At 37.4% G+C, this 144,179-nt stretch overlaps 2 protein-coding genes across 4 annotated transcripts; both read right to left on the reverse strand.

Moving 5' to 3' along the window:
* Nucleotides 1-11,290: 11,290 nt before the first annotated feature.
* On the reverse strand, nucleotides 11,291-98,967 carry A1CF (APOBEC1 complementation factor). Of its 3 annotated transcripts, none has more exons than XM_037804814.1 (12): nucleotides 98,880-98,967; nucleotides 74,474-74,617; nucleotides 58,414-58,548; nucleotides 56,408-56,538; nucleotides 51,009-51,247; nucleotides 36,268-36,432; nucleotides 30,497-30,594; nucleotides 27,187-27,460; nucleotides 25,025-25,206; nucleotides 22,273-22,409; nucleotides 21,355-21,521; nucleotides 11,291-17,796 (listed from the first exon to the last, which is right to left on the reverse strand). In XM_037804814.1, the coding sequence occupies exons 2-12, from the start codon at nucleotides 74,570-74,572 to the stop codon at nucleotides 17,645-17,647; spliced, it is 1,779 nt and encodes a 592-aa protein (XP_037660742.1). In that variant the 5' UTR covers nucleotides 74,573-74,617; nucleotides 98,880-98,967; the 3' UTR covers nucleotides 11,291-17,644. The 3 variants fall into 3 exon arrangements, with proteins under 3 accessions (XP_037660742.1, XP_037660741.1, XP_037660743.1); XM_037804813.1 differs by having other exon boundaries at nucleotides 25,025-25,230; XM_037804815.1 differs by lacking the exon at nucleotides 98,880-98,967 and adding an exon at nucleotides 71,482-71,705 and having other exon boundaries at nucleotides 25,025-25,230; nucleotides 74,474-74,611.
* Nucleotides 98,968-132,083: 33,116 nt separating this feature from the next.
* On the reverse strand, nucleotides 132,084-132,341 carry LOC119510943 (COMM domain-containing protein 6-like). Its single transcript, XM_037805365.1, has one exon. The coding sequence runs from the start codon at nucleotides 132,339-132,341 to the stop codon at nucleotides 132,084-132,086; it is 258 nt and encodes an 85-aa protein (XP_037661293.1).
* Nucleotides 132,342-144,179: the final 11,838 nt, after the last annotated feature.

Raw genomic sequence — 144,179 nt, forward strand, 5'->3', positions numbered from 1 at the left:
TTTGACATATTCATATACTCGCAAAACAATGATCATAATCAAGGTAATGAACATTAATGATCACCTCCAAAAGTTTCCTCGCACCCTTTTGTAATCCTTACCTCCTGCCTTTTTACCCTGGCAACTACTGATCTACTTTCTCCCTCCAGACAATCACTGATCTGATTTCTCTCATTGTAGAGGAGTTTTCATATTCTAGAATTTTATTTAAATGGAATTATGTCTGGTCTCTTTGACTCAGCCTAATTATTTTGATATTCATCCTTGTTGTAGCATGTATTAACAGATCACTCTTTGTATTGCTGAGTAGTATTCCATTGCATAGTATCATAATTTGCTTATTAATACTTTCATGTGTTAATGTACTTTTTTTTTCCTGGTTATTAGATGTTACAAATAAGACTGCTCTGAACATTAGTGTTCAGGTCTTTGTATGGAAATATGTTTTCATTTATCTTGGGTCAATACCTAGGAATGGAATGGCCGGATCATATGATAACTATATGTTTAACATTTTATTAAAAAATAGCTTTTATTTTATGTTATTTTTTATTAAAAATATTTTATTAAAAATAGCTTTATTGAGGTACAATTGATACACAATAAACTGTACATTTAAAAGTTACACAGTTTGATAGGTTTGACATATTTATACATCTGTGAAAACACCATCATATTCAAGACAGTAAACGTATCTATTATCCAAAAATGTTTCTCTGTGGTCCTTTATAATTCCCTTGCGCTTCCCCACCCCAACCCTTCTCCACCTGCAAGCACTGATCTGCTTTCTATCATTGCATTTTCTGGAATTTTATAAAATGGAATCATACAGCATACACTTTTTTTTTTTTTTTAACCTGGTTTCTTTTACTTAGCACAATCATTTTGAAATTCACCCATGTTGTAGTGAATCAATTGTTCATTCCTTTTTCTTGTTTACTAGTATTCTTTGGTTTGGATAGGTCTTTAATGATTACAGATAAAACTGATAGGAGTAGTCCTTTACAAGTTTTTGCATGGAAATATGCTTTCATTTCTCTTGGATAAATATATAGGAGTGGAATGGCTTATCATATGGTGAGTGTATGTTTAAGACACTGCCAAACTCTTTCTCAAAGTGCTTGTATCATTTTTTTTTTGCTTTTTTAAAATTTTATTTTGAAATAAATTCAAAGTTATAGGAACAGCTGCAAAAACAATACTAACCCCATACAAAGAATTCCATCATACCCTGATTCCCCTCCCCTGATAGCTCAATCCACCAACCTTAACATGTTGTCACATCACTATTTCTTTCCCTCCCTCCCTCCCTCCCTATCTATCATCCATCATCTATTGGTCTGTCTTCTGAACATATGAGAGCTAGCTGCACACATCCTTGAACATACACTATAATTCACGTATACACTTCCCATAAACAAGAACATTCTTTTATGCAATCCCATTAAGCACAGCTAAGAAGTACAAGAGGTTCAACAATGATACAAAGCTTACATTCTATATTTCCTTTACCTTATGTCTCAACTGTGTCCCTTTGAGCCACCTGTCCTCCATCCTCCAATCCCATCCAGGTTCTTCCTTGGCATTCAATCATCTATTTAGACTGTCTGTTTTTTTTTTTTTTTAGTTGTGGGAACATATATACAGCCTAAATCTTCCCATTCCACCCCCTCCCTAGCCTTCCATTAGTGGGATTAATCACCTTTAGAATGTTGTAATGCTCTTTCCCACCATCCATTACTAGAAATTTCCCTTCGCCTCAAACAGCAACTCCACCCTCATTTCTTAACTCCCCATTGCCCCTTCCCCCATTTCTCTTAACCCAAATTCTACATTTCATCTCTATGGTTACATTCTCTGATAGTTTCTTTGTGTTTGCTGTGAGGGTTAAAATTAACCTCTTAAATCCATATCAATCTTGTTTTTCTTTGATACCACCTCCACTTCAATAGGATACATAAACTATGTTCCTATACTCCTCCATTCCCCTACCTTTATGTAGTTGTCTAAAATTACATATTTTACATTGAGTTCAAAACCACTGATATGTCATTAGGGTTTGTGTAATTTATATCATGTAGGAAGTAAATAGTGGAGTTACAGTTCAAAAATTATTGACTTCTATTTGCATTCCATTGTGGTTGGAGAATGTGCTTTGAGTATATTCAAATTTTTTTTTTTTTTTAATTTCTTCAGGCTTGTTTTATGTCCCAGCTTATGGTCCCTTCTGGAGAAAGATCTGTGATCACTAGAGAAAAATGAGTGTCCTGGTACTTTGCGATGTAAGGTACTATGTATTTCTGTTAAAATTCTCTATATATCTTTCTTCTTTCTATTGTTTCTCTGTTGGTAGGGTTCTCCTTAGAATCTGAAGTAGGGCAGGTCTTTTATTGGCAAAGTCTCTCAGCATTTGTTTGTCTGTGAAAAATTTAAGGTCTCCCTCGAATTTGAAGTAGAGTTTTGCTGGATAAAGTATTCTTGCTTGGAAATTTTTCTCTCTCAGAATTTTAAATATGTCATGCCACTGCCTTCTTGCCTCCATGGTGGCCGCTGAGTAGTCACAACTTAGTCTTATGTTGTTTCCTTTGTATGTGGTGAATTGCTTTTCTCTTGCTGCTTTCAGAACTTGCTCCTTCTCTTCAGTATTTGAGAGTCTGATCAGAATATGTCTCGGAGTGGGTTTATTTGGATTTATTCTATTTGGAGTTCGCTGGGCATTTATGCTTTGTGTATTTATATTGTGTAGAAGGTTGGGGAAGTTTTCCCCAACAATTTCTTTGAATACTCTTTCTAGACCTTTACCCTCCTCTTCCCCTTCTGGGACACCAATGAGTCTTAAGTTTGGATGTTTTATTTTATCTATTGTTTCCCTGAGATCTGTTTCGATTTTTTTGTTTTTTTCTCCATTCTTCCTTTTGTTCTTTCATTTTCTGTTCTGTGGGCTTCTATGACACTGAGATGTTGTTCAGCTTCCTCTAGTCTTGTATTGTGAATATCCAGAGTCTTTTTAATTTGGCCAACAGTTTCTTTTATTTCCATAAGGTCTTCTATTTTTTTATTTACTCTTGCAATGTCTTCTTTATGCTCTTCTAGGGTCTTCTTTATGTAGCTTATATCCTGTGTCATGGTCTTCTTGATGTCCTTGAAATCCTTTGCCATGTTTTCGTTCCTCGATTGTATTTCTTTGATTAATTCTGCGGGGAACTTTGTTTCTTCTGATAACTTGATTTGTGTGTTTGGAGTTGGATTCTACATATTGTCTGGTTTTATCATATGCACTGAGATTTTCTGTTGTTTTTGGCCTCTTGGCATTTGCTCTGCTTGACAAGGTTCTTTTAATTTGTAAAAAAAAACCCTATCTAATTTTTCAGAAACACTGTTTGGTGACATACACTTTCTCTAACTAACCAGCAGATGGCATCTGTGAGTCACGTATACCTCTCAAGTCAGTTCTCTACCTTGTCCCTGCAGTGAGTGGGGAAATGATTCTTGTGGGGTCCAGCCAGAGAACTCAGCCTGGGTGTGTTGCTGGAGCTGTCCGCCCTGAATGCAGGGCGCTTGTACGGGTGGTCAGGGAGAAAGGACAGCCTCAATATTCAAATCCCCCTGGTTCCCGGAGATTCAAGGCCACCACAAGAGTCCAAGCCTTCATTTCATTTCAGCCCCAGCCCCTCTCTCTCGCTGTCCCGCAAACCACCGGACTTGGTGTAGTGTCCCTGGGATCTCTGAGTGAGTCTCCCCTCCTAGCTGCGATCCTCCAGGAGCTCTGCCAAGGGAATGCTGTGCTACATCATCAGCGCGCGCCGTCCCTCAAGGGAAGCCCCGGGCCGCCGAGCCAAGCCGGCTTGCTTTCGGCCTTATGCAAAAATGGCTGAACGGGGCATCTCCACACCCCCCTCCTCGCACAGTTCCTCCTTCCCAGCTCCGGGACAACTGGTGGGGCTCTGGGCTGTGGGCATGGCCCCAGGCAGGAGTTTATCCAGCCCTCCCGGGATCGAGCTGCTAGCCGCGGGGATTCTTTCGGCTTCTGGCTCTCCGCTCCATTCCCCTGGCCCCAGGGATATCTGCAGCGGGCTGTCTTCCAGGCCAGACACCGAGAGGCCAGCCCAGCCCCCTCTTGCTGTGTTTTACTGCGTGGTTCCCATGATTGCACCTGCAGCCGCTCCTGGGTTTCCCCCTTTCTTTTTTTTTTTATTAAAAGAGCCCATTGATCTCCAGACGCCAAACCCTGGCTTCCCCAGATCGCCGTGCGGCTGTGGGACTTCCAGCCAGCTTACTCATTCATTTCAGAATGCAGACTCCCAGTTTCACCAAGTATACAGCCCCTGGGAACTAGCAGATCTCGTCCAGCTGGCACATCGCTGTAACCGGTATTCTGGGTCACTCTCTGGTCCATGTCTAGTATTTTCCATGGAGGTGTTCCTTAGCCTTGTCTCACCTAGCCGCCATCTTGGTTTCTCCCCTTGTATCATTTTATATTCTCAACAGCAGTGTTTAAGAGTTCCACTTCTTCTGCATCCTTGCCAACACTTGTTACGGTCAGTCTTTTAAAATTTAGCTATTCTACTACATATATAGTGGTATATTGTTGTGGTTTTAACTTGTATTTCTCTAATAACTAAGGGGACTGAGCATCTTTTAATGTGCTTATTGCCATCTGTGTATCTTCTTTGGTGAAGTGTCCATTCAAATCTTTTTGCCCATATTTAATTGGGCTGTGTGTTTTCTTGGTGTTGAAATTTAAACTATTTATATATTCTGGATACTCATCCTTTATAAGATATTTGCTTTGAAATTATTTTCTTTCAGTTTGTGGCTTGTTGTTTCCCTTTTGAATTTCAGAAGTTTGAAATTTTGATTAAGTACAATTTATCATCTTGTTCTTTTATAGATTATGCTATGGCGTCACATTTAAGAAATCTTTGCCTATCCCAAGGTCACAAAGATTTTCTCCTATTTTTTTTCTAGATGTTTTCTTGTTTTAGGTTTTACTTTTGGGTCTATGATCCATTTTGAGTTGATTTTTGTAAGGTATGCATCAGAATTTATTGTTTTGCCTGTTAAAATCCAATCCCATTGAGCATGATTTTTTTGAAAATATTATCCTTTCTCCACCAAATGACTTTGGACTGTTGTAAAAAATCAGTTGTCTATATATATGTAGGTATATTACTGGGCTCTATTCTGTTCCAACGATCTATTTATCTGTCTTCACAACAATACCATACTGTTTTCGTTACTTTAGCTTTATAATAAGTCAAGAAGTCAAATAGTATAAGACTCCCAACTTTGTTCTTTTTCAAAGTTGCATTAGCATATTCTATATGTACTTCCCCATATAAATTTTAGAATTGTCTTTTGATCTCTACAAAAAAGCCTGCTGAGATTTCAGTTGGGGTTGCATTAAATGTATAGATCAATTTAGGGAGAATTGACATTTTAAAAACATCAAGTATTCTGACCCATGAGCATGGTATAGCTCTCCATTTATTTCGATTTTCTTTAATTTCTCTCAGCAGTGGTTTATGGTTTTCAATGTATAAGTCTTTTACATCTTTTGTCAGCTTTTCCCTAAGTATTTCATATTTTGATGGTATTTTAAATTTCTTTGCTTTTTAAATTTCAATTTTGGATTGTTCATTGCTTGCATAGAAAAATACAGTTGACTTTTGTATATTGATCTTGTATTCTGCAATCACACTAAACTCACTTATTAGTACAAATAGTTTTCTTTTTTTTGTAGAGTCCATCAGATTTTCTAAATAAAATCATGTCGTCTGTGAATAAATACAGTGTTACTTTTTCCTTTCTAACCTAGGTTCTTTTTATTTTCTTTTCTTGTCTTATTCTACTAACTAGAACCCCCAGCACAATCCTGAATAGAAGTGGTGAAATAGGACAGCCTTGTCTTGCTCCTTGGAGAAAAGTCTTTCCTTATTTTTTTCCTTTTTTATTTTATTTGATTTGATTTGATAATTTTTCAAGTATGATTCAACAAGTAGCCAGAGAGCAAATTTCAAAGAATGTCATGGGTCACACTTCTACAACTTCAGTGCAACTGTAACCCATAAAAGTTTTTGAAATTACCTATATAACTGTTTGTCGAGCTGTACATTGAAAGTTAATACTTTTTTGTATGTATGATATATTTTTCAATAATGGAAATAGCTGAAGTCTTTCATTATTAGTATATTGGTTGTAGGCTTTTCGTAGATACCCATAATCATTTTTTTGAAGGAAGTTCTTTTTTATTCCTAGGTGTTGAGATTTGTTATTTGGGAATGAATGTCAGATTTTATCAAATGCTTTTCCTGCATTTATTGAGATGCTCATATGTTTTTTTCTTTTGAAGTTTGTTAATAAATTGATTTATTTTCTAATGTTAAATTGCATTTCTGGGATTATCCCCACTTATTCATAATGTATTATTTTTTTAATATATTTTTGGATTTGATTTGCTAAAATTTTGCTGAGGATTTTTGCAGCTACATTAATGAGGGATATTGGTCTATTGTTTTCCTTATAATATCTTTGTCTGTTTTTGCTATCAGGGCAAAGCTGGTCTCTTAGAATAAGTAGGGAAATATTCCCTCCTTTTCAGTTTTCTGGAGGAATTTATATAGAAGTGGTATTATTTCTTCCTTAAATGTTTGTTAGAATTCGTAAGTGAAGCCATCTAACTTGGAGTTTTCTTTGTAGGGATATCTTAAGTTACGAGTTTAATTTCTTTAATAGCTATTGAGCTATTAAGGTTATCTATTTCTTCTTGATTAAGCTTTGGTATTTTTAAGGAATTTTTCCATTTCTTCTAAGTAGTTCAATTTATTTGCATGAATTTGTACATAATACTTCCTTATTATCATTTTAATATATGTAAAATCTGTAGTGCTATCTCTTTCATTACTGGTATTGATAATTTTGTCTCCTCTCCTTTTTCCTCACCAGTTTGGCTAGAGGATTATCAGTGTTACTGAACTTATCAAAGAAACAGCTTTTGCTTTCATTGTTTTTAATCAATTGTTTTCCGGTTTATTTCATTGTTTTTTGCTATCATCTTTAGCATTTTCTTCCTTCTTCATGCTTTGGGTTTAATTTGCCACTCTTGATTTAGTTTTATTTTAATGGTGATGGGGAGGTCATTGGATTGAGTCATTTTTTCTTTTCTAACCTAGGCATTTAGTTCTATAAATTTCTCTACAAATGCTTCTATTGCTGTATCCCAGATATTTTGATATGTTGAGTTTTCATTTTTCATTTAGTTCAAAATATGTTCAATTTTGTGTGTGTGTGTTTTTCTTTTCTTTGACTCATGGGCTAGATGTGTGTTATTTAGTATCAAAATATTTGGGGATTTTCTAAATACAGCTCTTTTTTGATTTCCATTTTAATCCCATTGTGGTCAGAGAACATACTCTATATACTTGAATTCTTTTAAAATTTTTGAGGCTTGTTTTATGGCCCAAAATATGATTTAGCTTGTAAATGTTTTGTGTGTACTTGAAAAGAATATATATTCTGCTGTTGCTGGGTAGACTATTTTACAAATGTCGATTGTCAAGTTGGTGGACAGTGCTTTTTAAATCTTCCATATTTTTACTGATTTTTCTCTCTACTTCTGCTGTCAGTTGTGAGAGGTATAGCAATCTCCAACTATAATCATAGATTCATTTATTTCTCCTTGCAATTATATCAGTTTGTGTCATATGTTTTGAAGTTCTGTTATTAGAACCATAAATATTTAGGACTTTTATGTCCTCTTGATTAGTTGACCCCTTTATCAATGTGAAATGAATTTCTTTATCCCTTGTAATAATCTTTGGTCTGAAATCTACTTTGATATTAATATAGTCACTCCAGCTTTCTTCTGATGAGTCTTCTATGGTATGTGTTTTTCCATCTTTTAAATTTTAACCTATTTATTTAAAAAGTGCATTTCTTATAGGCAGCATATAGTTGGGTCTAGCTTTTTAATTTTTACCTGAACATCGAGTTATTTTTTGCACATTACATTGTATTTTTTAAATGGCCAATTATCTTTAAAGGCATTTAAATAGTCAGTAAAAAATCCTATATGTATTGACCCATGTAGTTGCCATTTCTTGTTCTCTTTATTCCTTTATGTTGCCTCATATTATCAGTGCTTCATGTCTTTTTATGGCTGAAAAATATTCCATTTATGTATATGCTGCATTTTGTTTATTCATATATCAGTTGATTGACATATGGGTTGTTTCCACTTTTTGGCTAATGTGAATTGCACTTCTATGAACATTAGTGTGCAAATTTTTGTTTGAACACCTATTTTCAATTATTTTGGCTGTATACCTAGGAGTGAAATTTCTGGGTCATGTGTTAACTCTGTGTTTCATTTTTTGAGGAACTGCCAAGCTGTTTTCTGCATTAGCTGTGCTCTCTTACAGTTCCACCAGCAATGCACGAGGGTCCCAATTTCTCCACATTCTCATGCATACTTGTTTTCCATTTTTTCAAATGAAATGTCTATAAATGGTTTTGTTAATGATAATGTCAATTCTCCAGATATGTAGTAATGAGGAAAGGGGAAATTTATAATGGTGTCATTAATTGCTATGCTGATCAACTAGTAGTGAATATCTGAAGCCCTGTGTTGAAGGATTCTGAGGCCATTATTTAGACCAGTAGGATACCAATGAGTCACTTAGTAATGTCTGCCAAGCGTGTGGGAGGGGAGAAAGGCTACCTCTACATCAGGTGTTTTCTTTCCCTCAGGTGTAGGTTTTGTCAAACGGATTCTTGTTAGGAGCAAAGAAAGTTGACAGAAAATTTGACAAGTGAAAATGAGGCAGGCATTGTGGTAGTGGTATGTGGACCTTATGCTAGGGAAGCAATATTGGCTTGCCAACCATTTTTAGCGTGTGTATTGTTGTTCCCTGTTATACAGTTTGAGTTGGGTTTGAGCACTGCTAACAAGTGGCAGAACTGAGGCCAGAATTCAGGACTACTGACCTTTGGCTCAGAGTCCCTTCTTTTTATCGAGACTGTCATGTGTCCTTGTACATTTTCAAACTTAGAGGAATTTTTCTTTTCTCAATGAAAATTTTTGGATTTGGAGTGGTTCATATCATGATGTTGCTCACCAAAAGGAAATTTTATCCAGGATCATTTGAAATATGGAAGCAAAAGACATCACCCACTTGCCGTTTCTTAGTTCTGGTTCTCAGAACTCTAAATTCATTGTAGTAAACTCACCAACCTTTCATTTCCTTTCTTTGCTTTCCTTTCCTTTTCTTTCTCCTTCCTTCTCCTCTCTCTCCTTCCTTCCTTTCCTCCCTTCATTTCTTCTTTCCACTCAACCAGCAATTTTGAGCACCCACACTCTACCAAGTATATATGATTTCCTTAGGTTTTATCTTTCCTAGCATTGGACATACTGACAACAGCAATTTTCATTCATAAACCCAAGAAAGGAGCTGGTTTCTCTGATTTTGCATAGCAGTTTCAGTGACTCTTGGATGATAAAAACATGTGTGTCCACTGCAACTTTATAACTTTTTACTGTTGTATCAGCCGTCTATTGCTATATAAAATAACACAGCTTAGTGGCTTAAAATAGCATTTATTATCTCATAGTTTCTGTGGGGCAGGGATCCAGACATAGCTTAACTAGATTTTCTGCTTCAGGGTCTCTCATAGGTTGGAACAAGGTGTCAGTAGGGGCTGTGGTCACCTCAAGGCTCAAATGGAAGGGGATCCACTTCCAAGTTCAATCATGGCTGTTGGCAGAACTCAGCTCCTTATGAGCTGTTGGCGGGAGGCTGCCCTTTGTTCCTTGCCACATGGCCTTTTGCAGAGCACAACTTGCAACATGGCAACTTGCTTTGTCAGAGTGAGCAAGTGAGAAGATTCGTCAGCAAGATGCCAGCGAGATAGAAGTCAAAGTCTTCTATAACATAATCTTGGAAGTGACATCCCATCACTTCTGCCACTTCTTTATGTTAGGATTGAGTGACCAGGTCCAGCCTACACTCAAAGGGAGGTGAGAATCATTGGGCACCCACCTTACTGCGCCACCCTTTCATTGGGTACCGATACTTCAAGATACTCTGAGGTATGCTGGCAGTTTCCTTTTAGTTGGTGAGGGCATGAGAAGGGGAGCCAGGATTCATAGGCATCTACCACATGCCAAGACCAGTACCAAAAGATCTCATGTGCCTTGCTTTATTTAATTCTCACATTCTTCCTGTGATTCAGGTATTTGTGGCAGGCTGTGCTTGAGTTCCTCAGTATCCATTCTTCCATTCTTTCACAGTAAAATAATTTTTTATGGTTGCCTAGATTAAGACTGCATTTCCCATCCTTCCTTGCAACTATGTGTGGCTACCTGTCTAAATTCTTTGCAATGGGATATAAACCATACTACTCAGTTGCAGCTTCAATGAACTCTCCTTAAGGGAAAGCCACCGTTTCCTCTTTTTTTGTCCTTCCTCCATCCTTCTGCTTGGAATGTAAATATCATCATCCTAGAACATGAGGTTGAGATCATGCAAGTAAAGCAACAAAAAGAAGCAGTCTATGTTCATGACACTATAAAGCACAATACCAGCATTGTACCACTTTTGGGGGCTTTTGAGTGAGAGACAAGAAATTGCTATCATCTTTAAACCATTGTTATATTAGGTGCTGTCACTGTAGTCCAACCTATTCCTGGCTAATTGAGAATTTGGACAACCTAGAAATGGGGTGCTACATGTAATAACAGAAGCCAAAATATCTGCTGCTGGCTTAGTGCAGAGGTTGGCAAACATTTTCTATAAAGGGCCAAATAGTAAATATTTTGGGTTTGTGTGCTGTTTACGGTCTTGGTCACACATTCTTCCTGTTTCCTTTTTCTTTTTAAACCTTTTAAAATGTAAAAGCCATATTTAACTCAACCATTTAAAAACATAACAACCATGCTTTGCTCAAAGGCCAACAACAAACCAAAATGTTGGCTTTGGCCCTCAGAGGGTACTTTGCAGAATCCTGCTCAAGGCCATCGGGGATAAAGAGAGGCCTCCAGGACAAATGTTGACTTTTTGGTTTCTCAGTATTTCTTTTGCTTTCCTGACTGATTGGAAAATAAAGCTTCTAATTATTGAAAGTTAACATTTTCTCTCAGAAGAAGCACCAGAGGGATCTTTTCTATAATGTAAAGAAGTTACCAAAAGCACATTGCCATTATGGGTCATTAATATTCAGTTATTTACTCAAAAAGGATAAAACTTCTTTAGTTTTCAGGAAAGAAAAAGTAAATCAGAGACTCATGTTGATATTTTTAAAACTTTATAACGGTACTTGAGAATTCAATTAAAACCATTTCATCATTTCAATTACACCAGTTATTACAACATTGCATTGTTTCTCATTTCATATGATTTATGATTCTAAGGTGCCCATTATGTTTATTTCTTCCAAACCAATGATTATTTTCACAATAGATGAATGATGTAATTTTATTTAACATCTGTTGATAGATCACAGAGTTCTATAACATGTTGTACTCAATGTACAAAAATAAGTGCCTTATGCACACTCTTTAATACTGTTTTTATCTCCTTATTTTGGTACCTTAGCTAACTAACTTTGCATAAATAAAACCAATAATAATAAAAAGGAAAAGAAGTGAGACATTAATATCTGGAAACTAGAAATGCATTTTGCTGACAGCTTGCTTTTCATTAAGAGAGAGGGGTTACAATATCTCGTTATATTGTAGGCAGAAAAGTAAAAAAAGTACTATGAAGGAATAGGAATAAAAACACCAATAATTACATAAAATGTGTTTAAACCAGTGATAATGATGGATTGATATAAATAGACATCTGCAATATGTGACCCCTAAAAGCCTTGGAATTATAGTAGAAAATGCTAACTTCAAAATAAAATTTATATTTGTAAAACAGTATGTGTACTTCATTGCTGATGCACTTAAACAAGTGCAGTTATGTTCAGTTTTAAAAATGCAGACTGGACCACTAGACTGTGTGGCCCAGTGAAGACAGAAACTTTTAAAAATATAGATGTATTTGTATTCACAGTTTCGGGCATAAGAGTAGGTGCACACAGGATATTTAACAAACACAGACTAAACCTACTCACTAAAATAATGTTCTATGAAAGACAGGTTTGTAGGTTAATGGCAATATATACTGTGTAAGTACTGTATAATTTGTTTAATTCTCAATATTAGCAAAGAGAATAGAGGAAGAATAAAAAGGAAGTTCTGTAACAAAGGAAAATACCTGTCGATATTAGTTTGCATTTAAAAGTAAAACCTTAGTATAACATTATGAGAGGACTTTTGCTGAAGAATATTTCATGAGTAACTGCAATGGTGAGACCATATGCAAGGGAATTTGTGTTTAAGCAAATTTGTGAGACACAGAAAAGAAAGGAAAAATGCAACATGATTTTTCAGGTGAAAGCTTACACAGGAAATCCTATATGGTTTAGGGTGAATGTAGATTGGCTCAAGGAGGAAAGAAACAGTAAATGCTCTAAGATGCAACTAATGCCAAGCAAGGGTCCTCAAGAACTTTCATCCATCCTGTTCTCTACTCAGTCTGGCCTGTGGCTCTTAGCTCTGCCAACTGAAGGCGGAACTCAGGACCCACTGCCTGGGGAAGTGGGAGGAGCACTAGGGCCAGAAAGGGATGGGGTAGAGGGACCGCTGAGTGGGGAGTGGATTGGAGTAAGAATGGCGGGGCAGCTGGAACTCCCTCTCCCTTTACCATGCTCTGCCCTCGTCAGAATAAAGTAGGTAGCCCTTTAGTTTTAGCTGTATCTTCCCTGGAAAGGAGAAATCCAATTCTACAATGTTAAAAGCAAACAAACAAACAAAACAGCCATGAAGAGTAGGTCACCATATAACTTGTTGTCTACACTGGAACACATTGAGAGTAAGAGGGGCCATTGGTAATATTTATAGTAGGCCAGTAGATGTAAGCCAAGCCTGTCCTGACAAACCAGGATGTATCGTCACCCCAGAGAGACATCCATGAACCCTGAGTGGAGTTGGTATTCTCAACTCTCCAAGGAGTTCTTGCTAGCGGCTTACTTACTTCAAAGTGCTGTTTCTTGGTATCTCCCCTTCCATTAGTCAAAATAACATCCATAAATGAGTCTTGGTGTTCAGGATATACACTGCTATCCATATTAACCTTGCATATTCTACTTTCTGTACAAACATCCTAAGAAAAAGCTGGCTTTTAAAACGTTGGCCATTTGGGGAGGCAATGGCCCATTTGCCATTTAATCCAAATTTTTTTTCTTTTGGCTATTTTACTCCAGAATTAAAAGAAGCAGGGACTAGGAGTCAGAGAGATCTCATTTTCCCAATAGTTTCATTCATTATAGTAGGACTTTGCTTTCTTCTAACGTTGGCAAGGCAAAAACAAGCATGCAGTCTGGAAGGCACATTACACTTCCTGTGACTGTGTTCTAGTAAAATTCAAAGTATTCTCAAGATGTTACTTGAATGAGGTAAAATTTTAACATCAGATCTGACAATCAGTTTGACAGGGCCATGGAATCCAGCTCTAAACTGCCTTCTCTGTTGACAACAGTTGCAAGCCAGGTAGGAATGTTCACTGCCTCATTGCACTCTGTCTTCCAATAAGCATATTAAACTTTCTGACTTGTGCTATTAACATTTTCTTTTATAAGTATTTATAACAAAGTTCACTTATGGTGTCATATTAGAAACTGAGTTTTGTCTTTAACACATGTATTTACAATATGTAAAAGTGTATTTACAAAATATAAAAAGTGCCAAGTCTCTACCTAACTAGTTTAAATTTTAGGTATGTTTTCACCTCCCTGGGAATTTCTATATGAATCCAAGAAGAGGATAAATGATCATGGACTTATGCATATCTGTGTACATTTTAATTGCAAATTAGTTCTAAGAAATCTTGAACAGGACTGGAGTTGCTGAATAATAATAAACTTTGAAGCTCTGAATGCAAGAAAATTTACTCAAAATGTGGACTTTCTTTATTGGCCCTAAGCTACAAATGGAACCCTGGAAAATCTCCATGTCCCTATGGATTTCTAATCATTGTTCATTTGTCCAAGTTAGAAATATAAAATATAGTCATTTAAAATATAGTGAAAAATAATGTAAATTGGAATTTATATTGCTGCATTATTTATGAAAAACTAATCTATATGACTAGAAGAATTTTTTTAAACCTTTAAGTAAAGCTAAAAATAATGTTCCGTATAGCTTTATCAGTACAGAAGCTATAATTTAATTATTTAATTTCCATCCCACCCTTACTGTAGTTTGGAAATAGGTCCTCTTTTGTTAGATATTTTTTGAAGTCAATATCTTCTTAACACAAGGTAGCTTTCTAGCAGCATTTTGGGTGCTGTTACCTAAACACAATGTGGTTTAGCATGATATGGGGTGGTGGTAAATAATTATCCGGGAGAATTACATTTGGTTGTAATTGGAAGTGACCTACTAATGATACTAATGGAGTGGGGATACAGCAATTCTGGAAGAGCCAGCATTTTTACAGATTATAGATATCTAATCTCAGTGCTGTTCCATTTCCTCCTGCCTAAGTAATGTTGTGCTGATTTTAATTCTCAATAAGCTATTCATTACCAAAATTTAGAAATGCAATTCTAGTTTTCTAGAAGTTTCTAAATTATTGCTTTGGGCATTTGGTTATTATTTGATTGGTTGACTAAACTGAACTTTTTTATGAGAATTAGGAAGCAGTAAAGTAAGAAGTAACAGCAAAATGGTTAGTGATGTACAAGGTATGATAGATGTTAAATAGGAGCTAATTTATTAAATCCAAATATATAATCCTTAAGCAAAGTAAACCATAGTTTCTGCCCTAGATTTAAAAAATAATCCCATTTTGCTGATAGCTTCAAACTCATCATCGCAGGATTTGCGCTATGTTACTCAATGTGAGAAAAGTAAATATAAACATCTCATGGTATACATATTGATGCTTTTTATGAACATATTCTAATGTATTTCAAAGTATTCTCTAGATATTACTAAATGAAGTAAGATTTCAGAAAAAAACAATAAAATCAGTTTTAAGGAGGTAAAAGTCATGAATGCATGCATTTTTCCATGACTATGACCTAATGAAGAATTATGATTTTTCTCATAAGGCCATTCCTCGATTAACTAATTGCCTTTTCATTTTGATTAAATTTAAAACTCTTCTGTATTAAGCCTTTTATTTTGCATTGATTGGTTATGCAGATTGCTGCTTTACTATTTATTTTCAAATATTTAAGGAACATTAGAACTTTTGCTCATTAAAACTTTGCTCATGCTCTTTTTGGACTGAGTAGGAATTTGCCTGTCCCAATGGACATTTGCTATGTTGATGTAATTACTCTCTTTAAGTATAAAAGCAGGTCTGTGGATGAATGTAAATTTAGACCTCCGAATTGCTCAATTTTTTTCACTTTCTCATTTTTTGGGTTGTTTGGCCCAAGAATCAGTTTGAAGCCATTATGAATTATATTCAAATTCATACATTGAATGAGATGAATTTACGTAAAAAGGCAATTCAACTGTTTTAGCTTAGACATTTTTTCTTGCATTTTTCCTATTTAACAAAAGTGAAATAAAAAAGAAACAAAATTAAGGGATATAGTGGAAATACAGAGAAAAGAACACCTCCGAAACTTAATTGCATATTGGAATCATCTAGGGATCTTAAAAAACACTGATGCCAGGTTCCTACCTGAAGACATTATGGTGTAATTAGCATGAAATGTAATCTTGGCACTGGCATTTTTTAAAGCTCCCCAGTTGTTTCTAATGTGCCCCCAAGTTCAGGAAACACTGTCCTGGGGAATATGAGAAGCAAAATGTAAAGCAGAGGGCACTGCGCCTTTCAGTTTCAGCTGTAGCTTGGCAGGCCTTTGACACCTGATTGGTGTTAACAGAAATGAACGGCTACAGGGACCTTTAATTGTGCTTGGAATTTACCTGATTTGATGGAATCTGGCCTGATTTAGAATCGCAGAATTCCATTCAGCAGTTAACACCATTTTCTGTGCCTTTTGTATTTTGTTTTTCCTTCATTCTTGTAGAATTTTACAAGGGCAAGGGAATTTTTTTTTTTTTTTTAATGGAAAGTCTAGTACTATATGTTTTAAACCACTAATGAGACTGGAGTGGTAATAATAGGTATTTGGTGTTTGGATTTAGATTATTTCTTTTTTCAACCCAAAGCAATCCTTCAAAAGTGTGGCAAGACAGTAGAGCCTTCTACTCACCTCCAGCACAGGTTTGCCCTCCCTTCCCCACCGGATGTTCCTGGAGAAGAGGCCCAGAATTCTAGGGTATTTTGATAAATAAAACCCTTCCTGAGTGTCTGAAGATATAGCTTTTAATCAGCAGTGATGAGTATAAGGTTTTCCTGGGACAGCTTCAAGACAAAAAAGACTTAGATAAGGTAAAGCTGTCTGATGCTTACTGAAAGTAAAAGGAAGGGGATGTGGAGAATATTCTGGCTGAAAGTGAGTTAGATAGTCCAAGGCTAAACCCAAGTTAATATAACTGTCTCTCAGTGCTGGATGGTAGCCTGGGTCCTGCAAAAAGATCAAAGAAATAAAAGTAAACCTTCACTTCTCTATTTGTTTGAAATGACTTTTCAGCCAGGTTGCTGAATAAGAAAAAGTATTATATGTGATATTCTCTAGATTTGCTTTTACTTTATTGCTATTTTATGATAATGGAGCTGAGTAAAAAGACACTGGGATGAAAGAAAATCAATGTGGACCAGTCAAAATTTTAAAAGTGAGCGAGAGTCATTTCAAGTTGGAATGATTATTGTATTGTGTGGATCTGTGGGAAGGGTAGGACTTCTAGAGAAAAATATGTGGGGGCTAATGAGTTTCATCAACAGTGGGCCTGGATTTGTTTTAACCGTATCTGCCACACATCACATCAATTTCTAGGGAAGGGGCTGTAGGGAACAGAGAGCTCCTGACCTATGACAAATTGCCTGGATGGAATGTTCAGACTGAAGTGACGCTGAATCCACAAAATCTTTGACAGTCTTTCATGAGCTCAGGTCAGCAGCCATGCCTCACACAGTGGGCAGTTGGTGAATGGTTTTGAAAAGCATCCAGACCCTCTTCCCTTTGTTTCTGGGACTTTGTGTATTGCCAAAACAGCTGTGAGCCAGAGGCTAAGACACTGGAGTTGACTTGGCTACTTTTTGTTGAGACTTGACTTCCTGAGGCTGCTCAGCCCCTGAACCCTCGCTGGCTAAAAGATCTCTTTCCACTCTGTCAAGTTTGGTCAATATACTCCTAGGATACCCAAGAACCTTGAAGGAACAACTTTGGGGGCAATGGCTCTTTTTCTGCGTTAGACAAAAGGCTCCTTAACTGTTTGATTTGTTTTATGGGTTGGCAAGGTATAGCGGAAGGGACTATGGGTCTGGTTCCCCCCGCTGCCTAAGGGAATAAGGTTCTCATGTCACAATTCTCAACTAATATAAGCAATACAGTCTCGGGAAATGTATTACTTTGGGAAAGACATTACTTATGATCATATGAGACCAAGCTAGAGGTATATTTCTTCTATATAGGATTTTGTGTGTCTTATTCTTAATTTAAAAGAAAGGTATCTTCAGAAGGCTCCATATCCATCTCCTCGGGCAGTCACTGCAAAAGTAGGGTAGACCTCATAGGTTGTATATGCTGCCAAGTCGTGTCCAAGAGTCATCGCTTGCTTGAGCTGGGCCGCAGGCATGGGTGTAGTAGCGCTAGGGACAGCATATCCTGGAGGTGGAGGCAGAAAAAAACTTTAGGAAAGGGACTCAGCTCTCTTTGGACTTATTTTCCTCTTTTAGAAATAAGAAAATTTAACATTGCTTAAAGCAAAAAGTTCATATATACATTTCAAAAGATGCTCTCAAGAGACATAATATCTGGCACAAGCATTCTTTATCTGGCACAAGCATTTTTAAAATGGCCTTTAAAAATCCTAGGACCATGTTCCTCAAAGTGGGGTCATGTCACTTGTATCAGAATCATCTCATACTTGGAGAATATTTCAAATTCTAATTAGACTTAGAGAATTTTTAAAAATTCAAATTAGAATTAGTTTAGAATTTTCTTACTCCCTCATTGGGGATGAGGTCTAAGAAACAGAAATAGATCCTTGGTTGATTAATATTTGAGGTTTAGTACTTTTTCAGAGGGTTTCAGAATTTATAAATGAGAGGAGAAAATTGCAGGGTTGGCAAGATACAGTGGAAGGAAATATGGGTTTGGTTCCCCATCCCTGCCTAAGGGAAACTTTAAAGACCATTGCCTTAATTCAAGAAGGGACAGAAGAGACTGGATAGACCAGAAGGAAAAATGTACAGTTTTTGATATGTTTCTATATAACACCATAAAAATGAAGGGCTATCCTGTCTACTTATAGACCTAGCAGTGAGTGGCAAGTGCATCTTCTTCTTGCTCCAACAAGACTATCTTTGGTGTGTTGAGAGACTTTGGTACTGGTCCTCATTCTCAGAGACCCAAAGAGCTTGAATGGCAAAGAAATCATTTGTGAGCTTTGACTTTATGTCTGGTTGATTAACATTCACTTTTGAAGAAGAGAGGAAAATAGCTATTATCTCAAGGCAAAGTTTTTCTGTTAAGGTCTTATACCAAAAACCAGAGTATTTCCAAGACTGTCCAAAAATCATGAAAGATAACAAGAAAAAAATACTTAAACAATGAATGGGGACCTGTTTTTGTTTTGTTGTTTTCTGTTTGTTTGTTTTGTTTTTTAAGTTCCTTTGGTTTATGTGCTGTGGTAGTCTCCCCACCCCAGACACATTGATTTTTTTTCTTGTGGCTTCTCAGGAAGTGGTGGCAGGAAGCTGGCTGGACTATTTCTTAAAAAATTGAATCCTTTCCTTGGCTCCTTCAGTTTGCTGACTAATGTGCTACTGAAGTTTAGTTCATTTTCCAAGGATATGAGAAATGTGTTAACAATTACTTTCATATTTTTGGAAATGGTATTTCTAAAATAAATAAGAAATTTACACATAGGTATAAGTGTGTGCGTGTATATGCATAATACACATTTTATCTTTGGGGGTTTTGAATATTCTTTATTCAATTTAGCTGATTTCTTAAATGCAAGGGTATTTGTGTTTCAAAGATTCCTGTCTTGGAGCCTGATACACTCTGTCTGACTCCACAGGAAAATTGTGACAGAGGTTCTCAACTTGTTAGTCATTCCCAAGACAACTCTCATGCCCTAAATATTTTTAGCTTCTTGTAGGAGCAAATAGAAGTGAGGATAAGACAAAACATTCTTGGGTAAAAGCAAATCCTTTCCAATATGAAGGCAGACTTTAAAAGCCTCCCAACAGGGGCTCATTTATTTTTAGTTAGGTGTCTTTGGGATGCAGCTTTGTGCAAAACAGGAACTCAACTTGCTCTGAGAACTGAGAAGCCCTGTCCTCAGGGACAGACAGGTAAGCACACTGCCCTGTGGGAGGCAAGCCCAGGGACTGGTGGTCCAGTTCTGCAGGGAGGGACCTGGCCCCCTGCATGTCAGCCACTGCCTGGACCCCGTGCAGGGAGTCACTGCATCTTCAGCACATTCTTACAGAGAAACAAAGCTAGACTTGAGGTCACATTCTCATGTGATGCATGAGTCACTTCAGCCTCACTTGTCAGAATGGAAGATATTTTTGCAATTTTTGAGACATGAAAGAAAAATGAGAGTGAGCCCCAGGTGTTATGGACCAGAGGAATAAAGTTCTCACCCCATACACAGGGCCAATTATGAATTAATCAATCAAGAGGAATGTCGTATTTCTAGGTCTAGTCAGACCTCACTAATTTGGGCTGGGAATGTTGGTATGCTGACACAATGACAGGTTAGAACGATAAATTATTCAAAAGGAATAAAAATAGAATTCAGTTACCCAAGCTAACTGTTGAGGAAAACCTTCCAAGACAAGTTTCTTGCCCGGTTCCCTTTAATTTCTAGGAGTTTGATTTTTGATTATTAGCATTTGTTATGGGCACATAAAAATAGTGAAAAGTCATTTCAGTGTGACCCCTGAAGGATGTTTATCTATTGCTAAGGTTTTCCTTTAAGCAATCAGCACATGACCCAGACCAAAATTGTAGAGCAGATAAATTGGGGCCTGATTATTTACATATTGAAAAGGTCTCTCTCTCGCTCCCTCTCTGCCTCCCTCCTTCCCCAACCCCCCCTTCACACACACACACACACACACACACACACAGACAGTTGCTAACTTAAAATAGTTTAAGAAAACTGTGGTTATGGTGATTTGGAACTGCATGCACTGTAGAAAAACACGTTCTTAAACTTAATCCATTCCTGTGGACCTTTTGATGAGGTTACTTAGGTTAGGATGTGGCCCAACCAAATCAGGATGGGTCTTAATCCTATTACTGGAGTCCTTTATCAGCGGAATGAAATTCAGACAGAAAGAGAGAAAGCCATAGGGAGCAGGAAGCTGAAGGTCAACAGAACTTGGAAGAGAAGGGAGAGGCCAGGAGAGGTCGCTACGTAAGCATTGCCATGTGACAGAGGAGCTCAGGACCAAGGATCACCGGTAGCCAGCTCCAGAATCCCAGACTTCAGGAAGAAAGCATCGCCTTGATGATGCCTTGATTTGGACTTTTTCCCAACTACAAAACTGTGAGCAAATAAATTCCTATTGTTTAAGTCAACCCATTGCATGGTATTTGCTTGAGCAGCCAAGGAAACTAAAACAGTGGTCTACATATTTCTTTCAGAAAGCAAAGTAGCAAAACTAGAATAGGTGATTAGAACTGGGGAGTAAGCTAAAGGATTACTAAAAAGCTGATTGACTTTGGCCAAGTTACTTAATCTTTCTAATACTCAGTTTCTTCATCTGTACAATGGGCGTTATGATAGAATCTAACTCTTAGTCATGTCATAGCATTACTGAGATAATCTAAAGCATGTTAAGCATTTACCTGGGTGCCTGGCACACAGTAAGAGCCCAAATAAACATCAGTTATTAATAAGTAGTCTACAACTTTTATTAAAAGTGAAAAATAAAACAAAACAAACTGGACTCAAAAAGATTGACTTATTCAAGGTCATGCAGCTCCTTAAAGCTTAGCTGAGTCTAGAACCTACTTCTACTGCCCAGCCCAATTCTCCTGCCCTATGCTTTAATGGTTCACTCATCTGGCAAACTTTCTGGACACAGACGGTGCAAGTCAGAATTATCACAGGTGGAGTTCAACAATTCTCTGAGTCCATGGTACTAAGGAGGGGTTTCCCAAATGCTGTGCAAGGGCCATTTCTGGTTCAGGTTCCCATACCTGGAAAAGCAGCGGTGGAAGCAGCCGCAGCAGTGGAAGCAGCTGCAGCTGCAGCCGGCGTTTCTGCTCCATCAATGGGGATGCCCAGGGTCTGCAGGGTGTACTCAGCTGCGTATGTCTTTGCTTCATCCATATAGGCACTTAGCTTTGGAGGTGTGAAAGCATGGCTGGAAAGCATAGTCAGTCAGGGAGGCATTTTAAACTTGTGCTACTGAGTCAGGTGAAAACCTAAAGCCCTGCTAGCTTTTAAAGGTGATTGGATGGTGAATTTTTATTTATTTATTTATTCATTCATTCATTCATTTGATAATTTTCATTCTCTTTGCTATTAAAGCTTCTAAATATATATGCACCTAGGTATACTTGTCAGTTGATCTAGAGTACCCACAATGGATGACATTCCTGGTATACACGTACTCATTTCATGGCTTTCAAAGGTATATGGGAAACACAGTAGTTCCTGAAATATGTAGCAATGCAGCCTCAAGGTAAAATTCAGAAGGTAATATCCAGGAACAGAGATGTCATACCTTTGGTCCAAAATTTTACATGATGGGACATAGTTTTATAATCTATAAAAAGTGATTTCATGAGATTCAAACCACATACTGCACAGATAAAAGAATGGGCTATAATCTTCACTTATTTTACATTTTACTTTGCCTGCAGTTTTCCATTGAATGGTTATAACTTCTACACAGTCTTCATTGACTATATGGAATTTTGGGGGTTTTAGAGAGCAGCTTCATAGAGGGCATACACATCCCAACCACACGTCTCAACATTTATGTTTAAATAAAAAATGTCTAGGTAGTAGATGAGTATTTATCTTGTTTAGATAAGTGACCATAATAAACTTAATTTACAAACAACTTGCTCTAAAATCTAAATGACTGAGAATTTGGAGATGTTACTCACATTGCAGGGTTCTGGCTAGCCAGAGCAGGAATGGTTATTTTGTATAAGAATAATTGTCTTTGGTCTTGTCCAATGGCAGAGTGCAGTTGGTACACTGGCTGTCCCCAGTTATTTTTCTGACAAATTTCTTCTAATATCTACAAGAGGGGGGAAAAAAAGTGATTTTCCTTTCAAATGTCACATTTGCACTATTTTTCCAGTTTTCAGTTTTTTCAACTCTAGTCTTCAGAGTTTAAGCTCATATAAAAAGATATAAAATGCCACATAATTTAATGACTCATACAATTTAAGGTGAACTCAATTCGAACTCCATTTAAAGTGTTGTATCTCTTAATTCATAAAAATCATTTTCACACCATTTATTCTAATATGTTTTTAGTTCAGCCCATTAACTAACTTTTTATCGAGAGCTTAATTTTATGATTTCTGTTTGATATATTTTTTTCCATTTTTAAATAAATTTATTTTAAATAAATAAATTGATGCTTCGGTATTGTGTTGTTGGGTTTTCTCATTATTACCCTCGTTTCCTTCTGTTTATAATTGCTCAGAGAAGATAACCTAAGGATATATTCTTATTTTGTATTATTTGGTCATAGAGTTTTAACCTTGCATTTTTAAAAAAATAGAGTTAAAAATTTTAATGGGTTAATATTAATTGATGAGCATTAATAGATGGGTTGACAGTTGCAGTGTCATTGATTGGCAAGATACCAGTATCTTTATTTCATTGGCTATTTTTACAATTATCAGGATTTTAGTATCTTCCTGCATGTCCTCCTTCTTCTGTCTTTACTCAAATGAAATGTTTCCTACAGGCTCATATCTTCTTCATCCTGAAACAATTTTTGGTGATTCACAAAATCACCCTGATTTTCCCATCTGTCAGCACATTCAGTAAGCTGTGCAAAAATAACCCTGTAGGCCAGAAAAATGCCCCAGGATGTGTCTCTGGAGCTTCTTATCTCATTTGTTCTAACACAAATTCAGGTGCAATAGCATGGCATTTTCTAGTTTATTAAATTTGTGACTTGCTCCTGTCTTCCCTATTAACTTTTCTCTTTAATATTCTTAGTTTTGTAGAATCTTTTGCCATCTTCAAAGCATCCTCTAAGGCTCCTGGGCAATAGTAAATTAGCTTTAGCTAGCAGATAGTCTGCCTGCCTGTTGATGCCCACTGTGCAAACATGTGCTAAAGGAGCGTCAACTCCAGCTACTGACTTTGCAGGGTGATTTTCATCCCTCTGAACTTCCAGTTGGAAGTTATAATTCTACTGTGGAATGATTAAGGCCCCATCTATTGGTTGGAGGTGGCATGGTCATCAATTTTTAAGCCAGAGTTGTAGAAATTCAGAGACAAATTTATTAAAAGACTCCCACGGGTGATAGAGATGGTTACTCACATATTAATATGTGGCCAATTTCTAACCTAGGTTTGATCTTGACTTATGCTACAGTAGCTCTCAGAACTAGAACACAGTGTTTGTGATTATTTTTTAAAATTTTCTTAAAAGATTTCCAGGTATCCTGTACTTTAATTAGGTTCTTTATTTTGGGTTCTAAATGCCCCAAATATTGGATAACTAGCTTTTGTGTTCCCTGAGCAAAACTCCATCCTTGTACTTAATAGATTTCATTATAATTATCTGTTTATGAGTCAGTATTCCCCACTGGATTGCCATATGCTTTTTTTTTCTTTTTTTTTTTTTTTCCAATGGCAGGTATTCTTTCTGGTTTTGTTTTTACTTTTTAATTACCTGGATGGAGTTAGCAGAAACCTTAGTAGACAGATGAACTAATTTGTGGGTATAAAAAAGCCAATAATTCTATTAAAAAAAAATCCAAGATCAGCTTTTAGAAAAAAAATGATTTTACAATTTTATGATTGCACTCATAAGTACCACTTCCATAAATATGAGGCTCATACCTTTGGGGTGAGGGTAGGGAAGTTTTCTTCAGGATACACAAACTGTAACTCTGAACAACTGGATATTGGTCATTCAGCCCAAGTGTATTTCAGAGAGATCAGCCTATACTGCATAACCACAGGGAACAGTCTCAGGGTTAACATAGATCCTGTTTTGTTTTATTTTTAACCTTCTCATTCAGTTTCCATACTGGACTAACTTTTACAATTTTTAATTTTCCAATAATTAAATGTAGAAACATGGAAACAAATGAAAACAATAAAAATTCACCATTATGCCAATGCTCAAATATAACCATTGTAGAAGACGAAAACTGGTATGACTGATGGTATCTCGTAGTTAAAGATTCACCTAGACACCATGGAAGGGTTTTCTCTTAAAATAAAGTACAGTGTTTCTCGAAAAAGAGGTCCTAAATGGTCTATTTAGGTTCTCTGTCATGAATACCCCTCAACTGCCAACCAATCCACCAGTCTTGCTCACACACAATAGGCATTTCTTCTGAGCTGGGGTCTCTGTCTCATTTTATTTTCATTTCAATATTGGTTGCCAATTCTCAATAACCCCCAGGTTCTTTGCATTTCAGTGGAAGACTATTTAAGTTTTCAAATTTTATAATTAAAGAAAAGAAAAAAATCTATAATGGAACAGTAGCACACAAAGCCCAGAATTCCCTTAAAGTACTTTATGTTGATTAGCTACTTTACCTATTTGAAGAAAAAAACAATAGTCCAAGTAGGGATCAAGTCAACTCATTTGATGGCAAGTGAATGATAGCCACTGACCCACCTTAAATAAGTTATTTCTGGAGTGACATTACCCACCTGGGGAGCAAGTTTAATTCCTTGGGGTTTTAAAGTGACAGGATTCATTGGGGTGAGCTCCATCCCAGGCAAAAGGTCATAGAGTTTGTCTTCCCGCTTGTCTCCTTTGACCTGGTATCCACGACCCAGGCCTGTGTATGCCAAATAGCCACGGCCGCCCAGTCCTCTTACTCCCGCAGCCCCTACAGGTACATTCATGTAAATTTCTAGGAATGTAAGAATGATTAAACTGAATCAAACCACCAGCAAATCACCCTGAATCTTACTGTAATGGAAAAGTTAGCCCCAGTCACATTGATTATTGCCCTGAAGATGGGTAGAAAATTCTAGGATTCTAGCATAATGGCATTCAACATAATGTAGGGTTTGCCATAGGTGTCTTTCTTTTATAACTACCTGTGTAAGAAAACAATAGCAACAAAACTATTGATAAATACACGAGCAACTTTAACATTTTGACACAGAGAAAAAATTTTATAATTTTGGTCTTTGGTTAGCTTTTTGTTGATATTTTGCTATAGAGTAAGTCAATATTGGGAAAGCATTTATTAAAACATCCCAATGTGATATGACCAAGTGTACTGAAATCAGTCTTAAGTAGACTGTCACTGGTCAGCAAATCAGAAATGAATTCCTGCTTCCCCAATAATCCCACCTCCAGTGATCTATTAGAAAACCAACATTTAGAAAACATATTTTTAAGTTCACCACCCTCTTTCCTATGTTCTGTCAATGTGAGGCTTAAATTTCCATTGGGTTTCATGCATAGATTGCTTTTGATTTTTGTTTTGCCACATTGCTACTTTGATTTCTTATTGTTGTCATAAAGAAATAAGACAAATTAAATTGATTACTGTCATACATAAATATCATTCATTGATTCCTTCCTTGTTATAAGATGGATATATTTTTTTCCCTTGAAGTGAAGTTTTTCTTTTTCCTACATTGCAACTGGTTGACAACTTATATTTAATGTGTAGATTCTTAATGACGTGATTTTAGATTATCATGCATAATGTTTTAATTATCTGATTTGTCATCATACAGACATGTATCCTAGAAGGAAATTCCAGTGATTTCTTTTGCATTACAATTTTGTTGGAGTGATTGTATTATGGATATGGAATTTTTAAGGCAGTTGAAGACTAAAGCTCCTAGGTTGGTCAATTCAGTTCTCCTGAAAAATAGCAAAACACAGAAAGACAAGTATTTCCTTGGAAATTTGAGGTGCTTCCTCTCTTCTAAGTCAAATTGATGGATAGACTTACATATGCACTTTCTATGTTGAATTTCCCAGATTGGTGTCACATTTGGAAGACAGGACTGGGATACTATTGATATTAGCCACACTCCCAATTCAACCATTGAGAAGGAGCCCATAAAGCAGAGACAAACTAGTTTCTTAGAAATTAAAAAAGCCTTCATTATCTTCTATATTGCTTGAACTAACTGAGCTCTGAAAACTGCTTAAACATTTAGAATTCTTACAGGATCCAAATAGAAAATACTTATTGTCTGGCAGTCAGACTGACTTCTCCTCCCTTCTTTGGAATTTACTTTTTAGTTCCGCATACCCTGGAGAAATACATTTATTTCCTTAATAGTGTTGCTTCTTAAGGCATAATTACATATTTCTTGAGGGAGAACAGATGAAAGCATCTCATATATATGTTAGAATATATTTATGATAATTTATGGTTTTTACATGAAGATGATGCCTCCAAGTCATCATCTAGTACACACATGCCTAGAAATGTTTTTGCTATTTGAGGTAAATGGGTTCCATTGGACCATACTGCGCTCACTTGGAAGTTTTGTAACAAGTCACATATGACTGCAAGATGACTGTCTTGTGATAGGGGAGAAGCTAATGATTGTGGAACTGAGCATTAGTTTGTGCAAGTTTTATGGCCCCATGTAAAGATCATATATGTACTTTAGGCTCATTTGAACTACAGTCTGACCAGGGTTTTTCAATAACCAGTTGTAATGTGAAAAACAATTCTTTATGGGAGGAAATTATTGGTATAATATTTGATTTTTAATAAACAATTTTCCAGTCCTTTTTCCCCAGTGGACCCATCCAATTTGTCTAAGACTATTGCAATTCAAGTCATTTGATATCTTGAGGTTAGTTTAAGGCAAGAGCTGACTGGCATTACCTCTAACAGAAGGTGCTCGGATAATGGCCCTGCTCCCAAGGTGTCCTTTGGTGGCTGGGAAATGAAGGCTGGGAATTGCTGCATAGGCCTGGGGGGCATAGAAGACGGGAGCTCCAAGGTAGGTTGAAGTGGGATCATAAACATGACCCAAGGAGTAGGTATACTCTCCCTGTAGCATGGAGCCCCTTCCACCTGTGCCTCGGGTATACCTAACATAACTGTCCTTGTCCACTGGCTTGGCTAGGGTCACTTCGATGGGGGAACCATCCAGCACCTGTTATAAAGAGCAAGGAAAAAAACGTTAGGAGACATGAAGACAACCAAGTATGGCTAAGCTCTAGTAACATGTGTCCTAAGTGTTAGCCCATTTGTTGCCATGTTTAATGCCATGTTTAATTCATATGTAGCTTGTCTTTTTATAGGTTTGTGTTTGTGTATTGATTTTCCCTGATTTTTTTTTGCTGGTAAATTGCCTAAGCTGTCAACAGGTTTGACAGTGACGTATTGGCCACTGTCCATTGACATATTAGTTATAAATTATTGTCTGGATACAGTCACTGAGGTAGAGAATTGTGTAACATTTTTATTATGTTGTATATATGTTTTAAAAAATTATATTTATATATCTATATCATCTTAAGAAATTTTAGGTTCATTATGGGTGGAATGTGATCACCACTACCTAGCACAGAACAAAGAAGGTGAAAGGAAATCAATAAAGAGAACTTATCAATTATTAACACCTTGGCATGGGCAGCACAGCCAGGCCTTTCCAGGTGACAGCCAGCAAAAATCTTGCTCCTCAGAGTAGCTTTTCAACTACTTATATAATACAACTACTTATAACTACAGTAGCAAGTTTTCACTGGGAAGAAGCCTGAAGTGGGGCCCTACTCAAGGGAGGTGAATCCAGGAAGCTATATCATGATCCCCCACGGGTACTTCCTTATGGAACAAACTTGTGATTTGAAGGATTCTCTGCTGAACTATTGGGAATTAATAAATGGGGATGGCAGGAGCTGCATTGAGCTTTCTCAAGTCATGTACTGCTTAAAAGCATTCCTCAAGAATTATTGAAATGGTTCTTTCCCACAGAAGCTTTTGATATTGCAAACAGCTCCAGATGTAGAAGATAATGTTCATGGATCTATATATACGCCTCATTTCCATGCATTGTTTGCATGCAAAAAAGACAAAGAAGGGTCTCAACAAATACTTTGATAGATGTATTTCTTATGGAAGGGACTAGGTGTTAAAAACTTTGAGAAGGCATTTGTATCTTCTTTCAAATGAGAATGAGAAGGGCATCTATTTTATATAAAGAAAAACATGATATATAATGTTTGTGCAAAAATTCCCTTTTATAGAAGCTGAATGGGAACCCTTATTCTCTGATTTCATGAGCAGCATAATGGTTCCTGATCATTGAAATTTGTCAGACAAAATTCATACTGCATGTCATTCCTTACCACTTTGGTCAGCCTCTGAGGCAGGTTGTCCCCAGTTTCACATATCCACTCTATTTTTTAGTAGCAGGATACAGTGCCACATACATTAGATGGAGCACATGGAGAAATAGCTGGAAGGCAGGAGATATTCAACTACCTTGTATTCGTATTGTAATTAGAAGAAATAGACTTGGAGTATTGAAGGAAGGGGGTGCCCTTGAATGTAAGAATTTTTATATCTCCACTCCTGTCTTGAGTTAGATGAGAGAGCCAAATAGGTTCTGCTTATAGGCACATCCATAGCAAGAGACATTTTGAATAGAATAGTTCGTTACTGAAAAGTCAGATTTCTTATTGTAATAGATTTTGTTATGCATTCCTCTGTCCTCTCCAACAATGTTTTAAACCCAGTAGTTAGTTATTTGGTTTAGACTTTCTAGGAGTTAGGACTATATTTTATTAATCTTCCAACCCAGAAAACTGTCTTGCACATTATAGGCATAAACAAATATTTATAGAATAAATAAACAGTCACATCTAAAGCTCAATTCATCAAATTTCTCTCCAAATAGGCTTCCTTTCCTGACTTCCCTAATAGCATTATCCTAGTCTCCCAAATTGAAAATTTATAATGGCCTTGACTCATCCTTCTCCCTTACCCCTATATTGAATCAGTTCCTGGGTCCTTTAGGTTCATCTGCCATAGTCCAGTGTGAAGTTGTTTCCAACATTCCATTCCCACCTTAGTTCAAGTTCTTATTTCTTCCCATTTGGGAGTCATAATCCAGAAGGCCCAGGAGCCCTGAAAAGGGTTCCATGTAGTGCAGCCTCCCAGAACCTTCCAGAGAGGGAGTCGGCTAGACAGCAGTGAAAAGTGGGTTTATAGGGGAAATAGAGGATCTCCCAGTGCAGGCTCTGGAGTAGGGTTAGATTTGGCCAATGGGGATCCCCCAGCAGGAGGTTGGAGAGAAGGAGAACAGTGAGTTCAGGGCTTTTACTCTCTAGGCTTCCTCTCTGAGGAGTCCCTTGGGCTAGCAGTGTCTGTTGGCCAAAGGTCACTACTTCTCTCAAAATGACCTGCTCTACACAATTCTCTCCTCTTCCAGGATTCCCTTACTTCTCCAGCCTCATGTCCTTTGACTCCAGGAGTGGTGTTAACAACTCCACTGCTGAAAGCCTCAGGTTCCTGCACTATCTCTTGTGATCCTCCTACCCCACACCCACGCCTTTACAGTGAATCCCTTTGCCATCAGTTTCCTGTTGGGAACCTGACCTATGGAAGGCCCAATGGGTAAAACAGCCCTGTGCACATTATGTTCTAACCAAATTGATCTACTTTTTGCTGTTTCCAATCATGTCTCTTTCCAAATTCTGTGCCGCTGTGTAAAACTGTCTCTCCTTTTCCATATTTTGTCTTTTGGGTTACTAGCTTGTTTTCATGACTTCTTATATCTGTAAGGATTTTCTGATTCTTAAGACCCACTTCGCTTTCCTTTGAACCTTAGCACCACTTTTTATGGCACTTACCTGACTACACTACAAAGGTGATATTCTCTCTGTAGTAATGACAGAAAATTGGAAATGGGAGAAACACCTTGGAAATCATACACTCAAATCCTCTGTTTCAAAGGAAATTAGAGGTATTGTTGGCCATATAAGACACTTCATTGTATTTTCATCACTTCTCTTTTGTGCATCTTAAATGGACTAAGGCAGCCATGTTAGAGATGGAGAAAGGCCTAGTGAGCTAGACGTGCAAGATTGTTCCTTTGAATAAAATTTCCACAACAAACATTGATGGAATCTCTGTGTAATTTTTCTTTGGCTTTAGTAACTACTTATCAAAAGATGTACATTATTACCTTTCCATTTAAAGCTTTCATAGCCTCCACTGCATCTTCTCGGTTACTAAAGTGCACAAAGGCATAGTCTCGGATTTTCTTCACTCTCTCCACAGCACCTGTAAATATTGTGAAAGTAGCCCCATTGACAAACTTGAGATAGCACTGAAATTGATATATTTAGCATTTAGAGTCCAAGCATATTTGATTGGCTTTTTTTGGGAGACCCAATATTTATGTAAGGATCTCATCAAGAATGCTCCATGTGTCCAGGTTTTAAAATTCTACACATTCAACAGATTTTGTCTGTATGCTTTAATGACACCTATAGTCTTCCTTATTATAATTAGATATGGATTTGTGTTTTCCACTTCTTAGATTATAAAATCTTGAAGGGCAGAGATGACATCTTACTTTGCATCTTATGTAATGTAAAAGAGCATCATACACCTGGTAAAATATTTGTTGAATAGAATTGAGTTCAATTATTGGTCATCTTATAAACATATAGTTGGGGAATTATCTTCTGAAAATTTATATTTTTTTCCCTCCACAATTACCTTATCTATTTTTTCTTAGAAAACAGCATTTTAGAATTAGGAGGAATTTTAGCAATGATTTACTTTTTTTTCTCTTTAATTAAATTTACCTTAATTTACTTATTTTTTAAATTAAAGATTAGGAAATGAAGGTTCTGACAAAGTAAGTGAGATTTATGCAGATCTTCTTTTTCTAATACTCTTTGGATTAAAAAAAAGTTTTGTAAAAGAACATCTGAAAACCAAGATGGTTCCCTATCATGCCATTCATAATATCTAAAGGTTGGAAACAATGTAGTTATCCACTAATTCTAATTTGACGAATGTCTTCTGCAGAAACACTCACATATGTGCACAAGGATCATGTGTGAGGACAGCGATAACATTGCTTTTGTAACAGCAAAAATGAAACATCCTAAAGTCCATTTTCAGGGGAATGATTAACTATGTCACATTCATACCAAGTAACACCAAGGAATTCTTAAAGAGGATAAAATAGATCTATATCTAAGACCTGTTGTTAAATTTAAAAGTTACAAAACAATACGTATTATTGCATTTATGTTTTACAAATCTCAAATCCATACATATGTGCATATAAATATATTTTTATATATTTATACACACTACAAGGAAAGAAAACTGGAAATATAGTATCCAAAATGTTAATAGGGGTTATTTCAGGAGTGGGGAGAAAGAGTTGGGCAGAATGAAGAGGACTTTCATGTTTAACTTACAGACTTCAGAATTCCATAAATATTTTGCGATGATTAATATTTATGTAACAATAACAATAACAATATTTCCCATTTTAACCATTTTTAAGTGTTCAATTAAGTGGTATTAATTACATTCACAATGCTGTGCTATCATCACCAACATCTATTACCAAAACTGTTTCATCACCCCAAACAGAAACCTACCCATTAAGCAACAACTCCCAATCCCCTTCCCCCAGCCCCTGGTAACCTCTAATCTACTTTCTGTCTCTATTAATTTGCTTATTTTAGGCATTTCCTATAAGTGGGATTATACAAATCTGTCCTTTTATGTCTTGCTTATTTCACTCAAGTTTTCAAGTATCATCCATTTTGTACCATGAATCAAATCTAACTTATTTTTATGTAGAGAAACTGCGTCACATGTTGATGGTAACAAGTAAAAATAAAAAAAAATTTGCACCAGATGGTTGAATTTTATATTTTACATTTTATTATTTAAAAGTTTTAAAAAACATTCTTTCTTATTCAGTTTTAAAAATATCATCTATAGTGAAGATAAGATGGAAAGCACGTTTAACCACTACGGGTTTAGCATGCCAACTATCTTTTAGCTTATTAAGGCCTCAGGTGGGTGTATCTTGAGATGCCAGATTTTCTTCTGTCATTATTTCCCAGAGATAACAGGATGAGATTCTATTCCAGAGAGGATCAGAAGAGGAGCAAAGTTCTCTCCTTTCTTCTTCTTCCCTCTCAAGGTTCAGTCATCCTCTAGATACAAGATCACAAAGGCAACTAGAATTTCTACTCTACCATATGGTTCACTGGCTATGAATCATCTTCCTTTGGAATAATGGAAGGACTGTAATGTAAGGATAATTTTAAAAACATTCTGGAACTTCTCTTCCCTTTACTTAGCATTCAACCTTTGACCATTGGTTGGTCAGGTTGAGAAAATAAATGAAGGTATCTGAGACAGCAAAGCATGGAACATATAAGTAACTGAACTTCCAACATGGTTCTTTTTTTCCTTCAGTGTCAAGAGGGAATGTCATGTGATTGTCACGACTCTCTCACAGCTAGTCTAGGTAATTGAGAAGTAGGAGGTCTGCCAATGAGGATCTTAACCTTTCCAGTCTTCACTCCTTTCCTTTTTTAGTTCCATCTTCCATCTAGAATCTACTAGACTGTTAGATCCTTGAGAACAGGATCTGCTTCAGAGGCTTCTTGGCATTTTATGTAGTTCCAGCCCAGCACCTTGTACAGAAGGGCCATGCAATAAATACACATGGAACAAGGAAGTATTATCAGTCAATTCATATTTCAACTTCTCATCTACATTGGTTAGGTGGCATTCCACATGATAATGGGTTTAAATGTTGTTTTTGAGTGATAACATCCAGTTGCTTTCAGAAAACTTGATATGGAAAAGTTAGTTTCATAAAACAATCAAATTAGAAAGGGAGAGTTTGTAGCCTAGAAGCTGGCTTTCTTTACAATAGTATTCACAAAGGCTTATTTTAATGTATTCCTTCTTTAATACATGGTAGTTCATTTAAAAATGATCATCATTTGGCAGAAGATAAAGCCATAGAAACAGAAAGTTAAAATATCAGTGGTCATTATCAGTGGTTGATCCATCACTAGTGATAATAAAGATTCTCTGAAATCATAATATAGGGCTGTTATTAGAAAAATATTGGAAAAGAATATTCTTTTCTTTGTCACCTTGTCAGCAGCACATCCATTACTTGAAGAGAAACACATCTGCCTGTCAAAGGCCATTGGTTCTGTGTGAGCCCTGACCAGCTGTTTCAGCTTCACCTGGGAACTTAGTGGACAGGGAAATGCTTATGTCTCCCCCAGACCTACTGAATCAGAGAGTTTGGGGGCAGGACAAGCAATCTGTGTCTTAACAAACCCTCCAGGTGATTCTGATGCTGCTAAAGTGTTGTAGAAAAATCAGATTTTGTAGAATGCCTATAATTGGAACTTTAACAGATACCCTTAGGCTACACTGGGGAAAGGACATACATTTTTAGGTCCTAGTTTCTATTCTGATTGTCATTTGTTTCTGAGTGGTACTATAATATTTTTAGGTTAATTGGGGTTAAAATTCTGTATGTGCCAATATTTGCAGAGAGTATTCAGGTTCCTCACAGGGACCTAAACTTTAAATATAATTTTTAAATATTTATTTCCCTGTTTCTCTCCACAAGTATTTCTAGATAAGTAGAGCCTTGATACCATTGGAAAAGAAAACAGTTTGGTTTGACTTTTCCCTCCTAATACAGCAGACTCTGCTAGATGGGCTCCCTCTACAATTCACATTCTTTTGCAAAGTGCAAAAAACAACAAAGCACACATCAGTATGAGCCCTGAGGGTGTGCCACCAGCCCCAGTTGTGCCACCAGCCCCATATGTGCCCTGAAACAGTTGGACACACTTTAGGCCCAAGGGGAAAACGTTGAGAGAGAGAGACAGAAAGAGAGAGAAGGAGAAGCTAGAGAAAACACAGGTATGGCATTTGTTATGTAAATTTCATTATAATTGACAGGCCCAGGAACATGTCTCTCTCCAATAAGTAGACTGGGAAAGCTGATAGCCTTTCAGTAGTTTCTCACTACTGTTTTAATTAATCCTGTTTTAATTAGATAAAAATAAGAAGTATTATTCACTCTGGGAAGGTAGAAAGTCAAAGCAGCATAGTAGGCGGTGGTAGAACATTATTTCAACACACACATACCAGATTCCTATGTCTATAACTGCATCAACTGTAGGATCTCAGCTTAAAATTCACTTCAAAAGAAGTCTTCTCTAGACCCCCTGGGCAGGTTGCCTTTGCTGTTATTCTTCTGGGGCATCTTAAACTCCTTGTACACACAAATCATGCTTGTTATTCCTACCACCGTACCTGGCATAGAGAAGGTTCTGCAGAAATGACAGCTGAATGAATAAATGAATGAAGGGAATAAGGATGGGGCATGGGATCAAAGAGCTGGTTAAGTAGAAGTTCTTAACCAGTCATGGATTATAAGCCAGATCTGCTACTTGCTAGTTGTTCAAACCTAGGCAAGCAACAACACCTGGTCTGGGTCCTAGTTTTCTTATTTAGAAAATAATGGAAGTAACAAAGTAACCTATATCATAGGGTTGTTGTGAGGAATAAATGACAGATGCTGTGAAAGTACCGACCCCAAGGCCTGGCACTTAGTGAAACATCAATCATTTGTGATTTCTATGTTAGTCATGGATTCCCAGCTATTGATGTGGTGCCACACCATTATATTAAAATGCAGGGGAAGGCTGGAAAAACAAATCCTTGGTGACTCTTCAAAAAGGGAGAAATGACCATCTTCCTAATTGCCTTCAGAGCCAACCACCAGTTTATCATTTGATTACCTGAAGTAGCACCAAGAGTGGAAACAGGAAACATGAGTATGTGATGAGCATTCTCAGGCAGTTTTAATATACTTATTGTGGTTGTTATCTTACATTCGCTGAGCAATTTATCGTTTACAATTTATAAAATTACTGTAACCATTACTGTTACAGACCATTTCTTTAGCTTATTCCTTTGATTTGCAACATTGCTGTAACCAAATGCTTACCTTTCTTTACAGCTTACAGCCCATTTGTTCTTACCCCAGCTAGCTTTTATCAGTTTTCAAGGGCTTCTTAGGCCGTGCTTGCATACTCCCTATTAACTGTATCCAAAACATTAAATAACTTCACTATCTTCACCTCCCTAAGGTCTTCAGACTCAGGGAGATAGATCTGAGTTTGTCTTTTCTCCTGTCTTCTTACCTGGCTGCCATATAACAAAACTCTTTAATTTCTCAAAATCCTGGTGTCACAGCCTTGATTTTTGTGTGCATAGTGCAGTGAGCACTTTCTCCTTAACATTGTTACCTCCTTACTTATGTACCTAAAGTTACAACTATATTCCACTGGGCCAATGGTTCTCATTTGGTGACAGTTCATCCCCCAGGGTACATTTGGTAATGCCTGGGAACAGTTTTGGTGGTTATAACTTGGTAGGTGTTGCTGGCATCTAGTGGGTGGAGTCCAGGGATGCTGCAAGACACAGAACAGTCCCCCACAACCAAGAATTATCTGGGCCCTAATATCAATAGTGCTGAGTTGAGAAACCCAGGACTAGACCTAAATATATGGGCATGCATTCATTAATTCAATAACTATTTATTGAGCATCAGATATGCCTCAGGCACAGAGACAGGAACTGAAGAGACATTGGAAGCAAAAAAGACCTCAAAGAACTTATAATTTAGAGGAGATATGTATTTTATTAACTAATCACACAGAAAAATGCAAAATTATAATAATGATAAATGCTGTAGGACTATATGTCCCAATTTTCTAACAAAAAACAGGGTTATAATTTAAGTGTTCTGCATGCAATTATGAGGATGATATATATAAAAGCTATCATATAATGTTATGGGAACTCATTTCAAATATAAGAGCTTTTAAAGTATGTTTTGAAAGAGTAACCTTATATGATATGTCCTACCTGGTTTAATATTGTTGAATTCCTTCTCAATCATCTCCTCAGAGGTAGACAGCATAAGATTTCTTACATATAGGATTTTCACGGAAGACATTGTATCTTCATCAACTTCTACTTCTGGCTCTGCCCAGTCCACTGCAATAGGATGTCCCCACAGCTGAATTCTTCCTGTTGAAAATGATCACAAGTATGATTAAAGAAACCAAGACAACACTATCTTAGTTCATACTGATGACCTTTTCATTTGAACCGATCTCTGAGGTCCTGACTGAGAAAGAAGACCAATATTAAAGGAGGTAATTATTGATCTTAAGAGACATTCTGAATAAATATAAGAGTAAATTAGAAGGGAGTTCTGTGTGGCTAGTGGCTTTGTAACTGTTAAGTGTAAAGAGAACCAGGATATGGTTTGTAATGGACAGAAATGAAGCAGCAGTAGGCATGTGTGGGTCTTCGGACAGCTCTCATATGGTAATGACAATGGTGTAAGGTGAGATGGCAGAAGAGGGAAAAGGAAAGTAATGGATTTAGGGCTCAGACATAGAGTCTGACTTTATGTAACATTAAAAGATCATGAGGGAGGCGGGGCAAGATGGAAGACTGGTGAGCTGTATGTTTTAGTTACTCCTCCAGGAAAGTAGGTAGAAAGCCAGGAACTGTGTGGACTGGACACCACAGAGCAATCTGTCTTTGGGCATACTTCATACAACACTCATGAAAATGTCGAACTGCTGAGATCAGCGAAATCTGTAAGTTTTTGCGGCCAGGGGACCCGCGCCCCTCCCTGCCAGGCTCAGTCCCGTGGGAGGAGGGGCTGTCAGCTCCGGGAAGGAGAAGGGAGAACTGCAGTGGCTGCTCTTATCGGAAATTCATTCTACTGATCCAGACTCCAACCATAGATAGACAGAGACGAGACACCAGAGAATCTGTGAGCAGCCAGCCCAGCAGAGAGGAGACAGGCATAGAAAAAAAAAAACAACACGAAAAACTCCAAAATAAAAGCGGAGGATTTTTAGAGTTCTGGTGAACACAGAAAGGGGAAGGGCGGAGCTCAGGCCCTCAGGCTCATATGCAAATCCCGAAGAAAAGCCGATCTCTCTGCCCTGTGGACCTTTCCTTAATGGCCCTGGTTGCTTTGTCTCTTAGCATTTCAATAACCCATTAGATCTCTGAGGAGGACCCTTTTTTTTTTTTTTTTTTTTTTTTTTTTTAATCCTTTTTTCTTTTTCTAAAACAATTACTCTAAGAAGCCCAATACAGAAAGCTTCAAAGAATTGCAATTTGGGCACGTCAAGTCAAGAGCAGAACTAAGAGAGCTCTGAGACAAAAGGCAATAATCCAGTGGCTGAGAAAATTCACTAAACACCACAACTTCCCAAGAAAACGGGGGTGTCCGCTCACAGCCACCATCCTGGTGGACAGGAAACACTCCTGCCCATCGCCAGCCCCATAGCCCAGAGCTGCCCCAGACAACCCAGTGTGACGGAAGGGCTTCAAATAACAGGCACACACCACAAAACTGGGTGTGGACATTAGCCTTCCCTGCAACCTCAGCTGATTGTCCCAGAGTTGGGAAGGTGGAGCAGTGTGAATTAACAAAGCCCCATTCAGCCATCATTTCAGCAGACTGGGAGCCTCCCTACACAGCCCAGCAGCCCAGAACTGCCCTGGGGGGACGGCACTCACCTGTGACATAGCACAGTCATCCCTCAACAGAGGACCCGGGGTGCACAGCCTGGAAGAGGGGCCCACTTGCAAGTCTTAGGAGCCATACGCCAATACCAAGGACTTGTGGGTCAGTGGCAGAGACAAACTGTGGCAGGACTGAACTGAAGGATTAGACTATTGCACCAGCTTTAAAACTCTAGGATCACCAGGGAGATTTGATTGTTAGGGCCACCCCCCCTCCCCGACTGCCCAGAAACATGCCCCACATACAGGGCAGGCAACACCAACTACACACGCAAGCTTGGTACACCAATTGGGCCCCACAAGACTCACTCCCCCACTCACCAAAAAAGGCTAAGCAGGGGACAACTGGCTTGTGGAGAACAGGTGGCTCGTGGACGCCACCTGCTGGTTAGTTAGAGAAAGTGTACTCCACGAAGCTGTAGATCTGATAAATTAGAGATAAGGACTTCAATAGGTCTACAAACCCTAAAAGAACCCTATCAAGTTCAGCAAATGCCACGAGGCCAAAAACAACAGAAAATTATAAAGCATATGAAAAAACCAGACGATATGGATAACCCAAGCCCAAGCACCCAAATCAAAAGACCAGAAGAGACACAGCACCTAGAGCAGCTACTCAAAGAACTAAAGATGAACAATGAGACCATAGTACGGGATATGAAGGAAATCAAGAAGACTCTAGAAGAGCATAAAGAAGACATTGCAAGACTAAATAAAAAAATGGATGATCTTATGGAAATTAAAGAAACTGTTGACCAAATTAAAAAGATTCTGGACACTCATAGTACAAGACTAGAGGAAGTTGAACAACGAATCAGTGACCTGGAAGATGACAGAATGGAAAATGAAAGCATAAAAGAAAGAATGGGGAAAAAAATTGAAGAAATCGAAATGGACCTCAGGGATATGATAGATAATATGAAACGTCCAAATATAAGACTCATTGGTGTCCCAGAAGGGGAAGAAAAGGGTAAAGGTCTAGGAAGAGTATTCAAAGAAATTGTTGGGGAAAACTTCCCAAATCTTCTAAACAACATAAATACACAAATCATAAATGCTCAGCGAACTCCAAATAGAATAAATCCAAATAAACCCACTCCAAGACATATACTGATCACACTGTCAAACACAGAAGAGAAGGAGCAAGTTCTGAAAGCAGCAAGAGAAAAGCAATTCACCACATACAAAGGAAACAGCATAAGACTAAGTAGTGACTACTCAGCGGCCACCATGGAGGCGAGAAGGCAGTGGCACGATATATTTAAAATTCTGAGTGAGAAAAATTTCCAGCCAAGAATACTTTATCCAGCAAAGCTCTCCTTCACATTTGAGGGAGAGCTTAAATTTTTCACAGACAAAGAAATGCTGAGAGAATTTGCTAACAAGAGACCTGCCCTACTGGAGATACTAAAGGGAGCCCTACAGACAGAGAAACAAAGACAGGACAGAGAGACTTGGAGAAAGGTTCAGTACTAAAGAGATTCGGTATGGGTACAATAAAGGATATTAATAGAGAGAGGGGAAAAATATGGCAAACATAAACCAAAGGATAAGATGGCTGATTCAAGAAATGCCTTCACGGTTATAACATTGAATGTAAATGGATTAAACTCCCCAATTAAAAGATATAGATTCACTGAATGGATCAAAAAAAATGAACAATCAATATGTTGCATACAAGAGTCTCATCTTAGACATAGGGACACAAAGAAACTGAAAGTGAAAGGATGGAAAAAAATATTTCATGCAAGCTACAGCCAAAAGAAAGCAGGTGTAGCAATATTAATCTCAGATAAAATAGACTTCAAATGCAGGGATGTTTTGAGAGACAAAGAAGGCCACTACATACTAATAAAAGGGGCAATTCAGCAGGAAGAAATAACAATCGTAAATGTCTATGCACCCAACAAAGGTGCCACAAAATACATGAGAGAAACACTGGCAAAACTAAAGGAAGCAATTGCTGTTTCCACAATAATTGTGGGAGACTTCAACACATCACTCTCTCCTATAGATAGATCAACCAGACAGAAGACCAATAAGGAAATTGAAAACCTAAACAATCTGATAAATGAATTAGATTTAACAGACATCTACAGGACATTACATCCCAAATCACCAGGATACACATACTTTTCTAGTGCTCACGGAACTTTCTCCAGAATAGATCATATGCTGGGACATAAAACAAGCCTCAATAAATTTAAAAAGATTGAAATTATTCAAAGCACATTCTCTGACCACAATGGAATACAATTAGAAGTCAATAACCATCAGAGACTTAGAAAATTCACAAATACCTGGAGGTTAAACAACACACTCCTAAACAATCAGTGGGTTAAAGAAGAAATAGCAAGAGAAATTGCTAAATATATAGAGACGAACGAAAATGAGAACACAACATACCAAAACCTATGGGATGCAGCAAAAGCAGTGCTAAGGGGGAAATTTATAGCACTAAACGCATATATTAAAAAGGAAGAAAGAGCCAAAATCAAAGAACTAATGGATCAACTGAAGAAGCTAGAAAATGAACAGCAAACCAATCCTAAACCAAGTACAAGAAAAGAAATAACAAGGATTAAAGCAGAAATAAATGACATAGAGAACAAAAAAACAATAGAGAGGATAAATATCACCAAAAGTTGGTTCTTTGAGAAGATCAACAAGATTGACAAGCCCCTAGCTAGACTGACAAAATCAAAAAGAGAGAAGACCCATATAAACAAAATAATGAATGAAAAAGGTGACATAACTGCAGATCCTGAAGAAATTAAAAAAATTATAAGAGGATATTATGAACAACTGTATGGCAATAAACTGGACAATGTAGAAGAAATGGACAATTTCCTGGAAACATATGAACAACCTAGACTGACCAGAGAAGAAATAGAAGAACTCAACCAACCCATCACAAGCAAAGAGATCCAATCAGTCAGCAAAAATCTTCCCACAAATAAATGCCCAGGGCCAGATGGCTTCACAGGGGAATTCTACCAAACTTTCCAGAAAGAACTGACACCAATCTTACTCAAACTCTTTCAAAACATTGAAGAAAATGGAACACTACCTAACTCATTTTATGAAGCTAACATCAATCTAATACCAAAACCAGGCAAAGATGCTACAAAAAAGGAAAACGACCGGCCAATCTCCCTAATGAATATAGATGCAAAAATCCTCAACAAAATACTTGCAATTCGAATCCAAAGACACATTAAAAAAATCATACACCATGACCAAGTGGGGTTCATTCCAGGCATGCAAGGATGGTTCAACATAAGAAAAACAATCAATGTATTACAACACATTAAAAACTCGAAAGGGAAAAATCAATTGATCATCTCAATAGATGCTGAAAAAGCATTTGACAAAATCCAACATCCCTTTTTGATAAAAACACTTCAAAAGGTAGGAATTGAAGGAAACTTCCTCAACATGATAAAGAGCATATATGAAAAACCCACAGCCAGCATAGTACTCAATGGTGAGAGACTGAAAGCCTTCCCTCTAAGATCAGGAACAAGACAAGGATGCCCGCTGTCACCACTGTTCTTCAACATTGTGCTGGAAGTGCTAGCCAGGGCAATCCGGCAAGACAAAGAAATAAAAGGCATCCAAATTGGAAAAGAAGAAGTAAAACTGTCATTGTTTGCAGACGATATGATCTTATATCTAGAAAACCCTGAGAAATCGACGATACAGCTACTAGAGCTAATAAACAAATTTAGCAAAGTAGCGGGATACAAGATTAATGCACATAAGTCAGTAATGTTTCTATATGCTAGAAATGAACAAACTGAAGAGACACTCAAGAAAAAGATACCATTTTCAATAGCAACTAAAAAAATCAAGTACCTAGGAATAAACTTAACCAAAGATGTAAAAGACCTATACAAAGAAAACTACATAACTCTACTAAAAGAAATAGAAGGGGACCTTAAAAGATGGAAAAATATTCCATGTTCATGGATAGGAAGACTAAATGTCATTAAGATGTCAATTCTACGCAAACTCATCTACAGATTCAATGCAATCCCAATCAAAATTCCAACAACCTACTTTGCAGACTTGGAAAAGCTAGTTATCAAATTTATTTGGAAAGGGAAGATGCCTCGAATTGCTAAAGACACTCTAAAAAAGAAAAACGAAGTGGGAGGACTTTCACTCCCTGACTTTGAAGCTTATTATAAAGCCACAGTTGCCAAAACAGCATGGTACTGGCACAAAGATAGACATATAGATCAATGGAATCGAATTGAGAATTCCGAGATAGACCCTCAGATCTATGGCCGACTGATCTTTGATAAGGCCCCCAAAGTCACTGAACTGAGCCATAATGGTCTTTTCAACAAATGGGGCTGGGAGAGTTGGATATCCATATCCAAAAGAATGAAAGAGGACCCCTACCTCACCCCCTACACAAAAATTAACTCAAAATGGGCCAAAGATCTCAATATAAAAGAAAGTACCATAAAACTCCTAGAAGATAATGTAGGAAAACATCTTCAAGACCTTGTATTAGGCGGCTACTTCCTAGACTTTACACCAAAAGCACAAGCAACAAAAGAGAAAATAGATAAATGGGAACTCCTCAAGCTTAGAAGTTTCTGCACCTCAAAGGAATTTCTCAAAAAGGTAAAGAGGCAGCCCACTGAATGGGAAAAAATTTTTGGAAACCATGTATCTGACAAAAGACTGATATCTTGCATATACAAAGAAATCCTACAACTCGATGACAATAGTACAGACAGCCCAATTATAAAATGGGCAAAAGATATGAAAAGACAGTTCTCTGAAGAGGAAATACAAATGGCCAAGAAACACACGAAAAAATGTTCAGCTTCACTAGCTATTAGAGAGATGCAAATTAAAACCACAATGAGATACCATCTAACACCGGTTAGAATGGCTGCCATTAAACAAACAGGAAACTACAAATGCTGGAGGGGATGTGGAGAAATTGGAACTCTTATTCACTGTTGGTGGGACTGTATAATGGTTCAGCCACTCTGGAAGTCAGTCTGGCAGTTCCTTAGAAAACTAGATATAGAGCTACCATTCGATCCGGCGATTGCACTTCTCGGTATATACCCGGAAGATCGGAAAGCAGTGACACGAACAGATATCTGCACGCCAATGTTCATAGCAGCATTAATCACAATTGCCAAGAGATGGAAACAACCCAAATGTCCTTCAACAGATGAGTGGATAAATAAAATGTGGTATATACACACGATGGAATACTACGCGTCAGTAAGAAGGAACGATCTCGTGAAACATATGACAACATGGATGAACCTTGAAGACATAATGCTGAGTGAAATAAGCCAGGCACAAAAAGAGAAATATTATATGCTACCACTAATGTGAACTTTCAAAAATGTAAAACAAATGGTTTATAATGTAGAATGTAGGGGAACTAGCAGTAGAGAGTAATTAAGGAAGGGGGAACAATAATCCAAGAAGAACAGATAAGCTTTTTAACGTTCTGGGGATGCCCAGAAATGACTATGGTCTGTTAATTTCTGATGGATATAGTAGGAACAAGTTCACAGAAAGGTTGCTATATTATGTAACTTTCTTGGGGGAAAGTAGGAACATGTTGGAAGTTAAGTAGTTATCTTAGGTTAGTTGTCTTTTTCTTACTCCCTTGTTATGGTCTCTTTGAAATGTTCTTTTATTGTATGTTTGTTTTCTTTTTAACTTTTTTTTCATACAGTTGATTTAAAAAAGAAGGGAAAGTAAAAAAAAAAAAGAAAGAAAGAAAGAAAAACAAGGAAAAAAAAAATGATGTAGTGCCCCCTTGAGGAGCCTGTGGAGAATGCAGGGGTATTCGCCTACCCCACCTCCATGGTTGCTAACATGACCACAGACATAGGGGACTGGTGGTTTGATGGGTTGAGCCCTCTACCATAAGTTTTACCCTTGGGAAGACGGTTGCTGCAAAGGAGAGGCTAGGCCTCCCTATATTTGTGCCTAAGAGTCTCCTCCTGAATGCCTCTTTGTTGCTCAGATGTGGACCTCTCTCTCTGGCTAAGCCAACTTGAAAGGTGAAATCACTGCCCTCCCCCCTACGTGGGATCAGACACCCAGGGGAGTGAATCTCCCTGGCAACGTGGAATATGACTCCCGGGGAGGAATGTAGACCCGGCATCGTGGGACGGAGAACATCTTCTTGACCAAAAGGGGGATGTGAAAGGAAATGAAATAAGCTTCAGTGGCAGAGAGATTCCAAAACGAGCCGAGAGGTCACTCTGGTGGGCACTCTTACGCACACTTTAGACAACCCTTTTTAGGTTCTAAAGAATTGGGGTAGCTGGTGGTGGATACCTGAAACTATCAAACTACAACCCAGAACCCATGAATCTCGAAGACAGATGTATAAAAATGTAGCTTATGAGGGGTGACAATGGGATTGGGAAAGCCATAAGGACCACACTCCACTTTGTCTAGTTTATGGATGGATTAGTAGAAAAATAGGGGAAGGAAACAAACAGACAAAGGTACCCAGTGTTCTTTTTTACTTCAATTGCTCTTTTTCACTCTAATTATTAATCTTGTTATTTTTGTGTGTGTGCTAATGAAGGTGTCAGGGATTGATTTAGGTGATGAATGTACAACTATGTAATGGTACTGTAAACAATCGAAAGTACGATTTGTTTTGTATGACTGCGTGGTATGTGAATATATCTCAATAAAATGATTAAAAAAAAAAAAAAAAAGATCATGAGAAGTATGACTGCTGCGGTTGGAATCTATGTTGTTACGTTAGTCAGGCACCATCACTGAGATGTCCAAAAAATGGGGCATGGGGAAGGGTGAGCAGGTGTCCCTCACACCTGGTGAGGGCTCAACCAACTGCCCTCCCTCCTCACTCTCTATCTGTCAGAAAATGGGAAATTTTGGGATCTGGAAAAAAAACTATCCAAATTAAGAAGACAGATGAAGAGCAATGGAAAAGTCTATGATGAGAATTTTAACTCTTCTTAAAAGGGTAGTTGTCATCTATAACAAAATGTAGTTTTGACTTCTTGTAACTACAATATATTGAGTGCCTTGCACTATACTAAGTACTTCTTATTTTACAGAATTACACATTTTCTCAATTTTACAGAAGAGGAAATGAGCATTAGAGAGGATAATTTGCCCAGACCTGTTTCACTGCACAATCTCTCTCCTTTGCTGTCTGTGACTCAGCTCCTATACTCTTACACAGTGCATATTCATAATGAGATGATAAGAGGGGGGTGACGGTCAATTCAAGTTCTCAGTTTGATTGGAAATCTGGTTGGTTTTTTATTAGTCATATGGGAATAAGCTATATCCTGGAAGCAATAAAGAGCTCGAGTGAACAAAATCAGCAGTTCTCAATATTGGTATGGGTTTAGTTGCGTAATTATTATATAAGGAAGACAATTATTTTAAATCAAAACAAATCTTTTGGTTCCTAGAAAAGCAGCCAATAAAAGCATCGGTGGCACTGGTGTTCTGAAACCCAAATGATGAATAAACAGATCCTAATGAGTTATCAGCTGATGCTAGAGAGGCTAGATCCTGCTACCCCAGCCAGTGGTTAACTGGTTCTTCACTGATTTCCCAGGAGCTAGTTTTCTCCATTACTCTTTTTTCTCCCATTATTTTTCCCTTCCCTTTTCTTCCTTTCCCTTCTTGTTCTTTACATTGATGTAGTGGTTTGGAGCTGTATGTACCCCAGAAAAACATGTTCTTAAACTTAATCCATTCCTGCAAATAGGACTTTTTGATGAGGTTACTTCAGTTAAGGTGTGGCCAACCGAACCAGGATGGGTCTTAATCCTATTACTGGAGTCCTCTATAAGCAGAATGAAACTCAGACAGAGAGAGAAAGCCAGAGGGAGCAGCCAGAAGAGAAGGGGGAGGTCGAGAGAGGCCACCATGTGCATTGCCATGTGACAGAGGAGCCCAGGACCAAGGATCACTGGCAGCCAGCCCTGGAACACCAGTCTTCAGGAAGAAAACATCTCCTTGGTGATCCCTTGATTTGGACTTTCTCTTAGCCTCAAAACCATGAGCGAATAAATTTCCATTGTTTAAGTTGACCCATTGCATGGCATTTGCTTGAGCAGCCAAGCAAACGAAAACAATTGACTCTGCTGTTTGCCTTTTATCCCAAGATATCTAAGGTTCCCAGTTACCTCTGGTTTCCTATAGTCCAGTGGTTCTCAGTCTTGGCTTCACACTCTAATCACCTGATAGAGCTTTGAAAAAGCCTGAAATCTGGGTTCCACCCAGTGGTCTCCTGGAATGAGCGCCTATTGGCTTGCATCTATTCAGATGGGTAAATTTTCAGAATTTTGTCAACCAGTCAACATCATGTTGGTGGCTTACAATAAGCCACAGTGTGAATATTTATACATGGAAACCAGCAAATGAAACAAATCAGGGCTTTTGATGTTCCCAGAGAGCCAGTTGTTTTTACCAGCTCACCACTGTCCCCATTCCCTGACCCCTCTTACCTCCATTCTGAGATATGCGGTCTGGACTTCAGGATTTTAAAAAGTTCCTTAGTTAATTCTAACATACAGTCAAGGTTGAGAACCACTGCTCTAGCCCACTGACTTTTGACTTCCCAGTCTGGGTCTGTGGTAAGCCATCCACGGGCCTGAAGGGCTGCAGAAGGCTAGGGTGGAAATAAAAAGTGAAAGGAAGTATTTGAAGCAGTGATTTCCACAAACATCCCTATGAAGGCCTCTGGTGGAAATCAGTGTTGCAGAGTGATTTTGAGAACATGGGCTTTGAAGTCAAACATGTTCAAATATTGTATCAATGATCCTGGTTAAAACATAGCCTTTCTAAACATCAGTTTCCTCATCTTTAAAATTGAGATAATATCAACAGCACTGAAATATATATCCAAATATGATTAAAGGGGGAAATTTTAGGTTGTATATGTGGTAACAGAATAAAAATTTTAAAACAATCCATGGAACTACAATACACAAACTTAGGGTTCCTGAGTTAAACCATGGGGTTTAATTAATAGTACAATTATAAAAATGCGCTATCATTGGTTGTAACAAATGTTCCATACCAATGCAAGGTGTTGGTGGTAGGATGAAAACTGCATTCTATGTGTGACTTATCTAAAAAAAAAAAGTGTATATATATATATATATTTGGGACAATAATACCTACTTAATAGGGTTGTTATAAAGATAATAGGAGATGATATATTTTAAAGGACTTAGTTTGTTACTGTTAAATGGTTGATTTAATAATTCACTCTGTTTTTGATATTTTTGCCTACTTTCCTATATATCTAGTTTCTTTTAGAATATGTGCTCTTTGAGCACAGTGGTTATTTTGCTGTTTTAGATTCCCCCATGTCCAGGTGTTCACCTTCCATGCAGGTGAGTGTCCATTTTCGTGAGTTGATAGATTTAGCCTCACAAAATTGTATTACAAAAATCAGCTGCTCAGTAGAATTGTCTGGAGAATCCAAAGCACCAGTGCCCCAACTCTCCACCCCAGAGAAGCAGATTCAATGGGTCAGAGGTTGGGCCCTGTTAATGTTTGAAAACCTCCACAGATGACTCTAATATGTAGCTCAGCATGGACAACATTGATTTAGACCACTGTTTCTTAAACGTGTATCCAGAGCAGCAGCAGCATTCCCTGAGAACTTTAGTTAGAGAGGCAGATTCTCCAGGCTTCATCCCAAACCTACGGAATCAGGAACTTGGTGTTGGGGGTCCAACAGTCTGTATTTTAACTAGCCTTCCTGCTGATTCTGATGCAAGCTAAATTGAAAACCACTGTTACAGAGTATGTAAAAATAAGTGTCAAATAATTGCCAAGTCCTGTTGCAATGTGTTTCTTTTTTCAGTGTATCTTTAGAATGCTTTGCTAGCCTCTGAGTCTGATGCAGCACTTTGTTCCACACACAGATCAGCAAAGATGTCAACAGAGAGCGTCTACTATTAATAGTAGATGTCAATGGCTGGAGAGCAACTATAGCACTCTAGACAACAGTTTTCTGTCTGTCTCCAAGTCTGGATCAATTAAGAAGGAAAATCTTGTGTCCTTGCCTGTCATGGTTCTTAAAGGTCCCTTCCTTCTTTAAAAGTAGGCTCTCCCGTGGGTTGACAATGACCCAAACACTTTGCTGTTGATTCTATAGTGAAGTAATAGGTAGAGTGGTCCAAATGGGTAATTGAGTGTATGTTTTGTTCTCATTAGAAATGAAGCTGTTTTTTCTGACTGACTCATTCACCATGTGCCTCAGATGGCTAGTTTGCTGATGAGGGTGTCTGAAACCCACCTGAGTGAAACACAACTGAGGCCAACTTAAATAGGTAAGGGGAGCATGTGCCAGTTTGGATGCATTATGTCCCCCGAAACGCCATGTTCTCTGATGCAGTCTTGTGGGGGCAGATGTATTAGTGTTGATTATGTTGGAATCTTTAGGTTAGGTTGTTTCCATGGAGATGTGACCCACCCAACTGTGGGAAATACCTTTGATTAGATTATTTCCATGGAGGTGTGGCTCTGCCCATTCAGTGTGGGTCTTGATTTGTTTGCCAGAGTCCTATAAAAGCTCAGACAGGAGCTCAGTGCTGCTGGAGCTTAGACAGACATTTTGAAGATGGCTGTTGAAAGCTCATGCTGACATTTTGGAAAATGCCATTTTGAAACACAACCTGGGAGCAAGCAGACGCCAGCCACGTGCCTTCCCAGCTAACAGAGGTTTTCTGGATGCAAATGGCCTTTTCCAGTGAAGATACTCATGTTTATGCCTTGGTTGTTTGGACACTTTTATGGCTGTAGAGCTGTAAATTTGTGAACTCCCTTTATAAAAGCTAATTCATTTCGGGTAGTTTGCGTAATGGCAGCATTAGCAAACTGGAACAGGGAGTTTCCTTATTCCATGATGAAGATGAGGAGAGTGAGGTGGCCTCTGTATTGCTAATCCTGGACAGGAAACCCATAGAGAAAAGTCAGGGCCTTATGTGGAAGCATAACAAATGCTTGAAAATTTCTGTTGCTCAAATACTCAGCCCTCCTGACCTCATCAGTGTCAGCTTGACTGAGGTAAAGACAGAAGTTCTCTGTGTGGGCCAGTATTACAGAAAGTTTCGACTCTCCAAAAAATCTGGTTGTCTGGACTCTGAAAACTGTCTTTCTCCCATTCTGGATTCTCTTTTGTTGTCATCCTCCCCACTCCCAAAATGATCATAGGTATCTGTTTATATAGATATTGAATGGTACCTAATTTGAGGGAGGAAAATGATCAGTGTGGATGGCAATAGTGGCTGCAGGTTTCTCAAGAAGGGGCGGCTGGGCTGGGGCTCTGAAGGCCAAGAGTGAACAGCAAGGAGGGGCAGGTTTTTGTAGTGGGGATGCAGTATTAGAAATAAAGGAGACGGATAAGAGCATGGTGGTGACTAGCACATTGGGGAGTCTGTCCCAATAGAAATGAAGGGTGTTTATCAGGGAATAGAAAGTAACACTTAAGGTTGCAGAGGATTGGGACCAAGAATGAAAGGCCTTGAAGAGCAAACTCAGAGATTTAGCCTTTATCTCAGATGTAATAAGGAGTCAGTGAATATTTCTGAACATGTTTTTGAATTCTCAAGGCTAGCGAGTGACATCATTCAGCCTATCGACAGATAGATATAGAATTCCCACAATTTGCAAGAACTTTTTGAAAGACGACATAATATTCTGGAAACATTATGTCCAGGGTGGATCGGGAAGAGTGGGGCTGCATCAAAGATAGAGAAGAACTGGAAGAAGCATCAGGAGATTGAAAACAATAAACTAAGGCTGAGAATATGTGTTTATACTACAGTCACGGCCCAAGAGCAGAATGGACCCAGGAACTTTTCAGTGGCTGAATTGTTGGCATTGAAGGAGGAGCTGCAGAGAATAACAAAATGTTAAGTCTGGGTGGCCAGGAAACTAGGCATCTCCATGAGGAGTTTTGGTAATTCTATGGACCTGTGAGTCACAACTTAATCAGTGGGCAGTGAAGAATCAAGAAGCAGTGAATGAAAGCTTCAAAATAAAAAACATTCAACTTTTTGATAGAGTCAGCATTTTTTTGAGTTATCTTATATTTTCCCCTTTAAGCTGAAATTATTATTTAAAAATTTCCCCAAGCCCAGAGGCCATTTTCCAGTTTTGAAAATTTCTAGAGTTAGAGCTAAGCCTGCTTCTGTCAGTTTGCATAAACATGTACAGGGCAACAAAACATGTACAGTGCAACAAAGATCTTGGTGTTTTGTGTTGCATTGTGTTTAGTTCTGGTGGCACTCTCATAATGTTCATGAGAAGAGTTGATTCCAATGTGCCCAGACTATCATTTTTTAAATCCTCTTATCATTCTAATATTAACTCATTTTAATACCTTACTTGGTGTAAGTTTTAGCGAACATTTTAGAATGATAATTTTTCCTGAGTTGATAAGACTGAACAATCTGACACCGGCCAAGGCTTTCAAAGGAAACATTCAAATTCAGGAACTGATAGGTTATTGCCCAAATGGAGTCTTCTCTGTGGATGTGGCACCTAACACAGGAGCCTTTCTAAGAACAGCTATTACTTCTATGCCCCAGATTAGACAGAAACTATTAAACACTAGGGAGTCATAAGAAAAGTACATCATTTAATTGTCATTGGGATAATGTGTCACTTGCAGATTTATAATTTCTATACTGTAATAGATAATGTGCCCTTTATCTAACAAGCCTGATAACAAAATCTATATACAAAATAACTGTGACTGATATATTTAATTCTGAGGATTCTTAAATCCTCTTAAATTGATATATTTAAGTTGATATAGTTAAATTGATATATTTAATTTTAGGAGGATCTATTGTGAAATGGATAAAAAAAAAAGGAAGGGTTTAAAATACAACATAATCAAAGATGTAGAGGGAAAAAAGAAAGAGAACAATAAGCACTTGTTTTCATTGCTAATGAGCACACCTGCCTGAAGGTGGCAGGATGGAGTTGAGAGGACAAGGTAGAGAGGCATGATGGATAAAGCAGAGGGGTTTGCAAACCTGGTAGCAGCTTCCTGCGGGCCATGGCGGCTGCTCTGTGACTCTCATACTCCACAAAGGCAAAGCCCCGGTTTTTGGTTTTATCTGCGGCACTTGGGTAGACAATGACATCAACGACTCCTTCGGTGACCTTTTTCATCTCCAATAAGATTTCTTCTCTCTTTTTGGTTTTTGGGATTCCCCCAACAAACAATCTGCAGTTGTCCACACTGGCACAAACCCCTAAGAGACGCCCATTTCTGCAAAAAGAGCAGGCATTTCGATTGGTGAGATACTTGGGTGATGAAAATGTATGGCTCTGGGCCAGGTATGGCCTGCAGATGTGGGATATTTGGAGTGTTATGGCTTCTTTTGAGAAATCAGAGAATCTGTCAACATTGGCTCTACATTTTCACGGGAAAAAAGTTGTCTGAAGCAGAGTAGTATCTGCTTTCTTTAGATGTGGATTCACGGGTTATCTTCAATTCCCCACCATGCCCTAATGTATCCCCAATAGTGAGGACAAGCATCACTGCCTTTATACATGGTCCACTTTGCTCACATAATTTGCCTGGCCCCTGGAGGCATCTGAGTTTGCAACTCCCAGTCCACCCTTTCTTTTCCAGCCATATAGAGAATCTGTTCTGATGTGAAAAATACTCCCTTACACTTAAACAGATTTTTACATATTATCTTTTTTGACTCACACAGGGAGCCAGTGAAATGGGAAGAGTAGGTGTTATTTCCATGTAACAGATGAAGAACTTGAAATGCCAAGAAATTGCTTAAGATTATATAGATTGTAAGGGACAAAACTGGCATCTGGGCTCTCAGTCTCTGTTTCTTCCACAGTACAGTGTTACTTATTAACAAAATGAGGTATAGTTTCATCAGCAGGAGTGTATATTGATTAAACTTTTTTGGAGGATATTTGGCCAAATGTATCAGAAACTCTTAAGTGTATATAACCTTTGCCCAAATAATGCCCCTTCTAGGAATGCATCTTAAGGAACAAGAGATGAGCACCAAGATTTATAGAGAAGATTGTTCATTGCTGTGTTATTTATAATATCCTTCAGATTGGAAGTGTGCAAAATATCTCACAGGAAAGAACTGATTTAATGTCTCTCAACTGAGGAGCTATTGGCGTTGGAGTTGGGTATTTCCTCACTGCCTATGGTGGTGTGTTTATCAGCCCTGGTCCTTACCCACTAAATGCCAATAGCCACACCCCCAACCCCCAACGTCATCCAAAAAATGTCTCCTCATCTTTCTAAATGTTCCTTAGGGTGGACAGTACTGCCCTTGGTTGAAAAATCACTGGGAAACAAAGGATGGGCATTTATATCATAGACTTCTCTGCAGTCGTTAAAAATGGTGATGTGGAAGAATACTGGCTGAAAAAATAATTCACAATATGCTGCTGGGTTAAAAATAAAAGTTGTAAAATAAGTATGTGAGAAGGCCATTATGATTTAAAACGTATAGAAAAGTCTGGAGAGACCAACACTAAAATGTCAACATAATGGTTATCATTGGGCAATGGATTATGGAGGAACGGTTTTAACTTTTATTCCTTGTGCTTTTTGAGGCTTTCCACATTTTGTGTATTAGGCTGGAATAACTTTCGTAATAACACAAAGGTATTAAAAATGGGCAGAGTACCCTCATCAGAAACTACTTACTCATTCATCATGAATAAAAACCTCTCAGCCAGGTGAATGACAGATGGAATGGGAGATTGCTCTGATTTCCTTGGAACTATAGATCATTGGTTGTGTGGCAGTGAGCAGGATTGGGCCACTCTCCTAGGTATCTTCTATGCTTTGCTGAAGAACTAAGGAGTATGTATCAGACCCGCAGCAGATGGAGTCTGGTGAACATTGACAAAGGCATGTGATTTTCTGGGGGGCAAAAGTTGATGAAGTGACCTTTTGGTTTTGTTTTTAACTTCACTTAAAAAAAAACAGAAACTTTTTTCCAAGCTGATATTTATTTAGAAATTATATTAGTTTTGATAACAAGGGGCCAGCCAGTAATCAGTTAACAGTAGGGGGATCCTAGAGTTTCCATATTCCATTTTTAATTGTGTGGTTTGTCAGGTACCTATCTCAAAATTCCTTGGAGAGGAAGAATCTTCTCTCAAAAGCTGAGGGCACAGCTTTACTGCCTCAAAAGCCAGGCATTTAGGTAATGCTCAGTGAACATTTGATAGGGAGTAGAATGATATGTGGGTCTTTTCTGGATAAAGCCCATATATTGAGTCTGAATTCCCTGAGAAGCTGTGGCTAAAAGGAAATTGAAGGTTTTTCCCTTTCTACAAGGAAGGTTGTCTCTCCAGCAGGACTGGCCCAAAGAGGAATGGAAGCAGGTGGGGTTGGCTCTGGGGCCTCTATGTCAGGTTCCATTTATCCCACCCCCTAACTTTTAAAATCACGCTGTGCCTTCATTTTTTTTCCTGGCATCCAACCTGAACTTTAGGACCTTGGACAACAAATTTCTCTTTCCAAATTTTTCATCATATTCTTCCTCCTCACACTACCATCTCTATCAGCAAACTTTTATAGGGCACCTGATATGTTTCAGGCACTGAGCTTTGTTTGCATTATCTCATTTATTTTCCATAACACCCCTAGAGGTAGGTATATTTTTATCTCTAGTTTATAGACAAAGAAACTGAGATTCACAGAGGATACTGCGGTTTATCAGGGACCATGAGGGATTAATTGTATTCATTAGTCATATTCTATCTATTTTCAAAAAATATTGATAGACTCCAATGGGTAACAATGTGTTAGGTACACACAACAAACCCTGTTGATTCCCTACACAGCCAATTCAATATCTATCTCAACTCAAGAGCCATTTGGGGAATAATCCTTACTGTTGGGAGGTCCAGGTTCTATGAAAGAACAAGGATCAGAGGAACTTCCCATTTCTGAAATCATGTAGCTGTAGTATTTAAAAGCTATATTAAAATATAGCTTTTTTCAGCCCTTTTCAAAGCACTTTAATATGTATTATTTCATATGAAGGATGCTCAAAACAGCTCTTTGGGTTCAAGTGCTAATGATAAATCAGAGGTTTAAAGAGGTTAAAGGATTTGTCCAAAGGCACCAGGGCCAGACCCCAGGTCTTCTGACTCCCACCCCCTGTTCTTCTGGGCCCACGGAGCCATATGTGGGCCAGGAGCCTCCTTTAAATTCCCTCGAAGGCTCTGCTCCGCTCCAGAATCCAATCTTAGGACTGAACACCTAGTAGTTGCCAAATCCAATTGATCTTCCTGTGGCTAAGGGTTTTTTAAAAAATGACCTGGTAGTTGATTGAGTAACAGAATTATAAGATTAATGTGTGGCTTATTTTTGGCCTATAGGAAGTGGAAAAAAATAATGTTGAGGAAACCTGTTCCATGTGCATTCATCAAATTTAAGACACCATCAATTTTAAGATGCATCTCTATTTCAGAAAGGAAATAGATGTGAAAAACTGCATCTTAGAATTGATGAAATATGCTAATATACAATAGCCCAACTATTTGTTGACCTTTTAATGTGTTCCAAACACTGGGTTAAGCATTTAGAAATCTTTATAGTATTCCCACAATAACACTTATAAAATGAGCATTATTATCCACATTTTATAGATGAGGAAATTGAGGCTCAGAGAGGTAAAGGTATTTGTTTGCACTCAGATGAAACCTGCCTAACTCCAAAGCTATTGCTTTTAAACTGCTGTACTCCTCTTCCAAGGGCTTCCTTCAAGAAAGGATTTAAGACATTTCTTTCTTCTGGAGAAGGTTATATAACTCAAGCAGTTTCATGAAGCTATCTCTATTTCCACTTTATAAAAATTAGTTATTGATTGCACAGAATCACCTATACCTTGGCACCTTCCTCCAGTCCCATGGCTTTGAATACTATCTGACTCCCAAATTTATATACCCAACTGTGACCTCTCTCCTGACTACAGAATCATACAACCAATCACTTTCTCAATATCTGCCCTGGGATGTCTAAGGTACATCTCAAATGTGAATGCCCAAACAGAGCTCTTCATGTGTTTCCTGCTATTCTCTGTCTTTCCCGTCTCTTAATGACACTACCACCTCCACAGGTACTTGGGCGAAAGTTCTAGGTGTCCTCTCTGAATCTTCTCTTTCCCTTGATTTGTTTCAAATCCAAAATTCAGCAAGTCTTGACAAATCAATCTCTAAATTATACCCCAAATCTGACCCCTTTCCACTCCTCTATTACTAACTTCCTAGTCCAACCACCGCTTTGTCTAGGTCGAGAGCACTGCAAGAGGCTTCCTTCTTTGTCTTTGTCCTGTAGTCCATTCTCCACCCAACAGCTAGAGTGATCTTCTTAAACATTTTTTTTTTTTTGTAAATTAGAGAAATTTTAGGTCCAAAGAAAGATCATGAAGAAAATATGGAGGTCCCATATATCTGCTCCCATTTTTAACATTTTGCATTCGTGTGATACCCTTGTTACAGTCGATGTGAGAATATTATTATAACAGAGTGATCCTTTAAAAAATGTAAATCTAATTAAAACCCTTCTTCCTATGATTTCCCTCTTTTTATTTGAATAAAATATAAATTCTTTATCATAGCCTAGAAGGCTCTCCAATCGCATGGCCTTCAACCATCCTCTCTTTACTCTGTTCCAGCCGTGGTGGTATTCTTTCTGTCCCCAAACACACCAAGCTTGTTGTCATTTTAGGGCCTTTGCACTTGCTGTTCTCTCTTTCTCTGGAATGATCTTCCCCCAGCTCAGACAGTCATTGCTGACTCTCTTTTCACTCAAGTCTCACATCAAATTTCACCTTCTCAGAAGAATGTTTTCTTCATTCCACCAAGTTAGAATAGCCACAACCACATATCACTGTATCCCATCTCCTAGTTCTATTTTTGTATTTTTAATTTGTATATTCATATTTTTTTTAGTGGCTTAAACGAACACAAATATATCATCTTCCAGTTTTGTATGCTAGAAGTCTGACACAGGTATCCCTGGTCTAAAAATCAAAGTGTTGGCAGGGCTACATTCCTTTCTCGCAGTTTTATTTTTTCATACTCTTTTAAATAATCTTTTATATGCATTTCCTTACTATGAGGATAGGGAGTTGTACCTTGATATTTTCCAGTATTTTGAACAGTGCCCAGCACATATTTATGAAATGGATAAATGATGAATTTTGTTTCTTTGAGCATTTCACAGGACTTAGTCTGGCACCTCCTATAGTGTTGATAGTAAATAAATATTTAGTGAAATTGATTTTTTACCAAGGAAAAGAACTAACCTATTTTCTTTTTGGCTTGGCTATCTTTTGCATATATTATATTAGATAAAATTGATAGAGAAATAGATACAAGTATATTATCTATTCCCTTTTAATCTAGAAGAGATGGATCTTACCTAATTTCATAATTATTAAGTTGCTTGATTGCATTCTTGGCTTCTTGTTTATTTGAGAATGTTACAAAAGCATATCCTCTATTGTTGCCATTAAAATCCATCATCATTCTCATTTCATAAATTTTACCAATCTATAAATAACAGAAAAAGAAAAAATTCATATTTATACATTTGTACTTCCAAACATACAGACACACTATGTCTTCTAAAATCTGCTTCCTGCCATTTGCATTCCATGTAGAATGGTTTGCATCTTTTCTTGCTGGATTCAGATCAGTTATCTGACTCATGCACAAAATCAAGCTTAATAAAGAAAATGTGTACAAGTGGCATTTCAGCCTGAGTTAACAGTATATGTTTTTGACAGAGCTAATGACCTTTCATCACAGAATTATCATGCAATGACTTAGTGACCTAAAAACACATTTGCCATCAGAAGTATAATTTCTTGATAGATTCTCTTTGCCCACTAGATTCTAACCTCTGAAGTGTCTGAAGTTTTATCTTTACTTGGTCATATTCTATCCACTGATGTTTAGAACAAAAACAAGGAATGGTCACTCGGAACCTTGCTAAGCTAACTTTTTAATCTTTTTTTCCCTCCACCATGATATCAAAATGAGCACAGAAGATGCATTGCAGAAGATGATCTGTAGAGCCTTGTTATTTTCTTGGTCTGGAGGCTTAAAAGTAAATACTGGCCTTCTTAGAAGTGACACAGGCTCGGCCCTCCATTGTAAGAGGGCATACGCTCTATCACCCTGGCTATAGCTCCTCTGCTTGCTCCTAATCCACTTCCTCCCCTCCCCTCAACTCTTCTTTTAGTAATTCAGGCCCAGGAATTTATTATTGTTGGCTGCTGTAAGAAAGGATGGTCCAAACGTGAGGGGTGTATGCAGGCAGAGGAGGTCATTAAGCACATGCCATCATCACCTCACTGGGCAGTTACTTCTCAGCTCTGTCCCACCCAATACTGAGGTATTTGGTGATGGGTGCTTATTTTTTCTGGGCTCTTTAGGAAAGTGTTTGAGCATGTTCTATCTCCATGTTTGAGGTGTTTCTTGATGCTCATTTTCAGGTTCAGTATGTAAGATTCTTTCAGGATTATGTTCTCATAATTTATCCACGTGTCAAGTAAGATTGTATATATAAAATTGGGAGTGGTTCTTAATTTGAGACTGAGTTATTTGTGTATATATGTGTATATATACATACCCATATATTTGTGTATGCATATCTACATATATGAATTTATGCATATATATATGTATGTATATACACAATTTGGCTTTTAGGGAAAGAAACAGCTAAACTCCCATTTTAATTAAATTTTCTAGGAATGCAATTATTGCTCAAAGCTACTTGATAAATGATTGAAAATGAATTCCAAAATGTATTCTCCCTTTAATTTTGGAGTTATAACAAGATATCATCTGGAATTAAAACTGAGGAAAAAATTTATTCCTTAATAAGAATATAATGACTTGGATAAATCACGTTCTTAATTTTGTCGTTTCATTATGGCAGAAGATTAATTCGGGCTTGTAGAAGAAAATTTCATTCTGGGTCAATATGTGTCAACATATCTTTGAGCCATAACAAACATACATATTGTTTTTATGTGAAAGTGTCACATTTTATAAAACCATACTAAAATGTCAAGTTTGAGTAAAACCTTATTTTAGCTAGGTTGTATGTTATTCTAGATTGCTAGATACAGTGAGTTTGCACTGTGGCCATGCCACTGGAGAGACTGAGGAACTAGATATAGATGTGAAAGTCATTAACAATGGCAGTTTAAGCTGTCAGCAACAGAACAGAGAGACCACTCAAGGCAGTGCTAAGGGGACAATCACTAACAGCTAAGAAGGTTTTGACTTTGTCCATGATTGAGAAACGGCAATTGGGAGCCTTTGACCAAGAAGAATGCAAGTAAAGGCAAAGTGAAGAGAGAGCAGTATTTTCCTTTGAAAGACAAGGAAAAATTATATTAACTTTGAACTCACTTTTTCACATAATGGTATCAGTTCATCCTCAAAAAGGTCTCGGGGAAGTTTTCCAATAAAAATTTCACATCCCCTTTCTGGGGGTGCAGCATCCCAACCAGGTGGAGGGCCACCATATTTTCTTTGTCCATTTTCCTGCAAATCCAGGGTGGGGTGTGGGTGCAAGAGGAAGAGAAAAAAACAACAGATTTTTTAGTTTGATTTCCTTGATTAATTTTCAGAATCATTTTATGATCATTTATCATTGACAGGTAGTAGTAGTTGATGGATCAGAGGATAAAAATTAAGTCTCTTTTATTTAGATTTTAATACTGTGCTCTATGCTTCAGAGATTCACTTGAGATAAGCATTGTGAAAACATGTAAAGTGCTAAAACAAATATAAATGGTTATTATTTTTTTCTGCTGTCATCCAAAGTCACCGAACTCTGATCATCAAATGATCTGACTATAATTTGAATCTGGGGCTCTGATTTCATGATGAGGGCTGCATGGCGGAAGGGGTTCTGAAGCTGGACTTCTTGGCTCCAGCACTCATGAGCTGTGGGGACTTGGGCAAATGACTTAACCTCTCTGAACCTCAGTTTTCTCATGTAAAATGTCAACTTTTGATTAAAGGAGATAATGCATAAAATATGCATGGCACAGCTCTTGGCATGTGGTATGTATTTAATGGTTATTAATTCCCTCCTTCGGTCCTTAGATTTAGGTTGTTTCATATGCCAAGCAAGGCAGTGTGGGCCCCTAAATAGAAACATTATGGGAATTGACACTTGAAGGAGTAGGCTGGCTAATTGGGAGTAACTAGTGAGGGATTTAAATCTATTTCCAAAACTGACAACATGGTGAGTGATATTTGCTTATGTTGAATCTCTGTATGGGAACAATGCTGTTGTGAGCCCAAATGGAATAAAATTTTTTTTTCTTTTATCCTAACAACACCTGGGTAAATTCAATGTCCTTTTGGGGACAGAGAAAGCATTGGTGCATCTCTGCAGGGCTATCTTTATTTTTCTAGAGATTAAAGACCAAAAAGTCTTCAGGGGCCCCTAAATTAGGTCTAGGCCTAATCTATGGCTACGGATCTGAAATCTATTGATTTGCTGGGTAAAGGTAAACAAATTCCACTCCACTTAAGCACAGCCAGAGTTCACTGTTGCTGTATTTTGTTGTATTTTTGAAGAAAGGAAAATATGAGGGAACCACACATCAGTATTCATTACTAACTTCTATACTTAATATTTTAAAAAGTTTCATACTATAAAATGATACACAGTGCCAGAAAAAAACATAGTATTAGTAATAGATTAGGTAAAAAGAAAAATTCCCCAATGCCTCACCCCTCTCATTCTTAAAAGTAGTTATTAAGAAGTTTCTGTCTGCCTTTCCAAATGGTTTTTCATGTATATTTTTATAAGACATGTGTTAATTGTTTAAAGACACTGCTTTGTAAGGCAACTGTTATTTAAAAGCAAGGTAGAACAGGATATAATATCACCATTATATCTTTATATAGAGAATATCAACTTCAGTCTTCCTCAGTCATTTTATTTATAATGTTAGCAAAAAGGCCCTCTGGATTGCAGTATTTAAATGATGCCTGTGGTCACAACTCACTTCTTGTACTTCTAACGATTTATATCAGGTTGCTTCAAAAATAATAATAATAAGGTATCAGATGAAAGTGAAGATAAATGTGAGACACTGAAAAAAAAAGATATCAGATGAGTGTTCTACCTTGCCTTGATAACTTTTTGCTTCAAGAAAACTGGGTATTTTAATCTTATGAAATATTTAAATACTTGCTTTAAGAGTTCTCCTCATATTTTTTCTTTCCTGCAGGATTCTTGCAAGGATATTCTTGTAGAATTACTGAGTAGCAAAAATTTTGTATCACTGAGCAATCAGAGAAATCATATTTTATGTTTATTTATAGGAAAAAAAACCTTTAGAATTCAGTGGTCTATAGTTCAACTAAGAATTTCCTAATAATATAAATTTGACATTTTCAGGGACATTACAGGTATTTAATCTTTATTTAACAAACACTATCTAGCACTTACTACATGCCTGATACTGTTCTAATCCTCGTAACAATTCCATGGTGAAGGATTATTATCCCATTTTACAGAAGAAGAAACTGGGAGTCAGAGAAGTTAATTAATTTTCCCAGATTACATAGTTGGGAAGTAAAGGAGTGAGGATTTGAACCTAGGCAAACTGACTTCAGAGTCTTGGCATCAGCTTAATCCCTATACTTTGGTGCCTTGTCACTTGGAGCAGATACATACATTAAAATACTCCTTTGTGAAAAAAATTGATCCTGCTATTAAATAGCAAATTCCCTGTTGCATTTAAAATCCATTCCAACTTCCAATCATTTTATTACACAAAAATTTGAGGAGGATATATCCTACATCTACTGCTTACAGAGAAGAATACTTCTATGGCCAAACCACCATCCACCTCCCTGGGCCAATTCTCTCCATTTAGGTGATGATGTTCCCTCTGAGCCCATTTTTATCTATCTTAAATGTTAGGGGACATGGTATGCAATATATTGTTGGAATAAATTTTGTATAAAGTTGAAAGTATTTTTGCCCTTCCAACTTGAGGCACCGAACTTTCATCCCAAATAAAGTAGCCCTTCTGGAAATTCTGATTTGACAAGCCTTGTCTGATTGTTTGAAAATACACAAGAAACCAGCAGATCAACATTTTGTATCTTCCCTTAAATGTTCTTTCTTCCTGTAATTGCTAAAAAATGTCACTAACCAAACTATTTTGTGCATATCAAGTGCATATCATATGCTCTTGAACCAAAACAAACGAGCAGGAAAACGTCAGAATTGGCTTTCTGCAGTTTCTATGGACGCTTGAAAAAACTTTCTCAAGAAATATTTGGGGATTGCAAAGAGCCTGACTGGTTCAGAGATGCTACCAAGTGCATACACTGGAGGTGTTTTGCTCTGTGAACCACCCACCGGCTTGGAATGCGCCAGTGCTAGAGGCCCAGGCCAACCTAAGACAGGCCCTGGGCATTGGCCATGGGGTTAGAATAGTGTCCATTATTTGGAAAGCACAGTCAAGTGCTGGATTGCTGGTATTTTTTCAGGCACTATTTTTATAGTTGAAGACTTTAAAATAGATAAAGTCCAGTTATATCTGCTCTTTTCCCTCCTGGCTAATGTTCTCCTGGGATGCATTCCCCCCAGCCACACAAATGTTATTAATAGTGCAGAAAGAAGGAATATAGATTTTCATGTTCCATGAGGAAATGTTCATTAAACTCTGGGGACTTTTTTTCTTTCAATTGAAGAATGGAAACTATTTTCTCTCTCTAAGGCATACATAAGTAAGTGAAAACCTGCTTTGTAATTTAAAAACTGAGGACCCAATATTAACTATAAATCCAGTGGCTTTAATTTAAATATTGACTCTTGAGCCTACCCAGTAACTCAGTTCGTATGTCTAGAGTATTTAGAAATTCCTTCTCTTACAGACATTTCAAGCCCTTTATAAAGGAGCTGTAGATCTTCAAGAGATTATGTATACCATCTTCTTGACCTTGGATAAAACCACACAACCTTCTTCAATAAATCATTCCAAGGAAAAAGTCTTAGCACGAAGGTTGGAGGGACCAAGTGTGCACATTTTAGTGTTGGGCACTCCATGGTTGTGGATACACTTTTTTATCAGGCCAGATCTGCAATAGTTTTGGGTTTCTTTCCTAAAAGCTTGGCCTTGAATCTGTATCTCCAAACACAAAGTTTCTGTGAACCAATACACTGTTAATAAACTCTCTTTCTGCTCTATCTTCCAGAGTAAGCTTCTGTTACTTGCACATAATAGTAACAGCAGTGATAAAAACAGCTGATGCTAGCTGAGTGAGGCACTGTGCTAAATGCTTTACCTGTATTAATTAGTGAATTCTCTCAGCAAACCTAGGAGGATGCTGTTACTCTCATTTTACAGATGAGGAAAGCAAGGCACAGAATGTGTTCAAAGCTACCCAGAGACAAATTTTAAATCCTGAATCCATAGTTGTAATCATTACACAAATTTTCTTTGGCTCTTTCATTAGCCCGATATGCCCATTTTATAGATGAGAAAACTGAGTCCAGAGAACTTATGTGACTTTCTGAAGTCATAAAGATTTAATTTATTGCAGGAAACACTAGAATAAGTTCCCAGACTCCTGACCTTGTGGACTTCATGGCATATATACTGTTCAAAAGTTGTGATGACTTTTCTTGTCAGGCTTACCATCTTCATAATTCCTCTTGATGTGTGTTATATCTACTTCCTTGTTCAACTTCACCAAATATGGAGACCACATGGTTGTCTACCCCCATAAATAAGCCCATTCATAAACTAGAAGGGCTTTAATTAACGAACCATTCTTCAGTCTGCTTTTTCTTGAGTGGTAATTTCAGTTCCTTTAATGGTTCTTTGGAAATCTGATATTCCAAATCTGTCATCATCTTTGTGGTTCTATTTGTTATTCTCTCTCCAAGAGGGAGAGAGATTTGTACTTTTCCTTACTAAACTGTTCAGATTAATAATTGACTGCATTTGTATTTGTTTCTGTTCCTGTTCTCTCTGGTGACAGCTGATCTACTGTGCTTGGTGGCATTTCTAGACTTCATAAGTTTGTCCATCACCAGGGCCAGGCTAAGACAGTTCTGACTGAGCTCCTGCCGACTATTCTCAGAGGTGATGCCACTGTGTGGGGGACATCTTTCTGAACTGTGTCTACTGCAGTTCATGAGTTTAAACCATATTTCCCCAGTTACTGATTTGTGAGACCAAATAAAAGTCTTTATTAAATTTGACATTATTTCTATTATTTTTTACCCGTATACCAAATCCCTCATTAAATGATAGGGTTTAAGACAAAGCTAAGGGGCTTTGAAAAAGATGTACCAAAAGGATCATCTTAGTTGTGATCTGGTCTGCTTATGAAGTTTTTGTTGTCCGAGGACAACAGACAGTGATGTAGGGAACATTCATTTTATTAATTCTATATATAAGGCAATTATCCATTTTGTGCATTTAGTTGTTCACCTTCACCTCTTGTTAAGATCAATGTCTTCACGTTTGTAAAAATTTATTTTACATTTGGAAATTTTAGAAAGCAGAATCTAACATATACTCTGGAGATTGGCATTATTCTTATTAAGCATTTTCCATAATCTTTGTAAAGTATGTGCACTGTGAATATCAGATAGTATTCTTCTAAAAGTAGAAAGGATAATAATTGTGATATAAAAATTAAATACATGGGATATTAAAATTTGTGAAAATCTGAAATTATAGTTAGAAACAAAGCGAGAAAGAGCTAGGACATGAAGAAAATACTCAAATGTTAATTTAGCTTTATCATCACACGGCCTAATGTTTCTCAAGTTGTGTTAAGTGAGATGATATTAAGTAGTTTATAGACCGATGTTTTTTATTTTAATAACTATGCATTTAATGTGCATTAGAAAAGATATAATTATTTTAATGTGCATTAGAAAAGATATAATTGTCACAAGAAATCTGTGGTTTTCCATTTACATAAGTGAGGAAAAGGTTACTTTAAAAACAAATGAGTTGAAATAGTTGATGTAATGAATTCTAAATAAATAATATTATAGATGGCATGTGTCTATAGCAAAAATCATGAAGAAAGATAAAAATGGCTTTTGGCTCTTGAAAATTTATCCATTTGTTTTACTCTCCACAAGGCCTCACATTTGATCTAAAAAAAATCATAGGTAATTAACAACACTGAAATATATATCTGAATGTGGTTAGATGGGGGCAATGTTAGGTTGTATATATGTTAACAGAATAAAAATTTAAAAAAAAAACAAGGGAACTGCTCTACACAAACAGTGAAACTTAATTTAAACCATGGACCATAGTTAATAGCACAACTATAAAAATGTGCTTTCATCAATTATAACAAATGTACCACACCAATGCAAGATATTAATAATAGGGTGATATATGGAAATCCTGTATTTTATGCATGATTGTTCTGTAAACCCTCAACTTCTCTAATAAAGAAAATGTATGATATAGTTCTTCTATGGAAACAACTACTAGCAAATTATGAATCATGTTCCTGTTTTACTTTGGATAGCTGACTATTGAAGGTCTATTGCCTAGGAAAATAATCTTGAATTTCATTTTAAGTTTTTAGTTGTCTTGTGGAGGGAGAAACCAATTTATATTATGAAATTGGTTTATTTAATAATATCATCTTTTAATATTTTCCCTTTCCCTTTGAGGATTATGTGTTACAAACTACCCTTAGGAATTCACTACCTCTAGTTTTGAAGGTATTTGAAATGAAACAGGCTTTGAAAAATAACCTGCATTTTGTAAAGCTTTTTATAATTTATGTTTTGGTCAATTCACAGGACTGCAAGAATATCCTTAGACAAAAGTAGAAATCAGAAAACATTTTCTGTATGTGTCCATTTTTCTACATAAAACGATAAGTCAAATGCCTACTCACTTGTAAGTCTCTCTGTTTACATTTTTCAGCAAAGTTCACATAATTATGGATACAAAGCACATATTTACTTTTTGGAGTCAGAGGTTGTGCTCAGGCTCACTTCTGGCTCTGGAGGTGTGTCTTGACACACTACTAAAACCTACAGGAACCTCCAAATTCCATCAAAAAATGAGGTGAAAGGTTTTGTGATTCTTTCATCCACTTTGAGTTTTTATCCTTTTGGAATGTGTAATTTATTCAATAGAGCTATCCAACTTTTTATTTACTTACAGATGAAATTTGCCTTTTTGAATTGAATCTATAATATTCTCTATAATATTATAGTAGCTGGAGACCTGGTTAAATTATGTAAAACAATCCACGTGCAGATAAAGACATGAGGAAGAATATTTAATGTGGGTAATTGCTCTCTTATTCTTTACCAGTTCAACAAATGTCAGGGATAATCCCATCTAATGCACCTGCTTTGTACATGTGGACTTTAATTTCTGACAAGCCAAGTGACTTGGCAAGGCACTAAATCCTTTCGGACTTTAATTTCTTCATTTGTAAAGGAATGGGGTGACTAAGCAATTGCCAACGTACTGTGAGGGTGTTAGGATACTTGTGAAAGGGAGGCTGACCTTAACAGCACGTCTAAATGTGGGAAAATGTTCATAGGCTGTTTTATGAGTTAGCCAATAGGAACGGATTTTAAAAATCAGGGTATCTTCAATTTCATATCCACATGACATCTATTTTATTAATTACTTGATTTTTCATTGCATTGATTCACTTTTTTTTACTTAAAGAAACGTACATAAAAAAGAAAATATATTGCTCCTGTAACTGGAATATCAGTATTATTTCCCACAAGTGGAAGGTAATCATAGAAACAATTACAAAAGAAGGAAAGCATTATCACATTCTAGGTAGACATTGTTGTCTTCTGAGAGCTCTGAGCCTCAACCACACTCTGTTAAAAAAGATTAGGTGGGACTGGAGAGGTGTTTAAGACAAATCTGCAACAATGAACTTTCCTTATCAGAAAGCTTGAAAGAGAATTGAAAGTAGAATAATTCTCTCATTATGTGATCCGGTGGTATTTAACACCATGCCAATATGCCATTTAATATCATCTCAGCTCCCTGCCCTGAACCTTGGATACAAATTAAAGATCACACTGCCAGGTCTTATATAAATGCTTTATTGCATGACTGTGATCTCACTTTTTTCTTCTTTGCCTTGCTTTGTTTGAAAGTTATCTTTGAGCCTGATAAGATAAGCTTTTGGGTTCTAAAGATGGCGAGTCACTTATTTTTGTTTGCTGATCTGTATTAAAAAAAAAAAAATGGTAGTGTTTAAAAAAAAAAAAATCTGAAGTTGTCTGCAAGTGGTCGACTCTGAGATCCAAAACACCTGTCCATGCTTCCACATATTTGGGCCAGTATTGAAGCCAATAAAATAGAAAACATCTTGTGCTTCTGTTTGAGGGAAAGTACCATAATGCAGAGTTTGCATAGATTTCATATACAACCAATTCTCTCTCAGACTATTTGAGGAAAAATTTGTTGCTGTTTGAAAACAGCTTCTGGAACTCATTTCTGTGTCTTGCAGAAGTGCCCATCACATATTGGGCACATATTCTCTCCACCAAAGGAGGAACAGAACTGCTTCTTCATTTGGAGTTTCCCACACCATGCTGTGGCATGTCTGACTGGTAGAAGTAAGACTTCTGAGCTTTAGAATAAAATTGGCCTGTGGGTAGGCAGGGTGTAAAGCTCAAAGAAACACATGATGATCTATTGGTCCCATCTTGTTCTCATGCTTATTTCTACCTATTTAAAGAACCGTATTGGTGTACTTTGTGTATGACCCACGCCTTTGGACAGCAGGGATGTGAGCAGGTGGTGAGAATAGGCAATAAAAGAAAGGGCTGGACTCAGGAGCTATATTTGACCATGAAGTCAAATTCCTATTTCTGTCCCCAGGATTTTTGTGTAGTGGTTGGAAAAGAATGTCAGGACTCCAGTGTTCTTCCATCTGCTTCTCTCTGACTCTGTCTAGATGAAGCCAATTAATAAACTCCGGGGTCTTAAAGTTACTTATTTTTATTATGTTGTTTGTAGACAAAATACAATTTAAGAAATACCCAATTAAAATTTCCAAAGAGCATTACACCAAACCAGAGAGAGGGGGGAGTTAACTTAATCTGGGGCACTTTTAGAAAAGGAGAATTTTTCTAATCAGATTTATGTTGGTCTACCACCATACCTTGTACCGTATGGCCTGTATTATTTGTTGATGAATTGAATAAATTAGCATTAAAATTTGTGGTTACATTGAAACTCCATATAACAGAACATGCATGGAAAGCAAAGTTAAAAGTGCTACAATTATGGAGCCAGGATTTGAGGGGTGGAAATGAAACACTCTTTCATTCCTGGTTTGAGGGCATTGTTTTCAGGAAACCAGGTTCTTGACTGATCAAGAGAGGCAGGGAAGGACAAAGTCCGCTTATATCTCTTATTTGCCCTCTGTGATCTTACTGGATCTTTGGAATGAAAATATACTAACGTCTTCACTGCTCAAAAGTGTTGTGCTTTTAAAAATATTTTGATTTTGGTTGAGAGATACTGCACAAGTGATCTCCCTGCCAGGGGTGCTGTTTTCTCCTTGGCTTGTGCAAGTTTGGTCTCAGCCTCATTGTCACCTTTTTATAAGTCTCAGCCTCAATGTCACCTTGTCTGAAGGAGGCCTCCTGCCATTCTCTGTCACACAACCTGTTTATGACCTCCATGGCGCTTATCATCATCTGTAATTATGTTGTTTATTTCTTTACTTGTTTATTTTCTGACTTCCTCATGAGAATAATCTTCATGAAGGCAGGAACCCTGTCTTTCTTTGTTGAATCAATAAGCAAATTTACAAATGAATGAATGAGCGTTCACTGCTTGAGTTAGCATGAGTGGGCAGGACAAGGAGGATGCACCCACTTCCTTTAAGGACTCTTAAATGCTCCTTATGTTATAGGGAATTTTCTTAGAAAATTGTGGATTAGTTTCTAACCTAGAGCCCTAGATTAAGGAATTGAGTAGGTGTTGGCATACCTTTTCTGTAAAGGGTCAGATAGTAAATATTTTAGGCTTTTTTTAAAAAAACAATATTTTAAAAATGTAAAAATCATTCATCACTTGCAGTCACTGCAAAAACAGACAAGAGCCACATTTGCCCTGGGGTCGTAGTTTGCCAGCTCCTGATTTATGTCTCTACTGAATTGTCTAATTCTGGGGCTTGTTTCCAATTGCAAAATAAAAGGACTGGACTACATCAAAATTAACAAATTTCAAAAATATTCAAACTTAGAAAGACTAGTCTAATGAACCCAGGTACCTATCACCCAGCTTTAATAATGAAGTTTTCTCCATAAAATTTTCCCAATTTTTGTGCTCTTAGTTCAATGATTCTTAGGAAATTTTTCTACTTTATGAGAGTTTTTCCTTATAATAAAAATAATCTATATTCATTGTAGAAAGTTTGGAAAATAGAGAAGAGCATCAAGCAAGAACAATTTACCCATCATCCCACAACTCAGAGATTTCATTTTGATATGTTTTTCCAATATAATTTTTTGTTGGGTGTGAATAAGATTTTAAAATATTATTTGGAAATTTAAATATACAGTTTTGAATTCTTATTTTTAGCTAAACATTACAACATGGACACTTCGTGTTTTTAAAAATTCTTTGAAATCATAGTTTTACATGACTATATAATTTGGAAATATGAGTGTTATGTTTTGTAATTATTGTTGTTTTGTTGTCTTTAATTTTTAAACATTATATTCCACTATGATGAATATCATGTCTAAATATTTGTCTTCATTTATTGGGGCAAAGAGTATGATTATGTTTAAGGTTCTTTACATAAAGGTATCCTCATATTTTGTGGCACCTATAGGTTTATTGCTCATTCGATGCTGTCTTTTGTTGTCATTTTTAATTTTGGATTAAATTCTTTTTCATCCAAACTATAAGCACTTTACGGCAAGCACTACATCTCATACTTCTATAGTCCCATGGCTTAGCGCTAGCACAGTATCTACAATAATAGGGACTAAGGAAATAAAACAGAAAAACAAAAGAAAACAAAAAGCTTGATTTTGACCAAGGATAACCATTGGTTTAAGAAAGCAATGGGACAATCATACCTCATAAAAATGTATTGTGTTATAATGATTTTTAGAAAATATATTATCAATAGGGTAATTGGGCAAACAATGCTAATATATACTTTATTTTGAATCATTTAAAAACAATATAAGATTAAGTATCCTGAGAATACTTTAAAAAAATTCAGTTTTAGTATTACTAAAATTGATGTAAAATGACTCTACATTGGGTGGAAAGTTTTCTGAATATATGCATCTATGAAAATGTCTTTTCCTGGTTTTAAGGAGAAATTTCAGGTAGAAGGAGCGTCACATGTCACAGAGCTTATGACATCATTAATGCTTTTTTTGAGGAAAAGACCATTATAATGTGATTCTTTTTCCTTTGATTATCAAATAAATATATGCTAGTTTTAGAAAATTTTGGAAGTACATTAAAGAGTGAAACAAATAAGGAAAAAACCCCACACAATTTCATTACCCAAAGAAATACAATTCACGTGTTAATAATACAGCAAACTTCCTTCCAAAAAATTTTATATGGAATAATGCAATTATGAAGTTTAAAGTTAAACTTGTCAATTTTTATCAATATTATTTATTGAATGCCTACTGTATGCAGGATACTCCATTAGGTCTCTTTTATTCTCTGAAGTGCTTTGATAAATTTATACAGCCATTGATATTCAAAAGATATCCAGTGATAGAAAATTATATCACAAAGTCTATTTTTAAGCCCTCATTACCCATGTCATTGCATCAGTTGCTATATAAAAGACTGGCTCATGTTATTAAGTAACCCTCAAATTCTATTTTTAAAAACTGTATTTACCCTGCTAGTGATAAGAGAGCATAAATTAGTTACCCTTTGTGTATTGAATTCTTGTTTTCCAAGTATTCAATACTCAATATCACAGAGAGCAAGGATACAGCAAAATTAGATCCTTCAAACCCTAACTGGTAAATACCATAAAACTTTACATTATCATTAAATTACTATTTTATAGATATGCTCCTGAATTGTATTAAGCCTTTTCTTTATCTTCATGTTTGTACATGGATTTTTTAAAAAGTAAACTGAAATTGCCTTCTTTTTGATTAATAATCATACTAATCTTTCCTATAGTCAAGCATAGGAAGACTGAAGTATAAAGAGGGCTAAAGGATTTTTCCCTAAGTTATAGAGTTTGAGGCTGTGTCTAGCCACATGCCTGGTTCTCCTCTTGCAGCCACATAGTCCAGCTCACTAATCAGTGACCAGACCCATATTCAGCAGTTACTGGAATCACGAAATCAAGACTGTTAGAGTGGGGTGGGACCAGTTGGATCTTCTGGGCAATTAAGGACCAGACAGTGAAGGGACTTGTCCAATGTCATACAACTTGTGTGTGGCAGAGACCAGGTCAGCTTACAGATCTTCTGACTTGAGGTCTTGAATGATTTTCCACACTTTGTGCCAAAGGTGGGAGGGATTTTTCAATTCATTTAAAATGATTGAACTGAGTCATGTATGTATTTACACCTTGATTAGAGATTTAGGTCTAGATAACTAGTTTTTGGAATTTTAAGTTTCTATATTACTGGAGAATTTCTGATCCAATAATCATTCTGATAACGAACATTACTGAAAGTGAATCATGTAACAACGTTTAGTCTCCAACAAAATATTTTTTGACTGTTTTGGCAAGTTCTTCTCTGAAATTGCTTCCATAGAGATCACATTATAACAATTAGTTCTACAAATCTTGCTAGACTTTTTGTTGTTTTACTCTTCAAAAAGTTCCTCTAAATTGCATAAATAGAATTCAACTTATAAGAAGACAATTAATTTTCACTTATATAAATCCAAAATGGTAAAATATGTTATTTGGGAGGGATAAAAGCTTTCACTAAATACAAACATAATGGACTAAATAAACCAGATCTAATATAAAGTAGTTTCTTTGAAAATGTCCACACACAAAAAAGTTCTATAAATTTTGCCAGAAATTTTGGCACTGAAATTCTGTCCTATAAATCTCAGACAAGTTGCCTAATCTCTTTGTGCTTTGTTTTCCTCATCTGAGAATTGAGGACAATCATCGTAGTTACCTCACAGTGTTGTTGTAAGGATTAAATGAATTAATATACACAAAGCAGTTAGCATGTAAGTGCCTGATAGATGTTTACTATTATTTTGTTGTTGTGTTTATTGTTATTATTAAGTTGCAATGTAAATACTCATTATTAACATTTCTGAATGTAACTGAATCCATAAGTTGGAAGTAATATGCAGATTGGCCGTACATATTTAGAGGTATTTTATTTGAAAATATTTTTAATTTCAAAAGCAAAACAGTCATATTGCTTTTTCTCTCTACAGTTTAAATGTTCTTGAATCATAGCATCACATTTGTAAAATTACCTACCTGGTTATTTGAGTCTAGTTTTAAAAGAATAGCTTTATTTGCACACTTTTTACATAGCTGTAGTAATGTTACAATTTTTTGTCCTGTGGAATTTTCAAATGATCACTTTTAATGACTAAATGCTTCATTGGTAACACTATTTTAAGGTGGAATGGGACTCTTTTGGTCTCCATTTGAGATATGGCTCACTCGGCAAACCAAGTCACTGGACCATCAAGTAGGACCTGTAAAAAGAGGGGGCAGGAAACTGTTCATGCCTTCTTAACTGAACATCACGCAGATTAGACAAGAGGTTGGAGACTTGGGGAAAAAAGGTTTTGGAGTTTGTGCAAGGACTTTTAGATAACACTGCTGGTTTATTATGAATTCTATTTCCCCATTAGTGGGAGGAATTGGACGGCACTTCTCATTTTACCTAAAGCAGGACAGCAGACTGGTAAGGAGACCACTCAGAAAGCTGGGTACATATTCTCTGTGTTTTGGGAATACACCTCAGGCTGGTGGAGCTAAACTTGCTACTGAAATACCTAAAGGTGACTGATGGCTTGGCCTACTGCTTTGATGATGAAGAGGAGAGGTGGTTGATTTAGGTCACATGTACTTCCAGATTTTACTGGCTTAGAGAATATGTCAGTGTTTTTTAAGGATACGTGAAGTTTAGCCACATGGAGGAGTCGAGGGTTATCTTAAATTCTGTCCAAAAGGGCTGCCTGGAGTGTCAAAAAGCTCAGCAGAAGGCTGAGGCTGAGGAACTCACCAGTCAGAGGAGAGTGCAGCCAGGAGAGAGATCCCCTGAACTGTGTTTAGGGATGTCTCTGACAATCCTAAAGAATACCCCACAAGCTTTAAATACTTGCCAGACTCATAGAGCCTAATGCCAGTGTCAGTCAAGTAAGAGCTTTCCTGTCCCCTCTCCTTTGCTTTTATCCCTCCCTACTGCTTCAACCCAGAGTTAGACATTGTAGTTAGGAACATGGTATGGGAAGAGTAAAAGCATAAATCAGTGGAATAGGAAAGAAATCACCCTCCACCGCCACATATTGGGAAAAGGAAATAGCTGTAACTTTGAACTAAAGTTTTTATTATAATACTGGACTAGACACATTAATTACTCACTGGAGCATCTTTTATTATCTGAAAGTTACCAGAAAAGTTGTGACTTGCCCTTAATTTCATCTGGGGGAAAAGAAAGAAACAGTGTCCAGAATAAAATGAAATGGACAATTTAAATTGTTTGAGGATTATTTCCCATAAGTTTTGCTTGCTCAATGTAATGATTATACAGCCATAATTTACTTCATAGGTTCCTTATTTTAATACATTTAAGTTTGGGATATTGAGATATTATAAGTAATGTCACATTGATAGGTTTGTACATATTTGTGTTATGATAATCTGGACTACCAGAGATATTTTCAGAAGGGGAACACTCTTATATATAAATATTGACAAAATGCTTTTCAAAAGAGTTGAAATGCTTTCTATTATCACTGTCTTTGCATGAATGTTTCTGGACACCGAGAAGTTAAAAAAGAAAAAAAAAAGCCTGATTGAAAATTTTTTTCATTTCATAACATTTATGGAAATACGGATTACAAAGGAAAGAAAAACCTGTTTTCAGCTAATTGTACCTGAGCAGACATTAAAAATTATTATTCTGAATGTATTTGTTTCATAGACTGTACATTGTATAGAATTTTTCTGTGAATTATAAAATACCCCTTTTATATTCTGAAAAACCATGTAAAACTATATGGAATCAGTAATTCATTTTGAAGAACATTAATTTTGAAGAGAAAAACATTTAAAAATTTACTATCTTAAAATAATTTGACCTTTATTAAGTACTAAATAAAACTTGTAATACAACAGTATCTCCCTTGGCTTAAATGAAACTTTAAAAATTCAACCATGAAATAGCAGGTATTTTCTGAAATTGTAAAAGTCTAAATAAACACACTTTATTAGGATGAAGAATAATACATAACTTTGAGCATCCTATTATCTCTAACAATGCATGCCGTCACTTATAAGATTAGTTGAAAACCAGAAGTAATATATTTTGCAGCAATCTGACCAAGGGAACATCTACTATTAAGATGCTGTCTTATATTCTATTGTTAATACCTACATTTGACGACTGTATTTATAATTGTACCTAGATTGGTACAGTTAGAAAAGTTATGTGTGTGAAATACAATAGCTGAGGAATTAAAATATTTTGTCTCATGTAACAAGAGCAGCATTATTTCCTTAAATAAGATAATTAATTTATATGCCTAATACAAGTTTGCTTTTTAATGCATTATAAGTTCTGTAAAGGAGGTTAACATTAAATCAATAATAATAACAAATAATTTTTAACAACCAACATGTATGAATAGGCAGTTTTAGGTTTGTGACCTTCTGTTTCTTCCTTTTCAAAAATGCTGAACGTGGACAGGTGTTTATCTTATTTATCCTTGGCTGTATGGATTGTTGTTCTGAGAAAACGAACTGTAATAGCTAGTTTGACTAAATGGTCATTCCTTGGATCCCATACCTTGCGGTTTTCAGCATCTACAATAATCACTCTGGAAATTAAGGCTAGTTCCTGGGTAGTTAATTCTTTGTTGATTCCCACAAATACTAAGTTTTTCCATCCTCAGCTATTCTACTTCACAAATATCTTTTCACAAATTCAGGCCAACTTTCCTGTATCAAAATGTCCTTTAAAATTATGATAGTCCAGTAAGTGTGGATACTCATTTTGTTTCAAATGATGAGTTAAGACTGAGTTGCCAACCCAGAGTAGAAAGAACATCACTTGCAAGGTCACCTGCAAAACTGAAATGATGCAATTCCCTTCTCCTTTGGAAATTTTCACCTCAAACAGGGCATCCACCTAAAGAGGTACACAAATGACTGTCATGTTTTGCTTCTTAGGGCCACTAATATTCCCACCACTCTGCAAGTTCAGTGGTTCTCAGCAGATGTCACAAGAAGTTCCTACCTGGACCAAGCTATATCCTGTGCGCTGGACGAGTGTACGGAGGGCTGCTTCCTTCTGGGTGCCGCTCAATCCATCCCCGGATTTTTTATTTGATTCCATTGAGAGTGATTATCAGCAAAAAATCAGGTTAATTAGGGTTGCTCACTGAAACCAAATTTAAGATAAATTAAGTAAATTACTGTTGCCAAGTCCAAATTGTCCTTTTCATAAAGGACATCTTTAGGAAACATTCTCTACAAATGAGTCACAATGAGAGCAACTAACAACCACATGCACACAATGGCAGGTTAAATGTCAGATTCTGCCCCCTCATTAAAAATGGGTTTTTAAAATATGTTTAATTTTAGTTGAGATTTGGAAGTCAAAAGCAAATAATACCCATTCTCCAATTAGAATGCAGATCAGTAATTCTCAAGCCAGTTTCCTTGGGATGTCACCAAATGGTCAAAAACAAATTAGCTCACTGCAATTAAAAATATACTGAATGGTCATTGTAGATGTGGGACAAGGGCACTGTCATCAGATCAGACCAAACTAGGGTAGGGTGTCAAAGTCTCAGAAAACTGAACTTCATGTATCTGTTCTATGTGTTACCTAACACATTTATCCACTTATCATCTCCAAAGATAATTCCTACAGCAGGGCATGCTGCTGTCAGATACACAGAAGTCAATATGCAAACTACTCTATATCATAAAAATGTGACATCAATTCTAGCAAAGCAAGACAATGGATCCTCTTGAGTGAGTGTTGGAAGAACCTACTAACACCTGGATCATAAGCCATGTAGACATGACTCAGTAGAGTATGTGAAGACCTCTGCAAATTCTAAGAAATTATGAAAATTCCATATGTGTCAGTGTTTGTGTACATACATATGGATATGTGAGTTCAGCATTTTCTTGTTTATTCTTTCTACTTGGGGAGCAGGATTTACACTCCATTCCAAATGTGATGGTTGGTCAAATTCACAAATTCCCAGAGCAATGATCATGACCATTATGAAGGTCGAAGGCTGTGACAGTGAGAAGCCCTCAAGCTCCCGTGTGTGTAGGTACATATGCTGCCCTGCTGGCTTAGGTATGGGTGGCTCAGTGAAGGGTTTATGCTGAGCTCCTGCTGCTTAGTCTGCTCTGCCAACCCAATGCAGAGGAAATGTATTTTGCAACAGTTTGAATCAAATGCAAATCTAAGGTATTTGCCTAATGCCTTCTTTTATTTTCTGTCCTATTCAATTATGTCTCCTATACTACTTTTGGTTTCCATTTAGAGACTCAGAATGAATAGGACAGTTAGTAATATAGGAAACTGGATCAAAAACTGAATGACGGGGAAAAAAAGAGTGAAGCTGAGGTGAACATTTCAGTAAAATGCAGCTTTAAAACATTGTGTTACAAAGTAATAGAATAAAAAAAGTTCCCAAACTAATAGATAAGCATCACTTAAAAGGTAATATTTTCAATATAATTTAGAAAACCAAAGAAAAAATACATGAAATTCCAGAGAGAGAATATCCATTAGCTGTTAAACAGACAGAACAATTTCATCCTCTATATGTAAGCATGGGCATGTGTTGCCTGCAACCTTTCTGATAATTCTTGCTTGCTTCCTGGCCAATTCCATCCGTACTCATTCATTCTTTTGAGAAGTGACTAGTTAGTGCTCTCTGTATGCCAGCTCCACCCCTTGTCCCACTTGCATTGTGTTTTACAGGCATTCTGCTAACTCTTAAAGTTAACAAACCAGTTTCAGTGTCTGTCCTTTGCAAAAGGTAGTGGTTTTAAAAAAATCCCAAATTAGTATTGTGGCAAAGACAAATTGCAAAGTTTCTTTCTAACAAATCATAGTGGTGATTTGATACATACATAGCAATCCTGGTTGGGGCATGTTCTTGTACTGACAGATTTGCAGTGTAAACATCTTTCTATGGGCACTACAAGGTGAGGGTAAACACCTGGATTCAGTTTACAATCCTAAACTGCTGTTGAAAATAGTCATAGAAATTTCTGTGAAAAAAAACATAAATCAAGATGGTATCCTTTTAAAATGGATAGTCAAGCAAATAAATAAAATCACAGAAGACATTTTGAAATTTACAAAGAAAACTAGTCTTTAAGATAAGATCTAACCTTGCCTTTTCCTAGATATTACTAAAATCGTTTTTGTTCATCAGGACACTCTCAAACTCCTGCACTGGAGTGGATTTAATCTGCAAGAACAGAGACCATGGTCGAACTGGGGTCTGTTACGGTTATTTATGCATGCCTTACAGCTGAAGGCAAAGTCGATAGCCTGTTGGCCAAGTTTTAGATTTGCTCTTCACAGAACTTCATCTTTTCCATCAAAAAGATAACAGTTCATGGTGAAACAAGTTTGCATTTCCAAAACCTACCCTTAGTTTTGGTTAATAATTAGTAAGTATGTTGAAGGTATTTTGACATCAGAAAGGTCTTTTTGATCACATACAAGTTTACTCTTAAATTACCAAAAAAATCTATATAACATCAATACAGTCTCAAGTCACCAGAAATCAGGACTTGAAAATAGATTGCAGCGTTTGCTAGAAGATGGACTTGATCTACAATTTTTGTTTCTCAAAAACACACCTCTCCTTCTACCCTGACCTAATTTGAATCCCAGAAAAAAATATTTTTTTAAGGAGGCCAAGCTTTTGTAAAAATTTTGGTCAGTTTGAAATAAAAGTTTTGCAATACATTTGCTAACTTCAGCATCTTTTGTTTTTTCCAGACCTGAGACTACTACATTCCAAAAGAGTAGTCCCCAATTTAGATTATCGAGGGAATGCTATTCAAAACCTGTACATCACAGACATTAAGATAGCTGGAGGTAGAAGAAGGCACTGATGAGTATATACCATTAATTAATTAAAAAGTTATTTGTTGAGTATCTACACTATACTAGGAATTGTTCTAGACACTAGGGATATGGCCGAGAACAAAACAGACCCCCCCCTCCCCAAATCTCCTGGGTGAGATAGGCAATAATCAAGATAAATACGTAAAACATACAGTGTTGCTTTGATAATTTATAAGGAGAAACAGTAAAGAATGGAAGAGGAATATGATATATGCATATGGGTGAACTTTTAGATAGTGTGGACTTGATAAAGTGAATTCGGGAAGACACCTGGCTGAGGTGAGGGACATGTTTGGAGTAGAGCATTGCAGGCAGAGGGACTGCCTGGTGCAAGGGCCCCGAGGTGGAAGCATGTTGCTGCCATAGTGAGAAGGCCAGTGTGGTGGAAGCCAGAGGCGAGGGAATGAGGAGGGTCTGACATCAGAGAGGTAATGGGAGAGCAGATCACGTAGGAACTTGCAGGTTATAGCAAGAACTTTGGCTTTTGTGCAAAGATGTGAAACCAGAAGATTGACATGATTTGATTTATGTTTAACAGGATCACTCTGGTTGTCGAGAATACATTCAAGGGGTTGGGGGCAGGGCCAGGACTTCGGTAAGGCAAGTGAGGTGTCATGCAAATACAGGGTTGGATCCTGTTTTTTTGTAAAATGTTGGTATGTTATTCATTCTTGATTTTTTTGCACTGATTTTTTTTAATACTGTATTAAAATATTATTTGTCTTGATTGCTGAGTGTTTTGGTGGCCCCTTAAATTTTGCACTCCAGGCAAGTGCCTCACTCTAGTTGGGGGATGGTCAAGGACAGAAGCCAGGAGATCAGTTGGAAGCTATTGCAACATTTAGGCAAGAGATGATGGTGGCTTGAACTAGGATGGTGCAAGTGGCCAAATATTGGATCTATTTTATGGGTGGATTGTATATGTTGTAGGAGGGAAAATGAGAAGTCGAGGATGAGATATTGATTTGGAAGAATAGAGATAATTTCCTGATGATGTCATCAGTGTAGAGATGATATCCATGAAACCAGATAAGATCACCTAGAGAGTAAGTAGAGGAAAGGTCCAAGGACCTTTCTCTGGGGCACTTCAACTTATAGAAGACAGGAAGATAATGGGCAGCCAACAAAGGAGACTGAGATGGAGCAGGTCGAAAGGTAGGTGGAGAACTAGGTGAGTGATGTGCTTTTGCAACTAAGTAAAGAACAGGCTGTGAGAACAAGTGGGTAATCAGCTGTGCCAAATGCTGCTAAATCAAGTCTCACCAAGCCTGAATAGGAACCCAGACCCTGGAGCTGGACTTCCCATGTTCACATCTTCCCTCTGTGTCTTACTTTGTGACCTGGGCAAATTCCTTAACCTCCCATGGTCTCAGTATACTCAACTGAGCCACTAATAATGTCTCTCTCAGGGTTGTGCTGTTGTATTACATGAATAAATACATTGAAGGGGCTTTGGAAGAGTTCCTGGCAGAGAATAAGTGCTAGATTAGTGTTAAGCATAGATATGCAAAATCTAAAAGAGGAGAAACAGAAGCGATATAATCATCAAGCACCTCATCTTCTCAATTCGGAGCTTCTGCAATAAGAAATTCCACATGTTTGTGGAACAGCACAGTTACTTAGATGAGAATGGCTGAGAGAAGAAAGGGACAAGGAAATCGAAGTTGGATGGAGGAAGGGTAGAGTCAGTATTACAGGAGAGAGTCATAATCTCCTGAAGCATTAGTTTCCTCATTAGGGAGCACTCGAACATGGCTTTCCACTCCTGTTAATACCTCATGATGGAGGAGAGAAGCAAGAGTGGAGGAATAGCAAAGTGCTGCCAGAAAAGGCCTATTGGAGATGACAATATTTCCTTGTATAATTTGCATCTTTTTCCCATATATTCATTCTAAAAATGGGGTGGGAAAAGAACAAATAGTATGAAAAGACAGAGGTCTCCTGTACTTCTGTTAGCTTTCATTGATCTGTGGTCAATGTCTTCCCACCCCCTTGGGCAGCATCTTTTTGTCTTTAGCAGTGGAACACTTTGTTCAAATGTTTACCTCCCACCAAACTTGCTATGTAACAGCGTTCTCTTCTTGTATTCCTCCACCTCCATCCTAATGGAAACGCCCTGAACCTCAGTTTCCTCATAGATAAAATTAGGATAATAAGAGTTCATACCTGATAGGGTTGTTTTGAGGATTAAATTGAATAAATTTAAAATACCTAAAGTGATTGCTAGTGTTTAATAACTTAAAAATATGTGGGGAGGATAAATTCCCAAGTCCTTAGCATGATACATCGTCCCTTCAGGAGTACATTCCAGACTCCCCTTCTAATGTCACCCACACATCCCCCTCTCTTGCCGTACGGAATTACTGTTTTCTTATGCCTCAGCTCTTTCTGCTTGGAATGCCCTTCCCTTCTCCTCACATCTCCTGACTTCACCAGACTGGCCCTACCTTTCCTTCCTGACTTCCCGGAAATGTTGCCTGCTCTGTGAAGCTTTCTCTGTTGCCCTCCATGGGTAAAATTACGTGCCCTTCATCAATGCTCTCAAGAAACACTGTACATCCCTGTATTGTTACACACTACACTGAATTTGTTTACATGTCTATTTTTCTCAACAAATTGTGAGTTTTTTGAGTCTAGGGATTATGTTGTATTCATCTTTGTCCTGAAGGCTTAGTCTGACATTATGCTAAGTGCTCAGTAAATGCATGTGGAAAAAATTAAAGACTTTGGATCAGCAGTTTATAAATTACAGTGACTTGTACCTGATCAGAAGTACAATTAATCTTAATCTAATGTCCTAATACTTATTACTTTTTTTGTTCCAGTCACTTCCTGAAAATTCTATCCTGGAATGAACTTGCTTTATGTGAGAAACTGATATTAGTGATATCTCTGCATTTATGGATATGTCATCATATTTGTGAGAAAAATAAAAATAGTAAGACTTTTAGAGTACAAAGTAACTGAAAAATAGAGTTGACATTTGGATTTATGTTCTCTGTGTCTTTATGCCTTTCTGGTTTTACTTTTGCCACATTGGTGCCTATTTGATAAGAAAAGAAGGACTTGGAAGTTATTGGGGCTCAAGAATTCTGCCTTCCTGAAAGTCACAGGTGTATTGGAGTGAAGAACCTCTACCCACCACCTTCCACCCCCACCCCCCACCATGTAACTGAGACTGCTCAGTAGAAATTGCCAGAGTTCACAACTGGGCAAGGTCAGAACTGCAGTTCTGGAACTTGACCCTGATGGCCTCAGGTGCCCATGGGTCCTGACTCAAGGACGGTGCCAGGGAAACAAAGATAAGAAGAAAATTGTAAATTCTGACTTTTCCAACCTAGACTTGTCCTCTGGGTACTATGTGCTGCTCTATAATTGTAACCTTGATATACAAAGAGGAAAATGCATTTATTTTATATAAAATTATTCCCCCCATGAAGAGCAAAGTTGTGGAAAGACAAATATGAGAAGATTTTAAGTGAGATTTGTTTTCTAGATTTGCCTGAACTTATGGCAATGTTGGAAGGTCTTAATGCCCTAGAGGAACACAAGCTGGCAGCTGGGGAAATAGAAAAAGTGGGAAAATTAGAGTCTGTTTTTGTTTTTAGAAGTCTTTCAAAATAGTTAAGTTGGGCAACACATGAGAAAAGATAAGAAAAGCATGTGCAGGAAAAGCACACTTAGTGAAGAAAGAATTGCTTGGAAAAAGGAAAAGCAGAAATAGTAGCTGTGAATGACAAGCAGAGAAGAACAAAACGGAGATGATAGAGAAAAACAGAATCGAAGTTGGAAGATTTCTTGGTTAGAAATTGAACGAAGTAATTATCCTCAACTTTAACCAAAAGGTCAACACCTACTAACAGTTAATATTGAACATCTGCTACATACCAAGCATTGTGTTAGTCAATTTAGAGTTAGGAAATTGAGAAGTTCTGTTAATATTCTATTTTCTATTTTACTTATTTCATTTGACTTTTCCAAAGAGAGTGAAGAAGGAAACTGAAACGGAGGAAAGTCTATCTCTGGCTTGGTCAGGAGAGGAGACATTTCTTTTATAATTAAGATGGGAGAAACTGGGGCTGTTCTAGTAATGTGCCCCACATGCATTTCACATTGATGATGCCTTCACTTGCCATTGGGAGCTCTCCAAACCAAATCCAGCCTCTCCCCGGTGTTTCATTATGCACTGATATTACATGATACAGGTTGAAAATAAGTCTTATGCAACATGTACCAATGATTGTATCATGTATTTCAGCCTTTTAGTCTCCCATAGGAATTTTACACAGGAGTTACAGGTTGCACTGAAACAGTTTGTGAAGAACTTGTGATCAAAGTATACACATTGGTCTGATGATACTAAGTAAATATTACTTTGCATTACATGATAAAAGAAACATAAATTAGCTCTAATATTCACCTTGGAATAACATTTACAATTGATGTTAAGCTTTTATTGGAAGTAAATTAATGTGATAGTTCCTTTACATTAAAAGAACCATAGCAAATTAATAGAGAATAAGTATCACATAAAGATCTGATATGTGGCACTTCATTTTTAAAAAGTAATAGGTATCAAAACAAAAAAATTAGGTCATCTAAATCCTCTCCATGTTGTGAAGGCATTACTAATGAATAATGTATTAATTTGAGCCTTCTCAATTTGGGCTTAGACAAGGCTTAAAATTTTAAAAGATAAGAAATTAAAGGTATTCATAGTGAATATATTAATTTTATTTGTAATTGTTGACAAAATCCTCCTTCTGTGGTAGGTTACACATTTTGCATTTAAATTTCTGCTCTGCAGCAGTGATTTTAACTTTTATGAAACCCAGTTTCCTAGTCTAGGGAACATTATTTATTAAATATTATTTTTTAAACATTATTTAAAAAACTATTTTTTAAAAATAATGATTAAATGAATAAGATAATAGATTGAGGACACTTAACACAGTGCTTGGCATACAGAAGGTGTTCAATAAATATCCCTTTCTTGTTCCATATTTTCTGCTTGGTTGACTTCTCCTAGCCATGTTTGATGGTTCTCTGCATGATTATTCTCCCTTCAAGCAATTGCCAGGGGTGGAGAAAAACGTAGTTTTGAATCTATTACCTTTAGCTCCTTCATATCGCTCTGATAATTGACTTAGTTATTTCATTTATGTTTGTTTTCACTTCTCTGTAGGAAAAGTTCCTGCGATTCTGAGACTCTGCATGTTTGTCATCTCTAACAGAGTATGTTAATGTTGTAAAGGAAGTTAGGCACAACCTAAATATTCAGTGACAAAAAAATTTGAATAAACAGTGGTATAGTACAGCTAATAAAAGTGATGATCCAGAAGAATATATAATGATTTGGACAGATACTTACAGAATATAATCAAGTAGAAAAGACAGGTTACATAACAAAATGTGTGGTGTGATTTTGTTTGTGTTAACAATTTTTACATATGCTAACGGTTATCTCTGAGCAGCAGATTAATCGTTTGCTTTTGTTTTCTTCGCTTTCCTTATTTAGCTATTTTTAGCTTTCTATGATATACAATTCTTACTCTTATAACTGAAAAAATTAAGAATTACATTAATAAATTAATGACAGTGGAAATACGTTGTATCCCAAACTGAGATGTGTTTGAGATCATATTCTGAGGAAACTGTATAATTTATTAGAAAGCAAAAAACATTCAATTAAAGAAGATAGGGAAAGAACAAAATAGGATAAAAGAAATGATAAGGAATTGAAGATAAAAGTAGAATTAATAAAATCAAAAACTCTATAGACTTGATAAATAAATTAAAAGTGATTGAAAAGATGAATAAATTAACAAACCTAAGGCAAGCCTGACAAGGAAAACAGGAGAAAAGATATTTTTAAATTAAGAGGGGAAAAAGGGATATAAACACAGATCCAGAGATTTAAAAAAAAAAAAATGCTCTTACCAATAATTTGAAAAATATTGATGCAGTGGACCAGTATCTAGAAAAATGTGAATTTTCAATATTGCCTCCAGGATAGGTTGAAAATTTTGAATAAACTAATAATCATAAAATATATAGAAAAATATTCAGTAGTTTTCTCCCTGAATACCATCAGATCTGGAAGGCTTTATAAGGCAAGCTTTATAAATCATTTAAGAAACAGAGAATTCCTTTGTTATATAAAGTCTTTTGAAGCATAGAAAATGATGGTACACAAATGAAATTACTACAGAGATCATATCTTTGATACAAAACCAGACAGATGTCGTAAAACAGAAAACTATAGACTATTATTACTTATGAGTATAGGTATGAATGAATAGAGCTGACTTTCAAAAGAGTAAAATACAATAAACAATATGGGTTTATTACAAGAATACAAAGAATATTCAACATTATTAGTTGAATTTATTCTGTTAGTGTAATTCACTTCATTGGTAAAGAAGGAAAAAACACATGGTCATCCCAGTTGTGCTGGTTTGAATCTATTATGTCCCCCACAAAAGCCATGTTCTTTAATGCAATTTTGTGGAGGCAGGCTTATTCGTCTTTTGATTAGGGTGGGATGTCTGATTAGGTTGTTTCCATGAAGAAGTGACCCACCCAACTATAGGTGAGACCTTTTGATTAGATTATTTCCCTGGAGGTGTGAGCCCACCCATTCAGGGTGAGTCTTGATTAGTTCACTGGAGTACTTAAGAGAACTCAAGAGCTGACACAGATGCTGATTCTTGGAGATGTTTGGTGATGCAGACAGAAAGATGTATGGAGATGCTAAGCTAAGTGATAAAGCCCAGAGTTTGCCCCAGAGAAAGCTAAGAGAGGACCCCCAAATGCTTAGAGAGAAACGCCCTGGGAGAAAGAAGCAAGGATGCACAGGAGCTGAGACAGAGGGGCTAAAACAGAAACCCAGAGATATTTTGGAGGAAGCCATTTTGAAATGCAACCCAGGAGCAAAGGAGCAGCAGATGCCAGCCATGTGACTTCCCAGCTGACAGAGGTGTTCCACACGCCATCAGCTATCCTCCAGTGAAGGTCTTCTCTTGTTGATGCCTTAGTTAGGACACTTATGGCCACAGAACTGGAACCTAATAAATCCCCCTTATAAAAAGCCAATCCATTTCTGCTATTTTGCATAATGGCTGCATTAGCAAATCGGAACACCAGTAAATGTAAAAGTGGCACATAAAATTCAATATTCACTATTGATTAAAAAAACCTCTTAGTAACTTAGCAATTGAATAAAACATCATTAAATTGATAAAGAATATCTATCTGAAACATGCAGCAACCATCATACTTAATTGGTGAAACACTGCAACCATTCATTCCCATTAAAAACAAGTAATTCAATTATACAAAACTATTAGAACTAATAAAAGGATGCAACAAGGACAATTATATGATCAATATTTTCTAGTGAACAGATACAGCAAATAAAATATAAGAAGGTCTGAACTATATAGGCAAACCTATAAAATAAATAAAAATAAGCTTGTGTAATATCCAAGACCTATATTCCTGAATAAATGGATGTCTTAATTTTGTAAAGATGTCAATTCTTCCAAAATAAGTACTTTAATACAATTCTAATTAATATCCTAATAAAGTTATTTTGGCACTTGATAAACTGATTCGAGAGTTCATCTGGCAGGAAAAACGTGCAATAAAGCCACATGTATTGAAAACATGGAATGGTTTGTTGAACAAGCCTAATCAAAATACGAATTAAAATAGGAACAAAAATAGGGAAATCAATTAATGGAATGGAATATAAAGTCTATGCCCAAAGTTTTGTTTCTGTTGGAATTTTCCAGCAGGTGCTATGTCAAATTATAAGAAGAGCATAGACAATTTGAAGAAAATGATAAATTTGGCACACAATCTTGTAACCGATACCAAAATTCTTGGATTAAAGAGATAACCTTTAAAAACATTGTATAACTACTATAATAAAATATAAGGGAATATTTTTATGATTTTTTAGTACAGCATGTCTTCCTAACTAAGTGTATAATGAACCACAATGAAAAGACTAACAGATTTGACTACATAAAAATGACAAACCTCTGGACTAGCAAGAGAGAACCATAAATGAAGTTAAAAAGAAGCCATAGACTGGAAGAAAATGATTGCTATTTATATAATAAATAGAGCATTAATATCTGTAATATACAAGGAGTAATTTTAAATCAATAAAAGATTCACAAATTAGTGGACAAATAGACAAAGGAAATGGACAGTCACTTTATAGAAAAAGAAATAAAAATGGCTCATTCTCTTATTATTTAAGTGTGGTCACCATCTTTAGTGATCAAGAAAAGGCAAATTAAAGCAAAAACAAGATACCTTATTTTTGCCTATCGAGTAACAAAAATTTAAAGATTTTAAATAATAATGATGACAACTATAAATATATCTAGCATGTATTGAATACTTATATGCTATGTTCTAAAAATTTGAAAAAAATTTGTAATCCTCATAATTCAATGGGATAGTGTTATTATTTCTATGATACAGGTAACAAACCAAGGTAGAGAGAGGTTAGGTAAGGTTAGTTAATGTGACCAAGGTCTCGCAGGTAGTAAGTAGCAGGCCCATGATTTGAATCTAGGTAGCCTGGGGTCAGAGTTCATGCTCTTAATGACTAAATTTTACTTCTTCCCAGTTTCCTCACCTTAAAAAGTAGGCAAGTGGAAGGAGTTAATATCTACTCAGCTGCCCTCAAAGCGTTGCTGTGAAGAATGCGTGACATCATGATGAATCTGATAAGGATGATACTATGAGCCTGTTTTCTCTTCCGTTGGGACAGATGATCTTTGCCATCTAATTCAACTTCTTTGCCAGACTGGATATGAGCTGGACCCTTATTCTAGTGGCTCCTCCGAGTAGTGTTGCGGGTGGACTGACTGATAGCTTGCTTGGACACATTCAGGATCTGTCCTGTTTTGTATATGGTCCAATATGGACCTGCTGTTTGTTATGTACTGGGCCATATCTCATGGAAACATCACTACTTAGCAGAGTATAGAGTCTCCATGGTTAACCAAGTGATGTCTTGCTTGGCAGGATCTGACTCAGCTTTCATGTTTTTTATTATTATCATGATTATTATTATTATTATTTTAATTCAAGTTTTGGTTCCTTCCTCCAATTGATCTTTAGCTCAGTGGAATGTGGATGACCCACGAGGAGGAAGTCCATCATGGACCAAATATCTAATGGGCTATTGTAATGGTGGGTAACGAAGCCATAAGGTCTGCTCACAGACACCAAAGACAGCATTTCGGGGAGTAGGGCCTTTTCTGCCTCCCTCACCACCACCTTCAAATGTCCATATAAATTCTCACCATTTATGCTCTTCTTTTCCCTTTCTTCTGTCTCTTACTCTCTGCCATTCTTTAACCCTTTGCTTTATTCTCTCTCCTGCTCCCGTGGTAAGACCCAGGGGTAAAGAAGTTGCTGATCCATCTGGAATGTATACCATACTTTGGAAACAAAGTACTAACTATTGCGGAAAAGCAGTGCTGATAGCCCTAACTTGGTAAAGAAATGGTTATTTTTGCAAAGGTATATAAGGTCTGCCATTGATATTTTGATTATTGCTTTTTGATAGGACATTATTTAAAATCTATACCTTCCTAAATAGAATAACTTAAAATAGCCAAACCTATAGGGAAAAATAAAACTGTCTGTATTAGGGAAAAAATACTATTGGAGTTACTGACTTAGAGTTTATCAGAGAAAAAGAAAAAACCAATACACAATAGTCAAATTATCATCACATTATAGTATGTTTGTGTGTGTGTGTGTGTGTGTGTGTGTGTGTGTGTATGTGTGTGATGCCTGGACTAAATTAGGCAATTATAAACATGCAAGAGGGGTGGGCATGTCTTCCCAATTTTTTTTTTCCTCACTATTTCAAGATGAGGAATCAGACACAATACCATTTTTTTTTAAATGTCCAAATGCTTGGGGAAGTTAAGCATATTTATTTGGCCCACAGATCATCTTTATCACAAAATAATCCTGACATCTATAAATCCTTTTTATTTCATTTGTGGAAATAGTTATTTCAAATAGAAAAATTTATTTTCATTTAAAAAATCTATTTAAAATTGCATAATTTCTGGTCCAATTAAAACACCTCTTGATTTTGAGCATAGTTTTCAGAAAGTGGATATTATAAAGGTATGTTTTATCTGTTTCAAAAAACATTTCACCATTTATTTGCATAACATGGCCTTTAAAATCAATGAGAAGCTCTTTAAATTCCTGGGATTTAGTTTGAAACTATAAATTAAACAAGGAAAGACAAGGAAAGGAAGCAATAACCTATGTATGACTCGTCAAAATGGGACTTTGAGATTTAACTGCAAGCGTTTCTAAATTTTAGCAAGCAATATTTACTCCATGAAATTTCTCCTTCCTCCATTTTTATCATGTTCTTATAAACAACTCCACTATAATCTTTGACTCAAACAGAGGATATGTACAGTTTAAATGAACTACCTAAATGTGATTTGCTAACTATGACTAATAACTTGCTAAGGAGGGCTCTACTCTTAAAAGATTGTCCAACTATTTTTTTTTTTTGATGGGGGGATGTCTACTTGCTTTTTTAAATACATTTTTATTATGAAATTTAACATATATACATAACAGTGATAACTTTCAAAGGATGATTTGACAAGTAGAGAGCAAATTTCAAAGAATGTTATGGGTTACAGTTCCGCAATTCCAGTTATTTCCTTACTGTAAAATATAACGTATATACATAAAGGTGATAACTTCAAAGTGAATTTAACAAGTAGTTATAGGTAATTTCAAAGAATGTTATGAGTTACAGTTCCACCTTTTCAGTTATTTCCTTCTAGCTATTCTAATACCCTGGCATCTAAAAAAATTTTATTTAATGATTCAACATTTGTAATCCTTTGTTAAATCCTATCTTGTTTGTTGCTACCCCTTCCTCTCATTTACTCACTTTCTCCATCTTCAGGGGTATCGAGGCAGTGACCACCTAACTTGTTCATATTGAAAGGGGTGTCGACAGTATGGGGAAGGGGGCTGCATCTGATTGTTCTTAAAGAGGCTGTTGCCTCTGGGTTTTAGGCCTTGTCTGGCATAGGAACACTCTGGTGGATTTAAGTTTCTGAGAGATAAACTTACTGAGTGAAACTTTTATTGACTCTCAGATAGGGACCTAGGTATTTAGGGACTACTGTTGGTCAGAGCTTGGCATACTGTGGCCATTTGGGATATCTAGCTGGAGCTTGCATAAAAGTAACCTCCACAATAGCCTCTCGACTCTATTTGAGAACTCTTAGCCACTGTACCCTTATTTTGTTACCTTTCTTTTCCCCCTTTTGGTCAAGAAGGTATTTTCAATCCCTCAATGGCAGGGCCAGGCTCATTCCTAGGGATCAGGTCCCATGTTGCCAGGGAGATTCACTCCCCTGGGAGTCATGTCCCTCGTAGCAGGGAGGGCAGTGAATTTATTTAGTGATTTGGGCTTAGAGAGAGAAAGGCCACATCTGAGCAACAAAAGAGTTTCCCTGGAGATGCCTCTTAGGCATAATTACAGGAAGACTTTTACAGCCATAAGTTTCACAAGAGCAAACTTCAAGATCGAGGGTTTGACTTATTAAGTATGGGGTTCCTAATTTCACATAGCATATATTCTGCCCAAGATAAACAATCAGTATCTCATATTATCTTCACCTAGTTGTACAATCATCACCACTCTCAATTTTAACCAATTGGCATAACACAAAACACCCCAGACCTCTTATCAGCCGCTGATTATTCATCCCTAGTATTAGCGTAGTGCTCGTAAGCTATTCCTATTAAATATAGTCTATAATAGGTAATGGGTAGTTTTTCCATGTTACCACTATTAAACATGTTCCAAACTGGCACTTAAAAAAATCACTTAGGAATAGCCTTAGCAAAATCAACTGACAACAGGTGTGAGATACAGGCACTGTGGAGAAAGAACAGACCCCCTGCTCCAGCCTCATGAAGTCTGGATCTTAACTTTTTTCCTGCTTTTAGTACAAATGCACAGTGTCTTTTCCTATTGCTCCTCCCATACCCCACCCCCTCTTCCATGACTAGATTTATCCAGGCTCAGCCTAAAAAGAGAAGGAATCTTAACTGCTTACTGCCCTTTAGGTATTGCCTCTTTGCTCTCCACACCACTACCAGATTGGTCTCCCCAAAGTGTCCCTTTTATCATTCTCCTGCTCAAAAACCAACCCTGATGCCATCCCTACCTATAGAGAAACAGTCCAATCTGTTAACCTGACCATCAGGTCCCACCATGATCTGGTTGTAATTCTACTTTCCTGATTCTCTTTCAGTGCAAGCCTAGAGCTCCTCTGCATTCAAGCCCATCAGGTCTCCCAGACACACCAGTTACTTAGGTACTTTTGGCCTTGTTTCCCATTTGCTGCATGCTTCGAATTCCTGTCCTCCTTCTTTCCCCAATCTCCCATGCCTGCTCCTTAAGGTCTTGTCTGTATGTGGGTGTGTATGTGTGTGTGTACGCATGAGCACACACGTGCGAATATGAATGTGTCTATATACACAGGGCTGAATAAACTCCTGGCACCGGTGTTGACAGCATGACACTGCACAAGAGACCTTCTCTATATACCTTTTCCTTTCATAGCTAGCTCTGACACCAATACTACCTCACAAGCCTCCAGCCTGTGCTCACCTGGGACGGGAATATCAGAAACTCAGAAAGAAAAATTCTCATAAGTGGCCTGTCCTTGGCAACATTGGATATTGAGAGACGAATAATACATGGTTTTTTAATCCTAAAAGATTTTGGAACATTGTGACAGCATATGGAAACTGTGCGTGTGTTGGGGGAGGAGGAATAGGTGGTAGGGAGAAAAAAGAACTTCTTAAAGTCAGACAACACAAGTAGGTTTGTACTTCCCCTAAATTATACGTAACCCAAGTTAAGCCCCTGGTTTCTGTGTTGTGATTGTTTCAGACTTTTAAGATCTTGTTATCTTTACTCAATAATGATGCCGAACCCTTCTCATCATTTCCAAATTTCCTAAAGTTCCCTGGGAAAGAGAGTGGGCAGAGCTTAGAATATCCTGGAATGGCAAAATCTGAAGGGAAGAGCAGAATTTCTTTGCATATATGTTTAATTTTTTAATAAAATTTATCTTAGAGCAGTTTTAGGTTTACAGAAAAAAATGAACAGGAAGTGCAGAGCTCCAATATATACCCCCTCCCACATTACTTCTCCTATTACTAACATTTTGCTTTAGTGTGGTACATTTGTTACAACTGATATACCCAAATGGATTCATTTAGTAACAGTTTATAGTTTACATTAGGGTTCACCTTCATGTTATGCAGTTCCAAGAGTTTTGACAGATGTATAATGTCATGGATCCACCATTACGGTATCATACAGCATAGTTTTACTGTCCTAAAAATGCCCTGTGCCCTACCTATTCATCCCTCCTCCCCTCCCCCTTCCCCCTGGAAACCCATGGTAACCACTGATCTTTTTACTATCTCTATAGTGTTGCCATTTCCAGAATATCATGTAGTTGGAACAATACAGTATATAGCCTTTTCAGACTGGCTTCTTTCACTTAGCAATATGCATTTAAGATTTCGCCATGTCTTTTCAGGGCTTGGCTGCTTATTTCTTTATACTGCTGAATAACATTCCATTGTATGGATGTACCACAATTTGTTTATCCATTTACCTATTGAAAAGCACTTGGTTGTTTCCAATTTTTGGCACTATAAAAATTAGAAGCTTCTATAAGCATCCAGGTGCATGTTTTTGTGTGGATATATGCTGAATTTTTAAGTTGACTTATAAATTGGATAACTGGTAGTCACAATATGCAATGCAAATATCCTTCAGCTTAAAAGCAGATGTTTATTCAATAGTCCTGGGGCCAAGTTTTAAACTGGTGGATTACAGAGACTTGTTGACTGATGAGTGCTGTATTTCATTTATTCTTGATCTGGTGTTATTTTGTCTCTGTTCTCTTATCAAGTTTGTCCTTTTGAATTTAGTTTTAGCATCTGGTTTCTTTACATAAATTTGGAGAAATCAAGTTGAAAACTCAATTTCAACCAAGACTGCCAATCACTGATCAATGAAATACATTTAATCCCTGAATGAAATGTACAAAATCTATCTAAAGCTCTGCATTACATTGGCCTTGAGGCAATCTGAGACTTGTAATGAAAGAGAGCCTTATGTTTCTGTCTTAGTTTACCAGGGCTGCTATGACAAATACCACAGACTGCTTGGCCTAAACAACAGGAGTTTATCATCTCACAGTTTTGGGGCTAGAAGTTCAAAATCAACTTATTGGCAAGTCATGCTTTCTGCAAAGTCTGGAGCATTCTGGTAGTGGCTTGCTGGCAGTAAATCTCTGCCATCATCACATGGTTATCCCCTTCAGTCTCCTCCTATGGCTTCTAACATAACTGTGCCCAATTTCCTCTGCTTATAAGGTCTCCAGTCATATTAGAGTAGCACCCACACTGATTCAGTTTGACCCTAACATCTTTAAAGATCCTATTTACAAATGAGTTCACACCCACTGGGCTGGGGGTAAGGCTTGAACATATCTTTGTGGGACATGATTCAATCTACCATAGTTTCTCTTTTAAAAAACCAGATTATTTGCATTCTGATTTTATGCTAATTTACATGCATCTGTATAAACTACCCTTACTTAATTCTCTGCTCATTATTTCTAGTCAGTTACCAAGACCTGATACTTTGCCCTTCTTTTGAACTCAGACAACCAATATTTATCATCTATGCTACCACCATTTCATAACTGTTATCATCTCAATTCTGCCTCTAGTTTTTTTTTAACTTGAATATGGTCTGCAAAAAATAGGCAATTAATATTCCTTTTATTATGTTACTGTCCTGCTCAAAAACGTTCAATCATCCCACATTTCATGATCTATCAATTAATGTCAATTTTGCACTTTCATCACCCATCAAAATTATCCTGGCATTTAGAGGCTACTTATTACATATTTGTTGAACTGAATGGAAATGAAATATAGCCTCTTTGATTGTTCCTAATTTTCCAGTTTCTCCACACAATATTAGAACACATAATATTTTTCCTGCATTGTTCATTATTGATTCACATGTGTGAGGGTGTCACAATAGGAAAAACACGGGATCATGGATTCAGACTGAGTTAGATGCAAATGCTGGAGTTTCACCCTGTAAGTGCTTTGTAACCTTGGGTCAAGTTATTTAGCTAGGTGCTAATTTCTTCATTTGAAAATTGGGGAAAATGATGCCTGCCTGTTAGAAATATTAAGTGATTAAAAGAGATAGGATAAGGATACAACACAGAACTTGATACATGGCACTCCACAGTGTTCTTCACCTTTTCTTCTACCTCTTCCCCTTATCTAGAATCTTCTGTGTCTCTCTGCCATAGTAACATCATGAATGAGAGCTTTTTTAATCACTAGGCTTTAGGGAGTCCTTTGAAATTCTGAGTTATTGGATTATTATTATAGAAAGTACCCATGGTATGTTTCCCAAAGATGAATAAAGAAGTTTTAGATATTATAGGTTATTGATTTTTCTCTTACCTCACAATACCTAAGGGGCCATATACTGGTAATCCCTGTATAATTCCAATTCAAGTTAATGCCCTTATATTAAGGATCTGTTATATAAGGAGGGAAGAACCTGGAGGAATTCATATCTGATTAGCATTATGCTCAAATGACTTTAATAATAGATCAACATTATTTAGTAAGTTAATTAAATTCTTCGTCAAAGATCAGACGGACACCTGCCATTCAAGTTCTTTATTTGCTCTCTGGTTTAACTCTCCTTTGCATCTTCTCTTTCTCACCATCAAAATTTACTTGTCCTAAAAGTACTATTCCTATAAGGCTTTGCTGGGCTAATCTGCTAAGTGATCTTAAGAAGAAGTGATAATGGATGATAATGCCTCAAAGGGTCCTTATCACCCACACCATGCATGTCTACTAACTTTTATTTTAACAGGAAACTTCTGGAAATACACTCTTATTATCCTAAATGAATAACTCTATTCAGGCTGGTAGAACTGCTATTTGGGTGTATCTCAGTTTAAAGTTCCAAATTAGGCCAGTTTAAACATGGGAATCTTCTGACAGACATAGAACTAGCAGCCCAGTAATTCTTTCCATGGGAAGGAGGGTGTGTCCTCTAGGTGGGAGGCTGTGTCCTCGTCAAATGCTAACAGAATTTGAGTGTAAGGCAGCCAAGCAGTTCAGGACAATTACTTTGTATTTTCAGTGATGCCTCTGTGGCTCATCCCGTCATTTTCTCATGGTGCCTGTGCCTGCACACATTCCTATGTCATCTGGGCCTGGAAGTGTCCAAAGTCACAAAGGGGGTCCTTCTCCATTGGGGAGTCACTGCGTCTCTGGCTGCCTAAGTCCATGAGTCCAGCGTAACAGGAAGAGTGGGACTCAGAATGAAGGGAATCTTCCTTTTGATCATGGAGGTCCTGCATCTGAATTTGTGCAGAGAAGCAGCTGAATCAGAAATGCTGATCTGTATATTGTAAGGGCCTGCCTGATGGTCAGGGTGCTGTGCTTGGTTTCTCACCCTAATAAAAACTGTTCTCTATCCTTGGGAAACTCATTTAGCTTTTCTCTATTGAATAAGATATCTCAATGGTTCCTTCTGTTTATCCTCTGTTTGCAGGATGGTGGGTGTCAGACTTCTGGAGTTCCCTCCTCCTTCCACCCATTATTAGTGTGTTACCATGGTCAAGTTTCTCCGTGTCTCTAAGCCTCAGCTTCTTTATCAGAAAAATGGCATAGCAGTAGTACCTATCTTATAGGATCGTGATGGGGAATAAATGAGTTAATCTATGTGCTTTGCATGTGGCAGGAACTAGGTGAGTACATAAGGAGCTATTGTTAAACGCTTCACTATTATCATCACAGGGTACCAGTTCTAATTGGTTGATGGTGAATGCCTGAAATATGAGGGACCACTAGGGATCTTCAGGAAAGAAGGTTGGAAAGATGATTCTTGAGATAGTTACCTCCATGTACCAGCAAAGTTTTTCTGTCCCTATGGCATCAGATTCTCATTTCTGACTTCCACTACAAATGATTAGAGGCATTAGGATTTAAGTGCAACTAATTAACCAATTTACTTCATGCAGAAGACCCCAGCCTGAAAGATAAGTGCTAAACACAATCTCAGTAGAAGAAATGGACAGAGTTCTAAAGATGAGTTATTGGGAAGGAAAAAATTCACATTTATAGGTAATGCTGTGCCAGTACTCTGTTAGTCTGCTTCTTTGAGGACTCTTAGGAGATTTTGGGGAATCCTTCCTTCCTTCACTTCTTTCGCTGTATTAGTCACAACATCCACACCAGTTTAAAAATTTTTAGGGCTGTTTTCTTCAGGAGATTCCATGGGACTCTTTTTCTTCTCATCTTCTGTGGGGACCCTCTGTCCTCTCTTCATTGTGTCCCCTCCCGTCTTAATTGATCAATAACTCAGTTAAGGCCCAGGTTAATAGTTGAATGTCCATTACCTAATCAGCACTATGCTACCTCAAAAAAGCTAGGCTTATAAATTCCAGATGAGAGCATCTTTCAATTAACTAGCTTTGTACAGTTGGAATGATGAATACAGACTCATTTACTTTGAAGAAATTAGGCACACTAAATTGACTATGAAGAAATTTGGTATTGAAAATATGCAAATAAATTCTTCTGTATGAAATGGTTTGTAAATTATAATAATCTATGGAAATCAGGTATTATAATAGTTTTTTCCACTGCTTAAATCCAGTGTTCTTTAAGTCAACTGGGCATTCTAAAACACAGAGTTGTTTTTTATTGCTGTATGGATGGAAGACATCACTACATCATTGAAGGTGGGATTTTATAGAATTGCAGATCAATTTACTCATTTACCCATTCCCTCTGGCCGAATTTTCTAATTCTTCTTAGTCATATTATTGACTGGGACAAACCTATACATAACTGTGCAAACTAGAGGAAGTTATAGTATATCCTCATTACTACTTCCCTCTTAATAGTACCAAGGAACTGAGCCCTATTGGAATAAGCAAACCAGGAAAATGTTTTCCATACAGTTGTTAATACCTATCTATGTAAAATTCCACATACATATTCCTATAGAAAAAAAAAAAAGCTTAGCTTACATATCTTTTAAAAAAATCCAAAATAAATAAAAACTAAAATAACAAGCAAACAAACAAAAAATTCAATTAGAGAGCTTAATATTGCAGTACATTTTTGTTGACAACCATTTTTCCAAAAGGAAGTATTTAAATTTTTGATTTGGATCAATCAAGAATATTTGAAACAGAATTTTAGTTTATTAAATTAAAAATTCTAAACAATTTTTAAAGCTGATAACCTAATTTGGTTAGGTTTGATGAAATAAAAAGATACACTAGCTTTCCTGGTCCAATCAGCAACAAACATTTGTTAATGACTGCCTGGATTTTGCAGTATCAGGCCAAGGAGCAGATGGGATTTAGATTTCTATTATAAAATGTCACTGCAATAGTGCTGCTTTTTCCGGATGCTTTTCCTGCGGGGAGTTTGGACTGCTAGAGCTGCACTTTAGAGGAGCCTAGTTACTGTTTCCATGAATAAGATAAAATGGTGTTTATCCTCTGTCGATCAATACTGTCTTGTTTGAACTTATTGAGTCATTTAGAGACACATAAGGTAGGAAAACCATTGTGTAATAGTACCCAAAGTACTACCTAGCTTTCCAGGGGGGGCGAGGGATAATATTTTAAAAGACAATTATTGAAACAGATTTTAACATCAACTGTCTGTGTGATGAAATGAAACACACCGTGATAGTGTGTCCCATGGGTTTCAGTGAAGGAGATTTGGGCTTTTAACTAACATTTTCGTGAGTAGTGTTCTTTAAAATAAATGTATACCATGTTTTTTTTTTTTAATAAATATAGAATTAAGAATTGTCTCTTTCTCTAAATAAGTGGAATAGGATTACTATTTGTGATTAATAAAAATGTCATCATTTATTCACAGATTTTTATTTAAATTATATTAGGATAGTTTTTATTAAGAGAAATTAGTGGGTGAGCTCACAAAATTTTAGGAAATTCTTTTTTGGAGGCTGTTATAAACAGGGAAATGGAAAACAGAATTTTGCTGAGTTCCTACTGCACACCAAAGACTGTGCTTGACTCTTCAGCTGTATCATTTCATTTAATTGTCACAAAATTCGATGGGGCAGATTTTATCCCCATTTCACAAATGAGGACTCTGAGGTTCAGAGATGCATGCCAACCCAGTTCTGTCAGGGGCATTAATCTTTCATCATTAATTTTAAAAGTCTCTGAGATAGACATGACCCTGTTAGATGGAAAATGACTAGATTATAAACTCCCTTAGATGTTAAAGTGATGACTTGATTGATTCTGGTTATGAATGCTGGGCATGGGCTACGAAAATCAATTGTTCTTTCCTCATCTGGGTTCTGAGGAATACCAATTCTGAGAGACATTAATAGAAGTTCATTAAAAAAGGGTGTTGGAATTGTAAATAGAGAAACAAAACATGGTCCATGCTCTTGAGAATTTGTTCATATCAATGGAAGGAACAAATTTATACACATAGTAAGTCCCCAGTACTTGTGAGTGCAGGAATAGTTATGCTCTTAGACTCTGGAGTTAGGACAAGCTAGCTGGGGAGTCTGCTTCTGCCACCTGAGAGCTGATGTCATTGAGCGTCTTGGGTAACTTGTCTGTGCTTCAACTTTCTCACTTGTGAAATTTAAAATGGCATCTACCTTGTATGATTGTTCTGAGAATAAAATGAGACAAGGCATGGAAAGTGCATAAAACAGTACTTGGCAATATAGTGCTCAATTAGTGTTTAGTCAATGTCTGTTGTGATTATTACCCAAAGTGCTGATATAGTAATAAAACCGGCAATAATTTGTCTAACCACCTTATTCCTCAACTTACTTGACAATGAAGCCACTTTTTTTTGAGCCTTGTTCATTAATGTTCACTGAATACAATGTAAGAAATGTTGATATTTGAAATGACAAAAAACTATCTTGATATTAGCCCACTTGGAAATAATAACTAAATATTCAGTTTTTTTTCACATCCTTTATATAATTTAGTAATGTTTGCCCAAAACATTTTATATTTTTCCTTGCCAACAATCCTCCCCTTCCATTGCACTTGATAAATAATAAATTGGGCCAATAAAATATGTGAGGATGAATCTGTATATTGATTCAGCATGGGAAGGCCTCGGCACTTTGACAAGTCCGTGATTTTTTCTTTTATGTCCAGAACTTTGCTTGCATTGCATGCTCCTCAGCACACAGAAGAAGGGATGTTTTCACACCAGATCAACACATTTTTTGATGCTCCTAAATTATAACTAGAATCAAGTTTACCAATTGAATGTTTTGTGAAACTTGAATCCTGTACAGTGCACAAATCATGGGGTATTCTGTTTTTTCTTGGAGATACATAATACACATCTGAAAATTCCTATGGCAAAGAAACTTGCTTAGGAGCTCATTCTTCTTGGAAATTTGATAATCATGGAACAAAACATATTCCAATCAGAGAGTTTAGGAGATTTTTGACAGTAATGGGATATTCCTGGTAAGTGTCCTGATTGATTTATTTCTGTGAATAAAATACTATCATCTTCTGGTTGTGAACCATCTTTATGAAGTGAACAAAATGATAATGTGGAAATTATATCTATTGCAACACAGTTGCCCAAACCATCCTAAAGGAAAAGATCTAATGATTACTGATCCCAAGGATGGGATTTAACATACTCAAAGCCAGTCATTTTCCACACTTGCTTCATTTTCTTTTCTCTCTCTCTCTCTCTCTCTCTTTTCTGGAATCAAAAGTGAATAGCTTTAGGGAATTCCTTTGGTGAGCAGGATAGCAAGACTTCACCAAGGCGGGTTTGTTTTTTATTTTTGGTGGTAGAGGTAGCAATGCAGGATAAAAGAGAGGGAAGGAGATATTGACTATGTGAAGTCTAAAGTATAATAGGAATTATAACCATACAGAGAACTCAGAACCTTCCGGTGACTATTAATGCTATTTCTCTTGTTAAGTACATTTTAATGTTTCCCAGGTCCTAGGACCAGGCCAGGGAGTTAACCATGGCTCTCCCTGCTCTGGCTATGGCTCAATAAACTTCTCAGCATGTTAGCCCATTCTTGAGCCTGCAGTGGTAAATCTACATTTTTTTTTTAGCCTCATAAATTTATGAAATTGAGGAGCAAACATGGCGGACATCTCATTTTGAGATTACACGATCATTCCAATGTATTCTTTTGTTTTCAGGTTACCATGCTGGTGTAAAAACATACTAGACAATTCTTTGGGTTAGGCTCTGAAACAGAAGAGGGTAAAAGCTGTTTTCACTGCATTCCCCCTGACACCATGATACACAGTTTCACAGAGTTGAAATAGAAAAAAGAAAAACCCATGGACCATACCTGAGTGATTTCAGAGATCCCCACCCGGAAAAGGTTTCCTTGATTATGGCGAATTCAACGTGTCACTCCAGTTATATTCTAATCATCATATCAAACTCCAAAGGTTCAGTGGCTTTAGGTTTGGTTTACAATTCCTGGGAGTTAAACTTTAACTAGTCCTGTCTCTCACATCCACCTAGCCCTTTGACCAGATAATTGGGTTACTACTGCCCAGACAGAATCTACAAAACCACAGTTGTCATTTGTTTACAAAATTAAAATGAATTTTTCATTAAACACCATTGATGTAAATATTATTTTGAAGCTGTTTTAGTGATTTATATGTTTAAATAGTAGAACTCATTGCAATTTGGGTAACTAAGTTTTTCTTCACATTAGCTCCCTTCTTTTCTGCTATACCAAAGGAACAATACTTCTCAGGTAATTTAGGAGAATATTTCTCCTGTCTGGTTTACACTATTTATGTCACTGTACTAGGTCAAGTATGTAGACAAATGCTGGCTTACAAACATAAAATACACAAAGCATTTATATAACCAAGTAAATAGGGCCTAATCAGGTTGGTGAAAATAGGCTGCTATTTATACAAGTTGCTCATTCAGATTTTAAGTGGGAACAGTGGCTGTGAGAGCATAATAATCAGCTACATACTGGGTTTTTATGAGATTGAGACTAGAGCTGAGACTATTGCTCATTGCTTGAAATCTCTGTGGTAACTGAGAATTCTCTTGAAGAATAAAGAAATTATATTTTCAAAGACATAACCTGTGTTTTAAATTCTCTGGTCCGAGTTCCAGTCTATAGAGGAAATTCCTAGAGATAATAAAATCAGCTTAAAAAAAAAAAAAGAACCCAAACCCTCCTAATTTTGACTAAATTGTGGTTGAAGGGCTTATAACCCACAGGCCCCAGAACAAGAATTAGAAGGTATTTTTAAAAACCCTGCAGAACAATTGTTGTGCCCCTGAAATTGCACCCCTGGAGTGATGCCGGCAGGAATCATTCATGCCCCACCCAGGTAGACTGGGGTAGGAGGGGCCCATTGCTGTACTTGCTCCTTGGGAGTACATCCCCCTCACCAAGCAGTCTTTATTGGCTTTTCCGGGGAAAGCTCTGTTCTGCGCTTGTACAGTTTCCAAATGTGTGAGGAATTCTTACCTTGAGTTTGCCTGTTCCCTACAAAGAATTGTTGATATTGTAAGGTTGACAGTCTGGGAGGGGTTTCTTTGTTGTTTTGTTTCATCACTGCCTGGGTGGAGATGAGTGGAGATGAGAAAGGAAAGCTAGGGTTTTAGGTATCTAATGGTAAGCAAAAAAATGACAGGTAAGAGAAAGAATGGCATTAACTAGGAAAAAATATTAGTTTTTTATTGAGTGGGTCCTGGCACTCAACAGTGGAGGACTAACCAACATGTTAGTTCAAAGTGTTTGGAAATAACTGAAAATGACCCTAAAACCTGACAGTTCAGAGTAGGGCAATTCAGTTATTGCTCACAAGAGCCAATGGCATTAATCAATTTCGTGGCTTTATTAGGATATTGCTGGAAGTATTTTTCTATTCTATTTTTTTAATAACCATTTTGTTGCAAAGATAAGGATAAGTTGATCACAATAAAAAGAAAAATAATGGTTCAGTCTTTATTTTTCTGAGGCCTAGAGGACAGTTTATGGTCCTGGGACAAAGAGAAACCAACTGATTAGAAAGGGCTCAAATTCATGACCTTGATCTCATTAGCCTTATCAAGGAAGCTAACTGAACACAGGATGGCAAAGCTTGCTTTTACTTTGTAAAATAAACCTGGTTTAAATAATGGCTGATAAATATTATTTTTTTTCACTGATTTATTCCACAAACAATTATTGAGAAACTATTATATACTAGTCTTTGCGTTAGAACTGTGTTTATTTAAAATGAGGGTTGAACCCATTAATAGGCTATAAAATCTACAAAGTGGGTTCCATCCAACATGTTAAAAGCAGAAAATGGAGAATAAGAAATACCAAGTGAATTTCATCTAGAAAGGGTAAGTGTAGTTCATGAAACTTTTGTTTTAGCTCCATGTGTTTGTGTGTATGCATACAGGATTATGAGGTAATTTTTAAAAATTTTGTATTGTGGATCAAAATTTAAAAAGTTTGCCAGGTACCATGCTAGCCTTTAATGATTCATAGTTAACAAACCAGATAGAGGGTAAACAAACTAAGCAAATGCTTATCCCAGTGATTAACTATTACAGTTGTAGTAAGTATTATGAAGCAGCAGCACAGGCTGCTAAACAGAGCATAAAACCCAGGAATCTAATCTGGGGTGGGAAGCGTAGGGCAGAGAGGGAGCTGAGGAAAGACCTCCTAAACACAGGGTATTTAGACTGAGATTGAAGGAGATGTGGCTGGGAGGGTGGGCAATCGAGACAGTGGAAACCGTGTTTGTGAATGCCCTGAGTTTGAATGAATTCAGCGCATTTGAGCAACTGATGGAAGGGCAGTTGAGGAGCAAGAGGATCAGAAGGCAACATTGGCTGGAATGGGTGCTGAAGGCCAGACTAACTGCTAAAGGCCCGGATGTTTTCCTGGGTCATGGGGAGTCACTGAAGGATTTTAAGAAGGGATACCCCATGACCTATCTGTGAATATTCGGCTGCAGCATGGAGAATGAATTGCCATGGGAAAACATCGCCTGCCTCTTTCCCTCCCTCCCTTTTTTAGATCAAAATATGCTTGTCTTAAAAAATGATCACTAGAATGCTTTCATTCATTTACACCTTCAAATAAGAATTACTGATTTGGATTGGAGGGAGGCAAGACATCTCATAGGGACACCAATTAGGCCAGATGGTGGTTCATATTAGGGAGGTAGGAAAGAAGAGAAGTGGATGAGGGTCATTGAAACGTATAGGAGGTAGAATCAACTAGACTTTGTATGGAGAGGATGTGGGAACCGAAGGAGAAGTTCTGGAAGATGATCCCCAAATGCTGGATGCAGCAACTGGTTGGACTGACCATGGTGGGAATCTCTAGAAAGAAAAGGTTTGCAAAGTGGGCTATACCAAGTCCACAGTAAGTGCTCGTTAAATGGTAGCGATCATCAGTTAGTCACATGTTAATCATCAGGTGTGTGGATTTAAACTAACCTTGCTTTTAATGTCAGACTGACTGTCACCCAGCAGAACTGGCTTATTTGAGCAAAAAACATTGATCATTGCTGGGTTAGGTAAAATATAAGGCTTAAAAAAAAATAAAATGTAATTCAAATTCAAAAATTACAAAGGGCAAGAAGCTTCCCTCCATGCCACCATCCTCCCTCTCCTGGCCCAACAAAATTTTCTTCACTGATTTCAATCTGAATGCAATTCAAAACTCATTTTTGGATGTTTGGTGGGTGGGTGGGCAGGGGATTTAACTAACTAGAAGGGAGCATTCTAAAGACTAGAAGGACCGTGTCAGAGAGACTATATAGAGCACAGTGTATAGAAAGAGCTCTGGGCCAGGAGCCAGGAGCCCAAATCATAATGCTCTCACTTATGAGCTATGTAACCTTGAGCAAGTTTCTGCCCCACGTCTGAGTCTCAGTGTCTTCATCTTTAATAAGGAAACCATCTGTCTTCCTTTATCTACCTCACCAATTATTGAGAGGGTCAAGTGAATTGTCAGATGTGAATATGATTTGAAAATAATAGAGTACTACTGGAGTACATAGAGTGATTAATTGCAGAGCAGATTCAATCTACATCCTTGAGTCTATGTCAGTGTAACTTCTTGTTTTAATCTGTGAATAAGGACTTCTAGGATTCACACCTGCTCTTTTAGAAATCCATAGCATTTCAAACCTAAAAGCTTGATGCTGTTCTTCATGACAACAAGGCTTTGGAAGACAGTAGAATTTTTCAGTAGGTGAGAACCCATCTGTTCTCACATCATATTCCAGGGTTTTAGGCTTTTGAAAATGTATTGGTTTTGTAAGTAGAGCCATCTAGTGTTGAACTGATTGAAACACGCAAACACACCCACACACATCTACACATGCCCACTTCTCATCCTCTAGCCTTGTTCTGTTTGTGAAATTGCGTTTGGTTCTCCTGGCATTCTGAATGGCATTTTCATTATAACATAACTGTAGGATTAAATGAGAACTTGAGAATTTATCTGACGTCCATGTTACATTTAAAACCAATGGCAGCAGGTGGGATGCTAATGTGGCCCTGTCATTTACAGGTGAGCCCCTATCTCCCACCTCTCAATCTTTGCTCCATTTCATAGCCATTCCTCTGTTTAATCGACTGTTCTTGAAAATAAAGTTTTTAAATACCTTCTTCTTTTCTTGTTAAAGAAATATTGCTTAATCCAACCAATCCCAAAGCAGACATTGATTTTTGTAAAAGAGAACTTTTATGATCTAGTGGTCAAATCTGGTGCTTTCTTTAATGAATACTAGAAAAAACTGATTATTGGGAACTTAATCTATATTGTGTTCTATTCTCTTTACTGTCAAGAAAATAATTTCCTCAGTAAAATCTCCATTAATTTTTAGATAACTTCTTGAGAAGGAATTACCACATGGTCTCTCTTTTAATGATCATGTCATTATCTATTTCCTTGAGTTAATTTTACTAAGTTTTGACAAAAGAAGGTATATTGTTTTCAGAAGGCAGGGGACACTCTGGATGAAGCAAAGTTAAAACACATATGTGTGTGTGTGTGTGTGTGTGTGTGTGTGTGTGTACACATTATATACATACAGAACCCCCAGACAAGATTATGGCATAATCATACTTTTTTCCTCCTATACTGCTGTGACCATTTGCTGTTTTGCATTCTTCATGCTAACTAAGAATCTGAGAAGTTATATGTGGCAATTTAGGCAACATGCTTGAATTATTTATTTTTCCAGTTAAAATAAAACTAGATCTGGCCATTATAACAGCCTGAATTCAAATCAGGACTAATTTAGTACATCCACACTTTCACAGTAAAGTAAGATAACATTTGTCAATGAAATACAAAGGAAAATTTTTCTAATTTTCTTAAGTACTAGAATAACTTGGGGATTAAGAATAACTTAAAAATAGAATAATAAGATGCTAATTGTACACGCTACCACATAGTCAAATGAAAAAAGAGAGCTGAAGTTAGTGGCAAGATTTTTTTTATGAAGAGAATATTAACATGTCAAATAAAACTGAATCTACTACTTGATGAGCCTAATTCTTAATTTGTGTTCATCATGGTTTATACAAAATGAAAACCTACTTTTCAAATGTGCTTTGCAGTTTTCAAAACAATTTCATCAGCTCTTCACAACAACCCTGTCAGTATAAAGAGCTGAAAAATATAATGTTTAAAAGCATGGGTTTTGTAGTCCAACTGGGTTACTTGGGTGCAAATCCCAGCTCAACCATTCACTAGCTTACTGACCTCAGCCAAATTGGCTATCCTCATTAGGCCTCTGTTTTCACATCCGGAAATGAGGATAATGATAACATCCACGTCAGAGATCCCCTGAGACTCAAAGGAGAGAAGGCAAGGAAAACTAGTAGCCTACTGCCAAATTCATAGTAAATATTTACCTAAATTAATTTTATATTAGCCAGTTTTTAAAGGCATCTTGAAGGTTAACTGCACTTCTTCCATTATCCCAACAAACAGAAAACAGTGATTCCATAAGGTCTCAAAATACACTGCTCTAAAAACTCCAGTGTTTCTCGTCACAAGGGCCAAGATAATCTACTTGGTGTGGTTAATGACACCATGAATTTACATTGTGGGTAAACAATATGAATGTGCTTGGAGAATCATAGGTCACTTTAAAAATTAAGACATTGTTATATGCATTTGTGCTTTATCCTTATAGAAACTCTGTGAAGCAGTTAGGGTGGGGGATTTCCTCTGTTTTGAAGAAGATAAGAGATTAAATTTTTGTGTAAGGTGGTCTAATAACAAGAAGGAGCATGGGGGTGGCACAGAAAGCACAGGCCTTCGCCATTTACTCATTGAGGGGCCTTGGGAGGTTACCTGACATCTTTGAGCATCAGCATATTCATCTGTAAAATGGGGGTGATAAGTTCTAATTTATAATATTTTGTTTGGATTAAATGAGCTCCGTATTTAATATACATATTAAATATACATAATATATGTGCCTGGCATGTATTAAGTTCCTATCTCCTCTCCAGTTCTCCTTTTACTATACCATGATTCTTCCAGATTAGGTTTAGTTATACTGGGTAGACATGAGTTCTCTTTTTCTGGTTCTTCCACTAACAAATCTGTATCACTATTTAGACTGCTTGAGATGCCTTGTGCTTCCTGAACTGGAGGACGTAAGACTTTCATCAGTTCTATGAAATTCTCAGTCATCATTTCACTCTGGTGTCTCTTTCTAAACTCTGATTAGATACATTTGGATAATTTCTTCAGCTGTGCCTTCCAGTTCACTAATTCCCTTCACAACACTGCAATCTTATGTTTAACCTATCCATTGAGTTTTTAAACTTCATAAAAGTTCTATTTGGTTCTTATACAGAGCTGTGCATTCTTGTTTCTTTTTTCTTGTTTTCAATTCCATCTTTTATTTCACAAATCATGATAGAATACATATTTTATAATCCATACATGATAATTGCAGTATCTGAAGTTATTTGTAGTCTGTCTTCTTTTTGTTATTTCTGTCAGCTCTCTTTTAGATGCCTTGTATCCTTGTAGTTTTGTCATTTTAGATTGTAAAGTTAAATCCACCGATGTTTTCATCTATGAAACTCCTGGGCCATCTGGGTTTGCCACCTGGTTTGAGATAGTTTCCCTCCAGAGAGGTTTTGCATTTGCTTCCTCCTCTAGGACACTTTTTATCTTAATTTTTCAGCTTGGGGTATCTGGGTCTATATAGATAATATGTGTATATTTACTGTATGTATATGCATACATATATGCAGATGCAGATGTTTATGTATACACATATATTTAACCTTAAAACCTGCATAAGGAAAGGCCAGTGGTTATACATATCAAGAGAAAATTATCCTATCCAGAGCTAAGGTTGAGAAAGACAAATTCCATTTTCATTTTACATTGCTAGTGGGCAAATACATTCCAGTATATTTTCATTTTGAGTGATAGAGATCCATTCCAGAGTCCTGGCTTCATGAGGGAGCTCAGTATCAGCACCCTGTCTCTGTCAGGTCCACAGACTGCACTAGGTTCCTAAAATCCATTCCTCTTGGATGCTAATATCAGTTCCTGACATTTGTTAGCTGCTTACTGTCTTTGCCTCCTTGGGATTTTTTTCCTTCTTGTGAGATAACTATGCATTTATATGGATGTGATATGTTTTACTCATATTTCTAGGTCACTTTTTGGAAAAATTGAATTATTTTGAATTAGGTTTGGGTTCATATAATAAGAAACACAAAATAACAATGTTTGAAATTTGAGAATAATTAAACAGATGATGGAATTAAGAAATGAACGATAAAAATCAATAAGCATTTGAGGAAAGGCAACTATGAAATAGAGGCAACAAATACAAAAGAAGAATGTCTAAGAGTTGTTATCCTCAGAAACATTTGGCAGGAATTGGTATTCATAAAAAAGAACAGGCTACTATAAAGAAGAATCTTGGTCAACTAAAAATATGTGCTTCAGTATTACTAGGATTTTTCCAACAAGAATACATTTAGATATTATTTAGGATGTTGGTAATTTAAAAAATAAAGTTTACATACTACTATTTTTTTTCCTCTTTTTCCAGGTAGTTGGTAAAATGGTACTTAACAAAACTGAATTTGATATGTCAAATGGAGTTGAGTCAAGAAAAGAGAAAACTGAGTGGGTTCACTTTAAATTTTGTTCTCGTCATAGGTATAGTAGTTACTCTGTGTAGAAGGGTGTTGAAAAGTGGCTGGTTGCATAGTGTTCTTTACTTTGTATAGAGCTGAGAGTATCTCAAGGAGTGGGCAAATGAGTTTTTTCTTCCCCACACATTTTTCAACTGTTTGGTCTTTAGCTTTCGCCACTCTCTTTCTTACATTTTGTACCATTAAAATAAGCAGAGAAAGAAACACAACCTTAGGTAAATGCCTTGATGTGTAGCTAAGTTCAATTTGACATTAGGAAGAACCCTGGAATGGCATCAGGAGATGTGACCTCTGTTACAGTTTTGTCCCTTACCATCATCACCAACACCCTTTAAACCTTAACTTCCCTTCTAGCAGTAAAACCTTGTGATCCTTTCATTCCATGATCATGATTCTACCAACTCTTTGAAATATGAGCTCCCGTCAGGCTAGTGCAGTGGTGGTAGTTATAGTTCTGGCAAGCAGGAGCTCAGAGTGGACTTTCACAAGAGCCATTGAATCAGAAGCTCCTGTTCACGGGGGAAAATAAAGGGAGAATATGATATTTGGAAATGTCTTTAGACTGATCCTCTCCTTCTGTAATTCAGGAAATTGAGTCCCAGAAAGAAGTGAACTGTGCAAGGTTAGCAAAAGGTCCAGTTAGAAGGAGAAGAGAAGAATTGGGATAAGCAGCTCACAGACTTGAATTCCAACCTTATGATCTGGGTGAGTTGGTGGGTTCTAGGTTTGAATTGGGGGTCAGTACTACAACTCACTCAGGGTGATACGGCTGGGTGGTAATGCTGCTAGGTACCTGGTGGGAAGGTGTAGTGGCTAAGCCTTTCAGCTCTCAAGCTAGATATCCTTCTTATTTAAATCCTAGAGCATGCCCCTAACATGAAATATTGGTGAAATTACTTAAATTCTTGATGCTTTAATTTCCTTTACTCCACAATGGGTATAATATTGATACCTGTGTCATAAGGATATTTTGAAGATTGCAAAGCGCTTACTCCGTTGTCTGGCTTATGGTAGTAGTCATTGAATGTTAGCTATAGATTACTGAAGTAAAGCAAATAATCTGATTAGTTCATTATCCAGAAAGATTTACTAAGAAAGGGAGAAGAGAAGAGTTTCTTTATACTGTTATTGGACAGAAATATAAAAGGGAAAGAGTACATCTAATTCATGTTAAAGCACAAATTAAAACATGTGCTTGGTGCTCAGGGAAGCACTATTGTTCCTGAATCCTGGGTGAGAGAACTGGAGAGGAAGGCAGCTCGTGGTTTAAAGTGCATCCCACATTGTGTTTGCTTTGGCCAACCAAAATATTTCTGGATTCCGTTGCTGGAAATATTCTGGCCTGTCCACACAGATTACTTCTAACCCATTAACTCCATACAGTGGAGCACCACTGAAAATGGTACAGCGAAACTTTATAACCTTACCCAATTTTGTTCACTCGTTTGGAAAATGAGCTCCATGTTAATTGCAGTGTTTGAGGATTCATTTGCAGCAAAGGGACATTGAACCATGTTTTAGTTTGCTAATGCTGCGGAATGCAAAACACCAGAGATGGATTGGCTTTTATAAAAAGGGGGTTTATTTGGCTATACAGTTACAGTCTTAAGGCCATAAAGTGTCCAAGGTAACACATCAATAATCGGGCACCTTCACTGGAGGATGGCAAATAGCGTCCGGAAAACCTCTGTTAGCTGGGAAGGCACATGGCTGGCGTCTGCTCCAAAGTTCTGGTTTCAAAATGGCTTCTCCCAGGACATTCCTCTCTAGCAAGCTTGCTCCTCTTCAAATAACATCACTCACAGCTGCACTGTGTCCAGTCTCTTTGAGTCAGCATGTTTTATATGGCTCCACTGATCAAGGCCCACCCTGAATGGGTGGGGTCACACCTCCATGGGAGTATCCCACCAAAGTCACCACCCACAGCTGGGTGGGGCACATCTCCATGCAAACAACCTAATTCAAACGTTCCAACTTAATCCCCACTATTCTGTCTGCCCCACAAGATTGCATCAAAGAATATGGCTTTTTCTGGGGGACATAATACATTCAAACTGGCACAAACCAAAACACCAATTTAAGGCACATTTAATCCAGCAAGACCTACTTTACTGAGTTCTTCTCAATTCAAGTATCTGACTACTGACTTTATGCCAGAGGAGTTGTTTTTTGTTTTAATATTTTTTTAAAATTTTTAGCAGGGAAGTTGATTGACATTTTCTCCATTCTGTGAACTTTATACATTCTTGTATAAGCATCTCCATTGGCTGTGGCCAGGACTGGCCCTTATAAATAATTTCATCTCAGTAGGGCTGTTTCTCTCTGTGTCATACAAAATAGGAATCTATTCTGGATTATATAGAGAAAGCAGGGAGTCAGAAAGATTTCAGCTTGAGTCTGAGTTCTGGCATGTCTAGCCATGTAATCTTGGAGTCTTTGTTTCCTTATCTATCTCTCAAGAGTGCAATGAAGAGAAAGCAAGACATTCTGCATAAAGTGCTTGCTACTATGCTGAGCACAATAGTACTCAGTGCACATTAGTATCTTTCATAGATTGATGGGCTATTGGCAATATCTTGTAAGAAACCCTCACACCCAGGGGGTCTTACCCTTATTCCCAGGCAATGGCCCTTGGCTGGCCTAACTCAATCTAGTGTAGATTTCTGGCTGAGGAGGCAGACATCTGTTTTGAACAGGTAAAACTCCTCAGAATAAAAACATTAGTTAATCTTTGATGAATCCAGCTCTGCCAATACTGCCTCAGGAAAACCATTTCTTCATTACATATGTACTGAAAACAGAAGTCAAATCCAACAATTGCCTGCTCTAATAGCTCCACATGTCTCCTTTTAGGAGCTTTTTCTTTTAAGCCTATAAAAGAATGCTTACTAAAGTTTAGAACAAGTGCATTGTAGATTTTTTTACAAATGTATTTTTAAATATACTTTTTCTTTTACAGTAGTTTTAGATTTACAGAAAAATTATGAAGATAGTACAGAGAGTTTTCATATACCCTTGTACCCACTTTCCTCTATTATTAGCATCTTACGTTACTGTGGTATGTTTGTTACAATTAATGAACCCATATTGATCTATTATTACTAATTAAAACCCATGCTTTAGTCAGATTTCCTTAATTTTTACCTAATGTCCTTTTTCTGTTCCAGGATCCTGACCATGCTGCCACATTACATTTAGCCGTCTGTGTCCTTGGGCTCTTCTTGGCTGTGACAGTTTTTCAGGGTTTGTTGTTAATGACTTTGAGGATTACTGGTCAGGTATTTTGCAACATGTCCCTTAAACTGAAATTTTTCTGATATTTTTCTCCTAATTAGACTATAGTTACAAGCTTTTGGGAGGAAGACCAGAGAGGTATGGTGCCATTTTTGTTTTATCACATCATATTATGGGCACATATATCAACATGATTTATCACTGTTGATGCTGACTTCCATCACTTGGCTGAGGTAGTATTTGTCAGGTGTCTCCCACACTTAAAAAGGAAGGGCTTATGCTCCACCTCATTTGGGGTAGAGTATCTACATAAGTTTTTTGCAATTTTTCTGATGGGAGATTTGTTTCTTCTTCCCCTTTTATTTATTTATTCAATAATTTGTTGTTATCACTGTAGACTCATGCATATTTTATACAATTCAATACTGTTTTTTTAAATTTGTTGCTCAAATTATTCCAGGTTTGGCCATTGGTGATTCTTTACATTAGTTCTTGTGTTCAGGAGCACTTTTCATAGATGTAAAGTATGATTTTTTGATTTACTGAATTTTTCCTCACAAAATTCTAAACTTTATGAGGGCAAGCAATGTGTCTTATTTTGTTTTCTTATTTACCACTGTATCCCTAATACTTAGAAAGCTGTCCAGAACATAGGAGGTGCTCAATGAATGTTGAGTGGATGAATACACGAATAAATGAGTAAATGAATGTGCCAGGCACCATGTAAGGCATTTTACATATACCATTCCTAAGTTTCAAAACAATTTTTCCTTATTTCATAGATGGAAGAATGAAGTTAAGTAACTTGCTCAAGATCACAGTCCTAGTAAGTAAGAACTTGAATCCAGAATTGCCTGACATTATATACATTGACATCCCTGAATACTGCTACTTGAAGAATATGTTAAAGGTTTTCAACAGTCTAATTATAATTATATAGTTATATCCATGTGTTTATAACCAGTGCTATCACTGTTTCTCTCTTTATTACTTTCTCTCTTTCTCCATATTATGTACAATCAGGTGCTATCTATTGTTGCAAATGAAACCAAAAAAGTCAGTATAAATTGCAAAACATATTTAAATTTTGACATTCCCTGACTCAAGGCCTAAATTACACATTTTCCAACTATTTCCCACAATTCAAGCAAACTATATATTTAAATCTGTAGATTAATCCAGTACACTGGTGAAGGCTGAGTGAAGCACCCTTCTAATCTGTATGGAAAGGCTCAGCAGAGATGCTTGGTTTTATTTTAACACCTTAGAAAATCATGATAAGGGGCAGTGTTTATAATGGACAGCAAATATTCCTAGGGGATGTAAAGCCCAGGTTTTTCTCCTGGCTCTAGTACTTCCCAGACAGGGACCTCAGGCAAGATCTCCAGCACTTCCAAATCTCGGTCTTCTCCTCTATAAAATGGTGACATTGAAAGTGCCCACTTCATAAGTGAGGATTAAATGGGTGTTGCATATTAAGTGCATAATTCAATGGCTGTCACATACAAAGAACTCAGTGCATGATAGCTATTTTTTCCCTTAAACTTTTTATTTTGAAATAATTTCAACTTTATGGGATAGTTGCAAAAATAATACAAAACCCATTCATAGAACTCCAGTATAACCCTCCCCCAGATACCCAGATCCATCAATTTTAACATTTTGCCACAATCACTGTATCCATCTATCAATCCACCTATCTATCTCTATATCTATTTATCTACCTATTTTCTAAACAAATGCCAGTAGCTTGTATACATCAAGCTCCTTAAACACATACTACTTCCATGTACATTTCCTAAGAACAAGGAAATCCACTTATGAAACTACCTGAAGTACAGCTATCAAGTTCTAGAACTTTAACATTGATATAAAGCCTATAGTCTATATTCCAATTTTTTCATATGCCCCAATAATGTTCTTTTGGGCTTTTTATCCTCCATTATTAGATCCAATCTAGGATTATGTTTTGCATTTAATTGTCATCATCTCTTTAGTTGCTTTTTTTTTAAAAAAAATGTAGACGCATTTACAACATAAACTTTTCCATTTCAATCACTCCCAAGCATACCATTCACATTCACAATGTTATGCTACCCTCACCACCATCCATTACCAGGACTTTCCCTTCACCCCAAACAGAAACCCTATACCCCTTATGCATTACCTCCCCATTCCCCTTCCTCCCTGTCCCTGGTAATCTGTATACTACTTTCTGTCTTTTATGTGCACACATATTCTAGCTATTTCCTATAAGTGGAATCATACAGTTTCTGTCCCTTAATGTTTGACTTATTTCACTCAATATTATATCTTCAAGGTTCATCTGTGTTATAGCATGTATCAGAAGTTCATTCCTTTTTACAGCTGAATAATATTCCATTGTATGTTGTGGTGGTTTGAAGCTGTTACGTACCCCAGAAAAGGCCATGTTTCTTTAATCCATTCCCATGGGTGCAGACCTATTGTAGGTGGGACCTTTTGATTAGGTTGTTTCAATTGAAGAGTTGTCCCAAGGTGGGTCTTAAGCCTTTTGCTGGAGTCCTTTAAGAGAGACAGAAGCTAAGAGATGAAATTAAGAGAAGCTCATAGAGAAAAACCCTGGAGAAGCTAAGAGAGGACCCATGGAAGCTCAGAAAGAAAGCCACTGGAACCAGAGGCTGAAAGCAGTAAAACCTGGGAGTAAAGGACCAGCAGACACCAGCCTTGTGCCTTCCCATGTGACGGAGGTGTCCTGGATGCCAGCAGCCTTTTTTCAGAGAAGGTATTGTCCTGTCAGTGCCTTAATTGGAGATTTTCACAGCCTTCGAACTGTAAATTTGTAAGCTAATAAATCCCCATTGTTAAAAGCTAACTCATTTCTGGTATATTGCATTCTGGCAGCTTTAGCAAACTGAAACATATGTATATACCACATTACCACATTTAGTTTATCCATTCATCTGTTGATGGACATTTGAGTTGCTTCCACCGTTTGTCTATTGTGAATAATGCTGCTATGAACATTGGTTTACAAATAGCTGTTCAAGTTCCTGTTTTCAATAAATATATAGAAGTAGGATTGCTGGGTCATATGGTAGTTCTATGTTTAACTTTTTGAGGAACAGCCCAACTATTTTCCACAGTGGCTGCACCATTTTACATTCCCATCAACAATATACAATGGTTCCTATTCTCCATATTTTCATTTGCACTTATTACTTTCCTTTCTTTTTTTAAACAGTAGCCATTCTAGTGGGTATGAGGTGAATCTCATTGTGGGTTTGATTTGCATTTCCTAATGACTCATGTTGAGCATCTTTTCATGTGTTTGTTGGCCATTTGTATATATTCTTTGAAGAAATGTATATTCAAGTATTTTGCCCATTTTTAAATTGGGTTGTCTTTTTGATATTGAGCTATAGGAGTTCTTTATGTATTCCAGATATTAAACACTCATCAGAAATATGGTTTCCAAATATTTTCTCCCATTCTGTTGGTTGTCTTTTCTCTTTCTTGATAATATCCTTAGATACACAAAGACAGTCACTTTTTCAATTTTCATTATTGTTGTTACTATTCCCTTTCTTCTTTAGAGATCAAAATATAGTTGAGGGTTTTTTGTGTGTTTTTTATAAAATTCTTTTATTTTAATGGAGGACTGATGTGGAATGCTGTACGAAGACTCAATTTGAGAACTCATTAACTGCATGGGACTGATTAAAGGATATGTAGTTTCAACATGAGACTCTTTTCCTTACAAAACTATTATTAGCCTAATATATTTACTCTTAAATCACATTCTCATTTATAAATATCATTCCTAGACTCTCTTCAACTGTCATACTGTCTCCCACCCCCTTTTCCATGCTCCTGAGCACAGACCATCACTTACAGCGCTTACTAAGAACATTGCCTCTCTTTCTTTTCTTCTAAATCAACGATACCAAATTCTTCTTTGTACTGTGACAAGTAATGTCAAATACCTCTCAGTCGGGTTGGGTGGGTTGGATAATGGCTACAACGTGGCTGTGACACCATTACCAGCCAGTTGGCTGATCTGTCCAGAGACCAGTTTGCATGCAAGAGACACTGGAAAAGGCAACTTTAGTCTGGCCACAAAAACATCCCATTTTACTTTCCCTCAGGGCAGCTATACTTCTTTGCCATATATTTAAATAACTAGGTTTTAAGACCAATCAAATGATGTTCCCTCAAAGCACACTTGCTCCTCAATGATTGAGTCCCTGTGTTCACCACGGCAGACGGGCAGCTGCAGCCTCCTCCTAAAAATGTCCCGTAGGCCTCACTCTGCATATGCGTCACCTCATTCAGTCCAACAGCAGTGCAGGGAGATGTCGTCACTTGCGTTTGACACTTTAAGGTAACAAAGACGGGCTACAGGACTTGCAGCAAGTGGGAGAGCCACAATTTACCTTAGGATTTTTGTTTGGAGGAAAAAGGAGAAGATAATCAGTTTGGTTTGGGGCATGTTGAGTCTGAGGTGACAGTAGGACATTCCCGTGAAGATAACCAGGTCTACGTTTGAAAAGGGAGTCTGGCTGGCAGGAGGAAGGCCCGCTCTGGGGAGGCAGTTTGCAGAGGCTTTAGTGTGGAGGTACCATCTGGCGCTGTGCCCACAGGTTAGTAATAGTCAGGGCTGGGAGAGAGTGAAGAAGGGGAAATGGAGAGGGCCAAAGACAGGCTTAAGGAACACAGTTCAATTGGAGCAGCACAAATAAGGAGAATGAGAAAAAGCAGAGGTGGGAAGAGAGTCGGGAGGGGGAACAATAGAAAGTGTCAAAAACTCAAGTGAAGACCAGCAAGTCATGAACTGAGAAGAGGCTGTTGGATTTGGGTATTACGTAAATGAAGAGAGCTGTTCTAGTGAAGACCTGGGAGGAACCAGTTTTTAGAGAAGTAAGGAGTGGCTGCAAGAAGGAAGTGGAGGTCCAATTGAAAAATTTGGCCGTAAAGGGAAGGAAAAAGATGGTGTAGTCATTCCACGAAGAACAGAACTGAGGAGTGGAGCAATTTTTTTTTTTTTTTCAGACAGAGGGGAAGAAGCCAGTGAAAGAGGTGTGAAAATATGAAGGAATAAGAGGGTGATTTAAAGAAAAATGTCTTCTTATAGACAAAAGAGGATGAAGTCAAGGACAAAAACTGAGAGACTGGAAGGGGGCATAGCCTCTCCAAACTTAACGTGCATACAAATCACATGGGGGTCTTGATAAAATGCAGATTCTGATTCCTTAGGGCTGGGCTGAGGCCCTGGATTCTGCATTTCTAACAAACCCCCATTGAAGCCAAGGCTACTTACTAGTCCAGAGACTGTATTTTGAGTAGCGTGTTCTAGAGAAATTACTGAATCAGACACCAGACACTGTAGGGATGGGACTAAGGAACTGTGGTTTTAACAAACTTCCAGGTGATTGTGATGCAAAGCAAAGTCAGCAACTACTGGGGTTGATGAGGGAGGGAAAATAGAGATCTTACGAAGCAAATAGGGACTAGCTGGGGTGGAGCCAAGTTAATATCAGTCCAAGAGGCTAAGATTAATGTACCATAATGCTTAAATGCATTTCTGGGATCCTCTTTCATAAGTTTTTATTATATCAAGGAAAAATGATGCCCTGAGCACTGATTCCAAAATTGCTAATCTTCATATTGCTTAAAACAAGAAATTATATATCCCACTCAATTATTTTTAATGTTTGTTTTATTAGAGAAGTTGTGGGTTTACAGCAAAATGATGCATAAAATACAGGGTTCCCATAGACTACCCATTAACACTTTGCATTGGTGTGGTGCATTTGTTCCAATTGATGAAAACACACCTTTAAAATTGTACTGTTAACTATAGTCCATAATTTACTCTAGGGTTCACTGTTTATGTTGTACAATCCCAAGGATTCTTTTTAAAAAATTTATCCCATTCAATTTAACACCTATGAATTCTGATCACGTTAATTGGAATGCCTAAGAAACCTCTGAAATGGTTGGCAAACACTGCAAACAAATTGAAAAGCTTTTGCAAAGAACCAACATTTGCAAATAAAATAAATTTAAAAAGCAACAATGACAACCAAAACAAAGAAGAACATTTGAGACAAGTCTTGAAAGAAAACAACATGGATATCTTTCTGGCTGGTGCATAGGGCAACATTGGTTCCTGTCTTAGTTTTCTAGTTTTTGTTGCTATTGCAAATACCATGCAATGGATTGGCTTAAACAATGGAAATTTATTGGCTCATGGTCTTGAAGCTAGAAAAGTCCAAAATAAAGGCATCAGTAAGGCAACGCTTTCGCCTCAAAGTCTGTAACGTTCTGGTGCTGGCTGCCGGCAATCCTTGGGGTTCCTCGACTCTTTTCCATCAGATGACAATGCCCTCTTTTTTGATTTCCAGCTTCTGACTCCTCCCTGTGGCTTTCTCTTACTATGTATGCATTTCTTCTGCTTATGAAGGACTCCAGCAGTCTGGATTAAGACTCAATCTCATTCAGTTGGGCCACACCTTAATTTAAAATAATTTCTTCAAGAGATCCTGTCTATTACGGGTTCACTCTCACAGGCATGTAGATTAAGATTAAGAACATGTCAAAATTAGGGTACATAAATTCAATCTACCACAGCTTCAATTCTTGAGGCCGCTCTTTCATGTTGGGGAGCCACTGAGCAGACAGGAGCTGTGTTTTGCAAATACTCATCCTGCGGCACTGGGGGGATGAACTGGTGTCACCAGCCCAGACTGAGTCGGTTACAGTGAACCACCAGGAGAGACATGATGAGGATCTGAGCGACATTGTATGAGCAAGAACAGGGACAAAAACGAAGAGAGTGCAGGAGATACTTACTGGCAGGGTGGATGCAGCAGACTCAGGAAACTGGCTGGATACGGAGAGAAACGAGATAAAGATTAATCTATTTGGGAAAAAGAGTGCCCAGTTGTGTGTACACACTGTTTTTCCTCGGGTGATTAGCTACCTGTGTAAACTGTGTTACAAAACTCTATTCATTTCAAATGATGGATTTCTCAATTACAGGTTCATAAACACTTACATGGGAGTTCTGTTCCCTACAGACAGTGCTGTGGGATGGTAGCCATCGCCCTGTTAAGCAGCAGCCCTTTAAAGTTGCTCCCTTCCTCTCCTCTGATGCCCCAGGGAAGGGCAGGCCTTCTCCAGGAACAAGGTTTAGTAGAGAAATCCAGGGACATTACCAAACATTATTCTGATATCTTATCTTCTAAAAATTTGGACTGAAACATAAAACTCATTTGACCACAAAACATGAAGGCTCGTTCATTGCACATCTCATGGGAAGGAATGGGACATATGGATAGAGTGCACAGTCCAAAGAGTCAGCCTGTCCCAGAGATGTGGGGTGCTCTTCCCGTAAGCTGAGTAAGTGGCCACCTTCAGGGTCTGCTTTCCTGATAACCTTGCCTTTTCCTTTCCAGAGGCTGTTTCACTTTCTGTCAACTGAAGAGAAAGGTTTCTGTTTCTCAGAGGTCAGGATAAAAATCAAGTTTATCCTGGTGGTGGTAACTCGAGACCCTCACTTCACATTGGGATGCAAAGGATGCACTTTCCGTAGAATGTGTTACCGTAGAGGAGGGCATTTGAGTGGCTGAGGTAGAGGAGTGTGGTCGGGGTGACTGGAGTAGAAGGCATGCAGAAGAGAGAGACAAACTCACCAATGATCAACCTGACTTTGCAGTGCTGCCTACCTCAGACCAGGATTAGCACACTTGAGAGAGTGGGGGTGCTCTCAGCCGGGCTTGGGTAAAGTCTTCCTCAAAATGGGATCTGGGATCACTTGAAAAGGATCACCTGGGAATGCTTGTGAAATGTCAGCTTCCTGGGATCCACCCCATTTAAAGGGTAATCTGGGGACAGGGGATGCTGGGGATTACAGGAGTGGCTTGAGAATCTGTATTTTAGTAACAGCCTCTCCAATGAGTCGTGCACATTTCCCTAGGGGTTGGGGATCTCTCTCCCTGTCTCTGTCTCATTCCCTCCCTCTCACCTTCCCTTCTTTCTTTCCTTCTTTGTTTCCTTCCTTTCTTTCAAGTATCCTTCCATCCTTGACCTGTCTCTCTCCCCTGGAGCCACAGCATTCTGCATTGGTTGCCGATTTTCTCTGCTCCCACAGCACAAGGGTTTACCTCAGTTATAGCACTAATCACACTGCCTTGTAAAAAAAAGTTTACATGACTTTGCTCCCCTACATTATGTTCTTTGAGGCCAACAGCTGTGTATTTTACTTTTGTGTACCTGCTCTAGAATTCTAGGCATTGAACACCTCCCCAAAGAGTGAAATAACAGAGGGTTTTGGGGGTGGTGAGATTTGTTCTCAATGTCAGTGCAGAACTACAGCTTTTTAGAGGTGTTGAATGCAATCAGATAATTTCAGTAATTTTCTGATTTCCCCTTATCCTTTTGTTTCCTCAGCAGGAATCTGGCAGTAGCATGTGTCTGAGATGATTCATAATGGATGGAAAATCTTGGGGTTTTTTTTTCTGCTTGGATCTTTCCTGGGCTTCTTTTGCCCCCACAAAATTAGGTCATTACCTACTTCTATCAATAACTGGAAGCACGAGCTACTGCTTGCAAAATTCAAATGTGAAAAACAGAATAGTCTAAATGCAAGTTTCATACAAAAATGACTCCCAGAACACTGGGCTTCCATTAACTGCCTATACCAGAAATGGAAAAACAGGTCAGTGACAAATTTAGGTCTTGATTTAATCAGGTAGTCTGGAAGGCAGCCAGCATGTCAGGACAGCTCAGACAGAGGACAGGGCATGTTCCTGCCTACCTCACAATCTGCTTCCAGGCTTTCAGCCTCCATTCCTCAGCAAGAACTGCTAAGTACCTGAGTGGTTTACAAAGCACTTGAAAACTCACTCAAATCAGGCTGCCAGTGGTTATGTTGGAAGCTGTTGAACCAGTGTTAAACAGGGCCCAGAATCATTTCTAGGATTTATTTTCCTCACCTTTGTCCCTTCAAAACTCAATTGATTTTCTCTGTAGCACGAGGCTTCAGGGGCAGAAAAAGGGATGATCTGAAATAAGGAAGCGTCTGTTGGATCCCTATCATTTGGTAGTACTCTGACTGTGAGCAGGCGCCCGTCCCACACAATCCACAGGTGGGAGTTCTGGAGTCTGGAGAAAGAGGATGGCCTGGTGCTGAGACCCACGGGGTCATTTTAGCCTCACCTGCTGAGCCCCCTTAGGCTTAGGTGGAGTTCATTTTCTTCTCCAACAAACTTACCTCAGGGCTTCAACCTGGCCCCATGCCTGCCCTATTCTTCACTCAGAGCTCTACCTTTGCTTGCAGGTAGGGTGGGAGTTCAATTCATTATTCTGCAGCCTTCTAATCAGCTGGACAAGCACACCTGAGTCCAGAAAGATGCACTGGAAGGTCCTTCAGGTTCAGTTTGTATCTTATAACTTACATGGAAACCACGGGTGGGGTGGAATATGTTGGTTGCTTTTCTACTGTCGTCAATTGTCCTTCCAACCTTCACAAACTCTCACACTGCAGGGCTTCTCAGTTAACTATCCTTCTCAAGGTCACCAGGAGAAAATTCTGTCTTCCTTTAGACACTTTTTAATTTCTTCCTCCTCTTATCTTTTCCTCAAGGCCCTGCCTCTTCTCCAGTGTCAGCTGTTGGTCATTCGGTTCTATCTGTTCCACCTGGGGTGGGCCATGCTGGAGATGGTGCTGGGAAGACGTTCAGACCCTGCAGGTATATTATCTGCATGACAATCAGACCTCGGACTCTGCTGAGCTGTCCAACTTCTTAGCATGTGTGTGTGTGTGTGTGTGTGTGTGTGTGTGTGTGTGTGTGTGTGTGTGTATTTTTTGTTTCATTTTGATTTGGTTACTCGGTCTCTTCCTTTGCTTCAAGTTGCATTGCCAAATGCCCTTTTTGTTCCCTAGGTCTTTGAATGTGCTGGGCCCCAAGAAAGGAGCAGGAGACCACGGGTGGGAATAGATTCTTTTTCCAAGCACCAGTGTGAACCTGCCTCCTTGGCTATTCCTCAAGTAAGATAATCATATTTTATGGGTACTGTTATTGGGAAATTATATCTGAGAGGTATGAGTATGCTTACAGGGAAAAGAGAATAAAATACTTGAAGGAAGGCCTGCTTGGACTGAAACTTTTGAATTGTATGGTTGGGTCACTCTATCCCTGGGCCTAGGATATTAGATCTTTCTTTGCTCATTAGAGTGACCAGTCAAGGCCCTGTCTGTAGCAGGCTACCTCTTTCATGTCTAATGAATGAACGACCACTGCATGCTTGTTAATGATTTACCAATCCAGAATAATATATTTTCAGTGTGAGAGAGACTTTAATGTTATAAATTTAAATGCTAAACGTGAAATTTCAGAATTAAATGATGATTTTGTGAATAATTCAACCAAACCTGGAATTTTGTCCCAGCATTGGCACTTATGTTCTATCTTACTTTGAGTATTTCATTTAACTGAGACTCAAGAGATACTAGCTAAAAGTCAAATGTTTAAAAAAATGTACATTCAGGTGCATATCAAAGTTTAGTGTGCAAAAGAATCACCTGGAGGGCTTGTTAAAACACAAGATTCCTGGACCTACTCCCGGAAGAGGTTCTTTTGGGTAGTTCTGGGAAAATTTGCACATCTAATATGACCTCAGAAGCCGCTGCTGATAGTGGACCACACTTTGAGTAATTCTGATATAATCTTCAAATTAGCAACTCTCAAACCTGGCTGTGAAACAGAATCATGTGTTTGTTTAAAATGTAAATTTGTAGGCTTTGCCTCTGAAGAATGTGATTCCACAGTCCTGGGAGGGACCTGGGAATCTGAGTATTTAAAGAAAATCTCCCAGGAACAGCTGTCGCTATTGTTTATGTCCTTCATTTTGTTGTTTTGTTATTCAAAATTTGGGACTTACAAAAATGTCACTAAAATAGTACAGAGAATTAACGTATCCCCATCATCCAGCTTTCCCCCGTGTTCACAGTTTACATTATTTTTTACAATGATTAAAACTGGGAAGTTAACATTAATCAAATACTATTACCTAAATTACCGACACCTCAGGAAATTCTGAGGCAACCAGTTTGTGGTGGGCTGAAGATGCGTCACTCCCCACAAACCATGTCAGCATCCTAATCCTCAGGACCTGAGAATGTCACCTTCCACGGAAAAATGAATGCTGTAACTGTCACTAAATGAGGGGTCTTCATATAAGTAGATTATATCAGATTATCTGGGTGGGCCTGAGGTTATAACAGGGGCCCATGTAGGAAGGACACAGGAGGAGTCAGAATTAGAGAAGAAGGTGATGTGATGCAGGGCGACAGGCTGAGGAACGAGGACAGCCTCCAGGAGCTGGAAATGACAGTGGAATTGCTCTCCTCTAGAGCCTCCAGAAGGAACCAGCTCTGCCCCAACAGCACCTTGATTTTAGCCCTATAAGGACTCGATGGGGACCTCTGACTTCCAGAAAAATAACAGAATAAATTTGTGTTGTTTGTGGTAATTTGTTATAGCTGCAAGGGGAAACCAATACACAGTCTACGGACAGTGTTTGAGAAGCACTGACCCTCACCAGGGCTGTTAAGGAAATTAATGAAGATAATTGACATAAAAGTGACTGGATTTGTACTGACATATATAGTAGATGCTCAATAAAGGGTATTTTGGTTACCAAAGGCATCAAAAGCAAACTTTGTCAGTTATATGTTGGCCTAATTGCTGGGGTTGTATTTTCTGACACAGTATCCCTTTTTATCTGGATAAGATTGAAAATGATAGCTGTCCTGGGAGGGTTTGGATGGTCTTTGTTTTGCTCTCTGTCTCCCCTCTGTCTGCTCATGAAGACCCCTGAAAAGATCTTATCTTAAAAGGAGAAGTTTGAGTTTTGAGAACTCACAGGCTGCCTTCTTCAGTTATTCATGGTGTCCTTATTTTCACTGAAAATGGAGAGACTTTTATTTGAAACACACACACACACACACCATTTAGAGCATTGTTTTGGTTCAGTACACTTTGTTATTTTAAATTAGGGTTTTAAAAAAATGATGTTTCTTTTGGATTCATATTTTTTATCTCTGTTTATGACTTTATTTTTCTTTTCACTATGTTCTAATCTGTTCTTTTAAGTCCCCATCTTTTATCTATTTTATTCTTTTTATTTTGTTTTACCATGTTATAATTTAACTGTCTTAATTCCTGTTTTCTTTCTAATGATAATAGTTTTTGCTTTTATTTTGTCCATATTTTTCTACTCCTAACTTTAGCCTAAAATTAACTTATCTTTGTTTTGCTATCACTCTCATTTATGCTTTCCTTTAGTTTCCTTTATTTTATTTTTCTGTCACTTGTTTTTATTATTGTAGCCAGGAAGTCTGGTCTTTGGGGGTAAGGGAACTGCTCCATCGTAGCGCCATGGTTCCATCACTCTAGCCGTTTCTGTGTCACTCTTAATAAAAGTCAAATTCTATGCAGTGGTGGTTGTCAAACACACACACCTTGTTAAATGTACATCAAAAACACTTTTTCTCAGGTGACTGTGGCTCTCCCTGACAGATGGCAGTGTAAAATGAGGGAGTTTTCGGATGTCACGACTGAGTCATGTGTCCTAACGTCTTTGGGGAAGCTGGGGGAAGCTGGGCACGGGAGGGGAGCAGCAGAGCCTCAGGGCTGCTTCCAGGGGGCTGAGCCGGCTCCCTTGCATGTGCGTCCTGAGACTGATGTTCCTCTCCGACAGGGCCGGCTATCTTATTGTAAAGCTCCCGATGTTCTTCTAAAGCTTCAGCTGTTCTGAATTTTATTTTCACATGTCTATATGAAATCTAGATGTTGAGAGCCACATTTCTTCACATTTAAGATTTGACTCTGTGTCAGTCAGGTTTCTTTGTTCTGATAAAGAAACACAGGCTCCGGTTAACCAAAACTAGAAAACAGCTTATATGAAATCTATTGGGAATAGCCTGCAGATGCTTCTGGAAGGTTGGAGAACCAGGCTTACAACATAGGCAGGACCAAGGGATGCTGGATGTTGGGAATTCCTATGTCAGGTCACACCATCTGATGGTACCTTCACTGGCTTGGCAAGGCCAAGAACTCTGTCATCAATAAGTAAAACTGCCTTTACACCCTAACCTTCCCACCTCCCAAGATTCAAAATCCCATGTAGGGGCATTCAACTGTCCAGGCCTTAGTCATCTCCTCTTACTTTAGCTCTAAGGGTAGGAAGAAGGCAAATCTCCCTTTGACTTCCACAGTAGAAGGCAGATTCCCTTAAAATAGGAAGGGTGTTCAAATGATAGGCAGTGAAAATATAGATGTTCAGTGAGATGCTCTTTCCCCATCCAACTCATAAGATAGTTGGAGATGTTTGGATACATTCCTCTCTGTTTTTCAAGCCACACCATGTCAGCAGCTTTCTACTCTCTTTCTAAGTCTGATTTACTGGAGTGTCCCTTTTTCAAAACCATGCTCTATTGATCCTTAAAATCAAGACCTGTGATTAACTTGCTTATCAAGGGGCAGCTTACATTGGTTTTCTCTATTTTCGTTCCAGGATCATATATTCTTAAAGCTGGAGGTGGCCTTAGAGATAGTTGTATCTATATCAATAAGGATGTTTTTGGCTACAAGTAACAGAATACCAAAATCAAAATGGCTTATACAATAGGAAATCTTTAATGACTTCTAGGGTTGGTAATTCAGCAGCTCAGAAATGGCAGGTCTCTGGGTAAAATTCTATATCATCCTCTTAGCTTTAATGTCAGAGTTGCATAATGTCTGTCACAGTTTCAAGCATGCAAGCTTCTAAAGGCAGGTAGAAGGGACATTTATTTTCAGTTTTGAGGAAAACCTTTCCCAGAAGGTTCCAGGCAGAGTAATGAGTTTTCTTTGGATGAGACTGCTCTCATACACATATCCTAGCAGCACAGGAGGCTGAGGGAGTGAGAATGGTCATTTTCAGCATCTGTCGTGGGAGATGCATTCTATCAGAAAGGAAGGAGGGGAAAGAATGGTCTTGGCAATAAACAGTGCTTGCTTTCACCTCTAACCCAGCACTTGTCTTTTGGGGAAACTGAGGCCCAGCAGGAATAAGTGATTTATCCAAAGTCAAAAGATTAATCAATGACAGATCCAATAATACAGCCAGGGAACTTAGTTGAGTATTCATACTCTGCTTATTGTTTTTTTTAATGTCCAATTGATTCTTATTTATCAAAAAGATTTTTTGAAGGACAAAAATAACATTCATCTTGCAAGTTACCCATGTCATCATATACACCACCATTACTTGAGTTTTGTGATATAATCTATAGGATAGTTGAATAGTGGGAGATTTCATAAGGAGGTTTTATATCAGGGTAGTTTATTTTATATATTCCATGGCATATTTCTTGGGCCACTGTGTATTGTGTGCAAGTAGGCAAAATTGCCCATCTGGCATAATAGATGTATTTGTTTTCCCTCAGTAGCTGAGAGTAGGGCTAACATAGTGAGAGGAGAGGGGAGAAAAGGACAAAGAGAGACAGAGAAATAAATAGGTCACATATGCATAAAAATGAAATAAAATTATATTGTTATGAGACAGGGCAAGTCCAAAACTGTGAATAAAGAGAGGGCAGTCTAGAGTTCCCTTGGCTCCACTTTGGATCTGTTGTGAAGGGCGTTTGTGAATATCACATTCTCTTTGCCCACTTGTTTCTATGGTCCTCAGTGTTACAGCCACAGGGTACCATGGCCAATGGAAACTGTCTGAGCACTCTCTTACAGAGAAGTGGGCAATCGTCGTCCCTGAAGGATCCATGGGATTTTGTTTTATTTCAATACTAATAAATTAACTATGTTCTGAAAGTTGAGGGCCTAAAATGAAGGAGAATAAAAGAGATGTGGGAGGCAAACAAACAAATGTAAAATGGATTTTGAGCAAAGAAAATCTATAATAAATTGAAGAAGAGGGAAAGAGGAAGAACAGATCATACCATATAAACACCTATAGATATTTTATGGTAGGGATACAGTCTGGGTCTGCTAAACATGTTATATTTCCTGCCCTTATCCACACTTCTTTTAAAAAGTCTGTCCTATCCAGATCTCATGTAGACAGACCTGCAGACTCTACTAACTTCTCACTTTTGGGCCCAGATAATTGGGCCAGGAAAGAACACCTTACCCAAAATCTGCCTATTCATTGGTTAGTAGGCACATTTTATGGCTTGGATTGAAGAGATGAGTTAGGCCAGTCAGACTGTGACTCACAAACTAACTCCCTGTTTCTCTCCCTCTTTCATATTTGAACTGAGGCACTAGGAATGTTACTAGTTGGTGATGGATGCATGGGTGGGCTGGAATCTTATGATATAGAGTTAGCACTACTGGCCATATTAAGCCATTTGCACAATGAATGAGCAAAAGAAGCTGGCTGAAAAAGAAAGGCAGACCAAACTCAAAGAGAAGCAGCAGTTAGAAACCATGTAGACCCTGAGAGAGAAAGAGAGGGATGTAGAGCAATAACTACCTTTGATCATTCTGGTTTCCAGTTAGAAATGCAACTCACTGCTCACTTGTTTTTCTGCCTCTGGTCCATAAAATACATTAACTTTTATTTCCAATCTTATTTTGGTATCTATATTAGTATATTTGTGCTTTATGTAATCAAAAGATATTTACGACACATAACCTGAAATGTTGTTGTTAGAGATGTCACATATTGAAGTAAACTTTGTCCTCTCCCAGGGTCCTCTTTAAAAGGTGATATTCCTTGAAAGGCAATACTCCTTTATCATTATGTTTCTCCTATAATGAGAGATTCTTAATATATTGGGGAAAAGTGTAGGTGATGATAAAAAGAAGAAGAGCAGTTATACATGGATTTACTCACATAAAATGTGAATCATTTTTCAAGCTACTTTTTAGATGCTTTTGAGGGAGCAAAGCACTGAAAGAGAAATGGAGGGTAGAGGGATTCCAGAAACAATCAATGATGACTTTATCATTCTAAGTAGGGGCATTGATTAGGACAAGTGAGATTTATCACTGAGCTATCCTCTTGAAAGTAGGAATGCAGTCTTATTCAGCTTCACACTCTCATATGCTAACACAGTGCTTAGCATCTAGCAAACACTCAAGAGATTTAAAAATTAATTGAGATAACTTCTGGGGCAGATAGTGGAGTAGGGAGCACCAGGACTCACTCCTTCCTTCAAAACAGCTAGTAAAAAGGCAGTAACTGTCTGAAACAACTGCTCCAGGGCTCTGTAGGCCAGCAGAACAGTAAAGAGCATCCAGGGAAGATCAGGAGGAAGAGGCTGATAAACTACTGTAAAGAACAGTAAATAGCTCTCTCCATGTGGCTGATAGCTGCTGCTGTCAAAAAGGGGCATAAAGAGCCTCTTCCCCAAGAGTAGGGAGTGGGGAACAGTCAAGCACTGGTCACAGCTTTTGATTAGCGACTTTGGATGACTAGGTCCCAGCTCTGAGCCACTGTTTCAACCCACCCTGGTCAGCGGCAAAGGCATTGGAGGTTTAAAGACACAATGTTCCTCAGGACTGCATAGAGTGTTTGCTGAAGGGTGCCATCTGCTGGGCAGACCAGGAAAGTACAGCTTCAGGGAGTCATCAGAAAGGCTTATGGAGTCTTTCTTTACCCCCTTCCTGGGGCATTTTGGAACTAGTCTGCACCTCCTTATGGGGTCCCTGGCCCTGTTTTGGCTGGGAAATACTGACTTTGGAAAGTCCTCTCCAGGGGGATCCTCCCCCCCATGATTTGGCCTCCAGACAAAAAGAACTTGAGACAACAAAAGGAGTATAAAAACAAAACAAAACAAAAACTATAGAGGCAAAACAAAAACAAACAGAACAGATCAAGACTCCTGGAGAAGGAACAGGGGAAAGGAAGCTTTCTCCTGAGGTTGCAATTTTAAAAATTGTACCACATATCCAGGGCAAGAGTCAGATGTAGAAGAGCTGAGAAAAGTCTGAGCAGTTTAACATGTGCTATTCTAAAAGTGTAGAATAAGTGCAACCAAGTGTCAAAGAAGAGCCTTAACACAAAGCCAATCAACAATATAACCTTGGGCAAAAGACAGAAACTGACCTTCAGAGTAAACTCATCAAGATAATCAGATGCCTAGACAGCAGCAAAAATTATAAGCCATACTAAGAAACTGAAAAACCTGGCCTAGTCAAAGGAACAAATGAAAACTTTGGAGAAGACACAGAATTTGGAACAACTAAAAAAAGATGTTCAAAAATCTCCTAAATCAATTCAAGGAGATGAAGGGAAATACGCATAAAGAGATAAAGGATATTGAGAAGACACTGTGTGAGCACAGAGAAGAAAGTATAAAAAGAAGCATAACAGAAATTATGGGAATGAAAGTCAAATAGAAGAGATTAAAAATATACTACAGGCATACAACAGCAGATTTGAACAGGCAGACGAAAGCAGTGATCTAGATGACAGAACAATTGAAATCTTACAGACAGAAGGACACATAGAGAAAAGAATGGGAAAAAATGAGCAAGGTCATGGATTTGAATGACAGCACAAAGTGCACAAAAATATATGTAATGGGTGTCCCAGAAGGAGAAGAGAAGGGAAAAGAGACAGAAAAAATATTTGAGGAAATCATGGCCAAGAATTTCCCAACTTTAATGAAAGGCACAAATATACATGTCCAAGAAGTGCAACACACTCCAAAGAAAATGAATACTAATATTTCTACTCTGAGACACATACAAATTAGAGTGTCAAATGTCAAAGATAAAGAGAGAATCCTGGAAGTGGCAGGAGAAAAGTGATTTGTCACATACAAGGGAAACTCTATAAGACTAAATTCTGATTTCTCATCAGAAACCATGGAGGTGAGAAAGCAGTGGTATGATATATTTAAGTTACTGAAAGAGAAAAACTGCCAGCCAAGAATTCTTTATCTACCAAAATTGTCCTTCAAAAATGAGGGAGACTTAAATATCCTCACATAAACAGAAACTGAGAGAGTTCCTCAGCAAGAGACCTTCCCTACAAGAAATACTGAAGGGAGTTCTGCAGACTGAAAGGAAAAGACAGGAGAGAAAGGCTTGTAGTAGAAGGTAGAAATGAAGATTATTAATAACAGTAACTAATAGGGTAAAAAAAAAAGAGACAAAAAAAGATAAAGTGGTTGAAGTAAGCACTGCCTTTATAGTAATAATACTGAATGTTAATGGATTAAACTCCCCAATCAAAAGACACAGATTGGCAGAATGGATAAAAATATATGATCCAACTATATGCTGTCTACAGAAGACTCACGTTAAACTCAAAGATGCAAATAGGTTGAAAGTGAAAGACTGGAAAAAGATATTCCATGCAAACACTATCCAAAAATAGCTGAAGTAGCCACATTAATATTGGACAAAGTAGACTTTAAATGTAAAACTTTTATAATAGACAAAGAAGGACACTATATAAAATTAAAGGGGCAATCCACCAAGAAGAACTAGCAATCATAAATGTTTATTCACCTAACCGTGGTGTCCCAAAATACATGAGGCAAACACTGGCAAAATTGAAGGGAGAAATAGATGTCACCACAATAATTGTTGGAGACTTCAATACACCACTCTTATCAATAGAGAGAATATCTAGGGAAAAGATCAATAAAGAAACAGAACTTGAATAACATGATAAATGAACTAGATCTACAGATATATGCAGAACATCGTACCCCCAAACAGCAGGATATACATTCTTCCCAAGTGCCCATGGATTATTCTCCAGGATAGACCACATGTTGGGTCACAAATCAAGTCTCAATGAATTTTAAAAGTTTGAAATTATACAAAGCACTTCCTCTGAGCACAATGGAATTAAGCTGGAAATCAATAATAGGACGACAACTGGAAAATTCACAAATAGATGGAAATTAAAAACACTCGATGTTTTTTGGTCAAAGAAGAAATTGCAAAGGAAATCAGTTAATATCTTTAGATGAATGAAAACTAGAACACAAGATATCAAAACTTATGGGATGCAGCAAAAGCAGTGCTGAGAGGGAAAGTTATAGCCCCAAAACACATACATTAATAAAGAAGAAAAAACTAAAATCAAAGACCTAACTGCACACCTGGAGGAGCTAGGAAAAGAACAGCTAACTAATCCCAAAGCAAGCAGAAGGAAAGAAATAACAAAGATAGAACAGAAATAAATGAAATTGAGAATTAAAAAAATAAAGAAAATTAACAAAACCAAAAGTTGATTCTTTGAAAACATCAATAAAATTGACAAGCCCTTAGCTAGACTGACAAAGAACAAAGAGAAAAATGCAAATAAATGAAATCAGAAATGAGAGGGGGGACATTACTACTGATTCACAGAAATAAAAATGATAGTTAGAGGGTACTATGAATAATTGTATGCCACCAAATTAGACAATATAGATGAAATGAACAAATTCCTAGAAACATATGAACAACATACACTGACTCTAGAATAAATAGAAGACCTCAACAGACCAATTACAAATAAAGTGATTGAATCAGTCATCAAAAACCTCCCAACGAAGAAAAACTCAGGACCAGATGGCTTCACAGGTGAATTCTATCAATCATTCCAAGAAGAATTAATACCATTCTTTCTCAAACTCTTCCAAAAAATTCAAGAAGAGGGAACACTACCTAACTTACTCAATGGAGCCCAAATCACCCTTATTCTAACACCGGATAAAGACACTACAAGAAAAGAAAATTACAGAACACTTTGTTAAAAATTATAGATGCAAAAATCCTCAACAAAATACTTGCAAATAAAATTCAACAGCATGTTAAAAGAATTATGCACCATGACTAAGTGGGTTTTATTCCAGGTGTGCAAGCATAGTTCAATACAAGAAAATAAATTAATATAATGCACCATATTAACAAATCAAAGGGGAAAACCACATAATCATCTCCATTGACACAGAAAAGGCATTTTTTTTCTTTTTAGTTTATAGCGTATTAGAATAGCAGGAAGGAAATACCAGAAATTGTTGAGCTGTAATCCGGTAGCCCTGATCTTTGATAATGATTGTATAGCTATACAGCAAAAAAATTAAAAAATAAAAAATAAGTATTTTTAAAATCATATATGCACTATAATATATGCATCCACAATTTTTTTAGCTGTTCTTTCCCCCCCTCCAGATACCCTCCCCACCAATGCTTACAACCTGGTATATCCATCCTTTTCATACCTTTCTTAATTTTCATTTAAGTACTCAAATGTATATTAATGCATTTTACACCATTTAGTAAAACATAACAATAACATATTGGAAATATCTCAAAAGGCAAATTTTAGCAGCTGTATAATATTCCATAGTATAGATATACCAATTTTATTTGACCATTTCCTTATTGACAAGTATTTGCTGTTTCCTTATTTTTTTTTGCCACTGTAAATGCCTATATATATGTAATATATATCCTATTTTAATCAGATTTATGCTCATTTGCTGTTGTAACAATCCAAAATTCTCCACAGCTTACCACAGTAAAAGTTTATTTTTAGCTCATATCACTGTCTGATGCAAGACAGAGTCTCTTGTGGGGAGTTTGTCTCCAGTAGTGATTTAGGGATCCATCCTAGAGTTCTGCTGTCCTGGAGTCCTTCATTTCCAGCACCTTTTCTGTGGAAAAGGCTGTCAACATCCGGAACACTGTTATCTGGGAAGGCACATGGCTGGCATCTGCTGGTCCTTTGCTCCCAGGTTGCATTGCTTTCAGCTTCTGATTCCAGCAGCTTTCTCCTTACACATCTGTGGGTTCTCACTTAGCTTCTCCGGGGCAAACTAAGCTTGATCTCTTAGCTTACCATCTCCAGATATCTGGGACTTTGTCGACTCTGGGCCTTTTCTAAGCGTCTCTGAGCTCTCTTCAAAATGCCTCTGCCTTTCATCCTCTCATAGAGGATGCCAGTATACTAATTAAGACCCACCTTGAATGGGAAGGGCCACTTCTCCATGGAAATAATATCAAAAGATCCCACCCACAATAAGTCTGCCCCCACAAGATAGGATTAATTGAACATGGCTTTTTCTAGGGTACAGAATAGATTCAAACTAGCCCATACATCAATCTAGTATTTGTCTTTGTTTATGGCCCATTTTTCCCCACATATAATTTTTCTTTCATTTGTCAATATATTGATGTTTTATATTATAGTTTATGGGGTTGTTGTCTGGGTTTAAAGGGTCTCCCCAAGCCTTAGGTTACATAAATATTCTTTTAAAACTCCTAACATTATTTTGTTTTTTATGTTAAGTCATTAATCCATCTGGAATTTACTTTTGAATATATTTTGATTGCTAGTATCATTTATTAAATTTAACTTAAATTTAAATTTTCCCACCCAACTGAAATACTGTCCTTGTCCCAAATATCACAACCTATTTCTAGGCCACTTATTCTGTCCCAGTGATCTATTTGTTTATTCCTAAACTAATGCCATACAGTATTGATTGCTGTGGATTTACAGAATATTTTAACAACTGGTTTATAAATTTAAATTCAGTGGCGATCGCCTAACACAATAATCTGTGCTACCAGGTTAAACCAGTTGTGTATAGAATTTGTAATAAAATTTATCTTGCCATCTGTGCATGTATTTGAACTTTCTACAAATATTAATAACAGAAACCACTTGAATATTAGGGTAATATAAGGCAGCAATGGTGAAACATAATCTGATTCCAAACGTCTGAAAAAAGCAGCCTCACTCTTCTTTCTGATTTCCTTTAAAAATAAATGAATGTTATAAAATTGAATTTGTAAAGCAAAGTTATCCAAATCAAATACTACTTTTCTCACTTATAGATACTTTATATATTGGCCTTTATATAAAATTTTGTTTATAAAATGGGTTTTATTTCCAATAAGTTTTTAAACTATTAACCAATATATAATTTTAGCATATTCACAAATGGTATTATTAATTACCAATAATTCTTGTTTATCTGATTTATTATTTTTTTAAATGGAAAAACAGAAGTGTAAAATTTACAAATATCATTTAATCCTTATGCAGTTTTGCTGCATAAAGTGAAGTTCACGGTTTTAGAATGATTTTAGCAATTTATCAACAAAGCGATCAGTTTTCACACAGTTTCAATAATTGCTGCAATTTCCTTGAACTGTCTGTAGTAACTCTGAAACTGTGGAACTGTCATTTCAAAGGACTTGTTCTTCACTTGGCCTGAATGATCTGCCACTTTTAGCATGACTGCAACATAAGGATATTTAAGAGATCTGCAATTGTCGGAACTCACAGTCATATCCAGGTTCCACTGAAAAGCTATAAGCTGGTTGGTGACCTGAGACTGAGCATCTAGCAGCGCCTCGCTAGGCCCCTCCATGGGGGACCAAAGCTCAGACAGTGGACTTGCGCTGACACTTCCCTAAAGCCAACACTTCCGCTTCCCAGAAAAGGCATTTTTGGCAAAATATGGCATCCTTTCTTGATAAAAAACACTTTGAAAGATAGGAATAGAAGGAAACTTCCTCAACATGATAAAGGGCATATATGAAAAACCCACAGCTAATGTCATACTCAATAGTGAAGGACTGAAAGCCTTCTCTCTACAATCTGGAACAAGACAAGGATGCCCACTGTCACCAGCTTTATTCAACATTGTGCTAGAAGTTCTAGCTAGAACAGTTAAGTGAGAAAAAGAATAAAAGGCATCCAAATTAGAAAGGAAGAAGTAAATCTTTCACTATTTGCAGATGACATGAACTAATATATAGAAAGTCCTGAAAAATCTACAGCATAGCTACTAAAGCCAATAAACAAATTCAGCAAAGTGGTGGGATACATGCAAAAATCAGTAGTGTTTCTATACACCAGTAATGAGCAATCTGAGGAGGTAATCAAGAAAAAAAATTTCATTTACAATAGCAACTAAAAGAATCAAATATCTAGGAATAAACTTAATCAAGGATGTAAAGGACTTGTACACAGAAAACTACAAAACATTTGCTAAAAAAAAATCAAAGAAATCAAATAAATGGAAAGACATTCTGTGTTGATGGATGGGAAGACTAAATATCATCAACATGCCAATTCTACCCAAAATGATTACAGATTCAATGCAATCCCATTCAAAATTCCAACAGTCCATTTTGCAGAAATGGAAAAGCTAATTATCAAATTTATTTGTAAGGGTAAAGGACCCCAAATAGCCAAAAACATCTTGAAAAAGAAGAATGAAGTTTGAGGACTCACACTTCCTGACTTTAAAGCATATTACAAAGCTATAGTGCTCAAAACAACATAGTTTTGGCATAAAGATAGATATATTGACCAATGGTATTGAATTGAGAGTTCAGAAGTAGACCCTCACATCTTCGCCTGATTGATACTTGACAATGCTGCCAAGTACACTCAACTGGGATAGAATAGTCTTTTCAACAAATAGTGCTGGGAGAACTGGATATACATATGCAAAAGAATGAATGAGGACTGCTATCTCATACCCTATATAAAAGTTAACTCAAAATAAATCAAAGACCTAAATGTAAGAACCAGGACTTTAAAACTTCTAGATGAAAATATAGTGAAGCATCTTCAATATCTTGTGGTAGTCATTTGTTTCTTGCTCTTTACACCCAAACCACAAAGCAATGAAAGAAAAAATAGATAAATGGAACATTCTCAAAAGAGATAAAGAGGAATACTCATTCATTGCTGGTGGGGATGCAAAATGATGCAGCCCGCTGTGGAATACAGTTTGGCAGTTCCTCAGGAAACTTAGTATAGAATTACCATATGATCTGGCAATCCACTATTGGGTATAAACCCAGAAGAACTGAAAGCAGGTACTGAAACAGACTTTTGCACACTGATATTCATAGCAGCATTATTCACAATTGCCAAAAATGGAAGCAACACAAATGTCCATCAACCAATGAATGGATCAAGAATATGTGGTATAAACATATGTTGGAATATTATCCAGCTGTAAAAAGGAATGAAGTCCCAATACATATAATAACATGGATGAACCTGGAGGACATTATGTTGAGTGAAATAAGCCAGATACAAAAGGACAAATATTGTATGATCTCACTGTCATGAACTAATTGTAATAAACAAGCTCACAGAGTTAGAATCTAGAATACAGGTTACCAGGAGATAGACTGGGATTGGAGAATAGGAAGTTGATTCTTAACTTGTACAGTATTTCTATTTAGTCTGATGGTAAAAGTTGTAAATGGATGGTCGTGATGGATAGCACATTATCCATCAGAACTGAACTATATAGGTAAATGTGGTTAAAAGAAGAAACTTTAGGATGTATATATTACTAGAATAAAAATTGAAAGATAAAACATGGAACTGTACAGCACTGTGAACCCTATTGTAGATGATGGACTATAGTTAATAGTACAAAGTATTAGAATGTTGTTTCAAATGTATGCTACTAATACAAGGTGATAATAATAGAATGGTGTGAAAACATGCACCTAATATAAATAATGGACAATAGAGCAAACTATTTTAATAATGTTTCATCAATTGTAACAAAAGTAACTAATGTTAAAAAAAAGTACAATTTTTTTTTAAAGTGCTACCATCAATGGTAACAAATGTTCAACACCGATGCAAGGTGTTGGTGGTAGGGGTGATATAGGAATCCTGTATTTTATGCATGATCATTTTGTAGACTCACAACTTCTCTAAAAAAAAAAAAAAATGAGTTGAACATACAGAAAACAATGGATGGGACATAGTTGTCCTTGATGCATCACAAGAGTTCCGTGGACGCAGCTTCAAATAAACAGTGACCCTGAAGTCTGCTCTAATGTTTCCTTTTCCTCTTCAGCATCAGCAAAGATTGCATGGGAAGACTGCTTTTCATTCCCACTTCTTCCACTTTTAGTATACAGAGAAGACAAAGTGATCCATCAAAACAAAAGATTCATCTGAGTTGCTTGCAAATTGCATAGTAATGATTAATTTCTTCAGAGCTTCTGTATCCTTTGCTTATAAAACCTTTAATCTAGGCTGAGAAGAGACAACAACAAGTTCTCATAGTATTATTAGCTCCTTAGTGCAATCTCATGATCTAAAATTATGGTTCTAAAATTGCCACTACAGAATTTAGGACGCTAAGGAGATTTCAGGTCATTCCTATCTCCTTGATTTAGAATTATTTCTCTAAGAAATACCAGCACAGATTTCTGTAGCAGAGAAGACAGTTTGGGCTGGATTCTATGTATGGGTGTGTAAAAACTGAGCACCACTTTTTAGAAAAATAAAATATGAATCAAGAGTCATTCATTCTAGGAAGAAGGGCTGAAAACCACATAATGTGATGGTTAAGGAAATAAAAGAAATACTTTAATACATCAGCTAAGCCAAGTCAATTATTAACAATCTATCCCATGATTGCACACAGATGGATGTGATATACTATTAAAAATAAATCTTGAAAACCCAAAAATAATATGTTTTATAACATGATAGAATTTTATAAAGGGCTTTCAACTTCAAAAGCTTATCTGTGTTGGGGGTAGCAGATGGAGGTGTGAGGAAGGGTCCTATGTCATTGGAGAAGATTAAATGATTAAAGGGCTGTCTTTGAAATCTCCCAGTGTTACAGACCCACTAGCAAATAGGTTTCCAGGGAATCTGCCCTGATTCTAAATTCTCTGTGATACAGGGAGGAGCCCAGGGGTTTTTAGGTTACAAATTATGGGGCCAGATGAGACAGGGTTGGAATGGTATTTCAGAATCACTAAAGAGATGTGAGAATAGAAAGTACCAAGGTCAGAAGCGCCAACCACTTCAAGGTCACGGTGGTATAATGAGCAGCTTAGATGAGCTGGTTTCAGTGCGTCCTTTGTGGAAGGGATGGTGGGAAGAAAAAGATAGTAGCTGATTCTGGCCAGCTCCTCACACTTTTCCCTCTCAGAGTAAAAGAAGGATGGATAATACAGGTATTGGGCTAACCTTGGCAGGACTGGGGCCATTTTACTCTGTTGTTGTCCTACCTAAACTATAAAGACACCTTAAGGTCTTTTTGAATGATCATATCACTACCTTGATTTCATTATGATCATTCCTCTAGTTAATGAAATGTTTCAGTTTGTTTTTGGCTCAGCCCCAAATTTCCCAGCATGACTACACATTGGTCAGGTAGCATCAAACCTGCCCATCTTGAGTAATGTCCATGCATCAGACAAATTCTCTTTAGGCATTTCTAGTCAAGAACTAGATGTTTCAACTCTGATTAATTTATCTGTGACCCTGATTTCAGGCTGTGATTTTAGATTAAACAAATTCTCTAGACATCTATGAAGCTGTTCTTTGGAACAACTTGGTTTCTGCTTTCTATGTCCTCTACAGGGTTTTCAGTCACAGAGAAAAGTTATTTGAAAAATGATTTTTTGTTAAGATGACTTCATGAATATTTTCTTGCAGGAATATATGACTTTTTAGAGAATAAACAGAGACAGAGAAGTCCGGTTCAACAACTGGAATTTCAGCACTTGGGTGAAGTCATTCATTCATGACACGTAACCCAATAGCTACTCTGCCGACTTGTGAGGCGCTCACCTTACCTTGCTTTTGGTTTCCCTGGAATGGTGGAGGAATGTCTGGTGGGGAGGAAAATTTGTTGAATATCTGCTAATTTCTAGCAACCATCTAGGGGATTTAAATAAATCATTTTAATTATTTCTCATGACAATTCTTAGAAGTGGTGGTTATTATGCTCATATTAGAGACAAAGAAAATTAGGGTCCAGGGAAGTTAAATAACTTTTAAAGGTAACATAGCCTGGAAGTGGGAAAGCTGGGACTTGATCCCAGGTCTGTTTTGTTTTTTCATCCATACAGTCATTCAGTCATTCAGTCATTGAGTTACTATGGGGAACTGGGATATAGCAGTATCTGAGAAGACAAGGTTTTGCTTTCACGAACTTCACATTCTAGTTGGGGAGACAGACAATATCAACAACAACAACTTAAATTCAAACTGAAATCTTTCTGACTGCCTGCTCTTTCCATGCTACCTGGAATAGATGCTTATTTTGTAAGGCTTAGAGAGCATATATGTGTGTATGTATCACAGATTCTACTCATGTGTAGGTATAAATAAGTACTCAGAAAATAAATGCTATAAATAAAACAGAAGTAGGGTGGAGGAAGGTGAGTGACTGGGTTGGGGCAGAGGTTTTGTTTTAGATAGTGTGTCAAGAACACTCTGAGGAAATGATGCAAAGCTTTGGGGTAAGGGCATTCCAGATAGAAGAAACAGCCCATGCAAAGATCCTGAGATAGTAATGAGCTTAGCGTGTGCAGGAAACAGCCAAAGCCAGAGTGCTAAGCGGAGTGAGTGAGGGACAAAGTGGTGGGAGATAAGGTTGAAAGAGAGAAAGGAAGGGGGCGGTGTATGTAGGGCCTTATAAGCCACTTTAAGGGGTTTGGAGTTTATTCTGAACTCAGCAGGGCATGGCACAATCTGATTTACAGTTTCACAAGATCACACTCCGACTGTTTTGTAGGGAGTTGAGTTTAGGGAGACAAAAGAGGAAGCAAGAGGGCTAGTTAGGAGGCAATTGTTGTAAAAGTTGGAGAAGATAGTGGTATGGACTAGGTTGCCAATGGGAAAATGGTAAGACATGGTTAGATTCATAAATTATTATTACTTCAAAGCCATGTTTCTTTCATTATTTTATTCTTTGAGGAGGTGGAGAGCTCTCTCAAGCACAGTGGGCCTTCTCTTTGTCTTTCTGTGACTCGTGCTCTCCTATCCCCATACCTCACGGTAGAGACCAGGGCAGGTGACCAACCAGTCCAAGGTGGGGAATAGAGACCAGGATGAGAACTTTATTTATCCCTTGTGGGTATGAGGCAACTCAGGGCCCAGACAGAGCTTGAGCGTTTCATAAATTGGAACAATAACTTCTATGTTCCTAGGTTTTCTATATCTTTGTCATTGGTACCTATAGTCTTAATTATATATTCTAGAACTTTAAAAATTAGTCTCTTTTTGTCTTAGAGTTGGAGAGAATAGGAAAATTAGCCAATTGGGTTGTTAATTACTATCCCCTGACATGAAGACTTTAGGGGTAATATTTTTTAAAAGAAAATTATTTGTTTTTCTTCTACTTTTCATTCCAAATTTGTTTTAAACCCTGGAAATATGAGCCTTTATCTGCACTGTGATTTCAGAATAGACCAAGATATCACTTAGAATAGAATTTTCCTGGCACCAGGGAATTTTAACTATCCATTGTAGGCCTGAGAATGAAATGTGCTCATTAACAGAGAAAACTGGAAACTAGGTGGCATTTTTCCATTAGTGCTTTGCTTTCTGAAGCATTAATGGATAGACCTTGCTACTGCTCCAAAAACTATTAATAATTCTCCCCTGGTGCACAAATACGATACTACTGACCCTCCATGAGTAGGGCATGGGTTTTTTTTTTAATTTTTTAATTGCTTGGACAGGACTGGCAATGGATATTATGTGGAAGTTATTTTAGTTCTGAGTAACAGAAACCAACCTGCACTAATTTAAAACAAAAGAAAAAAAATGTATGCCTTATGTAACCAAAAGGATAGAGTTGCAGCTGATCCTCAGATATCACTGGAATCAGATATCCGGAAACTATCAGGAACCCGGGCAATTTCCTTTCTCCTTTTCTCACCCCAGTTTTTCACTGCAGGTCTACTGATCTCTCAGCAATGGAAAAGAACTTAAGTGAATCAGACTTCCTGAGGCTTTGTGTGGGACCACATTACTACTGAACTTTCCCTCAATGAGCAACAAGCAATTAGTGTAACCAACTGTTCATTTTGTCCAGGACTGACCGGTCTTTATCACTGACAGTCCCATGTCCTGGATAACTGGGAGGACTGGTCACCTGACGTGCTGCCATCTTGCACGTGGAGGTGGGATGGATGTGGATGTTGGGAGTGTAGGCTCAGGTTCAGAGCAATCAGGACCGGGAAAAACCCAAGGTGAGTCTGAACAAATACCTCACTGCTGGTCTCTTGTCATGTCTAAATTGAGTTCAACCAACTCTTAGTTGATTTTCAAAGATAATTTAACCAGTTATGTTAAAAACATGGAGATACAATCTATGTCTTTCTGGAAGCAGGTTTTGTGAATATACTTTCACCATAATTACATCACCTCCACTGCAACATTATTATATCACCTTTGTCATGTCACATTTATGTGATTCATTGGACAAGAGGGAGTTGATTTTGGATGAAGACAATTATACAATTATGGCCATTTCTTTCATTTTAGTACTGGTAAATCTCTACCCACAGCACTATTTGATTTTGCCTCAGTTTCTCTCTATTCAGATGTAATAGAAAGAGTGAAACACTGTTTTGTGATTGGAGAGTCATCATCCTTTTCAATTGTCATTAACCCAACTACTGTCAGCCTCAGTGATCTTATTGTCAAATGGGGATGATGATTATTACTTTCTCTGATCATGAGAGATGGGTGGCTCTCGGTCTCTGATTCCCTAGATTTATGATTTCCTGAGGCCAAGGAATATCTTCCCATAATTACTACCTTAAGCCTTGTCCTCTTTTTTTTTACTCTTACTGTTAACAATTTTAATTCTGTAAGCTTTTCTAGCCCATAGACCCCATAGCATCAAAAAATACTTTGATTTTATGGGACTCTGTAACTCTAAGGACTGTTAGGCCATTAGGTCTCTCACTTGTTTCCTGTACAACATCAGAAACTGCTCTGAAAGGAAAAACCTTTTATTGATCAGGCCCTTCCTTCTGTCTTCTCTACATCACCCTTGAAAATGCAGAGATCTGAACATTCCATGCCTGCTCCATTTGACCACAATTACAGCAAGCAGTGCATCATTGTAAAAGCCTTCAAATCCACATACCAAGAATTATTTCTAGGCTGAACAAATGTTACATTTCACACATATATATATGTGAAGCACTACTATGTTGTCCAATGTATGTGTAAATTTATTTAACATTGGTAGTACATGTAGTGTTATGAATTTTCTCCATCAATGAATACTGAAAATTAAATTATTCCTTTTTGGGCATCATAATGATGTTGTATACTAAAATTTCTGTTTTTCTTTTTGTTTTGTTTTGTTTCCTGATGAAAAAAATTGGGAGCCACTAGTTGACAGCTGGGGTCAAAAAATTGTGGTACACAAGCCAAATCCACCCTCTACCATAGTTGATGGTTGCTTTCCTGCTACCATGGCTGTGTGGAGTAGCTGCAGCAGAGGCTTATGGCCCACAAAACTAAACATTTTTATCTGGTCTTTTATAGGAAATCTTTACTCATTCCTATTCCTACAGGATAAAGGGAACTAACTCAACATTGGTTGAACACCTCCTCTCTTCTAGGCATAATATTAGGCAGTTTCACATTTCCTATGATATTTGATTTGATTTATCTCATTTACAATATTTTACATTTGAGCTCCAGCCTTCCTTGAATAACTCACTGCCATTTCCAGAATACCGTCTTGCATTTCCCCTAACTCCATGCCTTTGCATGTGTTACTCTCACTGCCTGGAATGCCTTTCATCTCCATTTTACTTGGAAAACTCTTCATTTTTCAATAAATATCTCAAATGCCACTTTCCTTGAGTAGTTTTCCTTGACTCTCAAAGACAGCGTTGCTTTCTCATTGTGGTTTCTAGAACATATTATGCACCCAACTGTACCCAGAGAGATAAGTTATCAGAGTTACATGAGTTTACATAGTAATCTTCCCTTTTAGTGGGTGATGGGGAACAGAGCAGTGCCTGGAAAGTCAATTCATTAGTGTTTATTGAGCATCCACTCTTTGCCAGACACATACTGTGGCCTTATCTTTCTGGAGTCCCCTCAAACTAGCTGCTGCGACAAGAACTTGGGCACTGATAACTTATTTGAGAGGTGATCTCAGGCAGCACAAATGAAGAAGTAGGGAAAGTTGAGTCAGGAAAGGGAGAAGAGCCAGTAAAGGGTGCATTAATTAGTGGATCACTGTAGGGGGTGCCAGAAGCTGTCTTACTGCGGACCCTCTGAGAACAGTCTTGTGGAACGTGACTCAGAATATTCCCACTGGAGGTCAAGGAGGCTGGGGCATTTTTCCAGGGACTCCTGTTGTTTTAGGGTTGTCCCCGGAAGTGTTATTTCTCCCTCTCCCTGAAGAGCCTGTTCCTGTGGTGCCAGAGAAAGCCCTCAGAAGCCGTTAGGTACATGGGGCAGCATGTTCAGCAGGTGGGGAACCTGTCTAGCACAGCTGCAGGGAAAGCCAGGTGGGCCCCAGGGGTGTGAGAGGAGCATCAACATCTGTTGTACATCTATTAAATAGTATGAATGCAATAAGTTCTGTAAATGGATACTTAAAAAGGCTATTGCTTATTCTTTTTTAAAAAAAGTAACCATTATTGAGTATTTTTCTTTTAAATTACAGATAGATATAATGAAGAAAATTGAAATAACCCATAATCCTAACACCTAGATAAACCCTGCTAAAAAAAATTAAATAACTGTGGCCATGGTAAAATAATTCAAAATGTATGAAAGTTACAAAATAAGTAAATTTCTGGATCCCCATCTCTAGTCCCCTGGCTCCATACCCCTAAGTAAGTACTATCGACAGCTTTCTGAGTATTCTTCCAGAAAAAGTCCTGAGATAGTAGTATATGGTAGGAATACCCTTTATATTTGATCCTTTGCACACATTATGCATATTGCTTGGCCATCGTTTCATATGTGCCCTGAAGGCTCTTCTCTTAGAGGGCTCCATGATTTGCTCTCTCACCTCCTTCAGGTCTCTGTTCAAATGTCACCTCCTCTGAGAGAACTTCCTACCCTGCTCCATCTAATACCAATCCCCATCGCTCTTTATTCCTTTACCTCCCTTTACTTATCTTGCCACTCTTTGACATAATATTCCATATTTATTTGTTTTGCAAAATCTATAATCTACATTATGGATTTATTTGTCACTCCCCATTACAATGCTAGCACCAAGTGGGCAAAGACTTTGCTAGGTTCACATATATATGCAGCTCACATGACAGTTCGTGACACATTGTTGGTGCTTAAGAAATATTTGTTCAATAAATGACTTAAATAATGAATAATTAATCATGTACAAAGTTTCCTCATTTTTTAGTGACTTTTTAGTCAGGTTAAAAATAGAATTCAAAGTTAGAATTGGGAGTAAACTATTTTCTTCTAACCAAATGGGCCTTGATTATGAGTGGGTCAGGTATGAGTAAAATACAAGCTTTAACGTAGTTTTACTCTCTTCTCTGAAATCATTGGCAAAGAAAATGGGACCTCAAAGCAGGAGAAAGTAAAGAATTACAGGATGTAGTGGGCACTGTCAAGGCTTGGGGGTAGGATGCTATCTCAATAGCCTGTGGGCATCTGAGAGCCCCTGAGTCCATTTCCTGGTTGAGAGTGGGGAGTGGAAAACAGTTTCAGCAACTCTCACAGCTATGTCCTGACGGTAAACGTGTCCTCTTGCTCTGGCTGCTCTGGAGAGAGAACCAGGGAGCCCTCTCTTTTATCGCACTCACTGTGGGTTGTCAGAACCTCTTATTGAGCAGCTAGGAATTGAGGGGTTAAGCTATCCTGACCAATTTTTTTCACACACAGCTCCATAAACCGACCTTTTGAACTTGGAAATTGCATGAATATTCAAATGACTGCACTAAAACTGATTTTCAGCTCCCTCCTAAAGACCCACAGGTTTCAATTAATTTAGGGAGTTACCTATTGATCAAAAGCAGTGTTTCTGTTTGCAAACGCTGCCGAAATACAATATACCAGAAATGGATTGATTTTTACAATGGGGGTTTATTAGTTCACATATTTACAGTTGTAAGGCCATGAAAATGTCCCAGTTAAGGAATCAACAGGATGATGCCTGCTCTGAAGAAAGGCTGATGGCATCTGGTTTCCTCTGTCACACGAGAAGGCACAAGGCCAGAGTCTGCTGGTCCTCTCCCAGGTTTAGCTTCTGATTTCCGTGGCTTTCTCCAAAATGTCTCTGGGTTTCTGTCTTAGCTTCCCTCTTAGCTTCTCCCAGGAGCAAACTCTGGATTACATATCCTAGCTTCTCTGAGCTCTCTCCAAAATGTCTCTGCCTTTTATCCTCTTATAGAGAACTCCAGCAAGGGGATTAAGACCCACTTTGAACAGGCGGGATCATACCTCCATGGAAACAAACTGATCAGAAGGTCCCACCCACAATAAGTCTCTCCCTACCAGATGGATTAAAAGAACATGGCTTTTCTGGGGTACATAACAGATTCAAATCAGTCCAAGCAGAAATCTTATTATAATGTAGGCAGTTGCTTGAGGTGGCCCAGGTCCCACAAAAGGCTATTGTCTGTCCCACTGTTCTAGTTTGCTAATGCTGCCAGAATGCAAAACACCAGAAAGGGACTGGCTTTTATAAAAGGGGGTTTATTTGGTTACACAGTTACAGTCTTAAGGCTATAAAGTGTTGATTAACAAAGGGTACCTTCACTGGAGGATGGCCAGAGGCGTCTGGGAAAACTTCTGTTAGCTGGGAAGGCACATGGCTGGCGTCTGCTTGATCCCAGGGTGGGTTTCAAAATGGCGTTCTCCAAAATGTCTGCATCAGCTTCCAAAAGCCATCTTCAAAATGCTCACTATGAGCTCCTTCTGTCTGAGCTTATATAGTGATCCAGTAAACTAAATAAGGCCCATGCTGAATGGGCGGGGCCACACCTCCATGGAAATTATCCAGAGTTATCACCTACAGTTTGGTGGGGTGCTTCTCCATGGACACTGAACCAATACGTTCCAACCAATCCACACTAATACGTCTGCCCCCACAAGAATGCATAAAAGAATATGTTTTTTTCTGGGGGATATAAATATACAAACCAGCACACCCAGGAACTCCCATTTCCTGGCTGTGTTATAGAACGTTGGATGGATATACTCTAATTCATATAATGAATTCCCTCTTAAGGAGCTTTCAGGTTATATTTGGTTTCTTCCTATCACATATTGCACTTCAGTAAATAGTTATATACATATTTTGACATAATTTTGTAGGCATTTCTGAAAGGAAAATTTCTAACAGTAGAATTACCAGATCCAAGAATTTGTCCTCCAAAATGGTTTCCCCAATTTTATAACAACAATATATGAGGGTACCTAGTTCTCCTTATGCTGGACATTATACATTATACAAATA

This window comes from Choloepus didactylus, chromosome 15 (assembly GCF_015220235.1).
Source record: "Choloepus didactylus isolate mChoDid1 chromosome 15, mChoDid1.pri, whole genome shotgun sequence".
Taxonomy (NCBI): domain Eukaryota; kingdom Metazoa; phylum Chordata; class Mammalia; order Pilosa; family Megalonychidae; genus Choloepus; species Choloepus didactylus.

Coding starts and splice junctions, on each gene's coding strand:
- A1CF (XM_037804813.1), bottom strand. CDS start 74,572: ATGGAATCAAATAAAAAATCCGGGGATGGATTGAGCGGCACCCAGAAG. Junction 27,461..30,496: donor TGAAAGCTTTAAATGGAAAG/GTAATAATGTAC, acceptor TCTTTATAACAG/GTGCTGGATGGTTCCCCCAT. Junction 22,410..25,024: donor GAATTAAACTTGCTCCCCAG/GTGGGTAATGTC, acceptor CCCCTCTTGTAG/ATATTAGAAGAAATTTGTCA.
- LOC119510943 (XM_037805365.1), bottom strand. CDS start 132,341: ATGGAGGGGCCTAGCGAGGCGCTGCTAGATGCTCAGTCTCAGGTCACC.